This window comes from Wyeomyia smithii, chromosome 3 (assembly GCF_029784165.1).
Source record: "Wyeomyia smithii strain HCP4-BCI-WySm-NY-G18 chromosome 3, ASM2978416v1, whole genome shotgun sequence".
NCBI classification, from domain to species: Eukaryota; Metazoa; Arthropoda; class Insecta; order Diptera; family Culicidae; genus Wyeomyia; species Wyeomyia smithii.
The window spans coordinates 241790900-241935078 of NC_073696.1; the positions used below are offsets into that span (position 1 = coordinate 241790900).

Here is a 144179-nt window from a genome sequence, read left to right on the forward strand (position 1 = left end):
ACAAGAGCCTTGGGGGAGGCCCATGTAGCTTGTTCGTGTTATTGTTGATGAGCCGTGGTTGAAAAGTAAACGCTTTTCAGACAGCAGGTTGATCAAAAAGTTTGTTAATATAGGGGAGAATCCTCTTTGATGCAGTCTCTCGGAAAGAATTTCGATTGAAACTGAATCAAATGCAAATGCAAATGTGATATCCAGGAAAACCGAGGTCACTTGTTGTTTGCTGCCAAGAGCCATTTCCACTTCTGTGGCTAGCAAAGCTAGGCAATCGTTAGGGCCCTTGCCCCTACGAAACCCGAATTGGGTCTCAGATAATTGGTTAGTTACTTCAGCTCAGTTGTCGAGCCTACGCAGGATCATTTTTTCCAGCAATTTGCGTATGCATGAGAGCATTGCAATCGGCCTGTACGAGCGATGATCTGCAGTAGGTTTTTATGGCTTTTTGATTGCGATAATCTTAACCTGTCTCCAAGCTTTTGGGACCATATTGTTCCTGATAAGTGTATTAAACAGTTTAAGAAATCGTATCTTTGCCAAATCCGGCAGGTTTTTCATCAAATTAAATTTGATCCTGTCCGGTCCTTGAGCCTTGTTCTTGCAAGACGCGAGGGCAATTGAAAATTCCAGCATTGAAAGTTCTGGTTCTTCAATCGCCGTTGTGTCGCTGAATTTCTGCTGTGATGGGACAGCATCTGGGCATACCTTTTCCGCGAAATCATAGATCCAACGTTCAGAGTATTCATTAGCCTCATTGTTGTCGGACCTATTGCGCATTTTCCGAGCCGTATTCCAGAGATAGCTCATAGAAGCATCTCTGGGTAACGTGCTTATGAAATTTTGCCAGTACGATCTTTTTTTTAACTTGTGCAGTCTAGTCTGTTTCAGATCCAACTCTCTAAACTGATCAAAAAGTTGAATGGAATGATCTTTCCTGAATGCTAGGTATGCTGCTTTTAGAGTTTTTTTCATCTCGTTGCATTCTTTGTCCCACCATTGTTTGTTAAGACGAATTTTCAACTTGTTCTCAGGGGCGGGCCTCGTATGAGATCGCAACGCGCTATCTAAAACTAATGTTGCAAGAAAGTTGTATTCGTCGGATGGAGATAGCTCATCGGTTGTTTCGAGACCCTGGGATATTATGTTCGAGAATTTTTCCCAATCAATATTCCGGGTGAGATCATACTCTACTTCGACTGTGGTTGTAGACTGGAGACTGTTCATAATCGAAATGCTTATTGGCAAATGGTCGCTACCATGGGGATCTTGAATAATCTCTCATTTACGATCCAAAGCTATTGAGGAGGAACACATAGACAAGTCTAAAGTGCTACCTCTTACTGGGGGCCTTGCTATCCTTGTAGCTAACCCAGGTATATTCAATAGGGTCATATCGAACTCGTCTAGTAAGCTTTCAATAAGAATAGCCCGGCTATCATCTCCAGGTGCTCCCAACGCCATACCGTGAGAGTTTAAATCTCCCAGGATAAGGCGTGGAGTCGGAAGCAGTTCCGTTATTTGAGTCAGCTGCAACCGGTTAATAATAGCTCTAGGAGGAATGTAGACTGATGCAACTGTAAGGCTCTCACCAGCAATTGTTATATGGCAAGCAACAATTTTTATGCCATCAATTGCTGGGAGAGGAATTCGGAAGAATGGGCAGCATTTTTATGATACCAAGGAGCACTCCGCCATAAGAGTTTCCTCAGCCTAAACGGATTATATTGAAGTCTTGAACGGCTACTGTCGTTGATGACCATGTTTCAGATAGCGCGAAAATATCGCATTTGCTATCGTGAAGCAGGAGTTTAAATTTATCTAGTTTGGGAATCAAGCTTCTACAGTTCCATTGTATGATCCTTGTTGTCGATTCGTCACTTCTGTTGTCTGATTTAGACATCGAAGGATACGAACGCGAGGAAGGGCCATTTGGTGCTCAGTTGCCTACCCAACATGCAAATCGTTGGAAGCCAAGCCGAAATCATACTTTTAAGAGTATCGGATAAACCAAAAGTGGTAAATATCCATTCAACGATCATTTTAAATGAAATACGTCCATCAGTAGACGGTACTTCAGGTTCCGGAGACTGTTTGTTGGCGGGAGCAGATTTCTTTCCCGGTAGTTTAGGAAACTCTTTATCAAAAGTCTTACCCTCAGGATTAAGTTTGAATCCTGGAGGTGACGACTCAGCAATATTTTGCTTAGAAGGTGGACCTCTTGGGGTGTCTGTATGCGTTTTCTTCTGCTCTTTTCTGGGGAGTTTGGGGGAAGATACGCTTGGTCGTTTCCGCACGGCCCCGGCTGACGGAAGAGGTTGATACACCTCTTCGTCATCATTGGAATCGTCAGTTTCCAAGCTGGAATATAGATTTTCCTGTTGCTGTAAGGCAGTCTTTAGCATCTGTGCAAATGACTGCTTACAGCGTTGTTTTGACGATCTTTTTAACGCTTCTGAGCGTATTTTATATTTCGGACACGCTTCCAATTTTCCCTTATATTGAACCGTAGGGGACACATAGTCAGGGAGACCAGATGTGCAAATTTGTCTGCAAAACGCACGGAGATTTTCATTGATTAGCAGATATTTGCAGATTTTCCATGTTTTCTGCAGATTTTTGTCAGAGTCTCCTTATATTTGCGCAGTTTTTCTCAAAATGTGTGCAGATTTTTGCAGACTTGCCGGCGCGAGCGAAATTTTTTTCGAATAACGGATAGGTTTTTTCAGATTTCAAGCACATTTTTTCGGTTTTCCGAGCAGTGGCAGACATTTTTCAAAAACATTGACCTATACAGTTGGCATACAATGCTGTACGTTTCGTGTGAAAATGATTCCGGCTTAAACTAACGACTCAAGACTGTAACGTTCTTTTTCGAACCGGTATCGCTGAGATAGGCGTTTTTCTATTTCTTTGAAATAATCACGTTTTTTGCCTCTGGGTCCATACAGAACCGAATTTCATCCCCATTGAACAGATGGCGAGAGTCACTCAATAGTTACTCATTCTCGTCTTCACGGAACAGCGCTCGTACAGTTCCACACCAGTTGCATAAGCTGCCCTCCTTAACAGTAGCTGATGAAACCACAGTTCCATTTATAATCTACACAGACAATATCACAATAGTATTAAATAACATAAAAATCAGCTGCTGTATCTACATACCGGCTTTCATCGGGGATTTTCGGAGATGAATCTTGCAACTGTTGTGCATCCGATTAATGCGAATAATAATCGCAGTCGGTTTGTCTTTTCGTAATTTTCTTGACCACTTTCCGCTTGCACGGAACACCACGGTGGATCGTAGAATATTGAAATGTTTCCAAGCTTGAAGACACTCAATGACATCGTTTTCAGCATTTTTTCTACTAATTTTCGATGTTTTTCCCATTTTATCAGCAACTTTCAACAAACTTCCATCGGGTAACATCCTATCCAGCCAATCTGCTGCATCACAAACATTCAAATGTTCCGATGTATCTTGAGAGGAATTGAATTGATCTGACTGGTGGTCCACTGTAGGTTTATATTTGTTTTCAATATTTTTATTCTATTCGTTCATCAAAAATATGATAATTTTCGCTCAGAACGTGTGATTTCAGCCATTTCTTGCCAAACGGCAACGAACCGTCCATTACAAACCTGGCAGCAGTTTTTAAAAGGTGTTTTTTCAACTTTCATTATGAACATTATAGCACAGATAACAGACATCCAAGCTAGAACAAAAAACTCCAGAAATCGCGTGTAAGATTTCAAATTCTTGCTCGTTTGGAACGCTAACGACATCTTTCTGCAACTTTTAGTTTTAGTGATGGCAGCGTTTGTAACATTAGAAGTTAACTTGAATGTAGCCCCCCGTTGTATATTACTCTTGCATATCACCCATACACACGTACCTATTGTTGGTAATGTAACTAAAAAGAAACTGATGAATAAAGAGTACTGAAGTGACGCACATCAGAGTAGCATGTCTTTCTCTTTCATACATGGTGTCAGAATTGGAGAAACAACTCACAAATTGTTGTCTGTCGCATGAGTGAACTGATTTTAAATATTTGAAAGTGGATTGAGTGATTTGGCAGTCGAATTGACTGATCAAAAGGCTATGTTAGTGCAGGGAGCATTAATTAAGCCACCGAAGCAATTGGTGATTGAAGAAAACATGGCGACAAAATGGAAGCTTTGGTGGCGGCAATTCCATTGGTATTCGGTGGCAACGGAGCTTTCGCAGAAACCAAACCAAACACAAGCTGCTACCTTTTTGAGTTGTATTGGTGAAGATTGTGTGCGAGTGCTTGATACGTTCGGGCTCACAGAGGCTCAAGACAATGATATCGATATATTGAAGTCCAAGTTTGATGCTTATTTCGTTCCAAAATCATGTCTCACATATGAACGATACGTATACGGAAAAATAACACAACACGGAGGAGAACAGTTCGATGCTTTTTAACGCGTTTGCGTGAGCAAGCAAAGAAATGCGGATTCAGCATTCTTCACGACTCACTAGTGAAAGATCGTTTGATTGCGGGTATGATACACGAGAAACTGGTTCCACAGTTATTGAACGACGCATTAGACTTACAAAAAACTATCGATATTATACGAAATCATGAGCTTTCGCTGAGGCAGTCTCAGGAAATGAGATTACAGCCAGACGTGGATATCAGTGTAATTCCAAAACAAAGCGGCACAAAATGGCGCAATGTAGTGAAAAGTGAAATTAATCAATGCAATCGGTGTGGGAGAGAACATTGAAAAGGTGCGTGCCCGGCATTTGGGAAAACGTGCTTCAAGTGTAATCAGATGGGGTATTTCGCCAGTCAGTGCTTTGGAACAGCACATAATAGTGGAACGCGAAATAAAGCCGTGAAAACGATAAGCTGTGAACTAGAAGAAGAACAACAAGCAGTACAAGAACTGTTTATTGGAAATATTGAAAACGAGGACGAGAGTGTCGAAGAGGCATGGTACGAGGAAGTGAAGTTGAAAAACGAAAAAGTGCTATTCAAACTCGACAGTGGTGCAGCCTGCAATGTTATACCAATCAATATTTTTCGTGATCTAGGAGAAAAGCTATTTCCATCCAAGACCAAACGGCTGGTCTCCTACAGTAACCACAAAGTAAATGTGGCTGGTGAAGCTCTAGAGTTCACTGAGGCACAGCAGGTAATTGTGCAGAACAGTAAGTCACGAATATGGGAGGCAGGCGATATTGGAAAGAAACTAGTCCAATCAAGAACTTATCTAGTTAAACTTGCAGATGGTCAAACTATACGTAGAAATGCGCGGAACATCAAAGAATCACATTCGTTACCGTTACCGTCCATGGACCAGCATTCAGAAGCTATGATAATATGATAACTTCATCATCCAACGAAAAACTGTTCCTACACGGCGCCCGTCAGAAGAGACGATTGGAGACCAAGTTTCAACTGATCTAGCAGAGCAACAAAACGAACATCAAATCGAAACACGTACAAGAAGTGGCAGATTGATTCGTTCAAGAAGAGACGATAACTTTGAGTACTATTAGAAACTTGAAAGGGAAGATGTAACATTAGAAGTTAACTTGAATGTAGCCCCCCGTTGTATATTACTCTTGCATATCACCCATACACACGTACCTATTGTTGGTAATGTAACCAAAAAGAAACTGATGAATAAAGAGTACTGAAGTGACGCACATCAGAGTAACATGTCTTTCATACAGCGTTGGATTATAGTCAAAGCTACCAGACGCATGAAAATAGACACAGATTATAGAGTCGCTGTTTTTGCAACAATATAACACTGATTTTGTAAGGTTTGTGTTTTTTTTTCAAATCAACACTGAAACAAACAAATTCATCCCAAATACAAACCGGGATTGAATAAAATTGTCGATTATGTACAACTTGCGACTGCTCAAAATTTCTACAATAAAAAACAGCAACTCTTTTTTTTTCTTCACCAAACGGCAGCCCTTCTTATTCCGATAATATCGATAAGAGTGTTCCTATAGCGAATTTCTTTATTCCACGGGGTTAGTGCCAACTTTCGGGTGGAATAAAAAACCGATTTCGATCTACTATCTAAAGCCTTGCGTTGGTGTGCGTGAAACCATGTGCGATGTAAACATAATGCTGTCAAAATACTGGTCTTTCATCCCGCCTTCTCTGCACTCTGATATTGACAATAAAAAATAAGCGTTGTTCACATCGGTTTGGACTTTTTTTTCGCTCTTTTGTTTGCGCACAATTTTTTTTTTCGTTTTTCTGAAATTCTGGGGTATTTGGAAAGTTTTCTGCTCTGCCAAATGAAAGGACCATCAACCACCATCACCCGCGTGTTATGACTGTTTTGACAGATACGATGTAATAGTGTTGGTGAACCCACTCTCAAAACTGACAAAAGTTACAGTGCGAACCTGTCTGTTTTGCAGGCGCTTCCAGGTCAATTCTGAGTCAAATTCAAACGAATAAAGAAGGGTTTTGACAGCAGTTCGGGCGACTTCAGGTCAAAACGAGGTGATGGAATAAAAAAATTCGCTATAAGACTCGACGGTTTTTACTTGTTGGACTGTTGGAAGGAATAAAAATAAATAAAACTCATGATCTAACTCTTGAAATAGTTTACAAAAACCGATCAATCTTCTACTTTCGTTCTCCAATTTACCACATTCTCTTTTCGTTTTTCGAAATTTGAAGTTCAGTTGCTTCCCATACCAGGTGTTAGGTAGCTCACTTATAATTCTTTAAGGAGTGATAAAGGACCCTATTAGATGAGAAAAATCCTTCTATGCATATGGTCAAAATTCAATTACTGCAGAGTTATCCACTTTTTCAGTTTTCGGTTATGTTTAATATAGTCTAGCACAAGAAGTGTGATAGTTAGCTCAATTCTGTTGGTTTCGTTGGAAAGCTGAGAAAATTTCGCAATCAATAGTGTCTTAAAAATGTCCGACTAGTAGCAATTAGAAAGGAATCAAATGTTTTTTGAGAACTAAACTGCAATTTTCTGTCTGAAATGTGTGATTAACTAAACTAAACATTGAAGTCTACTCTACAAGTTGTTCTTTGACATCAAGCATCTAACTATATTAGTTTAGCCGCTATTTCACTTTAAAAGCAATAAACTGCGCCGTCATTCAGTGTTATAAGGATCACAATTTTCTGCTCCACTCTTTTACGTAGACGCGTCGTTGAATGAAAGCGCAGCTTATTGCTTTTAAAGTGAAATAGCAGCTAAACTGAAAGAGTTATATGCTTGGTATCAAATAACAACTTGTAGAGTAGACTCCAATGTTTAATTAAATTAACTACAAAATTCATGTTTATCACACATTTTAAAAAGAAAATTGCAGTTTAGTTCTTAAAAAATATTTGATTTCACATTTGTTCCTTTCTAAGTGCTGCTTAATTTCTCTAGTTCGACGTTTTTAAGACACTATTGATTACAAAATTTTCTCAACTTTCCAACGAAACCAACAGAATCGAGCTAGCTATCACACTTCTTGTGCTAGACCATATTAAAGGCAAACATAACCGAAAACTGAAAAAGTGGATAACTCTGTAGTAATTGAATTTTGACCATATGCGAGGTTGGTACTTCAATATTTATTTTAAGTAAGTTAGTGTTTTTGAAGAAATGGAATCAAATTTTTTTTCAAGCGTACCTTCTGACATACATCTTGATTAATAGTCAAACCATTGGGTAAGGTTTAGACGAAAACAACGAAATCATTTTTGACCTATACTTAACTCAGTCTATCCACTACCTTCTTTGCGAATTATACTGCGTATAGTCGAAACCGGAATAATTTCGCTTTAAAAATGCTCTATGTACTAGAACGAATGTTTGAAGAAATTTTGGTTTCATTTCTTCACAAACATCATGCCGAGATACGTGTTTTGCCCAGATCATCATCACATCATCACATTACGGTGGAAAAAACACAAACGTTCTTGAACAACTATTCGACCCCATTTGTACCTGATAAATACAAATTAACAGATTATTAACCAATTGAAGCTAAAGACTTCAAAAAACCGATTGAACACACCTGTAAATATAAGAAAGATAATCAGTTCATGATCTTTAACCCATTTGCCGCGGAGAAATCAATTTTTACCTCAACAAATTACTCCGAATCCCGTTTTTCAATAACCTTTAACACAAACTGTGAATCCAATGTAACATCAATCTTTTCTCTATCTGTTCCTAATTATTTCTCAATTCAAATTTTGTATTGATTATGGCTTAGTATTTACAATGCATCACTGCTTGTTTGGAGAAGATATATAAGAAAAAAATATTTTTATTTTTTTAGCTACTCTGAGTTTCGTTAAACGTACTTTGAAAACATTTAAATCAACTTGAGTCGAAATAAAAAAACCATTATGGACTTAAATTTAATTTAATATCATAAGCTCAATTTTTTTACATGGAAAACATCGGACCATAATTGATTATATGAGGTGGCGGTGCTTCAAAGGAACGCTGAACTTCCAGCATAAATTGACGTTTATAAATTAAACAATACATGTGAAACGCTACCGAATAATCGATCACAGAGGCAATTAATCATTAGTCATATGCTATTCTGCCTTTCCCTTCCTGCAAATTTTATAAACATTGTACTAAGCGTACTCTCGCTTATCAATTCATATGTTGCTGAGGCCATCAGCTGGCGAAGTATTGGGCAACTGTTTTACTATTGCAAATCAAGCTAAACCTTATCGGGGCCAATGTCAGTCAGCCGCTAGAAACAATCCGATTGAACAAATTTCATTCTAATTAAAATTCCACCGTATCAGCTGAAATTCATTCATAGTCTTCTATCAGTTATTTGCCAAATTTTGTTCTGAATGTTTTGTTTTTTACTTTCTTTCTTTACAGTGAGTGCTAAATCAGGGTTTGTCTAGACTCTAGACTGTTATATACTTCAATACATCTCAGAAAGCTTACTAATCCTTACGCTGTCACTATTGATTATTGAATGTTTTCTTATTTTCTTCAATGGGGACGCCTTTGAAAAAAATATCAGGCGACTCCATCTCCTGAAATCATTTCACACCTTAGTCGGAGCATTCGGTATGTTTCTCCAAACAATTTGAACAATTCACAGCACAAATTTTTTCCAAAGTTTTGATGCATATGATCTACACTTTTTATTTGTTGACGCTAATGGTTAACAGTGGCAGCTCTGCTTTCTTGAGTGTGCAATATAAAGCGAAGAAAAACACGCTGGCCACTGTCCACCACGCTAATACAGAGCCCAAATATTTCTGATGTTTTCCTCTTACAACTCTCTACAGGACTGTGCGCGGTTCGTTGTTTCTATTAGCTCGAAACGAACGCTACCTACTAGTAACGTAACTCTTTACGGCAATAAAATGCTAACTGCTTCATTCTAACGCTCCTGTGAACTTTCCTCGCTAGAGGAGAGCCAAATTTATTTTGTTCAAAATTGTGTTCTTTGTAATAATAAATACCATGATTGTTGAGTGTTTAAACTACCGTTTCACTGCTGATACAATAATATCTGATTTAGTTTGTTTTCTTATATTGAGAAAAAAAACGTATTATTCGAAAGCCTAATTTTGTGCAAATTCTATATGTTCATCCGCACGGGAATATATTTTTGGCATTGGACAGCCTCCAACTAATAGACGATAAAATGTTGTTTTCTTTTGCCTATGCTAGCAACTTCTGCTGGCTGCGTAACCTTTTTCATGCCTTGTGTGAACATGGAATGGCAATGACTCTAACCTAGCAAATTTCCTGTTACGGAAGTGGTTGTAGTAGTAGTGGTAGTAATAGTAGATAGTAGTAGTACGTTTGAAGTATGGATCCATAATTTATCAACAACTAATGAACAAAATCTAATTTTAAAAAAAAAATATGTTATTTAAACATGTACACAATTTGAAATGGGAAACGTGGGAATAAAATTTATACATCAGTCATTTGAGTGCGGTTGCAGATTTCGAGACGTGAACAACTAATTGTACATTCAAGCAATACTTAGCACAACATTTTAGCGTTTTTTTTTTCATTTGCTGTTCGCGTGCCGGAAGCGGCGTGTACCTAACAAAACGGCTACAGCTTTCACAACTGGGAGATTCTCGGTAGCAGCGCGTCTCTTTTTGTTTTTGTCGCTCGCATCTAAGCGGTATAGATTGTGCTTCTCCAAATGGGCCGCCGGCTGGTGCGGTTTCGCTTCAAGCCCCCGTTGAAACCGACGCCGGAGGTTTGAAACTCGTTGCTCTGACTAGGATAGTGCTCTCCGCTGCGAAACATTAGCTGCTGTTGGTGGTTGTGGTGGCCACCTGCGCCGTGCCGTTGCTGGTGCTGCTGCTGTTGCCAGTGTTGTTTTCGTTTGCCCCATCTAGATGGGAGAAAGTTGTGATAAATTGTAATGGGAAATTGGTTGTTGGAATTGGAGGCAACCTACTTGATCTTTTTCTTCGGAGTGTTATTCTGCATGGCATCAAAATCCGAGAAGTGAACGGGAATATTTCCGTTAGCAGCTGAAATTCATGAAAAAAACAGAAATAAGATAAAAAATTGATGGCAGGCTGTGAAGTTATATTTCATGAAGTAGACGTTAGAAATTTCACCAATAGCCATAGAGGTTTTCTAGAGCGAAATTATACTAGGTATTTCGGAAAAACTGTACATGAAGCTAATTAACTGGAAATTATTGTTAAAATTGATCAATTCCACCCCGTTCCATGGTACTGTAGGTACCATGGAACCGGGTGAAATTGATCAATTTTTATAACAATTTCCAATTAACTAGCTTTATGTACATTTATCCCGAAATAGTATAATTTCAAAACAAGTACTGGTATGTGCTCCAGTAAACCTCTATGGCTATTGGTGAAATTTCTATCGTCTACTTCATGAAATAAATTCGACAATTCTATAAGGTATTATGAGGTAAATTGGGGTGAAATTGATCACCATTGAAATCCATACATTCTTATGGCAATGTGCTTTTTGTTCGATATGCTAAAAATAAATGATGATTTCTGTGCTGAAAAACATCATTTACAGCTAGTTTGGAAACAAAAATAACGATATTTCAGGTTGAAATTTGTTTATTTTGGTTCACGAGCTGCTTGTTGCAAAATTTGCTCCTATATTTGATCGTCGTTAGACCGATTTCAATTCGGTTTGTTGCAAAAGCTAAAAAACTAGCTCTGAAATTAAAATCTTTGTGGTTCCCTGCGAATTCATCAGTATTTCTTTAATGGTATGGAATGATCATTTCAATTCGGTTTGTTGCAAAAGCTAAAAAACTAGCTCTGAAATTAAAATCTTTGTGGTTCCCTGCGAATTCATCAGTATTTCTTCAATGGTATGGAATGATCATTGTTGAAAATTACATTTTTTGAGCTGTTATCAAACTTTACTCACTTCTCCAAATTTAACGTAATTAACCCTAAACTAAGATTACTTTGAGTAAATTCAATACTTTTTTTTTTGTTATTTGGAAACTTGTTTGATCAAATTTGATTGAGTTTTGACTGAGTTAGAAGATTTTTTTGAAAATATGAAAAATTGTACCGGGCATGCAAGAGTTAACTTTGACAGGTATGTGAATCATGCAAAAGTTGCGTTTAAGGACACGTTAACATTGCCTAGTGTTGTAAGAGCAATATCTTTTGATTAGTATTTCTTATCACGAATTTTCAGGTGATCAATTTCACCCCACTGATCAATTTCACCCCATTCCACGGTACTTGTATTAGCAACCTTGCATGCAAACTTAACCGCTCTTCAATACGCTTCAATATGAAGTAAGCAACAATCACGGCATTAAATCTTATAACGGCGATTAGATTTTGTTTAGAACGTTTCCATGCCAATGATCAGGCGATTCGCAAAACGATGATCGAACATTTTTGATTTGAATGAAACTTTGCTCACGTGTTTGGCTAAGCAGACTCAAAACAAATTTTCTAAAAGGGCGCATGCATTTTGGCATAGGTTTTGTTCGAAGAATTGTAGCGCAGGAACCATTAGTTGTACATAAATGTCTGAAAGTGAATTGCAGACAACTGATAGTGCTTAACAAAAAACACAATGAAAAAAAAAACTTTTAACCAAAAAAACAATCTATATTAGCACTAAATTAATACAAAAGAAAGTCAGTTTTGTTTCTAAAGAAGCTTGAAGTTTTAAGGCAACTAATAATTAACTACGTCAACTTCGTGAATTTAATTTGAGAAAATTAGGAAATCAACACTAATTATACAATAAATCAAAAAAGATTAATTTTTCCACTCAAATTAATCTTTTCTTGAAGCCTTTCATGAAAAGTTCTGGATGGAGAAATGTCAAACGAATTTTTACATAAAAATTAGATTTCAAAGAATTCAGATAGTGATTGAATGCTCATTAGGGATTTATTCATTGGCATAGTGCAAGTTATATTTGGCTTATATCTAATTAAACTTGAAGTGAAAATTTGCCAATAAGATCAAAACCATGCATCGCCCCGTTTACAGTGTTTATGTGCTATCTCTTTTCAACGAATAAAATGTTGTATGGATTAAACGAGTGTGTGAAGGCATACATGCATGTTGCCACTGTACTTCCATTTAAAGAAAAGTCCAAAAACGATGAAAACAACTAGAAAATGAAGAGATGAAAGCTAAGTATACGTTTTGTCTTGTCTGTATTGTAAAGTGATATTTTGATGCTTGTTTCTAGTTTTACTTTATGTGAGAAAACAGATACAGAGAGATTTTGATTTCAACGTTGAAATTGTGTGCGCGGTATTTTTTTCCGCAGGGTTTCAGTAACAAGTTTTATTTTTGTCCACAAAGTGTTAGTGTGGTTTGTGGAGTTTGGAGTATGTGTTTCTCAGGAATCATATGCTTTGATTTTTTGATTGTTCTAGCTTTTGACCAGTTGTTTTACATAATTTGTTATATTTATGACTAGTTCGGCACTTTGTCAATAAATTTAAAAATATATTCAGGCTTATATGTATATTTGCTTTTATTAAATTGTTGAGGCTTTGGATGCATGGAACATTGCCAATTTTCATATTCATTAGGCGTATTAGGCGTACATTGTTAAGAGATAATCGACGTAAACGCCGAGTTCCTGCGCGTATGTGTCGGCCGGGGAATTAAAGCGGTTGTTCGTAACGCTTCGGTGTAAACGCGTATGCAGCCCGGGCGAGTTTTGCTGATATATGGACTTCCGGCGTGTGGTGATTTCGCGAAGTGAACCCAGATATTTCATCATATCTTTCTTATCTTCATCAACGTTAAGTCGATAAATATCATTTCAACCCCCGTGTCGGTACCTTCCATGAGGTCGTATTATCTTCTGATGGATCAACAACGCGCAATAGTTTTAGGTATAAAGAGCATCACCTTACGAGGAGATATACGGTAATTTTAAGTTGTCTCGGTTTAGTCAAAAATCCTGTATCCTCGCGTACGTTTTATTGTTGCGGTATTACATTGTCAAACTAAATAAGTTCGAATCACATTATGAATATCGTGGCGGATGTAATAAACTTGTAGACGCGGCACTTGTTCTGAAGAACCCGACATTAGCGCATCGTTTACCAAAACGAACCCTGCTGTATACCTTCCCCTTTATCCAACATCCCAGTGATTTCTCGTGGAAGTGCAGAGGTGTTCTCGGCTTCAGATAAAGCGAGTATCACGTCAACATATTCCTATACAAACTCCTTCTTTGACCTGCATTCGGATGCGGCCGGCGCTGGTATTGCCTAATATAAAGATTTAGGTCACCTGTTTTTACACATTGAGGATGCATGTTGGTCCCAAACATCATCTGTTGGTTCTGCGTGTAATTACAGCTGATCTGGCAATAACGGAGTAGCAACCGCGGGCGGTGAATCATGCTCATGCTCATGCTCAAAAATTAGATTTCAAAGAATTCAAACAATTTCAAACTCCAATGATGCAGTATGAATTTTAAATTATAAAGTACTTGGCGACCAACTTTCTAAATGCATCTGTTTTCAAAATATTTCAAATTAAGTTTCGAAAAATTTCATTCTATCATGAAAATATGCCTTTTTGTGAGTTATTGGTGGTTCTCTAGCAACAACCATAAATTTATTGAAATATTCAATCGAGTAAACACAACTAATTCTTTGACATATCAAAGAGAAATGATTCTGAAGTTATCAGCTAGTCAAGACCTTCGGAAAGTGCACGTGGTCAAAAGTGGCTGAGCTCTCGAATTTCTGGCCGAACGGACGGAAAATCGCCGGTGGCCTGAAACAGAGCCTTCTCCTGCTTCGGAAGACCATTAATAAGGCAAGAAGAGAGTAAGAAAGGGGGCGAGAGCGGCCCACGGAATACACTCTCGCGGAGACGACAAGTGACGGATAGAATCAACACTCCAGTCGTCCGCCGGTGGAAGACATGGCATTTCGATGCCGAGGTATTTGAGGAGACAATAAAAAAAGAGCTCGAGGGGGGAAGTTGGATCCGTCCGAGTGCTGACCAATTAGTTGCCTCACTATCATGTGCGTGGGACACCACTATGCCTAGAATTTGCTAACCTAAGAAAGGAAAACCACCGGTTTACTGGTTGACTGACACGATAGCGGATGCTTCAGGCACTTCAGTCTCACGTCCGACTTTCCAGTATTTCAGACACAGACCAGGGATGGTCGGACAACCTACCGAAAATCCAATCCGTGAGCGACAATAGCCATGTAGAGGTTGAAGAGAAGGCAAGGGTTACGAATGAAGAACTCATCGTGAACTCCTCAAAGCTGAGCAAGGCACCGGACACTGGTGGCAAGATGCTTGAGGGGGTTATCCTCAAAAGACTGGTGAAGTACACGGATGGTGTAAACGATCTGGTAAATAACCAGTTCGGCTTCCGGAAGGACAGGTCCACTCTGGATGCTATTCTTTGTGTCACTAAGACAATTTGGGTAGCACTCGAACATAAGAGAGAAGACATTCGTTTTTGCGCAATCGTCAATCTCTACTGTGAAAAAAGCGTTCAATAGCGCCAAACAGCGCTTGTGCTCAGGTGCATCCATTGTCACTGTACAAGATTCTGGAAAACTATTTCCATATTTGAGTACTAGTTTACAATACGGAGGATATATCCAATACCACAATAATGGTTGCAGTGATCATAAGCTGTTGCAAGGAAAAAACAACAAAGAGGAAGGTCAGTAGTGAGTCCCAATAACCGCAGGAGTACCGCATCGTGGCTTCGCGGACGATATAACGCCAGAGATCGATCGTCGAGGTCGTGTTGACAGCCACGCATTGCATACGCAATGTGGAGGGCTGATTGCACTCCAGGAAACCGGAGTTAGCGCACCATATGACAGAGGTGACGAATGTGAACAACCGTGAATCAGAGCAACAGGCCGGTGGTCAGAGTCGAAGGACTGAACCATTACCTCAAAGCGACTTTGGAACTCTTGGGGTCATGGTAGACAACAAGCTTACGTTCAAGAGCCACGTCAACTATGACGGCTATTGCAGCAAAATCTCGAATGATGTCGAATAGCTCAGCGATATACGGTAGCAAGCGGAAAACTCTTGCCAGTGTGGTTTCGTCTGCTTAGGTATTGTAGGCCAGTGTGATCCAAAGTGCTCGGTATTAATAGTTGTCGTGGTAAACTTGAAAGCACCTATAGGCTCATGTGGCTTTGCCATCTCAATCTTGACCGGCATGATACTTATCAGCATCGCCATTGAGGAGAATGTAGAGTGCTTCGATTAACGTAACACAAGAAGCAAACAAGGTACCAGAGGGAATGGTTCGATTCCGCAAAGGGTAGCTGAACGCACCGACCTAATCCGGAAAAATCCGGATGAATCGGAGGGCGCCATGGAGAAGTAAACTTCCATTTGACACAGATCCTTTTAGTCCACGGCTGCTTCAAGCAGTATAAACACCGGTTCGGGCCCGTGGCGTCCCCATGTGTCTTCTGAGAGCGTGGATGTGGAGAAGACTTCTGAGTATGTCTTCTTCATATGCCCTCGTTTATGCGCGCGAGGAGCGACATGATGGTAGTTAGCGAGCCAGACACTTCTCCGGACAACTTAGTTCGGAGGATGTGCGAAGGCCCAGACTTCTGGAATGCAGTCGGTTCTCAGATACACCTTGAGCTGGCAAGTCAACCTCCAACACGCCAGTGGTAGTAAACAGTCTTCTGGTGATTAAAGTATAAGAGTAAAGAGGGTGCTCGACAAACTGAACCCGCCCCACAATACATAAAAAAAGAAAAAAATTAAAAATAAATCCAGACTGGTTTTTTCGATTGCACAGAGCCCAATATTCTTCTAACTTCTCTTGTCTACATTACATAAACCCTTTTAACAAATCAGTCGTGATTTAAGGTGAAACCTCATTGAATCCAAAAATGGCCGACTTCGAGTCGCCACTTCGAATTTTCAAAAGCACAAGACTCGGAAATACTCATTGCGTTCTCTATGAAGGTTCTATTTTATGATTGCTTCACCACAGCAAACATAAAATAGCATTTTCACAGGGAACGCATTAACTATTTCTGAGTCTTGTGCTTTCGAAAATTGGAAGTGGTGACTTGAAGTCGACCATTTTTGGATTCAATGAGGTTTCACCTTAAAAAAAAACACTAATAGCACAGAACTACATTTTAATCCTATAGGAACATTTGTGCAAGGTTTTAATCAGAACAAAAAAGTCGATCGAAAAGGTTGCCCCATTTTTCGTGGAACTGCACATCTAATTAAAATCAATGATAAACGATTGTAAATTATTAGAGAAAATTGCGATTAAATATTGCAAGTGTCAAAAAAGTATTGTAGAAATTTGTAGAAATTTTATTTGGTAACATTGAAAACCTAGGTCACTAGAAGTTGGAATGCATTTTTGATTGAAAAATTGATTGAGGTTCAAATAAAATGTTTTATTTATGAGAACAAAAAAGTGTCTAAGCCGTCAATTTTAATCTTAAAAATACCAAACTAGTTTTGTTTCCTTTTGTGCTGGATGCAATTGTAACGGGATTGTGATATTGCACAAATGCGTAAACGTCCCCCATAATTGCAGATTAGTCTTTTTCAGCAGCGATTAACGGTAGCTATGCAGCAAGCATGTTTCGATCGACAAAACCCCTCGTATATCGATTTTGTATCTCTGCAATTCTTCTGACTATAAGAACGATTTTCACATAAATTACCCAGACTGTTGTTTATCAGTTACTTTCAGATCAGTTGAAATGATATTCAACACAAAACTGGAATATAACTTACACTACTCATTGTCAAGTAAGCTCTTAAGTTTAGAAGTTTTAAAATCTCTCAAAGCTTCAATATAAAATACCAAAGCTGCATTTATTCAAAACATTTATAACATATCAAAGCTTCATTCCTTCTACCTCTATCAACTGACGAGTAAACGTTCTGCCTAGACCGCCAAAGCCTGTTAAAACTAGTAAAAATGTGAAATGGAATGAATTTCGACATCAATTTATGTTACTGAATATAAATTTTAAGCACGTCTGTAGTTGAGGTAGACAACAATTTGCGGAGAATGTTTAAAAACTAACGAGCATGTTACCAAAATAAAGACTAATTAAGTACCATCAGCTGATATTTTGAATAAAATCTATTGCATGAACCTGAATTATTCATCCAAGAAACACAATCCGGAATAATTTCAAAACTTAAAACAGCGTGATATTACCCCACATCAGAGTAAGCTTACTGTTGTTCCAAACTCACCTCCAGTAGGATCCCGGTGATGCTTACGCTTCCCGCTTGTAGCACCGTTAGTCCCCGGCAACCGTCCATTAACCACCGGCAACAGCAGACTGCTGTCCGTTTGTCCTGCTCCCATCGCACCAGCACTGTGCTGGTGCCGTGGCAGTGTGCAGCTTTTACCGCGACAACTTTTCATGTACTCTAGCGTTTCGTGCAATACCGCCTTTTCCTCCGCGGTAAGCGAGGACTCTCGGTTTTGGGTCTCGAATGGATCTACGGTATAACATGATAACTTCAAAAACGCTCGATTAAACGTTAATATCACTTACCGATTCTGAGATTATAGTAAGTAACCAATCCGGTCGTAAACTCACAGTACAAAAAGTTATGCGTCTGATTGATCGTTCGCAGACAGGAGTAGGTATTGTTGTTGGCGTTCATGCAAAAGCAGAACGGCTTATCATCCCACAGTGGCGCCGTCCGCCAGTGGTTTGCGTCATGGCTAAAGCAGTTCATTCGCTCCGAAAGGCATTCTTTTTCCAGTTTCGCCTTACGGTGTCGTTTCCGTTCCTTCTTCCGTTGGCGTTCCTCCTTCAGGCGACGGCGCGTCTCCCGCGCCAACTCCCTCTCATCCGTTATTGGTCTGTTAGAACGAAAAACAATGTCAGCAAACTAGGCGAAAGACTGCACTGCTAACGCAAGCTACGAACCTACGGATTGAAAAAAAAACACTCACCCTGGCACTTCCGGTTCGCAATAGCACTCGGCTGGTGGCAAAATGGCATCGTTTTTCACCACTGGGATTTGATTGTGGCTGATGGCATCGATGCCGAAAATTTCGTTGGCTACCGTTGTCATTTTGGAAGTAGTTTCGACGGTAGAGGATGAGAAGGGCGCGAACTGCTCTTCCGGTGTGGAAGATTCTGTTCGCATCTGAGTCGGTGCTGTGGGCGTGAAGGATTCTGAAATTAAAATTATTCAAAGTTTAAGAATGATTTAAATCTTAGACTGAATTACCTGCTGCTGGAGTAGAAGTTTGAACCAAACGTGGTACATAAATACTGGAAACGTCTTTCGCCTCTTCAGCCACTGTTGAGGCGAAACTACTACTTTCGTCGTGTCCGACCGTGCTGGTAGTACTCGCAATAGATTGGAGTATCTGTTCAGTAAGGTCCAAAATGTTTCTAGTAGTACTACTGGAACTTATTTCATCTCTGGTGGAAGCATTCGCAGTAGTCAACTCAACACTGGTAGTGGTATTAACAGAAACGGTAGTAGTTGCTTCACTAGTTGTACTTGCAATAGGTTGGAAGTCCATTCGGTTACGGTTCCTATGCTTGCCACTAAAGTTAGAAGCTTGTCCAGAGTTTCTTTGCCTATTTTGACTAGATCGACTACCGGGAGAGGCAAGATCCGATGTAACTTCCTCACGATGGCTGTTTGTATCAAAGAGACTCATGTCAATTAGTGTACCCTCATCGTCTTCCGTTCGTGTAGGTTTTGGCCGACGACGGAATCCCCCGTTAGGTCGGGGCCGCTTCCCAAACCCTGTTCGATTAAGATGATCCTTCCTCAGCACTGCAACTTCAACAAATGTCGCCGATGGCACTGGCAGAGATGTTGTCAATATCGAACCGATCGTAGTGGTACTGGAGTCGAAATCAGCTTCTACTGAAGCACTATGATTGTCTTCTTCGCGCTCTTCATCACCATCTTCTCCATCATCCCGGAAGTTGAATGGTTTGTGCTCTCTTAGATGTCTTCTAATATCCTTCAAATCGTTGATTTTATTTTTTAGCACCTTAATCAACATATCCACCTGGTTTCGACTGCGTCTCCAACTGTTTTCATCCTCGTAGATGGTATTCGAGCAGTTCACCTTTCCAACGGCCGTAACAAAGCACTTCGTTTCTCCACCATTCTCTTCGGTGTCCAGTGATTGATTGTTTTTTTTCAGGATCGAGCTGTTCTCGAAGTTTCCTTCGATCTCTCTCAGCGTGTTTTGCAGCTCCCGAATCACGCTTTCAATTTGATTTCCTCCTGCAGCTTCGCGTTTGCTTCTGCCACTGGTATGACTAGATTCTACCGCCTGCTCCAATTCTACCACAGATCTGACGACTTGCAGCATCCGCACCATCTCGGGGTTAGCCTCGAAAAATAGCTCCTGCTGGGACACGTCCCGTTTCTGCCGCCGACCTCCCCGACTATGCAGCGTGTGATGTTTGTTGTCCCTTTTGGACTTAATCTTAGTGTAGATCAGCCCATCCGGAGTGAAACAAGCGCAGTTACGCTTATTTTGACTAGAAAGTTTATTGATCTCCGCCAGGTGGTTCTGCAGCTGCAGATGAAATTTGCACTTGTGTCGCCGCCAGCGGCCATCTTCGCTAACACAGCGCCACTTCTGGCCGGGAACGCAATTTTGCTGCACTGACGGGTTCGAGCACTCGTTGTTCAGCCGTTCCATCTTCGAACGATACGGCGTCATCGGGAGATGATTGTCAAGTGGATCATGGTGAGCTAAAAGATATTATATGATTTTAAGCCGACACACACGAAGAAAGAAATTTAGCTGACCTTCACTAACTGCAAAGTGCAAAGCTTCCTGATGATCGATAACGTAATCCTCCTGATCCTGACGAGCTTCCAAAGGTTCCGAATCAGCTTCCTCGGTGTGAATTTCATCATCTAATAAAGGGAACCATAATTAGAAATTATTAGAGAATGCTTCTCCACACGAAACACAGACGGAAAAAAGGCATTAATCAAAAAAAAGGCTTCGATTTTGAGCAATTATTGCAAACAAACTAAACACTTTTTTCGCCAGTTTTTATGGCAAACCAGTAACGGAAAATATCGACTCCACCACTTACCCTCATGTTCGCTGTCATGATCCTCCTCATCATCATCGTGCTCGTGAGATCCGAAATCGAGTGTAACTTCTTCTCGCTTGTCTGCCTCGGTTACCGTTTCCAGCGGAGCAGTCTTCTCCCGTTCCAGTTGGTGCTCCACGGCAACCATCGTCCCATTAGCAGCATTCATTCGAGCACTGTAACGTGCTGCCGCTGCCTTCATGCGTTGTTCCTGCATCTGCTCCGGAGTCTCCCGCCGTCCGGAACTCTCAATCAAAAAAGTGTCAGGCCACTTATCAATCGCATTCCTATGCCTGTTTAGTATCAACGGTAAGAAACTTCTCCCGTCCATATGCGGTGGCGGTGCGACTCCTCCAATGTCCAGGAAGGTAGGCGCCAAATCAACGTTTAGCACAATTTCGTCAACCCTGTGAAAAAGAAATAAATAACTAGAACCATCCGAACTTATACCGCTATCGGATATAGTTTCACATACACACTGGCCGGTTCGATCCCGGGACCTCGCATCAGGAACGGAACTCTAACATCAAACTCGAACGGGAAACTTTTGCCCTTAATAAGACCAAACTGTCCCAAATGATATCCATGGTCCGAGGTGTAGATGATGTAGGTATTATCCAACTCGCCAAGGGCTTTCAGCTCCTGGTAGACCCGTTCCACGGCGACATCCACCGATTGCAGTGTTTGCAACCGTTTCGTCATCAGCAGATCCGTAAACTTGCGATGGATCGGTGCCATCGGTTGAGTCACCCGCAGAATCCACTGTTTGTCCGGATTGGGCGCATGATCGTAGGCGGGCGTACTGCGAACGAAGGAAAAGGGCAATAGGGAACAATATTAACGATCGCCATCCAGACACATCAACACCGAGCGAGTGGATTAATAAATGAATACATTATTGGGATTAATTCCACGCCGGCTGGCCGTAAATCATAAACCGCAAGTGGCTTGACTTGCGAATCTATTTTAATTGAACGACGCAATTGGACAGACCTTTCGTACATACGGATCATACTGAAAACTCACCAACCGCACAACATGTGCGTTCACACGAAAGAAAAGTGCCCGACGATGATTCTAAATCATTTCGCAGGCCATTTGCAGCTCAAGTAAAACATTTATGATCTCGGAAAATCTTAACCGATTTTATAACTCATAAGATTATTGCACCGCATACAGAACATTGCGGCTGCTGTTTGGTTTGTGTGTTTGTTTATTGTTCAATCGAAACTGGACCCAGTTTGAATTATCTGGCTGCATAGTCTTGACCGTCGTATTCGAGTATGATTTTTATTAGGCTTAATAAACGGGTGATTATGACTGCTTCTCAAAACAACTGAAGTATTTGCGTAGTACAAAACAATTTGTGACATGATTGTTTCGTGTGCTGGTTGAGATAATTTTATCATTTTACAAGGTATTTTCAAGTTGACGAAAACGTTTCAGTTGCATTAAGGAAATTTAGACAAATTGTGTCGAAATATTATATTATAATGCACTTGTACCAAAAGAACAACAAACTTTGAATAATATGTGTGTTAAATGAGATCGAAGTGTGTCCAAAGTATATTTAATATATATTTCAATTGAGTTCAACACACGTTCTAAATATGGTCATTGCATGTCTCAATCGTATCTTAAAATGTTCACAATGTGTCCAAAAAGTATAACAACCAGATCGAAAAGATGTCGGAACTGTATATAAAAAAAAAGTCTAAGCCACATTCAAAATGATTCCAAAATGTGCCAAAACTGCTCCAGAATACGAATTAATAATAATATAAATATAATACAAATGCGATTAAATCGTGTATGATTGACAAAAAAAAATTCCAATATGTAACTAAAACATAATCATGAAGGAATTGAATTGGATTCAAAATACACAGTCAAACCTGTGTTTGTGTAGAAGAAAGGGATCGCACAAAAAAATCGCATAAAAATCATTTTTAAATTTCACAAGAACGAACATACCTGTCTAGCGGAAATATTGTTCTATAGCTAATAAAACAAGGTTTCCGCTAAAGCGGGGGCCTAGTGTGGTTGGTAACGTCTCCGCCAACCACGCTCGACGCCTGGGTTCGAATCCCCCCGCCGACATAGGTGTCGATGGTTGTGAGGTGGCGTGATCCAGTCACAACCAACCCAACTGGTCTAGATTCAATCCTAGCCGACACCAGGAGATTTTCTGAGGCGAAAAATCTCTGGGATCACGCCTTCCATCGCATGAGGAAGTAAAGCCGTTGGCGCCGGTCCGTTAATAAACGGGTCGTGAGTTAGGGTCCTGGGTGTGGAGTCGCCTCCCTGGGCGTCGGTGATTGGCCACAACAGTGTTGGAACTAGACCGACGGAAAATAAGCGAGAATAAAAAAAAAGGTTTCCGCTAGGCAGGTGTGCTCGTTTCTCGTGTACCGGACAAAAGCAATCGTAGAATTAAATTTAAAAATGTGTCCAAGATGTATACTATTAGTCCTATAATAATCATAAATAATAATAGGTAGAAGTAGGTCGAAATAATAGCCGTAATGTACCGAAAAAATGTCCAATACATATAAAAAGTACAAGGTTACATCTGACACACAACCCGTTATTGACAACGAGGAGCTATCATTCATTAACACACAACACATTGAGCAAGATGATAGAAAACTAAAATTATCACGTCCTCAATTGTTACTTGCCAAAGCCGTTCGTTTTAATTTCATCACCGCTTTAATTTTATTTGTTTTTGTTGTGAAGACATATTCAACACAAAACTTTCCCCTACCCCTCATGGCGAACGGAATTTACGGCCTGGTTTATGACTCGTCATGAGTTGAGTTTTGTCCTGTAGATCACTGTGCCAGTGCTCGAGTTATTACCGCCACTAACGAAATAATATTTCTTCAAGCGTCAATTTAGTAAGTATGGACCTTAGGGTGAGACAAGAAATAAATGTTAGCTCCCATGCACTTTTCGTGTTCCTTATGGGTCCCATAACAACTGTGTAACTTTTCAGATCGATCGGTGAAACGCCCGATTTGCGCCCGATTTTTAAAGTTTCCATACGTTTTTATATGGGAAAATCCACTTTTTCAATACTTTTTCTCTAGAGATGTCCAGTTGGCTGTTAAAAATATATCAATACATGATATTTGTAGGAAATTTTCCTGGGAAAAACTCTTCTGAAGACCGTTAGGCGCTACGATGCTTGCAGAAACAGCTTTTAACCCTAAACTAATTGAATGTCTGACGGACGGCTCACCATTGAAATTTTCCAGCAACACTGCTACAGCATGCTGCTATTGCAAACTTGCTTAAGTATGAGAAATAATTTCGCGTGGAATTAATTTTCGAAGTGTAATTTTTGCTCATAGTATCTTCTGGGAAGCCTCCAAGTTAAATTTAAGCGAGGTCATTTCTTATCACATGGTTGAATTTGCTACAGCAGCAGTATTGCTAATAAAATTCAATTGTGAGCCGTTCGTCAGATATTCAATCAGTCTGGGGTGAATATCTTTTATCACAAGCAAAGTAGCACCTTGCAGTCTTCAGAAGAGTTTTTTCCAGAAAAATTTCCTATAAATATCATGTATTGATATATTTTTAGGAGCCAACTGGACATCTCTATAGAAAAGGTTTTGAAAAAGTGGGTTTTCCCATATAAAATCGTATGGAAGCTTTAAAAATCGGGCGCAAACCGGGCGTTTCACCGATCGATCTTAAAAGTTGCACAGTTGTTATAGGACCCATAAGGAACACGAAAAGTGCATGGGAGCGAAAAAATAACACCATCGCTTTTTTCCCATATAACCGTGTCCCAGTCTAATGGACCTAGGTATGGACCTACCACTATGTGTGTAATCAAAAGAGAAAACTCATCAACTCTTCAATGAGTGCGTCTTGAGCTGCCCGACAGGTCAGACGTGTTTTCGGTGGCTTGTTGACTGGTCTTTGACGTTTAAAGTTTGTGTTTTGTCAGTGTGTCTTTTAAAGACTACCTGAAAGTTATTTCCCATCTTTTGAATTTAACACTTTTACTTTTGAATTTAACATTTGTTTTAACTTTTTTTCGTATCACCTGAAATGACAGGGCGGAAAAAGATACCGCGCATCACTACGAGGAGAAAAAGACAGCATTCTCTCTCGGACAATTCGAGTGCCTGCAGTGATAACATGTTTGACATTTTGCCTGAGCAAGAAGCCGATGAAATGGAAGTTATTAGTGATGATACTATAAAAAATGTAAATTCTTTAAAAAAGGAGAAATTTCCACCTATTGTAGTAACTATTTCTTCTGAATTTAATATATTCAAAAAGGAACTTTTAACGTTTGTTTCTGACGTTAAAGTTACCTATCAAGTTGGCCGTATAGGTGAATGCCGCTTATCAGCCGACTCAATAAAGGGTCGTGATCGTCTTGTTCAGTATTTAACTGACAAGATGTACAAATTTTTTATACATGACACCAAGAACGCCAAGCCGTTCTAGGGTGTCTTGAAAGGTCTCAACAACGATCAAACCGTTGATGAGATCAAAATTACTTTGACAGAATTACTTGGTATAGCCCCTACCCAAGTAGTTCTTATGAAACAAACATCACGAGGTGAAAATAGCCAGAGAACTGGAGTTCCCCCTGAACTATTTAATCCATTTTAACCGCAGTAAGGTTAACAACTTAAATTTTTTTGAAAAAGCACATGCTTTATATAATGTGCGTGTAAAATGGGAAATTTATAGAAAGTTTGGCGGAGATGAAAAGCATATCACCCAATGCCGTACTTGCCAACGATATGGCCATGGATCTAATTTCTGTAACATGGAGCAAAAATGCTTTTATTGTAGAAACTCTCACAAAAAAGACACATGTCCTGTGAAAGAGAGTAAAAAACTTCGGTGCACCAATAGTAACGGCAACCAATTTTTACGAATGCCCTGTCCGTTTAGCCCATGTCAAGGCAAGGCAAGGTAAACAAAATTCAGTTTCCCAAACAAAACATAAATCCCCAAGCCCCGCTGTACCAGCAAATTTTTCTACTCCTTTGCATACCCGTTTAACATATACACAAATAACACTTAGTTCGAACATTAGTTCACCTAATGTTGGTAGTTCGAAAATGACCGTTAACAAGGAGGTAAACAAAAACCGGTAGAAAATTGAAATATACCTATTACCCCAGCTAATATTGCTACCGAAAATATTTTTTCTAATGTCAACTGCTTGGGGCCTATAACGGCAGGTAAACTTGCTTTTCTGCAACAGGCAATGTTCGATCTTATGAATGCCATGGTGCAGGCAAAATCCATGTTTGAAGCTATTCAAATTGAAACGAATTTTACAGTTCAAATTGTTTAGAATTTAAAATTTAGCAATGATTTAAATAAAACAATGAACTTTTTTAATGAGAATGCTCGCTCATTGAAGGCCAATGGGAATGAGCTTGTTAATTTTTTAACAGTAAATACAGTGCACATTGCAATTATTACTGAAACATTTTTGAAACCTAACATCAAAATAAAATATGATCCCAATTACGTGGTTCATAGATATGATAGGTTTCAGAGTTCCGGCCGCCTGATTGCTTTATTGTTCCATATCCACTATTCTACTAGTATAGCATGGACGGTGTATACACTGGATACCTGGCCCTAGGCCTCCTTCTATACTACACAATTACAATTACAATTACAAATTATGATCAGGGTCGCCTTATATTTGCGCAGTCTTGCGGATTGCAATTTTATCAAATGGGGGTAGGTTTTTTTAAGATATCAAGAAAAGATTTCGAAGATGGAACTGATTGAAAATAGATTGCGTACGTCTATGAAGAATGAAAGGCTGTCAAACTTAGCATTGTTAAGTTGCGAGTACGATATACTGAAGGACTTGAGTGTTGATTATTTAATTAATCAGTTCGCTGCAAAAAAACTTATGAGAAAAAAATTCTAACAAATTTTTGACAACTTTTCAATAACAAATAAATGTTTTGGGCTGGTACGATAAAAAAACGGTCCTTCCACCTAAAACTGGGCCCCGGGCCCCCACAATCGTAGATCCGGCTCTGATTATACCTCACAATAACTTGCTGGAAAAAACTGGAATGGCTATACGATGACTGGCAATGATTTGTATGAATAAAATTGATCTTCGAACATCGCTTAGAAGTAAAGCTTAAAAGTTTCATCTTCTTTGAAAAAGCCTCTATGCAAAATTTCAACTCAACAGGACTTTGGGAATACATGCCTCAAAGCGGTCAAAGTTTCACGAGAAATATCGATGAAAAAAAAACACAGGTAGTAAAACATGAAATTGTCGATATCGAAATATTTTGTTTGATGCCGAATGTCTTAGAAATGCATGAAACGTCGAGATCTGGTGTTATCTGGAAACAATTTTTTTTCCGAAAATGCGATTTTCTGGGTCTTAGAAAATTTGCGTATTTGAAGCCAATGCAATATATGGGAACGGCACTATAGGTGAATTGATGTGTCAAATAATTGATTTACAGTTGAATTTACAGTAGCCTCAAGGTTACAGAGTCCGCTTTGACATACGAAACGTCATGAGTTCCAATCTTAGTAGAGTCAGATTTCTACGCATTGGTTTTTTTTCTCAAGTTCCCTGCATTCCCCACTTTGACCCTTCCTTCAAAAAAACCGACAGACACATAGTTGAATGAAATAAAACTTTCCAGGCAATCATAATTGCCGATACTTGGCAGGAATAACTAACGAGGCTCGACGAAGAAAAGCAGCCACGGTAACAAAAGTTCTTTTCTTTGTACTGATTGGAAATTTTGTTTTGCCAGAATACTGGACATTATTACAACAAAATATTCAGTCAAACCAACGAAATAAAATTTGGCATTTACCTACTACCAAACACAGGATTGAAATTCAAGATATGTTTTAATAATAAACCTGCATAACTACAATTCAATTTCAAATTGTTTAATAAAATATCACCTGCGGGTTGCTACAGTGCATTGTCAAACGCATGGATGGATAAACGAGAGAAAACACATATTTCGGGTGCATAGTTCATCTGTGCAGTTCTCGTCTTTCAACATCGGATATCACATCGGAACACAACCTATCACCCGAATGTCGACAACGATCAACATATGAGTGTGCGATAGCCCTGTCTAGAATGGTTCCGCCTAATTAATTAATTATCACCAACCCCCAACCGAAGCGAATTGCCTCAGGCTTCACCTCGGACCGTAGCATATGTTGGCATGCAGGATGATTCAACGGTTGATAGGATGCAGTGCTCACACACACTCATATATTTACATTCCCTGTGCCGGGGGCAAATGGACCATTGGTAATGTGCACAGTCAATCGTCTGACAGGATGATTAATTTTAAATAAACTAATTTGTAACGGATGCAGTTTTTGCAGCGTTTGACGCGTTCTGAATACCGCTATCTCAACTGATGCTGCTTTCGAGTTGCCCCTTCATTCGCAGATGTAGAAACAGTTTGGTTCAGAAATCAATTTTTGGCAACGAGCGTACCTGGAAAACAATTAGCACTCTCTAAACTTTCGCTGCTGACTGGCGGGTTTGTGAGATATTAATTTAAAAATAAATATTCCATCGATAAATAAATTTGGTTTTGTTCGCTTTAGCATTCATGTATCAACAATATGAATACATTCCGATGTGGCTTCCTAGCGTATGCGGTGGTCATACAATAATCTCAACCCAACTATGAGAGGCCATAAATACAAGACCATCAACAGAACACAGTTCGAATAATTCGTTCGGAAAAAGTCCATGCGTGTTCTTCAGACCGGGTAAAATCAGACCAAATACTAAAAATGGTAATAAATTCTATTGAATAGCACTAAACAATTACTGTGCGTACGCGCCCACTAATTTCAACGGTTTCGACACGCGGAATGAAACACGGCTAGAATTCAAATTGAAATTAATCGCTCGGTTCCGCCGTCACCTCTTTGCGTGCGTGACGGAGAAGGCAAACAGATTGGTGTGCAGTGCAACCACAACCACTGAACGGACCCGACCATTTAATGGCCAATTTTAGTATCATCGAGTCTGAATTGCTTTCGTGGTTTCTCTTCCACAAACTATGCACCTAGTCGAAGGGTGCCCCCGTTCTCGCTCGCGTATGAGCAGTCCGGATGCATCATGTAAAATGCCCGATTGATTGAGCGAATTTCCGTTAACAGATCGATTGGGCAGAATTGCCGAGTTGGAATTAAAGTCACTAAAAGTATAGTCCAGTGGATAGGAAGATCAACAAACTGGTTGCTGGATTGCAATATATCCATTTTTTCTAATTATTACCACTTTTCCAAGACAATCTCGGAATACATCTCTTCGATCAGTTGATTTCTGTCTTGGCCCTTCATTTGCCAGTCTGTTTATAATGTAAACTATAACTGAAATGCGTGTCAAAAGGAGTTGGTTGGCAAGTGAGGAATAGTTTCCCTTATTTTTCCGATCGGAAACCTATCCGTGGTGGGACTTGAGTTTCAATTAGATTACATGTGAGCAATCTCATTAATTTTAACCCTGCTCGTTTTACTCGTAAGCTACAATAAATTTATGATCCGTTTCCTAATCGTGCTGTGCAATTCCACGAAAAAAGGGGCAACCTATTTAAGAGATCACTTTTGATTTGGTTGAAACTTTGCATAGATGTTTCTATGGGCACAAGATGCCATTTTCTGCTACTGGTTCAATTTTTTGGAACACGAATCATTTTTGAGAAACTACTTAAAAATGCTATGATTGGAAGGTATTGATGAGCCAAAACGGTTTGTTTAACCGGTATGACGTCTTTGGCAAAGTTGTAGATAGTAAGTTCATCTTAAAAAAATATACATTAAAAAACTATTATATTTAAAGTTGGAAGAAAATTTAAAATTAATGATCCTAAAAAACTCATTTTTTATGAAAACTACAAAATATTACCTAAACATTGAGGACTTACCGATCATGGGGAAGTAAAAAAAAAAATATATATTTTTTTTAAATTTCTTCACATAGAATTTTTTTTAATGACCAAATTATTATCTACAACTTTTCTGAAAAAAACTACGCCAGCCAAATAAACCGTTTTGTAGAATATTTTTAATCCCTAATACAGCACTATGGGTAAAAATTATACACGGAATTAAAATATGGCAACTTACGCCTTTGGGCAAACACCACATGATAAAAATCGAAAAATGACCTGAAATACGAACTTCAAAGAGGTGACTTCCGGTTTCTGGAAAATAACTTGTTATGGTCGAATACCACTCAGTATGTGTACCTCCGAAATCTGTGCCCAGAAATCGAAAATTAACTTCAGACGCCATTTCTAAACTCAATATGGTGATTTCTAGTTTCCATAAAACAAATTGAGTTAACCAAATTTCACCTCATATGAATACAAATACCCAGCCGCTAACGGAGTCTGTGGAGCACCAGGGCACCCTTCACAGTAATTAGCCCTCACTGCATCACGCGGGTCACTGATGCAGCGGACCCTTCCTTACCCAGCGACTCGTTATAAACAACAAAACTTCACAAAATTCGGCCACCGGCAGCTTCACTTAACGGCATTAACTTAACGGCATTAACTTAACGGCAGTCCTTTCAAAACAAACGCACCGAGCGGAACGGAGGATGTGGAGTATGAGGGCGATTTCAACCTCGACAGCGAATCGCTGCACGGAGGACTTTCTGCTTCTTCTTTAATCCTAAGTTCTCCACAAGGGAATGACGGAAGTCAATAGACTTACCCAAAACATCGCGAAGGCGGCGACTGAAGAAAAATCTTCGCTCCGGTCTCTCGTACGAAGAAGCCAGGAAGCTGGCCCTCCTTCCGACAGAGAAGCTTGCTCAAAAAATCAAGTCGCCGTCAAGTGACAGCGGTCGGATGACTCGGTGTCCCCAAACACCAGTGCTAAGTGTCCACAGCCTAGAAAACTGCGGAAAGGCACTGGTTTGGGGTCATCGGGTCCGAAGCCGCTCCCGACGGCCACATATAGGGGCATGGAGGGAGCTATAAGCCTTGCGGTTACCTCCCTACTCACAACGGACCAGCTTCAGACTGTCCGGACCTCAATCACATTGCTGATCAGGATAATCCGACCAGCAAGCCCAAGTTTACCGGTTGCCATCTAAAAAATGGCTTCCTGCAATTTACCTGTGCCGACACCGGCACAGTGCAGTGGTTTGAAAAGGCGGTACCTTTTCCCGTACTGTGGGAGGGAGCACAGCTTTGTGTATACCACATGGAGGATCTGCCGAAGGCCAGACGCTATGTCGGTTACTTCGCGGACAGTGCGAACTCTCCTGACGAGAAGATTCTTTGTTCACTCCAGAATTAGAACGACCCTTTCTACCAAAATGTGGCGAGTCTGTAACCGCAAATTGGTAAAGATCTCGGTCGAGCTAGTCCTAGATATTGACGAAGAATCGGTCAAACTCATTGAGACTGGAAACCACAAACTGCACTACGATTTCGACAAAGCACGCATCCGAAAGGTAAGCGGAAGGCCGAACATCACAGTCAGGAAAGACTCCGTCGCAACGTCAGGAAAGGTATGTGCGGGCAACTCCTCCGGGAGTGCCCTGCCACCACCAAAACAACGCAACCCCGCGGCTGCTCGGACGGTTCCACTGAAGACTCGCAAGAGTGCGAAGCATCAGTCGCACCTTCCGGAGTCGAAATCCGCCACAGAGTCGACCTTCTGTTGCCACTTGACCGCTGCTACCGAAGCCAAACAGTGAGGAAGAACAACTTCCATCAACCAGCCTAACCGCTGTTGGCAGCCGTCATCCAATACCCGGATCATCTTCCGATCCGGACAAAAACGGCATCCTCGCTGCATAGTGAGCAGCCTTCGCTGCGTGCAAGCGAATCTCCATCACGCAAAAGGCGCTTCGGGTGTTCTTTGCAGGAGATTCGCTAAAGAGCAGCTAGCGGCTGCACTCATCCGGAAGCCGTGGATCAAAGAATCCCAAGTTCTCGGACTTAACGCTCCTAACGGTAGGTTAATCTATTGCGACACGCAGTCCAAACCGACTTACCTATTACAGATTTTATTCAACGCGATGTCGTTGCCGTCACGGTTGAAGTACCGACAACCAGAGGAAAGCAGGAGATGGTTGTCGCGTCGGCCTACTTCCCGGGCGACCAGGGTGATATACCGCTACCCGAAGTTGCTGCGCTCGTGCGGTACTACAAGGCCATCAGCAAGCCGTTTCTGATTGGTTGCGATGCCTACGCCCACCACACGTTCTGGGGCAGCTCGGACACCAACAACAGGGGTGAGTACCTACTTGAATACCTTACTTCGAACGATGTCAATGTATGTAATGCAGGGAATAATTTTATAAACGCTATCAGACAGGAGGTCCTTGATCTCACCCTGTGTAGCGCCTCTATTTCCGAAAGGATTAAAAATTGGCATGTCTCCGATGAACCTAGTTTGTCGGATCACAGACACATTACTTTAACATAAAGGCTAACCCTCTGAAAAGAGAGCTGTTCAGGAATCCTAAGAATACAGATTGGGAATCCTTCAAAGAACACCTGTTCGATTCACGTACTTTCAACTACAGCAACATTTGAAATTCAGTTGACCTGAACTCGGCAGCAAATGATCTTCAAAACAGAGTCATGGATGCTTTTAACGCAAACTGTCCACTTAGTTAGCACTAACACAGCGGTCAGTATGCCGTGACGTACTTTTGTGGAATGATCAACTCAGTGACCTTTGTCAGGAAACTAGGCGGTTGTTCAACATGGCAAAAGTCACGTCTAACTGGGACGACTACAGAGCGTCCCTCACTAAGTGCAACGTCGAGCTTAGCAAGGCTAAACGGAAATCCAGAGTTGGTTTCTGTGAGAGAAACTGCCGGAAGCTACGCGGTTCCAAAAGGCGATGTCCAAAGACTATACTAAAAGTTTAGGACAAGTGAGGAAAGAGGGTGGATGCTTCACTGTCACTACCAAGAACCTCCAATCTTATGAACACCCACTTGCCTGGATCGGCAGAGACCGGAGAACTGGATAGTGATGGGTCGCGGCGGGACGATTCGAGACATATGGCGTCTCGAGAGTCCATCCTGCTGGCCCGTCGACTGTTCATGGAAGCTTCAATAGGTTAGGCTCAAAGCTCATTCGACCCAACAAAGTCTTCAGGTCCAGATGGCATACTACCCATCTTTCTACAAAAATCGGAAGCAGCTATTATGTTCAGAGCTAGCTTTATCCTGGGCCATATTCCGGGTAACTGGCTGAAGGTGAAGGTAGTGTTTATCCCCAAAGCCTGAAGAAAGGGAAAAACCTTACTTAAGACTTCTCATGGTGATGGAGAAAATAATGTATAAATATATCCGTGATGAGTTTCTTAAAGACTCCCCGCTGCATAGGAACCAACATGCCTATCAGAGCGGTAAGTCAACAGAAACTACTCTTCACAGCTTAGTAACGTTGACTGAAAAGCCCCTGAGTTATTAGAGGACGGCGCTATGTGCCTTTCTTGATATTGAAGGGGCCTTCGATAACATGTCCTTTAAGAGAATCGACCACACTTCAAGTAGCTGGACACACACAATGCTCTCTAGCAGAGTGATCACAGCGACCTTGGGAGATTCGTCTGTTACAATGTCGGTGATCAAGGGATGCCCGCAATGAGGAGTTCTCTCGCCCTTGTTATGGTCACTAGTTGTCGACGCACTTCTTAATAAGCTTTCACAGCCTGGTTACGAGGTCATTGGATACGCTCATGATATCGTCCTCATCGTCAGAGGTAAAGATGACGCAACTCTGTCGAGCCGAATACAAGCGGCTCTGGATGCCACCACGTTATGGTGTCTACAGGAGGGTCTAAACATAAAACCCTCAAAAACAGTCCTAATTCCATTCAGTAGACGGAGGAAGATCTCCATCACTCCTCCAACACTGAATGGAGTTAGACTGAGCTTCAGAAATGAAGTCAAATACCTTGGAATTATACTGGATAAGAAACTGAACTGGTCTGCACAACTGGATCATGCCGCTGAGAAAGCGACCTCGGCGATCTGGGCCTGCAGAACTCTGTTCGGAAAGACCTGAGGATTGAAACCAGACTTGGCACCCTGGTCTTACAATACCATTGCTCGACCAAGAATCACCTATGCTGCCCTTGTGTGGTGGCCTAAGGTGAACGAAGTGACTGCCCAAGCCAAACTCAAAAAAGTTCAACGACTTGCATGTCTTTCGGTTACCAGCGCTATGCGAACAACTCCAACTGCAGCCATGGAAGCTATGCTCTGATTACTGCTTACTCTACATCTTCATGTGAAAAAGGAAGCAGGGCTTGGCGCTCTACGGTTGCAAAGGGGGAAAAACAATACTCGAAGGGGACCAAATCGGTCACCTTTGCATACTTAGGGAGTTCAAACTAACTCCACTATTAACTACAGTCTCCGACTGGATGGACGTTAGGACCAACATGGTATTCAGTGATTGAAACAAACCGCTCTATGTTGAACAATGGAGGGCCTAATCTTCCACCTGCACGGGTAGAAATAAAATCTCGAAAACGGGCAAAAGGACTCATGATTTCATGATTTGGATGTATTTTCATGGTATGAATATACACCATGAGTAAAGACTCATGGAATCATGAGCCAATTGTTCGTAACGCACCTCGTGCGTTACTGTTTTGCCGACATCATGAGCAATTTGGATTGAAACCATGATTTACGGGTCATGAAATTTGACTCATTTGGCTCATGAAATCGGGCATTCAATTTATGGAATCTCCCTTTGACTCATGGAACCATGATTGTGATTTATGAAATCATGAAATGCGAGTCATAAAATATAGCATTTGGCTCCGGGAATCGAGTGTTTGATTTATGAATTTTTGCTTTGGCTTATTCTAACCCATGAAATTATGAGCTGAACTCGTGAAATCATGAGTCACGAGTCATGCAATTTAGCATTTGACTCCAGGAATCGGGTGTTCGATTTATGAATTCTTGCTTTGGCTACTGGAACCATGATTTTGATTTATGAAATCATGAGTTGCGAGTCAGAACATATAGCATTTGACTCATGGAATCGGGCGTTCGATTTATGAATTCTTGCTTTGGCTACGGGGAATCGGGTGTTCGATTTATGAGTTCTTGCTTTGGCTACTGGAACCATGATTTTGATTTATGAAATCATGAGTTGCGAGTCTGGACATATAGCATTTGACTCATGGAATCGGGCGTTCGATTTATGAATTCTTGCTTTGGCTTTGGAACCATGATTTTGATTTATGAAATCATGAGTTGCGAGTCAGGACATATAGCATTTGACTCCGGGAATCGGGTGTTCGATTTATGAATTCTTGCTTCGGCTACTGGAACCATGAATTTGATTTATGAAATCATGAGTTGCGAGTCGGGACATATAGCATTTGACTCATAAAATCGGGTGTTCGATTTATAAAACCTTGCTTTGATTTAGGAAACCATGAATTGAACTCATGATTGATTGGGCTAGTTTCATGAAATCATGATTTGTGCGATCCGATTCACGAAATTGCCCAATCCGCACGAGAGTTACAAATAAAATAAGACTTTTTCTTACAATTGTCCCCCGAATGTTTTAAAAATAATATGGAAATAGTTTTTGTACGCGAGTAACCATTACTTTTTATAGAAAAACTTGTGTTAGTTTTCTTACAAAAGACACTAGCGCTATGATTATAAAACAAATTTTTCTTTTATTTTGTCTCTGTGATAATTGAACTAAAATTTATTTATTCTTCTCTGAAGGGTCACAGGCGAAATTATTTCACTTGTGAAACGAAATATTTTTTGCATTAAGTAGTCACGGTGATAATTTGAAGTACAAATGTTATGTTGTCTTAGAATAGTCACTAAGTTATTAAAAGGTACATTTAAATTTTTCTGATAACTTCACGGAGACCTTCATAGGAATAGTTTCCCCTGTTAGTCACTGTGACTTCTGTGAGAGAATATTTGTCAAAAGTTTTGTTCAATAGAATTTGTGACCTTTTGAAAAAAACTTATATGTTATTAATATCGTCGCAGTGATTTGGGTAATCATCTCTTCTAGTATAAATAAATATCAGAAAGAGTGAACATCGGGCTTCAATCAAAAAATGTTACTTATTAGTCACCGTGACTTTTGTAAAGAATATGTCAAATGTTGTTATGAATGTGTGGTCTTTTCAAAAATTTCACGGAATTTTAGTAACTATACTTTTTAATTTAGTTGAAATTAATAAGGTCACATATTTCTTGAAACTAACGTTCGATTAGTCTCAAAAGAGTCCCCGTATTAATTGATGTTTATTGAAGAATAAAGAAATGATCCATAACCGTTATTAAAAGGAATGCATCTTTTTTACGAAAGTCACCAAGAATTGGTGACGAGCACCTAAAGTTTGTTGGCTCTTCAAAATGGAGGCAATGCTTGACGAAAGTAGTACATATATTATAAAATTAAGCCATAATATGATTTAGAAGTTTTCCTTGATAATATTCATATATTTTGTAACAAAATTATAACAAGAGTTATCCATTAACACAGCGGTTCTTAACCTTTTTTTGTCCGCGTACCCCTTGGCGATTTTTCCCAAATCAATTGTACCCCTTGGTTTGTAATGTTCTCGCAGAGTGAGAGAGAGTAGTGGTAGCTCACGTTGTGGTAGTCTAGTTTAGGTTTCAAATTGAACTGTGATTTGTTTGATTGCTACAGTCATGTTTTAGGAGCAAGTTTGAACAACAAATAAAGTATTTTAAAAAAATTCCTTTGTCCGCCATTACTGATTTTTCTTTCGCGTACCCCCTGAAGGCTCTCGCGTACCCCTAGGGGTACGCGTACCCCAGGTTGAGAACCACTGCATTAACAGACAGACGCTTGAAAAAACAATAAATTTCATTTTTAGTGTTTCTAAAATATTTATAATTTTACGAATACTATCTAAAACCTAATTTTTGGGAAGGCGCGCGAAAATTTCAAGGGGTAGGCGACATACTTTCTCCATGAAAATGGGATTGCGTTTGAAAATAGCTTTTGGCATTCATCGCAAATTCAACTTGTTCTTTGTTATTGCTTATATGTACACGTTCAATCATTTCTAAATTTTATCGGCGAAATTAAAAAAAAATGAATGGCAATGTTCGGGAGTTGGTGACGAACTGTATATTTTATTTTAGAACTTTGTCACGAAAAATATTCATGAATGTGTTGATAAAGATACGACTCGCGATGACAACTCAAAACAAAATTAGAAACGTTTCTGCTTTCTCCTATAAATATCACACAGTTGAAAACATGTAAATGCAAAAAATTGTATAAGGCTGTAAGCCCCGCCATTTCGACGCTTTTTCAGCATTCCTGACCATTTACAGAACATTTTTCTAATACGAATATTAATCTTCTCTTAAAGGTCACCAACATGTCATTTGTGCGCACTGGGTGTACATTTAATTTATGAAACTTCACTTTGGTTCATTAAATCTTAATGTCATGATTTATCGATCATGAAACTGAAAATATAATTCATGTGATCTAGCGTTCCACGAATGAAAATAGACATTATATTTGAATTCGTGTTTTGGTTTATGAAGTCAGTAATTTATTTCATGAAACTACAATAAAAATTCATTAAACTTAGGATAAAGTTCATAAACTTTGAATTGGATTCATCACTCTGATAAGTTGGAATTTGATTCATGATTATGAATTATTGAAATTATAATTATAATCGTAAAAGATCTGATTTTGTTCACGGTCTTAGATCCAAACTGTTACGGGTTTGAGGATTTGCGTTTGTAGTAACAAGTTCGACAGTCAGTAATATTATGATTTGCACGGCAAAACAAAGTAAAACATAAATTAATAAGTTTTCTTTGGCAGCTTTTCTGCAGCAGTATTATGCAAAAACCTGCCAAAGACGTTCGATACCCTAATCAATTTATAATAACATTTCAACCATTTTTCTGAAAAAAGTACTGTCAATCTTTATCGATGACATTAGTAAACACAAAATGTTTCTCATCTATTTTTCTTAAATGTCATTTGCATAGCATTGCATTTGCACTTTGCATAGATGTTCTTATGGGCTGAAGATGTCATTTTGTGCTATTATTATTTTTTGTTTTTGGTCACGAATAATTTGGCGGCATCCATAAATTACGTAATACCTATAGGAGGGAGGGGTATATATTTTTTGGCAATACGATTTGTTATATAGGGGAGGGGGAGGTAAGATCAGCGTTACGTAACAAAAAATCCATGGGGAGACTTTCCAAATATGAGCATTTTTATGTGGCGTATTCTTCTACAGCGTTACGTAATTTTATGGGGGGTAGGTTTTGGCGTTACTTTTCGTTACATATGGGAGGGTAGGGGTCCAAAAATTGGGTTTTTAGCGTTACTTAGTTTATGGATGTTGCTACGGCAATTGACGAGACAGGTGCGGTCAGCTGATTTCAGTTAGTTTTCAACTTTTGACAGCCTTAGGTATGTTCAACTTTTGACAGCCTTAGGTATGTTCGGTCGCAACTTGGATGCAACCCGGATCGAAAAGCACGAAAAACAAACGATCGGTTGCTCCAGTATGGTTAGTGACAATTCTTTACCCAATAATAAAATATCACTTTAGATTTTTTTTTTCGGCATTAAAAGATTTTGTGTTTGGTTGTGTTTTGGTTTTGCAACTTGAAAAAACAATTACAAACGTACAAGCAGTGAAACGTCACCCGTGGATTGCCTTATGGATGGTTAAAAAATATTTTTAGAGACAGAACGGTTTGTTTAATCGGTGTGACTTCTTCAAAAAAGTTGCAGATAACAGATTTATCTTACCGATAAAAGTATACACAAAAAAAAATATTTTGCAACACAAAACAAGGAAAACAACTTGTTTTAAAGTTTTTTTCAACTACAAATGGTTTATGGTTGTATACTCCAGTGTTGCTAAACTCGCTCTAAACAAGCATGCGATACTCCAAGTAGTGTTCTCACCGCTACCGAAATCACACACACAATGAAGTACCTCCACCATTCGAACTGTCTCTCGTTCTTTCACACTTCCTTCATTTCACACCACCGGGTGTTGACGCTTGCAAGTTTTCTTCGCTCCCGAAACCATGGACACACACTCCTATTTACGGTCTTATTCGCGTGCACTCCCCTACTCGCGAGCACGATCAGCCAAAAATAATTGTTTCAAGACGCATCGGAATGGCGTGGCGTGATGCAGCGGATCGATTATAGTTAGGTAAACTGTGTAAATGTAGTAAAAGCTGTTCCTATCAGATGCTTAAATGTTTATAAGTTGTCAAAATGTCGCCTCAAATTCTCTCATAAAGCAATATGTTGAACATCATGGACATCCTGAATAGTAGAACTAATGTTTGACGTTGATGGTTGCTTTAAACTGGGCTCCTTCGCATTATTGTGGAAAACATCAACAGGGTCTACTTATAAAAAAGTTGGTCACTCAGTTATTTGTTCCTTGGTGCACATTTAAATTTCGAACTCGTACTGAGACATGAAGATAATATCGAATTTACAATCGTCTATATCAAAGCACACCAACAATTTGATAAAGGTGTAATGTATGAACGACAAAATTTTTACTCTTCAATTGACTATTTAGTTCATCCTTAAAAGGACAATTAGTTTTTTAATTCAATTTAGGATATGATGCTGATCCCATCTCTGTGCTATTCCTGACATTAAAAGCTGTTTTCGGACTAAAAATTTAACGACAGACAGATTTTGATTGCCAACACCCCCGTTTGTGTGTTGGCAAAATACGGCAGTTTTTCACTGGAGGAATTGTCGCTACCGCACATAAGCAGCTTTTTACTAGAAGAGGTAATACCGTTACACTTACCGCTGACGCTGCTACTTCTACCGCTACTGGTACTCGCTATCGCTGCTGCCCGCTACTACATAGTTAGCACCCATCCTTCACTAGTAAACTGATTGCTTTTCAAGACTTTTTAATAAATTTTATTTTATTTCTTGTTATTTTAACACTTTTCAATAACAGTTTTCAATAGTAGGGTAGCGAAAGGCTTCGGCAGGTTTTCTGCACCAATCTTAACCACTGCCGAAGCCGTTCGCTACCTACAATAGTTCAAATAATCAAATTACAATTGTCTGTATTTGGGGGCTCATGCGTGGATAATTTTCAATTGATTGCTACAAAAACGACGGGAATACGTTGGAAACTAAGCGGCTTATAAGCATTAAAAAACACAAATTTTGTCCCCTTTTCCGTTTTTATATTTTCATTTTCACCCCAATGTAGCCGATCTTCCTGAGAAATGTAGTTCTACGTAAAAAAACAAGTCTTTATTACGCTTAACTTCAGTGATGTGTCAAGATAGTTTACAGTTCCAAATTTCCGCTAGCGAAATTTGCCAGAAAACCTGGTTGGAGAACACACAGGTATTTCACCAGTCTGCAGTTTACAGTTCATGCGAAGCGAATACAACCACCACCTAACTGATTGGGGTGCGGGGGTGATAAATGCAACCGAAAGATCAAATCGATCGAGTTACTGCCGCGGCTTGCAGAATTACGTACACACACAGCTGTTTAAATTGAACAGCATTCGTTGGCACAGCCGGCACATTATTTAGTTTTTCGGCAAAATAGGCACGAGTTCTTCTACCGCCTAATTTATCTTTACAGGCGGGACAAATAAGCATTGCCTTCCCTTGTGCGAACAAATCCTTGTGGGCACGACCGTTAATTTCACAACATTGCTAGCCGATGTGACAAAAGGCATCGCAGAAACCGCGGGGCACTGGTTTCAAATCATTAATAGGCAGATGACACTCGCCGCACAGCTTCTAATCCATCAATTCTAGCAGCAATCGTATGTTCTCTGCCACAGTTGTTTCAGTTTCAACCGCACTTGATAATACTGTGTTGAGTAAATTTATGCAACCGGACACTCGTCTTATGTTTTATCAACACATTCACTCGCGAAAACCTTGTTTTGCACATGAAATACGCTAGTCCACCTTCGGTATTAATCACGATTTCTAAACTTGCAATCACTGAATATACCGGCGCACAGTTTGACAGATATGTGTTACGTTTTTAGCAGTCATGAGTCGTATTTATAAAAACGCTCTGAGTAGTTCATGATATTCAGAGTCCAACCCATGGTATCATGAGTCATAACTCAATATTCTATGAGTCCATGCGACAGCGATGTTTCTTGAAAACGCTTTTCATAGCTCATGATATTCGGGGTTGACATCATGATATCATGAGTCATGGGTCATGATTCTGTCGGAAAACAGCATTCATGATTTCATGACCTGAAAGGTCATGAAAACGGGACAATATTTTTACCCGTGTGGCATCGTGAGTTTTTATAGGGATGGCTCGAAAATGGGATCCCTAACGGGATCTGGTATATACAGACCCGGTATCAGGGAAACGATTTCCCTGGGCAAAGGGCCCACCGTTTTTGAAGCAGAGGTGTATGCCATATATATCTGCGCAAAAATATCTCTGAAACGCAACTACAGACAGTCAAGCAGCACTACTAGCACTCAAGTCCGTCAAATGCGCTTCCAAACTTGTTTGGGAATGTACTGAAACTCTACGGGAACTTTCCCGACAGAACTCAGTTTTTTTTCTGTTTTGGGTGCCCGGACATTGCGGAGTCGAGGGTAATGAACACGCTAACTACCTAGCAAGACAGGGATCAGCCCAGCGGTTTATTGGCTTCTAGACGTTTCGGGGTACTTCCAATTCCGCTATCAAAAACGAACTACTAACTTGGGAAAGGCTAGAAATAGCATCCCAATGGCAACTGGTACAGGGTTGTAGACAAGCTAAACAGTTAATCTATCCGAACCCTGAACCCGCCAGAAAGTTACTTAGTGACTTTTTATCATTTAAAGAAAATCGGTGTAGTGTTGAACGACACCTGCCGATTGTGTAAATCTGAACCAGAGAGCTCAGAGCATTTGCTTTGCTCTTGCGAAGCTTTTGCTTATTCTAGGTACAACTTCTTAGGAAGTTACCTTTTAACTCCTAACCAAGTATGGAGCTCTAATCTCAAGCAAGTCATTAGTTTCATCAACTATGTTGTACCTAATTGGGGTACAGGTTTACAAAAAAAACAGTTCTACTCCATGAGCAATCCGTAACCTGTGCACAGCAATCAGGGCCCACCACAAAAGAGAATCAGTAAAAATGTCGCAGTGGCATTTCAGAACCCAGTGCCCTTCAGGCATACAGGATCATGCCTCGCGTCTGTATGCTCTGTGGCCACGTAGAAAATATGACGAATTTTCATAATTTTGACTAACAAAAACATCAAATGTCAGCACAGTTCCTGATTGTGTGCTTGAAAGCCCTACTTGTGCCCTTCAAGAACCTATGATAAAAGCTTGCGGAAAGTTTGCATTTTTGTAGGAAAAAATGATTTAAAATTTCTCAGTTTTTAGCTAATTTTGAATTTTCAGGTAGCTTATTAACGAAATTCTTCGTATATCATAAAAATTTGGCCCAATTAAATATTCATTTGTTTACACTGACGAGTGAGTTTTGTTTTGTTTTTTTTTTTTTTTTAATATTTATAAGTTTAGTTTACGTAGTTAATAGACAGCTCATTGTCATTACAACGCTTTTCTCATATGACAAAATCATCTACAGTAGAAAACCAACAGTTCGATATCAAACCAAAAAATTGGCCGCAACGAAATACATCATTTCATTGCAGCTAGTGATGACCGGAACAATTCAATTCAAACTCTGTTAGGTATTTTGAGATAAATAGTATGACTATAAATTTCTCATCTGAAAGAACATTGAAAATCTAAAACATTTTTTTAAGTTTCTGGTTAAGGAATATTTGTGTTTCTAGTAGGGGAAAATTGTAGTTGAAATAACGAAAATATCATTTTCTAAGAATAGGTTATGTTTCCATTTCAAATTTTATGTATCATTGAGGCTTCTATTAATCACATAAAAAGTTTTATGATCATTTAATGACTAATCAAGTAGAATCAATTAATCCGCGCCTTTATGATATTCTAGATAATAATCTTAATTACAGGCGCTTTCAATCTTAACAGAATTATGCAAACTGGTTTCCCGAGATTTTACTTACTGATGAGTGGTGACATTGAAGAACAGATGGCTGTACTGCGGAGCGGAATCCTCCGGACCGTGTGGCGCCGGAAAACTCATCGTCAGCAGCACCGGCTTCCGGTGGTTCTGATGTTTGCTTTGGCGCAAAAAAGCAATCGAATCGTTAGCGATCAAGTCCGGATAATAATCCTTGCCGTAATCAAAGCCGTGCTTAATCTTCTGTCCGTTCATGTTGATGCTGTAATTGTAATACTTGGAGTTCATGATGAGACCACCCCATTCTCGCCAGCCCGGCGGAATATACGATCCGTTGTACTTGTTCAGGTATTTTCCGAAATAGCCGGTGCGATAGCCGGCGTTCGAGAGGTAGGTCGCAAACGAGCGCGTTTCATGGGTTGTTTGCCAGGTGGTGCTTGAACAGTTGTCGTTATTGGTGAAGACATTGTGGTTGTGCACATACATGCCCGTCAGGATCGACGAGCGCGCGGGACAGCACATTGGAGTGGTAGTGTAGGCGTGACGAAACTCGGCTCCACCCTCACGCAGCAAGCGTAGAGTACGGGGCATGAAATTGAGCGACCCCAACTCGACGTCCTGATCATCGGTCAAAATTAAAATTATGTTTGGTTTCCGTTCTCGTGCCTGTCGTATGATGTCATTAATGGGCGAGTCTTGGGCTAAAATACCTTCAACAACACCACTTTTCTTCACTCGACCACGACCGTCGTGGGGGGCTCGAACTCGCCTAAAAGAAGACCTTCGATGGTGACCTTCGCGATAGTGGTGACGCCTTCTCGACTGGTATGGATTCTGACGGTAGCTACCCAGCTGGAAGTCTTCCTCTACAAACGACGCTAGCGCGGAACCGCCGCCACCTCCAGCACCGGCAGTCACGACACTCACAAAATAAATTACAACAATAAAACCTATTAGCACTAATCTAAATTTAACACACAGCTCGAGCCAACGAAACGCCATCGCGTTTTTTTCCCTTGGGCACACTTGACTTCGCCACGCACTGAGATTTTCTTTGCCCCACGATCGGGACAACACCAGCTGTTGGTGTTGCCTATAAATATCACAGTCACTGGGTACCGACGTTTAAAAGGGCGGTAATAAAGAGAAGAAAAAAAAAACACCAACCGCACGTGGTCACCGGCGTCGTCTTCGCTGGCGGCCTGCTTCTCACCAGACTCCTAAAGCACTACTCCTCGATTTTTACGAGTTATTAAAATATTTCCTCTTCGCTTGCGAGCATTTTCCACTTAATTACATTCATAATAATAATCAACTTGATTAATGGCATTATGTGCGCGACTTCAGCCGTTTACGTCCTGCACCTTCTTCTTGTGCACACCACCACCTTTTAAGTACGGCCTCCTCGTTTCCGCCGCTTGGGATTTATCAAACAAACAATCGCGTCCAACGTGAGCCCATTTATCGGTGCCGATTTGGAGCCGATTATACGTGCATCGACTGTCGGTTGATCTGCCGTTGATGAATATCAGATCTGACGACGGGTTTCTCCTTCGGTCATAGACGACGCAGTGGCATAAATGCTACTGCTGAATCTGTAAAAGTAGAAAACGGAAAGGAAAATATGTTACTCATAGGCTAGAACAGGGACGCAATCACAGGGACGGAGGATTGGAACTAACAAGAATCCGGAAAGCCTATCGATAAATTCTACTTGTTATTGCTCCATAAAAAAGTCTATGAAGAACATCAACATTCCTAATAAAACTGAACATAGTTCCAGTTACTACTCATTCCCATCGAAGAAAAAAAAACTCCCACCCTGGTTGCTGGGGCTTGGAATCGATTCACGCATATGCTGACCAGCAGCGATGCAAATTTGGAGAGCTCTCTCTAGGAATAACTGTACTGCGTATGTGCATATGCAAATCGTTCCACTTCAGCATTGCACTGGTGAAATGAAAAGGTAGAAAAAGCTAAACTGGGATAATCAAATATCACCATAACCGAAGCTGAATCTGAATCATGCATCTTTTGAATGCAGAAAGAAAGTACTTTAAGAGTTGTAATAGAGATGAAAGTCACTTTGAAGTGAAATTGACCAAAACTCTTAGATCGAACATTTCGTACAAAAAGATGTAAAAGACACGCACATTTTAACAATTAGTTTAATTTTTTACAGGTAATCTCAGGATTGTAGGTTTATCAAGCCAAATTGAACCTGCCAATCAATTGTCATGTAAACTAATATAATAGTTGGCTGCAAAAGCTGTATTGAACAAGAATTCTACGCCTGTACAACTTAAAAGAAATAACAACTGACGACTGCCATTATAGGTTTCTTTTGCGGCAATGATAAGAGTTCGTGAATCATAGTCGCCGGTACCCGGTGATTCAACGCCGTTGCTCGATATAGTGTAAAACACCGTCAGGAAGACTGAAGAAGAAAATTTTTATGACATCATGTGATATAAAATAATTACCATAATTTAGTGAAAAATGTGCTTAAATTGCTCCTGGTAGTTTATCTCTATGTATGTTTTGCAATTATGTGAAGATCTTAACTAGTTTCCGGTTTCCGCGCTCTGGTTTGCCCATTCCGAGTACAACCTTAAATTACGCGGAAGTAATTCCTTAGAATTAGCACATAGCTAGTCCAAAATACCTCTAAACTGCGTTCGCTATCTGGGAAACCGATAAATGCGAATGGAAGCGGTCCAAACCTGACCGTTCACCATCCGTTCTCGAAGCAGCGCCGGGGGTCGTATTGTGTAGTACCAGCCCAAATAGTCGACATTCCACCAGTAAAGCGAATGCGGAATTGCTAAACGACCCATCATGATGACGTTTGCAAACGGAAACATTCCCCCGTCCGTTCGCAGCAGTTTCGGAGGGGATGAAACGAAAACTGAAATAGAGATAGAGGAAAGGCCCAGTGCCTAATTTATTCAGTTTCGATCCACTTTAGCGCAGAAATAGCTTGTCCGGTTAGTTACCATTCCGGAGCCGCCTCTAGGTCGTGGACGGAAGTCTGCCACAGCTAACTATGCGCGACGGCCTGTCAAACAGTAGAACATAATATTTGCACATCAGATGGCAAGACACGAAAAGTGGCCGATTCGAAGTGCTAAGCCTTGCGCTACTTTGGGAATGTTTATCGGTTGGTGGTATTGATTTTAACCCTATTAACATGTTCCAATTTACTTTTCCATTGCCGGTAAATTTTAAGTGTGTAAATTTCACTACTGCGACATTTATATTTGTCATTCCGCTCTCCGCAGTCCAGAGCTTTAAAAATTTGAATTCATTAAAAATTCCCCACTTCGTTGAGATCTACATCTCCCTTCTATCAGCGATAGCTGATGACTAACCGTATTGAAAATCTCGCACGTTTTGTTATGCTACATACGAATAACAATAACTATAGTGTTAACTGTCACTTCAAAGCCACTCGACAAACTGTCGACTATCGTTAAGCGGCTAATCCATTTCACACTTAACATGCTCCAGCAATAAACAAAACCATTCCTTGCATAAATATTTCTTTTAATTTGCAAAAACTCAACTGCTGGTGGGTATAAATGAAATTCAAATCCAACTCGACCGACTGCGCAGACGGTCCCCGATCCGATCCGATTCAATCGAGAATGTAGTGATCCGCATGCCGTGATGAATCGCACCGGCACCAAGTGTCAGTAACAATAACAAATCCGAGCCGTCGGCAGAGTGGCTTGAGGTCTCCAATCCTTGCAGTTATTAAATTTCTATCTGGAGGTTCACCGAGTCAAAGTTTGTGGCTCGCGAATGAACAATGTGCAGTTGGGTCCGAAGTGTAAACAGAGCACTCTCACCCTCCTCCTCCCCTTCTCAGCATGCGATGTCGAAAGTGTGGAAAACATAAGCAACGTGAGCTCACGGCGGCGTGACGATGAAGTGTCAAATGATAGCCCGTGTCGCCAGAGTCGAGTCAAGTTTGATAAATTGTGATTTATAGTGGTCAACTTTTTCTGCCGCAGCAGTACATGTTTTCTGCTCACCGGACGCACGGGGCTCGAAGCGTACGCTGGAATGTTCCCCTCCAGCTCCGCACGAGAACCGAAGCAATGAAAATAAAATTATAGAAGGACCCGCGCCGTCTACGGTTGATTTACTAGCTTGATCGGCGATTTGTCTATCACGAAGTGTTAACATTGAGATGCTATTGCATGTTTATCGCCATATGCAAAGCAGACACTGGGAATAAATTAGCCAGTTGTGTGTCGAGAATAGAGCAAAAAAAAAAATCGTGGAATGTTGAAGTAGCACTTTATGCGACTACAGTCTGAAAGGATTCTGGAAATAAATTTTGCGATTACCCGTTTTTCTGTTTCGCTTCGGCAAACTGAGCAATTCCATAAAAAATGTTCCAATTTAAATATATTTATTTCGTTGTCATTTTTGACTTGACTGCGACTTTATACAGAAGTTCTTATGAGCCAAAGATGTAATTTTGAGCCTTTTTTTTGTTTTTATTCACGACTAATTTGTGATAAGGAATTTCAGTGATTAGATCAAGAACGATTTGTTCGGTCGGTGTGACGTCTTTGGCAAAGTTGTAGAGAATAGTTTTGTCTTTCCTAAAAAATGTCAACTGTACAAAAAAGCACTTTCAACAAAAAAAACTACCAAAGCAGTCCGGTACCCTACACGTTCCAGTATGCGATACTTTACAGATTCTACGTTTGGCTGTCGGTGCACGAAGCAAAACCGAGTAGATGAAGAAAGCATTTTCGTTTTCGAGCACAGTTTTTCAAGCACTCCTTCCAGTCGACAAATTTTAGTCCTACTCGCTAGCAGGAACTCGCGACTCTTTTTCAGTCGTTGAGTAGCAATACAAAAGAGTTTTCGCGTGTCGGTGCGTGCTACTCAGGGGAATGAATGAAAACTAGCGAACCTATACATTAGAGAAATAACAAGACACTCACCGTTAAGGCAACTGTCAACATCAAAACGGATAACGGCAATGCAAATCTATACAGCTCGCCCGTTTTGATGTTGACAGTTGCCTTAACGGTGAGTGTCTTGTCATTTCTCTAATGTATAGGTTCGCTAATGAAAACAGAGGAGTATCTCGAAAGCGTGTGTGCAAAAGATTTGAGAAGCGTAGCATATGTCTTGTTCTCAAGTAGAAAGAAAAAGAGAGGATTTATTTCTCGCTCACTTTGCAATGCTGGTACAGAGCAGCCAGCAGATTCAAGCGAAAACCCAACCTTTCCGTCCGAGATGTCCTGGGTCCAACCTGGGAGTGTCGTCTACAACTGTGAATCGAGCTTTGAAACGAGCCGAACTCTCAACTTACAAAAAGGTGGTGACTCCAATTTGTTACGAGAAGCAAAACAAGGCGACCAGACAACGGAAGTAAAAGCTGTACATTAAGATGCTGACGAAGTTTGAAGAAAGTTCATAAAGGTTGCGAAGAAAATTTGCAAAGAAATCTCTCGTGTGGCAGGCCATCTGTTCATGTGGTTTGAAGAGCAACATTTTTATTGCGAAAGAAAAGTACTAGGTCATTGTCAAACGGAACCTGAAGCAAACACGAAAGACAGTTGTCAACGCGATGCAATTCAAGGCTTACTGACGTTCTGCGGTGAACAAAGCGACCATGAAGGCTGTACAAAACTTAATGGAAGGAGTCAAGAGAAAGGTCCGGTAATTCACATTCGCTAAAAAGGAAGCTTGAGTCAATATGTTTTCTTTATTCTGTGCGAATTGAATTTGAAAAAGAAACATGATTTGATGTTTAAAAAAAATTTAAACATTTTTGTTTGACCAATTTTTGTCCGTAACACCTTTTAAGCAAACCACTTTGACCAGTTATTGATTTTATGGTGGCTTCGTATACTACTTTAAGTTATGTGAAAATGTCTGAAAAAACAATTTTTCGGCAAAGTTAAAATTCGTGTATCGAAAAACGATCGTTGAACGACCGGGGAATTTAATAACGAACATTGAAGAAAAAAGACGAAAAAATCGGTTCAGTAATTTTGCTGCAATCGTAAACAAGGCAAAGTCATTTACTGAGAAACACCGTTCCGAGATAAACGCGTATAAAATTTCATTCCATGTTTTTTTTTTTAAGTTCAATTCGCACGCTTCCCAATTGCTCAGATCTTTATGAAAATTTGTAAAAATCTTCTCAAGAAGTTGCACTTTATGATAATGCACTAATTTTTGTTTTCTAGTTTTTGAAAACTAAATAGGTATATAACCCCTTAAAGGAAAGCTGCAAACAACGAGCAACCAAGCACAAACTTAACTGTACAGCTAACGAACATATTCTACTGCCTGTTCTATCAATTTACTTACAGAATTGGTATTCAATTATAATGAACAAATAAATAAATATTAATTCTCCTCATCAGTGGTTTCGAAAAAAGTTGTTTTTCCTCAATTTTTGTGGTGAGTACTTGCGTATTTCAATTATCTTTAGAACGAATGTAAATTTGGATATTGTTACTGAAATAATCTTCGACTGGAATTGATGTTTAACACAACAGCTTTCGGTATTTCGTCTTGCATTCTAGTTAAATGCGTTGAATGCTATTCACCCATCGCCGACGTTCCGATACTTTTATGGAACCATCCTCAGGGCCTACTATTGGACCAATGGACAAATTTACCTCACACAACATTGAAAAAAAAAAACACTCACACGAAAATGATAACTAACAAGTTAAAACCATTTGGGCAAAAATAAAACAATCGGGTCGTAGGATTAGGTCAAACCTCGGATGAAACGATGGACTATCCTGACGAAAAACTGTCACTTAATTTGAAGTGGAATTTAAAAATGTCTCTGGTAATTCTGATGCAGATTAGCAGGATAAGATGATCCTCGACGGATGTTTTCTGGAAGTCCCTCGAGTTTTTTTTTTTTTTTCATAAATTGTGTTAATCTGACCGGTGGTCCACTAAAAGACGTGACCCATCCAAGGTAGTTTTACACTACACTGAATTCTGTTTTTACGCGACTTTTTTTTACGTGGTTTTATTTTACACGAATTTTTATGCGATTTTCTCGCAACTTCGCGATTTTTTTACGCGTTTTCCTTGAAATTACGCGATATGTGACATGGGAAATATTGTTTATGAGCCAAGATGTAACACACACACACATACATACACACACATACATACACACATATACACACACACACTTAGAGGCCATCCACATACCACCTGGACAGATTTTTAACGATTTTGACGATTTTTAGTGAAAATACTATCAAGTGATACACTTCGCCTCCAACTTTGTAACCTTAAGCAGTATTTTTTTGTAATTATTCACGCTAATCCAGCGCAAGCTGCCGTGGAGATCGTTAATAGGCCTTCCTTTTTGGTTTGCTTAAACAATTTTTTTTTCTCCAAATTTACGTTTGAATAAATACAAAAGATTATTTTTCTGTGTCGCTGTGTCAAAAAAAAATAAATAAATAAAAAAGCCTCCTACGACTGATTGAGAGTTTTTAAAGAAAAAAATCTCTTCAATTGTTAATGGTAGATTCCTAACCAAAAGTAAGAATAACTTTCATCAAAAATTGAAAATACAATTGACCGTGTTTTAGCAAATATGCAATTTATTTCAAGAATGTAAGAAAAACAAACTGTTATAGATATAAATAAAAAAATAAATCTAATTCGGTATGAGAGAGTAAGATGAATAAAATAATTGAATTGTGCATAAAAATAAAATAAAAAAAACAAAGCAAACAAAAAGAAAATTAACAGAAAAAATGGTACTTCATTGAATATTCCACACAAGTATACTGAAGGTATAGTAAAATAATTGCAGAAAATAGCAAAAACAATAAACAAAGTGCAAATACCGTAAAAGTTAAATTGTAGTACAGTTAAAAGTAATGTAATAGTAAGAGTGAAAAGAGAATAGAAGTAATAAAAGTAAGAGTAGAGAAAAAGCGAAGTAAAAATTAGGTAAAAGAAAAGTATTATGTAAAAGTAATGTAAAAGAAATTTAAAAAAAAGTAAAAGTAGAATAAAAATAGATTAAAAGTAAAGTTAGATAAGATAAGGTAAAAATAAATTGAATAAGAAATTGAATTAATGTGAAAGTAATGTAAAAGTTGGGTAAAAGTAGAGTAAAGCAAAATGAAAGACAGAGTAAAGGTAAAGGAAAGGTGAAGTAAAGCCAAGTTACAGTCAAGTAGAAGTAAAATGAAAGTAAAGTAAGAATAAAATAAAAGTTAGGGTGAATCCCCATTGAATCCAAAAATGGCCGACTTCGAGTCACCACTTCGAATTTTTAAAAGCACAAGACTCGGAAATACTCATTGCGTTCCCTATGAAAATTCTATTTTATGTTTGCTTCACCACAGCAAACATAAAATAGCATTTTCACAGGGAACTCAATAACTATTTCCGAGCCGAGTCGAAGTCGGAGTCGGCCATTTTTGGATTCAATGAGGTTTCACCTTAAGTGAAAGTAAGGCCAAAGTCAAGTAAAAATGAAGTAAGAGTAAAACAACTAAAGTAAAAGTAAAGTATGAATAAAGAAAAATTAAGGCAAAAGTAAAGTATAATCAAAGAAAAAGTAAGGTAAAAGTTAAGTAACAATAAAGTAGAAATAAAAGAGGAGTCAAGTAGTCAAGCATCTTGACATCAAGAAAAATTCACGTAGAAGCAAAGCACAAATAAAGGAAAAATGAAATAAAAATGAAGTAAAAGTAAGGTAAAAAAGAAGTGAAAGCCTAGTAAATACCTAGTAAAAGTCAAGTAAAAGTAAAATAAAGTAAAAATCCAATAAGTCAAGTCCAATCGAACCCCGGATAACAGAGTCTCCGGATAATCGAGTCCGACCACATAAATGTCATAAATGTCATAGGTGTCATAAATATCATAAATGTCATAAACATTAAAATGTCATTATAAATGGTACGACATAGATATCAAAAATGTTTTCAAAATGCTGAAATTGCCAAAACTGCCAAAAATGTTTTTTAATATAGGGGGCTTGTTAGTAGCTTGAGTGTTTAGGATAAATAATAGTAAATAATGTGGCCAATCACAAATGGTGACTCCTCAACACAGTTAGAAATTTGTAATTTCAGTTGTTAGGATTTGTTTGCTTTCGCAATTAGGACTTATCATTCGTAGGAATTTAAACCTACTTGTCAAAACTGTCAAAACTGTCAACAATGTCATAAATGTTATAAATTCTCTAAAGAGAAAAAAAGAAAAAATAGTCAAAAATAGCAATACATGATGTCAAACGTCAAAAAATATCGAAATGATAGAAATGTACGAAATGAAGAAAAAATTGGAAAATGTCTAAAATGTTAATTATTTGAAAAATGCCAGAAATTTCTAATAGTAAAAAATATCATACAAGGCCATTGTGTGAAAAATAATAAAAATCTTCAAAATATCACGAAGGTAAAAATAAATATCTAGTAGAAATATCGAAAAAAAGTTCGTAAAATAACCAAATAAAATCAAAACACATTAGGGTAAATATAATACTTTGCTTTCCACAAACATTCTGCCTAGCTGTAAACATCGACTGCACCCATCAGGCTTTTCCAAAACAAACGATGCTGCCCAGCAATACCCACCGGCCGATTGCAGTTAAGAATGAACAAAGATTGTTGACAGCAGAAAAAAAAGAGCACTTGTGACACATAAATACCCAGCCTTGCCAGAATTCAGGTCACTGCACCACCACCAAACGGTAAGTAGTAGTAGGTGGCACTCTGTCTCGTAGTAAGCAGCAATCAGCACGGTTCCCGTTGTTGTCATTTGACACTCCCACACTTTCCGGGGCGATGCAGATTACGAGAGCTACGGGTGAAAGTGGAAGTCACGCCCGCCCAGCAGTCATTATCCGTCGTACATTGGGGTCACATTTCTGCGGGCTGGCCTGTTGAATGTGCTCTGATTTCGCAAGTTTATTTGTTTAAGCGTGCTGATCTTAAAGTTCATCAACGAAACAAACAGCCTCAGTAGAAACGTAGAGTATGATCAATAAACACATTGCGTTAGTAGCAGTTTCTACTTTATGCACGTTGCAGAACTTCGCTTTTGTTGCCAATTGTTTCGAGTTTCCGTCAATTTTTTTGAGACAAACCACAAAGACTTTAATGATAATTATAAAGATTATGCCTCCGATTGTTTGTTGTTATTGTACAAACAGAGCCGCTAAGTTTGGTGGTAGCGAAATCAACTCTCGCATTTAACACCTCGTTACGAGCTGCCATTTCTTCCGTTTCGTTGATTACGCGCGCGTTTTCCGATTCATCTTTCCGCCGTTGTTGCCGGCTACCGGTTTCCCGGGTACTACACTCCGCTTGCTTTTTGGTTCGGGGAGAGTTGTTTCCATTTTTAGGAACTTTCTAGCTACGTCGTAGTAATCAGGGAGATCATAATTTGTCCCTTCTTGTCACTCCAGGCCCCCACCCCAAGCCATCAGTCAGCTATCGGAAGTCGCTGCTCGTTGCGAGAGTCAAGTCCGAAGAATTTCAATAATTCAACGCCTTGGTTCCATTAACACGCCGGTGTGTCACTTTGAGCAGTGCGAATAACTGTCACTTGCTAACGACTTTATAAGACGTACATAAATTATCCAATCTGTGCCAGTCTCCAGCGACAGCAAGAAACAAGAGCTAGAATAACAACAACAACAGCAATTGTAATCGAGCATCTCCTGCGAACAATTGAATATCCTCCAACGTTCGTTTCAGTTAGACGACGGTGACAGAACTGTTTTCAAGATTAATATACTGATTGGCATCCAAGCGGAACGAGTTGAACCCTCACCGAAAAATGTCCGCAATAAATTCTGAGTTGATTAAATTCAGAACCAGCGTCGTAAACAATTTTTGCCGTTTTACCTATTTTCGTCTTTTTTACGGTTTTAAGATCTCTTCCTGCTTGCTGCTATTTTCGCAATTACACAGCTCATGATGGCACAGGACAAACAGTACGACTTTATGGTTTAGCCTTTCCCTCGGCTGCTGATGTCAGTCATGCAAATGATTGCATTAACTCTCACTTTTGTTTCAGTCAATGTTTATCACAAACATACCCACAAATGGCATCAGCGCTGCTGCTGCTGCACGCGGTCACAGTTGATTGATTCGGGAAGTCTTGTGCCTCCTACTGATGACGTTCTTTGCACATGCTAATGAGCGATAATTTACGTAAATTTATTTATAAGGCGTTTGCTGGGAGCTCACAATACCTACCGCAGTCTAATGACGCTCTAAATTGAATTTCGCGACCTTTGTCTGCCGAGAGCTAACGTTCGTTGATGCTGTTCGACTGACGGGGAAGGAATATCGACTGGAAAGTCGCTCTATCAGAGGTCCTGGTTAACGGTGAATTGCTGGGCAGAATTACATTATTTGTTTAAGTATAAATCACGTATTTTTAATTTTCTGCGATTCCAATGTCTTGCAAACATCTAATAACTAAATTTTGTTCTAATTTTTAAGACGATTGATGCTTCAGATAAACTGGTTTTATTGGTCTCAGTTTTTGAAATAATTGAATTAATTTTAAAATGAAGGGGTTATGATCGATTGACGCAGAAAGCTCGTGAATCTGGTAGGAAATGACTAAGATATAAACGCTCCAGACCTCACACATTTTTGGATTTTTAAATCTCATTTTTCATCCGTACCTCTCTGTAACACACATTCCTTAATCAAAACACACACAAAAAGGAACTTTAATGGATTACATATATTAAGATTAGAAATCGATCAGAAAACCCTGCCGTGGTTCGCCCACAACCGAACACAGAAGCCGCCCCCTCTCCGTCCAAGGACAACCAGCATATCTTGCTTCATCATCATTGCATTCCAATGTGTACAGAAAACTAATTTCAAATATTGCACACGGCGAAAGGTTTATAAATTAACTCGTGAAATCACCACCCCGTCCGGCGGTTGAAACTTATATCGTCCCTGCTAGTATGCCAACGTTGGATAATATTTATGTTCGATGATTGAATGCCGTAAATTACGACCTGTTGTGCTGCCCTTTGGTCTTCTAGCAGCTAGTTTTATGACCACACATACACACACACACCTGTGTGTGGCTGAGGGAAGCGGTTATTAGCAGTCGATAATTGCTGGTCACAGTTCTTGCGGTTCGCACTTGCTGAAGTGTGATAGCATACAATTATACAATTATGCAATCAATTTCCATAAACTGATTTGTCTAGTAATGTTGTAACGAAAAGGCTCGCTGCTTTTCCATTCATCGCTGGCGTTATGTCTTCATCAGACTTACTGTCGTCTGTACCGGTGGCAGCTGTCCGCTTGCAAACCGGTTGACTGAACTGAGCCGGATTTGCTGAGACCTTTTTAGGAGTAAGCTCCAACGGAATTCTGTCTGTGCTGTCATCCATTCCAGAAGCTGGATGATTTTATGTGAATCTATGTCCCCGAACGGATGCGCAATTTAGCAAAAGTCCTTGACAAAATTTCTCAAGTATTCACGTACAATGACGGAAGCGCTCTTTCCATTGCTAGAAATTCTGTGGGAGTATAAAACGAAAGTCACGGTCACCGTACGGAATTGGGTGTCGAACAACAGCTGAACGAACGGTGACAGGGAGCCTAGCCGTACAGCGATCAATATATCAAACCATATGGCAATAAGTGCGTCGTCGAGATGTCTGGCTTTTCTGAGTTTGTGAGATTTTATGGAACGAACGACGTTGGCACTCTGGGAGGACTGAACACGGGCGTTGAAATTTATGGCAATGATGTCGAAAAGGTGGTAGTTACGAGCCGAAAAAAAAGTACAATGAAGAAACTGAAGAAAAACATTGCTGATTATCGGTCGTTTTGTTTTGGTTCGTATCTGTCGGATTAGATTTAACGATTATGTATCGGTGACGTGACGTGGGCAAAGTAAGACCCGAATTTCCGGACTAATTTTTAACGCTTACTGTCTTCATTACTGGAGTATAAATTAGGAGGATTCGATTTTATGGCGACTTGATTTGCCAAATGGCTAATGCACCAATCGTCACGGTGAGGTGAAGTAATTTGGGAGCTAATCAACATTCAAAGATTATAATTATTTCGACTGAAATCTATTACAATTTGGGTGGTCTGTAAATGCCCGAGAAAACGACGTTCGAATTTCTTTAAGAATACAAGGTTTACAGCCCTAGGGTTGTATAAAATAGTGGCGTGGGACTAAACACTGTAATTAGAGGGATTTTTTGTTACAAAGGTTACACAATCTGCCGATAGAACCAATTCGTTTGTTCAGTGACTGACGTGTTTTATTCTCAACCTCCTCCTAATTTTCTTTTCAAAAATATATTCAACAACACTCGAAAGAACATCGTTTGCACTTGGCGATATTGTGCCTGTAGTTTTTTTGAGCAAATAACATTTTTTTGACAAGCCACAAGCGTATTGTTGTTCTTGTTGAAGAAGCACCAGAAGCAGAGTATCGCAATGCGTCTAATTAAGATTTAACTCTATTTCATCAAAAACCAAACCCTAAAACACTTTTTTTTGTTTTTTTTTTGGGGGGGGGATTTGTTAGTATCTTAAGTATTTATGATGAATATTAGTCCAATCACAAATGGCGACTTTTCAACACTGTTAGAAATTTGTAATTTTAATTGTTAGGATTTGTTTGCTTTCGCAATTAGTCAAAAAAAAAGAATGAAAACTTACAACTAACCTAATTGCTAACTTATTGGCCTTTAAGAGAGCTTATCGTAGCAATTGAGGATTGCAATGATTTTTGTCGAAAATTGTTAATAATTTTATTTGACATAGCTTCTAATGTTTCAACACCAGTAACTGCCGGTAACCGCAAGTCCGTCCCATCTGTAAAAATGTTAAAACGAGAAAACAGCTTCGAAAGTTATTTCATTCACGCTCAGTTATCACTTATCTAAGATGAATTATTTTGACAATATTCATGCTAAAATATAGTTTGCATACTAGCTCACACTAATTACGTTGTAAAAACCATTGATATAATTGATTTTATGATAAAAACCTCGAGTGTGACTGACTTGCCGTTACATTCTACACCGAAGAGAAAAGTAACCGTAAGTCAGTCACATTGCCATGTTGAAACTATAGTGCGTGTTGACGTGTTGTTATTCGTTGCCGTGGAAAACTGACAATCCTTCGCTGTTAGGAAGTGTATGTCCATGAGAACCTTTTGAGAAATGTCGACGTTGAAAAATCCCATGATGTACGGAACAGATGAAAGCTTATCCGGTGAGGACTCGGATAAAGAAACTGAAGCCGGGACTACAGTTGGTTCATCCGACCACAAATGTCAAGATGAACCAAATCCATTTGAGGTTTGAGCATCACCTTTGGAGATTTCTTGGAACGATTCCCTGGATTCTGATGGAAGTTTTTTTGATACTCAAGATTTTGCGGATAGATCCACGAAGAAGCGAACCAAGAAAAAAAATTGACTTGAATTCGTATTAGCAGAAAATTGCTCCACATAAATTCATCACCAATTCAAACTGAAAAATAATCCCAATAATTGGTAATTATTACTAGATAACTTATTTTCATCTAAACGGTCGTATCGAACTCTTTTTTACTCCCCATTCATTTTACTGTTGTATTATGCTTGTTTTTTTTTTGTAAATCTGGACTGACTTTCGGTTATTTTTCTTCTTGGACTGACTTGCGGTTACTTTGTCTAATGTGACAATTCGACTTGGTATTGATTTCCACTTTTGTTGAACAAACCACTATTTTTTATCGGTACATCTGAAAATATACTCAAAGCTAGGCCAAAATACGATGCTAACTCAAAACTGACAAAATTACAGATGGGACTGACTTGCGGTTACCGGCAGAGTAAGTCTATGTAATTCGAGTGTACCTTATTAAGGAGGACGCTTCAAAATCATTTTCAGAATTTTATTCTGAATCCTTTGAAGCGTTCTCTTCCTTGTTGAAACCCTATAACACTTACGTTATCATAATGAATGGTTTGTAATCTATGATAATCATATTAATGAGATAAATTTTCACTCGCCATCAGCAGCAGCATTGCAGTTTTTCCTCGATTGCACACGAATAGAAGTGTACGAATATAAGTGTACCGCTGCAATACGAATAGTAACGCTCCAGTACGAGTAGAAGTGTACCGCTGCAATTATAGACAACGAAAGACCTGCGGCGCTCTACTCCACATATACACTAAGGTCGCTTTTTACGCGGGTTTTTTTATGCGGATTCCCGAATTCACGCGGTTTTTTCTACGCGGATTCCGGAATTTACGCGGTTTTTTTACGCGGATTCCGGAATTTACGCGGTATTTTTTTTGCGCGGATTTCGGTTTCCCTTCACTCGGAATGCAGAATTAACGCTGGTTTTTTTACGCGGATTCCGGAATTAACGCGGTTTTTTCACGCGGATTCCGGAATTTACGCGGTTTTTTTACGCGGATTCCGGAATTCACGCGTTTCTTTTACGCGGCATGTATCCCCCGCGTAAAAAGCGACTCCAGTGTACTGTATGGTATTGTTGCTTTAACCAGCATGTTTTCTTTCAAGATATCAGTTTTTATTAGGTTCTGAAAGCAGGTTTTAAAATTGTTCAAGAAAAACGATTGTTTCCAACTGTACGAAAAACTTTTACCTTCGAGACATCAAATTAATCTAAGTTCATGACCTATTGGGACGGGAAACTCTGTCAATTTCTGCTTTGATATTGATACAGAAAATATAACGGAATAGTTGGTGCTCGTTCATTTCGTCTGTGCTAGAAATGCTCGAATGTGATTGGTTCATTGTTCGCGTAAATTTGTCCTTGAAACTTTTTATCAATATTTACCGCATAGCAATGAACTAGTGTATTACAAAATTGTCCAACATGTTATCCATCCAACAACATATTGGTTATTGTTATCCATCATGTGGTTATGCTATTATTGTCGTTTGATATCTGACGGAACATTTGTCATGTTTCACGTTTTGCATGGTTCACGTAGTTTTGTGAATAATATCTCGAGTTTTAGTTATCAGATACCTGTTATTTTTTCTCAAATGACTTTCCTGAACATCAACAAACTTTTTAATGAAAACAGAATCATATGCCATCGTTTTGAATTTTGATTTAGAGACGAATTGAGTATACAAAGTCAGAATTTTACATGTTTTACGAAGTTTTGTGAATAATATCTCAAGTTTTAGTAATCAAATACTTATTATTTTTTCTCAAATGTCTTTCCTGAGCATTAATAAAAATATTTATGAAAAAATAATCACATGTCATCGCTTTTAATTCTGAATTAGAGGCACATTTCAGCATACAAAGTCATAATTTTGCATGTTTCACGTATTTTTGTGAATAATATCCGGAGTTTTAGTAATCAGATACCTGTTACTTTTCCTCAAATGACTTCCTGAATATCAACGAACTTTTTAATGGAAAAACAATCATATGTCAACGCTTTGAATTTTGATTAAGGGACGAATTGAGTATAAAAAGTCAAAACTTTACATTTTTCACGTAGTTTTGTGAATAATATCTGAAGTTCCAATAATCAGATACATATTATTTTTCCTCAAATTACCAATACATAATAATGAAATATAAATCACATGTCATCGCTTTGAATTTTGATTTAGAGGCAAACTCAACATAAAAAGTCGAAATTTTGCATGTTCTACGTAGTTTTGTGAATCATATCTCAAGTTTTAGTTAAGTTATTATTTCTCTTCAAATGCCATTCCTGAACATCAACGAACAGTTTAATGAAAAAAAACTACATATCACCGCTTATTTTTTTATTTAGAACGATTTAAAGTGATAATGATTACTATAAACTTCAGAAAAGAAGGGAATAACATCAACAAGATCAAGCGTTACGGATTTCCATTTTTATATAGTAGATACTTTATACTTTATACTTTATACTTTATACTTTATACTTTATACTTTATACTTTATACTTTATACTTTATACTTTATACTTTATACTTTATACTTTATACTTTATACTTTATACTTTATACTTTATACTTTATACTTTATACTTTATACTTTATACTTTATACTTTATACTTCATACTTTATACTTTATACTTTATAATTTATACTTTATACTTTATACTTTATACTTTATACTTTATACTTTATACTTTATACTTTATACTTTATACTTTATACTTTATACTTTATACTTTATACTTTATACTTTATACTTTATACTTTATACTTTATACTTTATACTTTATACTTTATACTTTATACTTTATACTTTATACTTTATACTTTATACTTTATACTTTATACTTTATACTTTATACTTTATACTTTATACTTTATACTTTATACTTTATACTTTATACTTTATACTTTATACTTTATACTTTATACTTTATACTTTATACTTTATACTTTATACTTTATACTTTATACTTTATACTTTATACTTTATGCTTTATACTTTATACTTTATACTTTATACTTTATACTTTATACTTTATACTTTATACTTTATACTTTATACTTTATACTTTATACTTTATACTTTATACTTTATACTTTATACTTTATACTTTATACTTTATACTTTATACTTTATACTTTATACTTTATACTTTATACTTTATACCTTATACTTTATACTTTATACTTTATACTTTATACTTTATACTTTATACTTTATACTTTATACTTTATACTTTATACTTTATACTTTATACTTTATACTTTATACTTTATACTTTATACTTTATACTTTATACTTTATACTTTATACTTTATACTTTATACCTTATACTTTATACTTTATACTTTATACTTTATACTTTATACTTTATACTTTATACTTTATACTTTATACTTTATACTTTATACTTTATACTTTATACTTTATACTTTATACTTTATACTTTATACTTTATACTTTATACTTTATACTTTATACTTTATACTTTATACTTTATACTTTATACTTTATACTTTATACTTTATACTTTATACTTTATACTTTATACTTTATACTTTATACTTTATACTTTATACTTTATACTTTATACTTTATACTTTATACTTTATACTTTATACTTTATACTTTATACTTTATACTTTATACTTTATACTTTATACTTTATACTTTATACTTTATACTTTATACTTTATACTTTATACTTTATACTTTATACTTTATACTTTATACTTTATACTTTATACTTTATACTTTATACTTTATACTTTATACTTTATACTTTATACTTTATACTTTATACTTTATACTTTATACTTTATACTTTATACTTTATACTTTATACTTTATACTTTATACTTTATACTTTATACTTTATACTTTATACTTTATACTTTATACTTTATACTTTATACTTTATACTTTATACTTTATACTTTATACTTTATACTTTATACTTTATACTTTATACTTTATACTTTATACTTTATACTTTATACTTTATACTTTATACTTTATACTTTATACTTTATACTTTATACTTTATACTTTATACTTTATACTTTATACTTTATACTTTATACTTTATACTTTATACTTTATACTTTATACTTTATACTTTATACTTTATACTTTATACTTTATACTTTATACTTTATACTTTATACTTTATACTTTATACTTTATACTTTATACTTTATACTTTATACTTTATACTTTATACTTTATACTTTATACTTTATACTTTATACTTTATACTTTATACTTTATACTTTATACTTCATACTTTAACCGTCAAATTCACTAAAATCACTATATTTCCTGCTAGACTAACTAGATATTGCTGAAAATTTTTATAATCACTCTACCTTACCAGAACTACCTACTTTACCAGAAGATACGCCATTTAGGGTAAAACGTTCCTTGAAGATTTTTTTTCGAAAATTGCTGTCAAAATCACTAAAAGTGCAAGAACTCGGAATAGACTTGTTAGATTCACTAAAAATTTAGATTATCACTCTAGTTAGATACGAACTAAAGGGCAAGATGACGAAAAAAATAATTTTCTTGGAAAATACTTGGCGATTTTCGTGGTGCTATTTTCTCCACAGAATAGGTCTAGAACCTGAAGTTAGCATTTTATAAACCAACTAAAGAGCTTATATTTGATAAAAAATCCAGATGCATCATTTGGAAACTGACTAAAAAGGACTAAAATTTTTCTTGACTTTTTCACTAATTTCAAGAAAAGGGTAAAAGATATTATCGATATGACGGTTGCGAAAATAAATAATTTCAACCAAGTTCCGTGGAGATGTAAAATTATTTGCACGATTTTCTGCAATATTTATATAGGCAAAACTTAACGTAAAAAAAAATCGCCAAGTATTTTCCAAGAAAAAATTTTTTTTTCGTCATGTAAATCTATTTGTTACTTTTGTCATCTTGCCCTTAAGTTCGTATCTAACTAGAGTGATAATCGAAATTTTTAGAGAATCTATCAAATCTAACGCGAGTTCTTGCACTTTTGGTGATTTTGACGGCATTTTTCGGAAATTTTTTTTTTCAAGGAACACTTTACCCTAAATGGCGTATCTTCTGGTAAAGTAGGTAGTTCTGGTAAGCTAGAGTGATCATCCAAATTTTCAGCATTATCTAGCAGGAAATCTAGTGATTTTAGTGAATTTGACGATTTTTTGAAAAAAACCTTCTAGTGCCGTTTTACCCCATTTGGCACACTTGGCTTATACATGGCATTAAAGTTCTCGAGTTGCTCTACAAAACGCTATATTCAGATATTTTTGTTAGCGATGTTGAAAAGAGTAGGATTACCATGAAAATTAACAATTTTTAAAAGTAAAATGGCTTTTTTTCGTTATGTCACCTCTTTGCCATATATCGTGACCATGCGTTTTTAAGTACTCTTAGAGTAGAATAATACTATTAATTTTTAGAAAAATCCATCAAGTCTAGCAGAAGCTATTGCACTTTTTATAAATTGGACTTTTTGAAACATATCATTTTCAAGGGCCGTTTTACCACACTTAACCTCAATGAAAAAAAATTGAAATATTGCAAAATTTCCTACCTTGAATAGACAAACAAACGCTGAAAATTTCAGCCCATTCGGAGAACATGGAAACAACATACTGTTGCGCCTCTCGTGAACTGGCTCTTAAGTGTTCGGAAATAGGAGTCATTTCTTTCATTTCACTATTTTTAGCTCTTTTTTCTAAGTGTTTGTGTAAATCTATTCTAACAAAAAATAAGTTAAAATAAGAAAGACTAGGTCTCACTGCTGGGTGGATTTTTTCGTGTTTTATATATTATCAAATTTTGAAAAATGTAGCTGCTTAGATAATAAATTTAAAAGAGGAAAAGTTGATTCATTTATAATATTGAAAGTAAGAAAACCTGGTATTTACCATTGTTTTGTCATAATTGATTTAATTGATTTGAATCCAAAAAGATCCGCTCAAAGAGCAAATAATAATAATTTTCCATATTGGCAAAACAAGTTGAAAGACCACTGGTTTTGAAATTCTTATCACACTATAGAAACAAACCCATGCAAAAATTAATTTACAACACCAATGTTACATTCAAGGACATTTTTTCCAACTTTTTTACATAGCATTCCATCAGAATTTTTATTTAATTGTATTCACCTACAGCAGCAGCTGTTCGCTGCAACAATGTTGCCGCCCACAATTTTTATTGTCTGTAAAATTTTACCTTGCACAACTATGCCACACGAATGGGGTCCTTCACAGCCGGGTGCTCTACTGAGCGCGCACTGAAATGCACCATTGTTTGTTCCATCCATTTGTTCCTCGAACCAACCGAAAACTGGGTTCAGTCCACGACGGCTGTGCTGCCGATGCGAAAAGAATACATTCGCCTTCTTTCCGGTGGCTTATTCGTTGTGTGTAGAGGTAGATTGAGTACATCGCCATATCGCTAACAATTAAGAAGAAAAAAAAACACTGCCTAAATATAACCCGGAGTGAAGTGTTATGCCGCTTGACGCCAGCTCCGGAACTACCGTGCCAACTTTTGCTCCAATTCCCACCGCTGAATAGGACATATGCTATAGTGGGAAATAGTTCAGTTTGGAATAAAACAAAAAGAGCAAGCAGAAGTACTTTTCTCGGTCCACATCTTCGTCACGATGGTTTCGGTGGTTTTAGAGCACTATGGTTGCATACATTCACCGCATCAAGTGACAGAGTCGCCACTTATCTGGCAGTCAGCTGCAACAGGTCAACTTTGTGCTACTTTTTTTCTGCTACTGCCACAGAGAGGTGAGGCCGCATTCCACCGGGCCCAAAAGTTACGAAACGGCTCGAATCAGAAGCAATTAGCGTAATTACGGCTTAAAAACGAAGGAAAATGTTTCATTTAGACGTGGAGCTCTCTTCCACGTCAAGCTGAGGTTTTTCTTCTTCGATATCTCTCTCTTTCTGCTGCCATGTCGGCGAGTGCATTAAATCTATTAGATATAAAAATACATTTGACTGCTGGGACCTCTGTGCCGAACTGCCCGAACCGGTCAGTTGGTAGCACGAAAGGCCAATAGAAGCGATAGAGCAAGGGCGCAAAAGAATATCCGGTAAGGGGCAGCTTTTAATGTTTCGATTCCTGATGTGGAATGCGGTCGGTCGACCAGCAGGGCCCAGTGCCGAACTTACAGTGAGCACAACTTATTTTTCGTTTCTACTATGGCCATTAGAGAGACTGTATCGAGCCGGCAAAGGAGGCCAGCAAGAGACAGAAAAGCCGGCTGCAGGCGAACCGAAAAGATTTTGCCCTCCATAGCTAGTTACTCTTTGGGAAGAATTAAGCTGATTAATGAGAGGCTGTTCTTGTTTCTGCTTCTGATGTTCCGGGGTCGGCACGAATGGGTTGTAATAGATTCTAGGTGCTTCCTTCTCTCACTACTGGCGCTTCAATTAGGGCGTTTAATTGGAATGGGAATAGGATTAAATAATATGTTCTGTATCCTTCGTGTGCCTTCACCTGTGAGTAACTGGTGGAGCTTTGTTGGAGTATAGTAACGATGCAGAAGTGGATTTATGGTGGATTGTTCTGATCCAGTGTGATTCTGAGGGGCAACTGGTTCGCGATTGTTTCGAATTTAATAAGGTAGAGCAAAGTACCAAGAAATCTCGGCAGCAATTTCTCACCAAGTTCGCGATCGCGTTTTGTTTGGCTCACATTAGAATATGTATTTTGATTACGTATAATAGGAAGCAATTTTTTTGGCGATTCAGGACAAGAGATGAGACATAGATTTACTCCTACAATCCTGAGAAATTGTGAAGAACGCGTTGTCCGATAATGTCATACAGTCGAACAAACAAGCTCATTTTTAGAGCGAAATTATCGTCTTTTCTGGGTGACATAGGCAATATTGCGCGTTTAAAACCTACCGGCTAATAAAATGAAAACGTTCTTCACAAGCAAGCGGTAATGATATTCCACAAAAACACTAATTTACTACAACCGACCAACAGTAGCATCTGCAACCAATCAACACGACAGCGACAACAATGGTCTTACTTGGTTAGCATGTTTCGAATTAACTTGTTGACTTCCGGTCTCCGGGATTATGTCGCAAGAGATTTCCAAACAAGCTACCAGCCCAGTTTGACCCAGTTTCGTGATTATCTTGATTTCTGTTTCTTGGCCCCTCGCATTGTGTTGAGCGATTCCCGCGCTCTGCCAACATAGATGAAAGTTTGTTTTGCTTTCCCATTCGGACGGCGACAAATGCTTTGCCCATTAATGTGTATAATTTCTTTCGTCTGTCTTTCGGTCTGTCCCTCTGTCATGTTTGAATTGAAACAGTTGTATGATAGATTCTCCTAGCTTAGGTCTTGGACCTTGGATTCGGCGTACAAATTATTCACAAATGACCTTGTTCAATGCAGATTTTAGTTTAAATCATTAAATTTTTAAATTACTGGTGAACAATTCAAAAGTTGTATAACTGGAAAGGCGAAGGACATTTATTGGTCCATAATCAATTACGATACCCTGCGCCACTCGGTGGGAATATGAGAACGAATTAGCAGCTGTACTAAATTAAGCGAGCGACTGGATAAACAGACCAGATGCAGTCGGGCAAGATAAGGTAGAAAGAGCTACTAGAGGAACGATAGCGGAGAACTCGAACCGAACGACAACCGTCAACAGCATCAACTCCAAAGCTGCTTCCGCATGTCGATAGCCGGCTGTAAGCGATCACTGCACCGTTCGAAGTTTTTGCTACTCTGCTTTAGCCAGTTAGCGCGGAATGATACAATAGGGATGCCACAGAAAGGCTAATATTTGAGCTCCTAAAATAGATGGTGTACAAAACAGAACAAAAACTAACATATGCGAAGGCTATGTTTTTTTGGTAATTTGGTTCGCCTATTCCAAAAAAAAACTTCATAGTTTTTCTCTAGTCTAGAGTCTAGTTTCTAGGATATTGTTCTAGTATTAGGATTTCCATTGGAGAGCCAATTTTGATCAAAATCAAATTCAAATAATTTAATATTAATGCTTTTCGGGTACAGTATCGACACTTGATTGACAGCAGCATTGCACACAAAATAACGATGATTATATTTCGAATAGAGTCATCCCACAATTTGGGTCATCTTTACGAAAATATGTCTCTTCTCACCAAACTGAACAATTTTCATTAATCGGGATATCTTTTACACTTAATTAAGCGATTGAAAAGATTGAAAATGGTAAATATCACTAAAAGTTATTAAAAATAAAAACCTTGATCGACGCATTAAACAAAGTATTTGTATGCGTACACGACAAGAACCGTACAGCATAACCCACAACATCGTACACGGACACATCTTATCCAATCAGATTCACGAGAAACATTTGTAAATTCCAATTCATAGAAAGCACATAAATACATAGTTTTTCGTCAGGGTGGTCCACTGAAGGAAGTATTCCTTCCTTAAAAAGTAGCGAAACACAATGGGTTAAATGTTACTTGTCAAAGAGGCACGCTGTCACAGTGAAAATATGTGACAACTGGTAGTTCATATTTATTGAAACCGTGAGACATTTACAAGAGTAGATCGATGAGTTTTGTTTCATGAATTGCTTCATGATTACAATTAATAAATTCCGTCCGAAACGAAGCAAGCCTAAAAAAGGAATATGAATTTACCTAGATTTTTCATGATTCTGAGCATCCCTGCATCCCTTAGGCAGACCTTGGGACCTATTCTTGAGCATTCTTGAGGGCCTCCTTGATCGCAAAGAGATTTGTGGCTGTTTTGTCACAGTTTGGAAGATAAATAGATTTAGGTCCAGTTTTAAAAGACAAGCAATCAAAATTTCCTCAAGTTCATCGTAAACTGATAATGTTACATTGATATTTTCGCATTAAACTACTACCTTTGAAGGTACATATTTACATATTTATACTTATTTGTTTACCTATCCACGAGCTTGAGTTTTCAAAATGCAAGTAAATTTTTACACATCAATCGTAACCCGAACGCCAATAATTGGCAACAAAAAAAATCATGATTTGATAAACTATGCCTCGGTGCTCCCACAGACCGTTATTATAAAAAAATAAATCAAAGAATCTGAGTACACCATTCGATTCGTTATGATGTCCAGAATCTCTGGTCAAAATTTCAAAATCATCGTACGGTACATTGCTCTTTGGAAGGTCGGAAAGTACAAAAAAGTGATATAAAAACGACGAAATACTTGTTGTATATCACGCTTTCAACCAACCACCATTTGATCGCTTTAGATTTGACTGTGACAATTTGATTTTATGTACTCAATGTCTTCAGCAAAATTGTTTCTTGGAATAAGACCTTACTTTTGGCGTTTTCGGTTTTTCGATCAATCCACTTAACAGTTAAATAAAAAAAATATTTTTTCTAATTTTCAATATACCAGGTTTGCTTCCTTCAGCAAAGTTGTTGAAAAGTTTAAAAGAAAAACAATTGCTTAATACTGCGATGTCCTATCTGGACGTTGGATACGACAAAATAGAGTTTTTTGTGGAACACCCCTTCTTAAAATCAATTTTTAGTATATAATTTTGTCTCTAATGGTCAAAACTAGCAATGTTTCATGCATTTGAAGTTCCTAAAATTTTGAAAGTTCTGTTAGATTTATAAACCAAAATATTCCCAAATTAATAAAGGCAAAGTTTTGGAATTGAAAATTACGTGAACAGAATAGAAGTGAAAACTGGCGTAATTTAAAATGGTTCTAATCTAAGGTTCCGAGCAAGGTTGCATGAAATCAATTTCCAAACGGGTACGCAATCTTCGGTTTGGTGTTATTTACCGCCTACCTTTGTTATAATAAAACAAAGGTTATAAAATCTTTCGAAAAATAGATCTGAGTGGTATATACCAATCGACTCAGCTCGACGAACTGAGTAATGTCTGTTCGTGTGTATTTGTATGTGTATTAGGATGGGGAAAAATGATCGATTTTCCAGAACCAAGCTTTTTTGATTCCTTTTGGGGCCCCAAACAACCCTAAACTTACCAGAAGTCGATTGGTTTTGTCTCCGCTTGGCGCATTGCATTTCAAATTTGTATGGAAATTTATATGGGAAAACCTACTTTTTTGCATTTAGGGGTAAACAGGGTAAGACCGCCCAGCGGGGTAAGACCGCCCACCGTAGTTTTACTACCAAGTTATATAATAATTGAAAAAACTCTTTAACATGTCTATTACAGTATAATTACATAACATTTTGCACCCCTTCCTTTTTTGATAGTGCGCGAACGGTCATAGAAATTATCAAAAATAACCTTTCAGCTGGCAACCAGTCAATGCGCTATTGATTTGCGGCAACGGGACTTAGGGTTTTTATGTCTAAAAATCTATTGTTTGATTCGTGAATATACGTTTAACCGCTTGCCTGAATCTGTCTTCTTTCGGAAATATCGAAGACCGTGAGTAATCTTAAAGTTTTGACTACTTTTTCGGTGGAATATGAAAATGTTCCACTGGGGGTGAAGTCGCCATTATACATGGGGTAAAATCACCACATATACAACTGCTTGTTGTTTTACTTCAAGACCCAAATGCCTAGACACTACAAAGAAAATATTTACAGGATCAGTAAAGCAATTTCTAGCCACATAAGACATCGATGTTAATCGACCATTTTCGATTTGGTTGAAGCTTTTCTAGTAATATTTTTTTAACAAGACTAATTTTTGAAAAAAGTAAACTTGTGTAAAAATGGTATTAATAAACAAAAATAATTTTAGAGCCAGGGCGGTTTGTTTGATCGATATGACGTCTCCGGCAGAGTTGAAAATAGTAGTTTTTGACTTCCGAAAAAAGTATACACTGTAAAAAAAATTTGAAGAAAAGATATAAAAATAGAATTAATTTTTTTTAATTTATTTCAAAAAAATCATGTCATGCCTGCAAAATCTACAAAAGGTAAGCTAAAATTGGATGTTTGTTGGATCATGTAGTAATAGAAATATTAATAGTTCAAATTATGTAAAGAATTTTCTTTGGGCGGTTTGTTTAATGCATAGTCGTTGGTAATTTTGTTCTTCAAAATAAAAAACATAAAAAAACTAATAATTATTATTATTACTCTATAAATAATAAGTCTTCAAAAAATCATGCAGACAGGTTTAAGGAGTTTTTATTTTTAGCTTAAAGACAGATTTATTATAAATTGAATATCTTTAAAAACCCCAATTCTGAAAAATCTGTTTATTTTGAAAACCACAAAAAGTTACCCAAACATTGATTTGAGCTTGGATAATCAAAAAAAAAACAAAAAAAGTCAAAACCTAGAAAAAATTTTTTTTTAGATTTTTCACAGTGTATATATTATTAAAAAAGAAAAAAAAACATCTACACCTTTGTCAAATACACTATACCGATAAAATCAACCGTTTTGGCCATAAAAATATTTTTTATCCTCAAAAAATGATGGGCGATCTTACCCCGCTGGTGGGCGGGCTTACCCCGCATGAAAAAGATCTGCACATTTCCAATGAATTTTTAAAATTGCAAAAAAGCTGGAAAATAAACAAAAATATTTCAGTTCTTATTTTTTAAATGCGGGTATTGAATAGAAGAACCCCTTAGCGAATAAAAAATGAAATTGCAGCCGCAACTTTTTTTTCTATAAACAAAATTGCTTAAGGGGGCGGTCTTACCCCACTTACCCCTACCTTTCTAGAGAGCTCAATAATACTCTAATAATGCACTACATTATGTTAAAGTATAGTATTTTAGATGCCTAACAACTTTGCCGAAGACACTGAAGAGCTAGGATGTCCCTAAAAAGAGCTATAGCTGTTCAAAGTTGAGTATGTCGATTTAAATGCAGAAAATCTTGTTTTCTGCCAACATTACCAATGTACCGTCGTCAGTACGATTCCCATCAGAAATAACCTATCGCAACGAGTTTATACACTCAGCTGGATCAAGCAAACAAATTTAGTTCAATATTCTAGGCGTAGGTAGAATCTTAAACGTGTTTCAGAGGTTACTTCTGATGGAAATCTGACTGACGCCGGTACACTGGCAGTGTTGTCAGGAAAAATGATTTGCAACATAAATTTCGATATACTCAACTTTGAACAGCTCTAGTATTTTTTTGGAGCACCCTAGCTCTTTAGTGTCTTCGGCCAAGTTGTTAGGCATCAAAAAACCTACCATTTGAAGTCATGTTACCTTTGGTTTGATCCATTTTGAGCACTTTAGAATGGAAAATGCAAAAAAGTTGGTTTTTCCATACAAATCTCCATATAAATTTGAAATGCAATGCGCCAACGGGAGACAAAACCAATCGACTTCCGAAAAATTTAGGATTGTTAGGGGCCCCAAAAAGAATAAAAAATCTTGGTTCTGGCCTTCTGCTATCAAGTTTTGTTTTTTCCATATAACGATTCCCCACCCTATTGTGTATGTATGTGACGCTAAATACTAAACCATCTTTCCTACAAAACGCAATATCCGATCTTGATGTTTTTTCTCAATCTCTATCTCTCTCTCATTCTCTATACAGGCAAACTTCGATATAAGGTACCCTCGTTATAAGGTACCTTCGATATAGCGTCACTCGATATAAGGTACATTTTACCTCGATATAAGGTTCATATTTATATTATGCAACAAATAACTCCGAATTGGTATGAAAGCTTTTATAAACAACATGTTGGTTATCTTGTCAACATCTCTGCTTACTATTAATTATTTAGAGAGTGTCCATAAATTGCGTTACACTTAGCGGAAGTTTGAAAAAACGAACAAAAATTTAATTTTGCCGAGAAAACATGATATAGTGGGAATGGGAACGGGGGAGCTGATAAAAAAATTAACTTAAAGTTCGACCCCTGAATGATCTGTTTGAAATTATAAATACAATGCTTTAAAAAATGTTCCAAACCCAGGTTTTTTTTTCATAAACCGCACTTCAATACCCTCTCAGCTGAAACAAGTTTTGATTTAAAAACGAGTATTTTTATCAAAAACGTCATAGAACCTAGGAAAAAGTTGAAATTATGCTTAAAGTATGTTCGGCAGAGTAATGTATTTCTCAAATATGAAAAAATGTCTAGAACATAGAAGGCCTATGAAATCACACGCCAAAAAGTTAAATAGTATTTGTTTTTTAGACATTTTGAGAATGTGCGTGTATAAAACTACCTGTGAAGAGCAAGGCAAAGCAAAACCTTGGTGCTACATTCCGATTCGGAACTTGACCTTCTATTTATTTATACACAGACTTCGCAGCCGACTGTTTAGTGTACAGGACAATTGCAGGTCCTAGCGCTACGATCCTACTGACACTAACAGTCTCTCCTGAGCCGAGACTCGAGCCTACGACGACTGGCTTGTTAGGCCACCGTCGTACCTCGAGACCACCTGGGAGACACCTGTATGTAGTCTATTTTCATGAGATAGATCCAAAGTGTTTTTAGCAAAGTTTTTATACATAAGATTACCTACAACTTTACTAGTGATTTCACTTTGATTTGATAAATAATAAAATAAATAAAATTTTCATCTCACTTTTGGGCAGATTAATCAAAAATCTATTTGCATCAAGAGTTTCTCCTTGAGATATAAAAAAAAAATTGTCGAATACACTATAGCATTCAAATGGCAACCACTATGCAATGTGCATTTCTGGGCCATTTTTATGTGTAATGAAAAGTTAGTTCAAACGGTCATTTTAAAATTCAACGAGAAAAATGCAAGTTTAGAAATCCTTAAGGACGGAGAAATAATTGAAAAAGACCTCAATCCGTAATCCGATATTCATGGTTCTTATACATCAGACCAAAAATTAAAAAAACAACAAGAAAAAGAAAAAAGAAGTAGTTTCGATTAAAAATTTTATGTTTGTAAATAAATGGTAAATAAAAACTAGTAACAATAACAAAACGGCTTGACATTTTTTCATCTTTCAATGCTCTAGACCACTTATTTTTTTGATGCGGCTAAAAGTCTCCTAAAAATAAAAATAAACTATCTGATATGAATTGTACTTAAAGCAAGTTGGTTCACACTTATAGTTGGATTCTATTTCCAAAATAAACTATACGTAGACAAAAGACAACAAAATAAAGTGTTTGAAGCCCTATTGTTGGAAATGTTTCATGATTCGAAATCAGGTACGATTCGATATAAAGTACAAATTAAAATTCGAAATGTACTTTATATCGAAGTTTGTCTGTGTCTCTTTTCTTCTCTATATATCTCTCCTTCTCCATCTCTCCCTTCTTGTCTATTTTTCTCTCTTTCTTTATCTCCCTCTCTTTTCTATGTCTCTCTTTCTCCTTTTCGCTAACTCTATTTTTCTTCTCTCTCATTCTCTTACTCTCTCTCTCTTACTCTCTCTCTCTCTCTCTTACTCTCTCTCTCTCTTTTTTTCTCTCTTTTTTTTCTCTCTTTTTTTCTCTCTTTCTTTTTCTCCCTCTCTTCTTTCTCTCCCTCTCTCTCTCTTTCTTCTTTTCTCTCTCTTTCTTCGTTTCTCTCTCTTTCTTTTTTTTCTTTTCCTTTTTTTTCCTTCTCCTTTTCCTTTTCCTTTTCCTTTCTCTTTCTCTTTCTCTTTCTCTTTCTCTTTCTCTTTCTCTTTCTCTTTCTCTTTCTCTTTCTCTTTCTCTTTCTTTTTCTCTTTCTCTTTTTCTTTCTTTTTCTCTTTGGGTCAGAATTCGTGAAACGGATCACTAAAAATCGCGATGTCTAATTTTTTCAAATAAGTATTAAAAACTTCAAGAGTTTCATTCGGGAAGTTGATTCTCCAATTTTTATTGAATTTGAGTAAAGTTACAAGTTGTTGTTGTCATTTGAAATTTAGGTCAAAATTGTTTTTAAACAGACATAGCTTTAAAAATATTGCATCGAATTTGATGAAATTTTCACAGCAGATGCATCCTGAGTTGTAGTTTACGAGAATATTTTTTTTAAGAAAAAAATATTTTTTCAATAGTAACTATTTAAAACAATATGTTGAAAATCTATGTTCTGGGGCACTGAAAAATCTGAAAAAAATCGCAAGTATTTTTGACGAAATTTCGAAACTGCCCTGAAAATTTCGCGGTGGTGATATTTTTTGACCAAAAGATATGGGCCTTCAAAATTGGTGCCGCAACGCATTTTTCAAGCGAGAAATGCTCCTAAACCAAGTTTTCTTCAGTTCTCATACCTAAAACTACACCATAATGGCTAAAAGTAAAAGCACGGGCGATCTTAACCCGCTGATGCGTTCTGTACGGTTGTCCCCTAACTTAATTTTGCATTATTTTTAGTAAAATGTGTAGGTAGGCTTGCGAGTTGTAAGGGGCATAAAATATACTGTCTTCATCATTAAGTTGGGTAACAGACTAAGCATATTTTGACTATTTGGCGACTAAAAATCATTTCTATTAAACTAATTTTACAAACCTTACAGAATTTTTGCATATAACTGAAACTGGGATTGTCAATAGTAGTACTGCTCACACGCTTCTCGCTTGACAATGCGCTTGGCACCAACTTTGAAGGCCCATATCTTTTGATCAAAAAATATCACCACCGCGAAATTTCCAGGGCAGTTTCGAAATTTCGTCAAAAATACTTGTGATTTTTTTCTGATTTTTCAGTGCCCCAGAACATAGATTTTCAACGTATTGTTTTAAATAGTTACTATTGAAAAAATATTTTTTTCTCCAAAAAAATTATTTTCGTAAACTACAACTTAGGATGCATCTGCTGTGAAAATTTCATCAAATTCGATGCAGTATTTTTAAAGCTATGTCTGTTTAAAAACAATTTTGACCTAAATTTCAAATGATAATAACAACTTGTAAACTTACTCAAATTCAATAAAAATTGGAGAATCAACTTCCCGAGTGAAACTCTTGAAGTTTTTAATACTTATTTGAAAAAATTAGACATCGCGATTTTTAGTGATCCCTTTCACTAGCTCCCTACCACATACCCTTCCTTCAAGCTATACATTGCAGTACCCTCGACGACTTTCCCCTTAACAAAAGTAAAAAGTTACTCTTACAATAAAACTGGTCAGAGTAACGCATAATAATTCTCTTCGGGGAGTTGTAATTATGGCACGATAATGACTCGACTCTTGACAAAACTTAAGTCTTTCTTATAATAAAACTGAAAATAGGTTTAGGTTCGGGCCTCTTCAGGGAATTGTGGTTTTGACGCGGTATGACAAGAGGGATGAGGTCTTGATAAGACTCTTTCGTTTTGACAAAAAGTAAGTCCTTCCTATAGTAAAAAGGACCAGAGAAATTAAAAACCTCTCCAGGGAATTATAGTTGGCGACATTGGCACGAGAAACGGGGTTTCGATAAGATGCCTTCCTTTTGACATAATAGTTCCTCTCAGAATAAACCTGTACAAAGAGGAACGTTAGGTGAGCGGGGGCCTAGCGTGGTTGGTAACGTCCCCGCCAACCACGCTCGACGCCTGGGTTCGAATCCCATCGCCGACAATAGGTGTCGATGGTTGTAAGGTGGCGTGATCCACTCACAACCATCCAAACTGGTCTAGATTCAATCCTAGCCGACACAGGGAGATTTTCTGAGGCGAAAAATCTTTGGGATCACCTGTAACAAGCACTGGAGAAACCCGAATTTGTCCTTAACCCTGTCAAAGGTAGCTAAGAAATTTTTAAATTTTCTGTTTTCACAAGCGCTAGTTAATATTCTTTTAAGATCTTTAACATTGTCAACGCAAGATATTTTCCGAATACACGCTGTTCGATCCGTTCCAATCAATTTGTCAAAGTTCTTCCTGACAAAATATTTATTAACAAGTAATGAGCGCAACATAAACATTAAATTTTCATTTGGTGAAAGTACACCGAAGACAAATGTTGAAAATAGTTAAAGTAACATGCTTCATAACGTTAAAAATCTATAATTGAATTCATATGGTCCGTCTGGTCTGGTGATTTTTTTTCTCTTCAGGAGCCTGCAACACCTATTTTAATGCATCGTTCGTTTTTTGTCTAATTTTCAATTTTTGAAGACTCCAAGATTCAATGACTTTGACGTTCAAAAACGTTCCCTCCTCTCTATGTCGTTCATCTATACTGCCGTTCAAATCATAGTATTCCCACGTTCTACACAAATCTTATGCACGCTGGGACAACTATGCTTTGAACGGCAGTATATATTGTTTAAATTTACCATGAGAATAAGTTGGACTAAAAATACTCAAAAACCATAGTCACAACTTTGCCCAAGAATGACTGTTAACCAGTCCTCGATCGATAACTTATCTAGAAGTAAAAAATAATGTTATGTTGGAGACTGCTAGAGTGGCAGAGTGTAATCAAATTCATAGTGAGTATAAACCTAACGACGGTGAATATTGAAATATCCCCGCAACAAAACGAAAACTTGAAAAGAAACTATTTAAGCCTTTTTTTAGCCATAACGTCTCCATCGATTCAAACAAACCGCCAGCTTAGACTATAATGCGACATTCGCAGCTAACCGCCCCGGCTGTCGCTCACATTCCTCCAATAGAACCACGTCGGAAATGTCCCAGTGAAATTTAACTTGACACGTGTCAACCCGGCTGTCGGAAGGGAACGTTAACCTATGCGACCGGTACCGTACGACTGATGGCAGCGGATGCTAATCGGCATCCTACAGTGGCTATATAGTGCTCCAGTCAAATCCCATCCTTTCGATGAAACGCAAACACCCACCATCTCCACCACCCAAATCAACGAAAACCTCCCTGATCCGATCTGACTAATTCATAGATTTTACGCTGCAAAAGCCTTCACAGCCAGTATGCTGTGTAGAATTCCACAGTTTTCGAACCATACTGCTCACGCGAACCGATACCGTTATAGAATATGCCTTTGAATATCCTTGTGCAAATCGGCAAACGAAAAATTTCGCTGCCACAATAGACCAGCAGCCGCTGTAGCTTGGCACACTAGAGAAAAGGGGGTTAAGTGGCTGAAAATGAATGGTTTACTTTTTGAAAGGACCAAAGTTGACACCGGCGCGTTTCTTGCCCCGCCATCGTCGTCAGTCCACTCGGTGCCCACCAGCTTGCTCTGGAAACCCTTTTCACTTTTAAACGATGCACGAAACATGTGATACTCCAAGGATGTTTGCGATGGAATGCCACGCTACCCCGCTAGCACCAGTGCTAATGTTTTGTGCTAGTTTTTCCATGATCATTGATTTATTTCATTGCATTCATTGTCTACGGTAGGGTGACCCGGTGCTTCCCGAAAAGAAAAGCGTATTACCAGAGACTATTTTTTAAATTTTTTATCGCTCTATTATTCCAAAGTAAATAATGATGAAATAAGTTCCACCTGGGTAGAATAAAAGTTAACAATAATTTAGTTCGGTCCCCCTAATCAACTTTGCAGAGTGGCCTCGTGTCCGAAACCGTTCTCAACCCGGCCAGAAGTAACCGAAAGCACAGGAAATATTCATTCGCTCGCGTGCAGTTGAACCCTGGCAGGTCAACGCTATTCGCAAATACCCATTTTACAACTGAAGTGTGTGTGTGTGTATTTTTATCCTACATCCTTTCGTAATTCATTTATTTATTTTGAATAGATAGGATAGAAATCACAAGAGTGTAAGGGTTAAAAACGACCCAACCGGGTGATGTTACCTCAGAGAAACACCGAACAAACTACCAACTTGGTGGGTTGACTGGTGTACTGCTGCCGGTCTTATCTCCAATTCGAAACGTGTATGGAAAATTCATTATTCACAAACATGCAATTTGAGGAAGTACATCGATTCCTCTTCGCCCCGGTACAGGTGGCATCGATTCGGAACGGTTTTTTATGCAGCATTCCTACTAGTGACTCGAGAAGCAATACCGAAAGCAAATGTGCAATTGGAAATGCTGCACGAGCTGATTTTCGTAGGTGGATTTTCCGTGGTAAAAGAAACCCAAGGTGTAAACTGAAGAAAATGTACGGAAACAAACACTATTAAAAAATAATCACATCTAGCGAGGAATAATAAAACAATATAAGAGGTACATTGTTGTTGAGTACTTTATTTCCCTGCCAAGGTCGCTGCGCGTCCTACTTCTGTTATTCACTTTTATAATGCCAGATGCAGACATTTCGGAATCCATAAAAGGCAAACTGGAATACCGCTTTCTTCACTGTTTCAACTTTTTTCCTATCGTTGGTGGTGTCAACTGCAATCTTTTTGATATTCACAGAATATGAACGATAAATTATTTCTTGTAAGGCCTGTGCACTTGCGAAGGTATAGTATATTCTGGACAAATAGTAAAATGCAACATACCGTATTGTCAAATCACACGTATCTTTGAATCCAAAAATAAATATATGCATCACTTTGCAATATATGCAAACTATTTTTAAAAACCTATCAAAAATATTGAAAATAAAAATTATGACCTTATACTACAAAATATTGGCTCAAAAATTCTCGGTAAATTGTTGATTTCCTTCTTGGCGTTTTCTAACTATTAATTATTTTTTTTGAAGTTATGCTGAAAATAAAACATGTCAGATTTGAAATTCAGAAACCATTCACATATGTTCAGAGATTTTCATATATTTGTAATAAAAGGGTTTCATATATTTGTGATGAAAATTTTTTTTGTTGTAATTTATTATACTTGAGGTACTTTTCTTATATTTTATCAAATGCATAACGTATCGGATATTGGAAACGTTCAATTCCAAAGGACAAATCGTTGGAAATGATTGGTTTTATCGGAATGAGAACCTCCTCGCCTTTTGGCTTCTGTAGATGTACACAGCGAGCCCCGATTCTGAGAATACTCATATTGAGAGGTATTGGGTCATTTTCGGCTGTTTTCAGAAACCGGAAGTCGTTATTTCTGGCCTTTGGTTTTGCTCATGTTCGGCTATATTTCAGAAACCAGAAGTTTCCATCTTGGATTAAAAAATGGCGTATACGGTCGATTTTTGGCTGCTTTCTATAAGATGGGAGCCCCCCAGAGTATGAAGGGGTGTCAAACCATGATTGAAACATGTCTTGCCCCCAAAAACCTCCTAATGCCCCTAATTTGGTTCCATTTACTTGAGTTCTTGAGTGGTGCAGAAATTTGAGTTTCATTTGAATAGCACCCCTCCCTTTCAGAAGTTAGAGAGATCTCGAACTATTTTAATCATTTTTACCGACGCTAAAAACCTCTATATACAAATTTTCACGCCGATCGGTTTAGTAATTTCCGTGTTTCTATGGACCAGGCAGACAAAAGTGCAATTTTATATGTTTAGATATAATTAAAATGGACATTGATTTTGAATAAACCAAAAAAAAAACCTAAAATGAGTTAAAATAGAAAAAAAAACTAAAATGGGTTAGAAAAAAAATTAATGAAAAATGAAAACCAAAATAAGGAAAAAAAGGCAATTAGACAAAACTGATTTAAACACGAGTCAAAAATTCAGCAAATGAAAATTGGTAAAAAGTGCTTGAAACTAGACCAAAAATAAGATGTTAATAATATAAGTTAAAAACAGGTATGAAATACGTCTTAAATCAAACCAAAATACAATTAAATAGAAATCAATAGAGGAAAATTAGATCCAAACTGAAACAATAATATTAAAATAATAAAAAGAAAAGATTAAATTAGTCGAAGCGGGCAAACGAATAAATAAATCAAAAATAAATCTAGAAACGGTTTAAGAAGTGGTAAGAATAGATCAACACGAGTTGGAATGTGTCAAAATGTATTGAAAATAAACAACGAAATAGTTTAAAAATGTGTTATAATATATGTCAAAATCAGTCAAAGCAGATTAAAAAATAAGTTTGAATAAGAGTCTAGAATAAGTTCCCAAAATCGGTGAATGAATTAACAAAACTGAGTCCAAATGGGATAAAAATAATTCACAAATGGTTCTTAAATTGATAAATCAAACATTAAAATAATAAAAGGAGGCGGAAAATCTGAATAAAATGAGTAGGAAACAGATCAAAAGTAATTTTAAAAAATAATAAATGAGTGATAATTGTGCCAAAACAAGTGAAAACCAAATTTATAGAGGGGTCATAAAATCAAAACTAAACAAAAAATAGGTCCAAACTGTAACTAAATTGAAAATAGTCAAAAATACTGTAACTAAATAGTCAAAAATAGGTAGAAAACATTAAAAGCAAAGCCTAGGTACTACATTCCGATACGGAACTCGACCTTCTGTTTATTATACACAGACTTCGCAGCCAACTGTTAGGTATACAGGACAATTGCGGGGCTAGCGCTACGATCCTACTGACACTAACAGTCTCTCCCGAGTCGGGACTCGAACATACGACGACTGGCTTGTTAGGTCAGCATCGTACCTTGAGACCAGCTGGGAGAGTTTACATTAAAACGATCCCGAAATGGATCAAAAATGGATAGTGTAATGGTTTAATAAGAATTAAAAAGATGTCAAAAAGTTTTAAAAATAAGCTGAGAAACAGCGTTAAATTGTGAGAAAAATGTGTTGAACTGAACAGAAGAGGTTTGGGAAATGGGTCTTGAATTATTTTTCATAATATGGGATGGCAACAATTTCACAAATGGAGTCAGTAAGTCCCGCTTCTGAGATATATAAAATCTTGACAATAAAGAAGAAATGACATTTCTTTGCATTTGCACCTTTTACGGTGGAAACAGCAGCACTGCCTGCCTGTCCATTCAGCCACGCATACAAGCTTTCATGCAAGCCTTCATGAATCTAGTTTTTCACCACATGACGTTTTTTTCCGACTAATACCTTCAATGTTGAAATACAATTTTTAAAGTACTTAACAAAAAAATACTTGAAACTGTTTTCTGCCTGTGCACTATACTTATCTTCAACAGTAGCGCACACTGTTTCAAAAGCTGCCAAAGCGTGAACGAAATTATTTTGAAATAAGGCCGTCACAAATTTTAATTTCTTTTTATGTACCCCCCCCCCCCCCCTTCAAAAATCTCGAATATTGTAAGGGGAAGAAAAAAAAAGCACAAACCGTTTTGTTCATTTTATTGGTTTTCCGGCAGCATAAATGCTCAACTTAGCAACAAACAAGCCCAGTGACAGCGAGAGTGTCGTCAAAAGGCAAGCGAAATAAATAATAAAAATAATAAAGTGTTATTTTGCAACATTTATTTGAGTGCAAGTTACAAACGTCATAACTTGCATACAAACTTTGATCAAAGAAATTTCTTTTTTTTCGTCTCGGTGTTATTTATTTTTTGCCACCCCCTTTGCTAACTTTGATAACCTTGGACATAAAAAGAATTCGAAATTTGTATCAGCCTAAAATTAATAATTTGAATTGTAAATAATTTTAGCCGTAATGTCGTCAGTAAAATTGTTCCAGTAAGTATAGTATAGGATAATTATGCACTAATTAACTAACAGATAATTAAAAATACACCAAATATACGCAGACAAAACTATTTCTATAAAATCACTGACTTAAGAAACATGAGATAAAAATAAATTTTCTTTGGTAGAATCGTGTGTTTTGTTATAGCAAAAAACATTTTAAAACATTGAAAAACAGTTGAAAATTATTTTAAAAAGTTATATTAAAATAATTGGTTTTAGGAGGCATTCTATAAAAATCTCCACGAAAGTCCGTTTGAATAGGCAGCTAGAGGTATGATGTCCTCGTCAGAGTTTTTTCTATGAAAATGTGTTTAAAAAATCAATATGAATTATCAAAAGTTTTAAAATAAAATGACTCTTGAATAGATTTCAATAAAAATGATAACGTTTTATCAAAAATAAGTCGAAAAAGAATTAAATAGAATTGAAAGTAAATCAAATATTTTGTTCTTTTGTTCTTTTGTGGGGCTACTGGCTGGGCGCGTCAAGCGCTCGAAGCTCTACACCAGGCCCGAGTCATCAAATCGGAGAGTTTCCAAAAATCATTTCTGCCTGACGAAACATGCCTATGCCGGCTTTGAAAGACACAGTAGCGAATTGATTCCAGAGGCTTCCTGACCAAAGATCGACGGGCAATTGGTGTTGAGCGCAAACGCAACATATGAAAAACAATATATGTAAACATGAAAAACGATACTTACAGGGGATAGTCAAAATATGTAGGATAGGAAAAATTTTGATGAAATTTGAAATGCTATAACTTTGCTAAACGTTATTCGATTTTAATAATTCGAACACCATTGAACTGGAAACTTTTGATGTTTCATTTTCTGACCCCAGATCTGGCCTAGGTCACCGGATATAGGAAATATTCCTGAGTTCCGGTAGGCATGTCAAACCTGCTAATTTTTGGATGGATTTGGTAATGGGTTACCTGATAAAAATGCTCATTTGCATCGTTGGCATAGATGACAAAATCATTTCTGAAGCGAATGGTTCATCAAGATCCTGAATCGACCAAAAACTCATCGAAAAATGGCTATTTTTCATCCGGAAGTCCTCAGAGGAACCTTTAGTAGGGGACATTTACGTTTTTGCACCAAATATAGCGTGTTACACCTCTATCTTCAGGATTTTTCACCAGGAATCTTGTAAAAGACAGATATCTGAATATAGGCTGCATTGGCCACTTCCGGAACGACCTGGAGGTCCCGAAGGAACCCGTAGTGGGAGAATTCACATTTCTGCATCAAAATCAAGCATGCGACACCTCTATCTTCAGGATTTTTCATCAGGAATCATCCAAAAGACATATTTTTTTAAATACAGATTACGTTGGCCACTCCCGGAACGATCCAGATTCCCCGGAGGAACCCGGAATTAAGACATTTACATTTTTGCATCAAATAAAGCGTGCGACACTTCTACCTTCAAGACTTTTCATCAGGAACCATCAAGAAGACATATTTTTGAATACAGATTACGTTGGCCACTCCCGGGATGATCCGAATACCCCGTAGGAACCCGGAAATGGGGACATTTACATTATTGCATCAAATAAAGCGTGCGACACTTCTATCTTCAGGATTTTTCATCAGGAATCATACAAAAAAAATATTTTCAAATATAGGCTGCATTGGCCACTACCGGAACAACCTGGATGCCCTGAAGGAACCCGTAGTGGGAGAATTTACATTTCTGCATCAAAATATAGCATGCGACACCTCTATCTTCAGGATTTTTCATCAGGAATCATCCAAAAGACATATTTTTTAAATACAGATTACGTTGGCCACTCTCGGAACGATTCAGATGCCCCGGAGGAACCCGGAATGGGGACATTTACATTTCTGCATCAAATAAAGCGTGCGACAGCTCTATTCTCAGGATTTTTCAGATGAATTTTTTTCGGATGTTGTGCTCATGACTCAAGGAAAAGATAATTCAGTACGTTTTGAGACACGGAGATGAAGTAAAATTTATTACTTTTACAAATTTAAAAATGTGAATTAACTCATTAGAAAATAATAACTCTTCAATCAAATTTTTATCTCAACCTAAAAAGGAGAATTTGTTGTTCATTTTAGTATCGGATAAGATGCCGATCACATCTTTGCGTTATCACTGACAGTGCGAATAAAGTATTCCTTGTAATAAAATGAACAGTGAAAAGCTGATTTAACACTCAAAACTAAACGGCTCACATGTTGTCAAAATGAGTCAACTTTTCATTGAATGCATTTACTAGTGCCCACTATCACATAGAGACTTCATTTCACTAAAGTGCAGCACTGCATCAGCCGCTATCGATGCTGAGATCCGCTGCAACTAGTTCGCTATCCATAGCCATGCCACAGCTATGGCCGCTTTCCGCCATCACTGGTATCCACTGCACTGTTGTCGCTGTCTAGAACTATTATGAGCGGCTCCGGCCGAAACAGGCTTTTATATAGGGCAAATAGCATGTTTTCAATTGCAAGGTATATGATTCTGTCGACCGTGCTTGGGAAGCAATCATATAACGACCAATCAGAGGTCGAATTTTTCTTTTTGACAAGGCTTGACTATTTTTGATAGTACAATAGTGTGAATAATAAAATTACAAATATCTTTTTTTGAGAAGAATCTTAGAAGATTTTCCAATCTATTGCTGCAAGAACGAAGGAAATCCATCGAATACTAACCAATTTATTAGCATTTGAAATTAGACATATTTTTCACTTTTTTCGGTTTTAGATTTTCATTTCACATCCCTATGTAGTCGAGCTTCCTGAGAGAAGTATTCTACTTCAAAATGTAAATGTCCCAATTCCGAATTCCTTCGGGGAATCTGGGTCGTTCCGGGAGTGGCCAACGTAATCTGTATTTAAAAAAATATGTCTTTTGGATGATTCCTGATGAAAAATCCTGAAGATAGAGGTGTCGCATGCTATATTTTGATGCAGAAATGTGAATTCTCCCATTACGGGTTCCTTCGGGGCCTCCAGGTTGTTCCGGAAGTGGCCAATGCAGCCTATATTCAGATATATGTCTTTTAAAAGATTCCTGATAAAAAATCCTGAAGATAGAGGTGTAACACGCTATATTTGGTGCAAAAACGTAAATGTCCCCTACAAAAGGTTCCTCTGAGGACTTCCGGATGAAAAATAGCCATTTCTCGATGAGTTCTTGGCCGATTCAGGATCTTGATGAACCATTTACTTCAGAAATGATTTTGTCATCTATGCCAATGATGCAAATGAGCATTTTTATCAGGTAACCCATTACCAAATCCATCCAAAAATTAGTAGGTTTGATATGCCTACCGAAACTCAGGAATATTTCCTATATCCGGTGACCTAGGCCAGATCTGGGGTCAGAAAATGAAACTTCAAAAGTTTTCCAGTTCAATGCTGTACGAATTATTAAAATCGAATAACGTTTAGCAAAGCTATAGCATCTCAAATTTCATCAAAATTTTGCCTATCCTACTTATTTTGACTATCCCCTGTATCTCTGATCAGCCTCTTCAGTTCCTCAGTAGAAACCACGTCGACAGTCAGCGCTCATTATCTCATCTTCTTCTTTGTAAGTTCGCAGATGTTTTATTTTGCTCAAAATGTTCCTCTCCAGGCCCCTTGGGTCGACGAGACAGCTCGGCGGTACATATGAGAGATTGATGAGAATGGCAGAAATCGTAAATAGTGTGAGATTAGTATAAAGAGAGTTATGTTTAATGTAGATGGGAAGTTTTGGATTGATTTGATTTGTATGATTTTGGTTTGGGTTTACTTTTCATTTTGGGTTTTATTTATTTGGCCTAGCCACAAGAATCCTTTTATTATTGCACAAGCTTGATGATCTGTAAAACGCAGCCTATAAAAAAAAAATGTTTGTTGAAAATAAAATATGACTTAGCCGTTACCAGCAATCCTTCTTGAGTCACTTATTAGGACCCAGTTAATATTTCCATTACCTTTATATCAATGTAACATATAACGTCTAAGTCGTAGAAATGAATTGCACATGTGCATGTTATACATGACTTTTCAGGATAACAAAAATAACCTTGTTCACTCCTTGCAGCAAGATGCAATTCTTTTATTATGGCTTTACTTTAGAGAAAAGTAAAACATTTTCTGAACAACGCAAGAGTCGCATTCTATGAAATTGTTCCCCTTTTTCCCACTTGAAATTTTAGAACATTTATGCATACTTTTGTTTAGAGCCACTTTCAGAAGTGAATGTGACCGCTGTTCATTTACTGAGTTGTCTATAAGCCCATGCACCACGTCAAGGTTCAGTTTTGTCGCAGGGAGAATTAAAAGTAAATCAAATATTGTTTAAATAAGAAGCAAAGATGAGTTTGGACTGCAATAAAATATCAATAAAAGTACAAAAAAAGGCGAAACATCTGCTTAAAATAAGTCAAAAACAAATAAAAAGTAATTTAAAAAAAAGGTAAACAAATTAACAAATAGGGCATATCAAAAATTTATACAAATCCGGTTGAAAGTAATCTCATAATATGTCTGAAATGAACCAAAATAATCAAAAATAAACCAAAAGTAGGTCAAAACTGGATCAAACTTAAATTTAAAAAAGTCAAAAATAGGCTAAAACGATTCTAAAATTGATCAAAAATACTATCCATTTTTGAATTGATTTAAACTGAATTAAAAAATTGATAAGGTGTTTGATAAATAGGTTAAAAAGCGGAGAGAAAAATATGTTAAATTTAACATAAAAAGGCCAGAATGAAAAAAAAACGATCAATAAAAGAATACAAACAGGCGGAAAACCTGATTGAAATAAGTCAAAAACAAATGTTATTTCAATAAAAATTGAGAAAATTGTATCAAAACAAGTGAGGAACAAGTTTAACAACTAGGGCAAAAGTGAACAAAAAATAAGTAAGGCTGATACAAATTTCGAATTTTTTTCATGTCCAAGGTTATCAAAGTTAGCAAAGGGGGTGGCAAAAAATAAATAACACCGAGACGAGAAAAAAGAAATATCTTTGATCAAAGTTTGCGTGCAAGTTATGACGTTTGTAACTTGCACTCAAATAAATGTTGAAAAATAACAGTTTTTTTATTTTTATTATTTATTTCGCTTGTCTTTTGACGACACTCTCGCTGTCACTGGACTTGTTTGTTGCTAAATAAAGCATTTATGCTGTCGGAAAACCAATAAAATGAACAAAACGGTTTGGGCTTTTTTTTTCTTCCCCTTTCAATATTCAAGATTTTTGAAGGGGGGGGTGACATAAAATGAAAATAAAATTTGTAAAGGCCTAAAAAGAAATTAAAATTGGGCAAAAACAAGCTGAACAAAATTTAAAAAAGCACTTTAGAAATAAGCTGAAAACAGTACAAAAATGAGTACAACAGTACAACTTTACGAACTAATTTCATTTTTTTTAATCTAACAACCAGACAACGGAGATTGCGGGTTCGAGTCCCGTCTAGACGAGGGAAAAGAATTTCTAAGCCCAAAAGTCACACCTTCTATTCCCGTTCATTTTCGCATCCTCGCAAACTGCATACATTGCCCGCTTTACTAAACTTAAAATTTAACAAGCAAAACTGAATACAGAGTCGATCACAACAAGTAAAAATAGGTTAAAATTGGATAAAAATATACTAAACAAAATTCAAAAATTGTACAAAATAAATATGTAAAACCGCATCAAAATTTAAAAACAGCGGGTCAAAAAGTGATACAAATAATTTTGGAATATTTTTCAAACGAACCAAAATTATCAAAAAAAAATCAAAAATAGGCCCAAGCTGGACCTAAATTATATTGAACAAATCAAAAACAGTCAAAATGATCGTATAATGGATCAAAAATAAATAGGGAAATAATTCAAAATCATATGAAAAAAAAGGCAAGATGTAACAGAAATATCGACAACCGTCCCAGTGGGAACGATATCTGGAGGTATTATTTAACTAAAATCAAAAGACAGTTCAAAGACGCGCGGAACATTTTAAAAGCATGCGGGACTTTTCGTAAGACGTTTTTCTACGCGGGACATGTTGTTAAAAGGCGGGACGCCTGGTCACTTTAGTTATATAAGAAACAAAGAAGTTAAGAATTGAACAAAAAATGAGTAAAAATGGATTAGGGTAAGGAACGGCTTGAGCATTAGCGCCTATTTTAATCAGTCGAAGAAAACAGGCCTAAAACTCCTACATTTTGATCAATATCGACAATTCACTTCGGGTGCTAAAATAAAAATAAAATAAAATAATAAAAAAAAGTTTGAAAATAAACTAAAAATAGGTCCGAAATGAGCCTCAAATTGGTCAATATAAAGCAAAAATAGGTCTAATTGAAATCGATACATACATAAATTGACGTATTGGGACGGGGAGACTCTGTCATTTTAATTTTTTTTTTGATATTGATACAGAAAATATCACAGGAAATGGTTAGTGTCTATTCATGTCGTCATGTGCTAGAAAAGCTCGCATGTGATTGGGTCATTGGGTTCGCGTAAATTTTTCCTTGAAACTTTTTATCGTTTTTTTTACCGCTTCGCAATGAAAAAGTAATGATAACTAGCATATTACAAAATTTTTCAACATTTTATTTATCCAACAATATATCGGTTATTGTTTTCCATCATGTGGTTATGCTGTTATTATCGTTTGAAATCTGCCGCAACATTTGCCAGTTTCATTTTCAATTGTACAGAATGTATACCAGTTTGGAAAAAAAAGGCAAAAAGTTTTAAAATGAAAACCTTGATGAACTTTGGTCAAAAACAGGTTCAAATTTTGTTGAGAACAGTTCGCAAATGACAAATGACAAAACTATCATACATTTACTTATTTCCATCACTCAAATGTGAGTGATGAACGTGGGAAACATTTCCACTGGCACATAAATTGTACACATCACTTTCAAAACTAATAAAAAAGAATCTGCATCAAAGCGTTCCCTAGTCTCCTTCAACCAATAATGGTGATGTAAACAACAAACCGTGCCATGTTTCTTGCTTAATATTCTGCACCGTTGAATCAAACCGACCCGCAGTGAGGGCTCCCCATTCACGACGAACCATTGATGAATGGAGCTAATTTCCAGCCATTTTCACCCATTTGGTCGCAGTTACTGTCAACCGAAATCGGACATATTTTTCATTCACCAGGCAGACATGCACCAAGCTGCTGGGGCACAGGTTTGGTGCCGCTCAAGCAAAACTGGTTTGTCTCGGGTTGTCTAACTAATCCGCTCAGCAACCGGTTGGAGGTCTCCTGCCGGCGGCGCACAGGCAGAAGGTGGCCCATTCATTCAGTCGTTTATCCACCCATTCAGTCAAGCACGAGGTTGGTCACGAACGGTCCACTGAACCGAAATGGCATCAATTAGGCTTTATGTGCGTGCGTGTGTGATTGTCAAGCTGTGTGCTTGTGTGTATGACTGCAGAGATGAAGCCCTCAAATGGGAGGATGCGGACGGGTGGTGGGATGTAATACAGCTTTCTTACAACCAGAAAAGGTTGAAACGCATTTGGGGGCGCAAGTCGTTGTCATTACTACGGTTTTCCGAATAGAGAGCATTATCCGGTTCGTAGACCTTTGTCTCATCCGGCTGTGGGTGGCTTGCAGGTCTTGGTTCGGTTGTCACGCACAGTCGTCAGGGAAGGAAAGTCGGTTACGGGTTTAAGGAGTAGACCGGCGGGAAACTATTGCGCTGTACTTATAATAGATGAAGTCCCCCGTTTTAAAGCGCTGCCGTCAGCACCGGGTATAACAATTTTCTGGTCTCGAACTCTACAGTGCTGCCAAGCTCAGCAATCAGCTCTAGGCAGTGAACCGTGGTATCAGCGATTTACTGCGGTGGTACATGTCGCTTCTTTTAAGCAATTACGACCGCTGTGGACACTGACTAGCAATGCGACAGCGGAATCCATACAAGGAAAAGGAGAAAAGAAATGGCTCCGAAAAGGAGTAAGATAATTGACGGAATCCGTACGACAACGACGACGGCGATGGCGGTGGCGACAGCTTCAGAGCACACTATGCCGGCAAACCACGACAAAGACCTACCACGGACACGGACGGATACTCGGGAGACGTACGGAGAAGTCGAGTTGAACGAATGAAACAGAACTTCTTTTTTTTTGCCCTTGCGTTGCCTGCCATAAGAAGATGTACAGCATCTTTTACATGGGACTGTAGTACATACCTACCCTTGGGACAGGACCATGTATCGATGCTGGATGTGGAAATCGGTTGGTTTCGGACGTTACAGACGGTTATATACGTGAATATACGTGAATCGCGAATGGAAGACATTTCAGTCTATCGATTCAAATGATGTGAACAGCTTCAGAATTTGGAAGATTGATGATTTCTGTCTCATTTCACGATTACAATACTTAAACATCGAAACTCATCACATTCATTTCATAATTAACTAAAAAGTACAAAATTTATTTCGAAACAAAAGGTTTGAATGGGAATAACAGACTTCGTAATAAGAAAGTGAATTATTATTTAATCATTATCAACACTTTGTAGCACTTACCCGTATTTATGTCCCGCCGAAATTAACCACCACGATTAAAAACAATCTAAAAAGAAAAAAATAACTGTCAGTAGTAATTAGCTAAAACATTAAAAAACATAAAATTTTGAGCCAAAAAATACGAAATAAGAGCTCGATTGTAAAGACCTTCATGTTAATCCATATTTGAAGTTAACCAAACACCCAGATTTCAAAGAATTTTATGAGTTTGATGACATCAGTAGACATTTTTGCATAAACTATAGACTAAAGACGCTTGGAGTTTAAAATATTTGACTTCAAAAATTAAAATGATTTTTTTTTAAAACGTCAACACTTTTGATGTTATACTCGTCTATACATTATAAAACAGCTACTTTAAACATAAAAGTAACGTTCCATAACAACCTAGGTTAGAGTTCTTTTCAAATAAATGAAATTCTTTGAGACCATGCTATCCTGGCTACAGCAGCCGTTGTAGTAATAAAATCAGCATCCCCAGTAGGAGTAGTCCAGTATTGCATCAAACCAATCTATTTGGCCCCACCACAGGTAAGAGCACGGTCCCCGAAAGGGTAGCCCATCAAATTGTAGCATCTACCGAGCCGATGTCATATAGGTGCTCGTAAATCTTCTACTTTAGTTGCTACTGCTCTGACAACCGGTTACTAGCGAGCGACCAGCACTTTTCCTTCTATTTGGGCGCCCAGGATCGTCGTTATGTCGCTAACAAATTGCCCAACGGATAGGTTTAATTTCGTCCGTAGCTTCCAGCACCAAGCAATAGGACAGATACTCAACTGAATGTTGTAAAATTAGAAAAAAAAAATTCAACCGCGAAATGACATACAGCTCGTAAAATCGGTTCCCTTATCGTATTATGGAACCATTGAGCCATCCGAAATTGCTTCTCATAAAAACAAAACTTTTTCATTGGGTTTATCACATGCTAAATTCCAAAATAGATTTTCCCGGATATTAAAACACTTGGTGGTGCTGTCCTTTAATCGAATGAACCGGTAAGACTGCACATCCCGACGGGTCCTATAAATCGAACAGTTGAACCGAATTGCGGGAAGTAAAATCCAGTGCTCAGTTTCCTGCCAATGCATCGCTGCAGGGTAGTGCAGCACATGTTCTGCATAGCAATTCCAGTCCGTCTGCCGTCTGGCTGGAACTAGTCTGTTCCACACCTTCTTCCCTTCCGATTGTTGGTCCATTCGATGCATTTTTACTCAATCACATTTGCACGTGCAATTTATCAGAAAGCTGTTCAGGAAGGAAGACTCAATCTGCCGAATGTATTCGGCATCTCCTTGCTGCCAAGTGTGTGCTTTAAGGGAGTCTACTAGACTGACTGATTGGCTACAACGTGCAACGATTACCGTACTGTGAGTTTTTCTAGCTTTATCAGAATTACAGCGTATAACTTGAGTTTGAGTAATCGGAAATAGTTGTGCACACAGAGAGAGAAGGTTTCCACATATGAGGCGAAAATAGCTTAATGTATAATTGGCATTTTTCACTGACCACCCTGTGTTCGAGATACGAGAGTGTTAGCACTATCAATCTTCCTGTCCGGAACAAACAGATGATGAACTGGCCGTGCCAGGCTAACAATTCATCAGCTGGTTGGGCATTCCATTCAAAAAAAAAAAGATTGATTGCGAAATGTAATTCGATTTTTTATCGCTATTTGCGAAGGTGAATACTTTGCATTTCAGGTTACAGGCAATATAACCTACGATAGACCTTGTGTAATGTTAGGAATATATTGTTTGGAAGTGAGGCGGAGCTGTCGAGAATCAGATCAGGAACCTTGATTGTATTCAAATACCTAACAAAGACCAAACTAGTCTACAGAATAGTTGTAAAGTTAACGAAACGACTCCGTTAGAGGCAACAGCCGAGATTCTATGACTTATAGAATCTCTGTTCTAGTGTAACTTAAGTCATTATAATAAACTATAAATTTGTTTAATATCGACATACAATTGTATTACTGTTTTGAGATTCAAAAAACCTCTGGTGTTAAATCAAAATAATTAGCACAAAAATGTGAACTTGGAAATCAAACCAAAATCTTTCCACAATCATTGGTTTTGATAAATACTGTATTATTATATTTCAATCGATTTTGTTTCAATCAATTTCAGCTTTACCCTTTTCTTTCAATAAGAAGCATTCTTCAACAAATTAAATCATTTGCTTTCGTTAGAATTACTCTACTTGCAGTTGATGCCAAATAGTGACGTAGCTATTTGGGTTTACTTTTGAGTTCGAATAGTTGTTTACATTTTTTTTTCCTCATCTATAGTTTATTTGACACGGCACAAATACAATTCAATGTTTAGAGGCGCCAATTATATCTGGTAGCTTACTTTCTAAAGTATCTTAATAACTAAAAGCAAATTTTTTATCCTCGCTGCCGACTACGAGCTGAAACTAAATCTAACTTAAGCTAGAATGTTTTGCATGAAAAGCACTGATTTGTGTTTGATGGTTTTCCATCGCCATAGGTAAGCAGCATATTGAATATGTTCCGCTGCTGGGCCAAGATATTACGGACTGGCATATTGGGTTGTCTCCCTCGGGGCCTGAGAGTATCGTGCGGGTCTAGTTGCTGTTTCCGGATCCGGGGTCTTAACGTGTTCTTGTCGTTTGGTTGGATGTAGGCGGAAGGGGATAGGACTAAACTGGGGCGTGGATGGATTTCAGGAAAACGTATATAAGGGACATGTAGGATAGGTCACGGCTCGCCAAGACATCACGAACAGGAACAGCCGGCTGCCTACCTTCGGCCTGCAGGGAAGCTACTAATCTAGACCTGGCGTCACGGTGTACAGGGCATGACCAAACAACGTGCTCTATGTCGTGATAACCTTCACCACAGGCACAGATACCACTCTCCCCGAGCCCAACACGACGGAGATGCGCGTCAAATCTATAGTGATTGGACATAAGCCGGGACATCACGCAAATGAAATCCCGACCTACATCCAACCCCTTGAACCACGGGTTCGTCGATACCTTGGGGATTATGGAATGTAACCACCTTCCCAGTTCCCCCTTGGTCCAAGAATTTTGCCAACTGATGATCGTATTCTGACGTACAAATGCGAAACATTCATTAAAGGCAATTGGTCTTTCATAAATATCACCGTTTGTTGCGCCCACCTTAGCCAAAGAATCCGCTTTCTCATTACCCGGTATCGAGCAGTGAGAAGGGACCCACGCTAAGGTAATCTGAGTAGATTTTTCGGATAAAGCACTCAGATGTTCCCGTATTTTCCCCAGGAAATACGGAGAGTGCTTAACATCTTTCATCGATCGGAGAGCCTCAATGGAACTGAGATTAACCTTTCAAAATTTTCAATCACGGGACGGTTCAAGACCTCACATTTGATTAGAATACGAGAAGACAGGCTCCAGAAGCGGTTTTTCAATGGTAGTACTCCAGCTAAGACCTCCAAACTCATCGTATGGGTCGACTGCATGCAACCTAAGGCGATACGCAAACAACGATATTGTATTCGCTCCAGTTTGATCAAATGTGTGTTTGCTGCGGAGCGGAAGCAGAAACACCCGTATTCAATAACAGACAATATCGTTGTTTGGTAAAGCCTTATAAGGTCTGCTGGGTGGGCTCCCCACCATTGTCCGGTTATTGTACGAAGAAAATTCACTCTTTGTTGACATTTTTTCATCAGATACCTCACGTGACAACCCCAGGTGCCTTTAGAGTCGAACCAGACACCAAGATATTTGTGTACCAAAACCTGAGAAATCGTTTTACCCATTAATTGTGTTTGAAGCTGAGCAGGTTCATGCTTCCTAGAAAAAACTACTATCTCAGTCTTCTCCGGAGAGAATTCGATACCTAGCTGTAAAGCCCAAGCAGACAAATTGTCCAAGGTATCTTGCAATGGTCCTTGCAAATCGGCATCCTGTATCGGCTCCTGTAACAGAGATTACACTGTCGTCTGCAAGTTGTCTTATCGTGCATGAGTTTGCCAGACATTCGTCGATGTCATTTACAAACTTTTATGTAAAGAAGGGGGCTTAAACATGAGCCCTGGGGAAGACCCATGTAGCTAATGCGAAAAGTTGCCAAATCGCCGTGCGTAAAATGCATGTGCTTTTCGGACAACAAATTGTGCAAAAAATTGTTCAAAATTGGAGAAAATCCTTGTCGGTGAAGTTTACCCGAAAGAATGTCAATAGAAACGGAATCAAAAGCCCCCTTAATGTCCAAGAACGCAGACGCCATTTGTTCTTTGCGAGCATACGCCAGCTGAATATCTGTTGAAAGCAACGCAAGACAATCATTCGTCCCTTTGGCACGGCGGAAGCCAATTTGAGTATCTGATAGTAGACGACAGGCAACTGAAAATTCTGCCATCGTAAAAGGTGATTCAATCGCGTCGTGGCCCGGAGACGCATCGCGAACAATGTTTTGCTCAGGAACAGAGTCCGGACATACTTTCCTGGCAAAATCAAATATCCACCTACTTGAAGACTCCTCGCTTTCGTTGACCGTTACGCGATTCCGCATTCTTCGAGCTGTGTTCCAAAGAGTGCTCATTGATGTCTCCCTCGACGTCTCGTTTACGAACCGACGCCAATATCCGCGTTTCTTTGCCTTAGTCAAGCTTTTAAACTTGGTATCAAGCTCCGAATAACGTTTAAAGTCGTCGGCATCGTCTGTATCCCGGAAGGTCAGATACGCGTCGGATCTTTGCGTGTAGACATCGGAGCACTCTTGGTCCCACCACGGAGTGGGAGGCCGTTCTTTGATCGTTACGCCGGGATATTTCTTCGTTTGGGCTTGCAACGCGGCGTCGAGAATCAAGCCCGCGAGGAGGTTGTATTCTTCAAGTGGTGGATGATGTTGAATCGACTCGACCGCTTTTGAAATCATTTCCTCGTATAACTTCCAATCGACATTCCGTGTGAGGTCATACGGAATGTCAATTGGTCGCATGCGAGTTGACCCGTTATTAATTGAAATAAGAATAGGCAAATGGTCGCTACCGTGAGGATCAAGGATTACCTTCCATGTGCAATCCAACCGTAGCGACGTCGAACATAAGGATAGATCCAAAGCGCTTGGGCGCGCTGGAGGTTTCGGGATACGTGTCATTTCACCGTTGTTTAAAATAGTCATGAAGTCTCCCAAAATCAAACGTGGCGAGGGAAGAAGTTCTATTAAATCAAAGAGCAGCCGTTGCCCAACCTGTGCTCTGGGAGGAATATATATTGAGGCAATACAAAGCTCTTTACCTTGTATTGTCATTTGACATGCGACAACTTCGATGCCTGGAATCGAGGGGAGGTTAATACGATAGAAAGAATAGCACTTTTTAATCCCTAAAAGCACTCCTCCATATGGGGTGTCTCGATCAAGGCGAATAATATTAAAATCATGGAAGTTGAGATCAATATTTGAAGTAAGCCAAGTTTCACAAAGGGAAAATGCATCGCATTTGTTTTTATTTATCAAAACTTTAAACGAATCAATTTTTGGTAAAATACTTCTACAATTCCACTGTATGACAGAGATAGAATCCTTCATATACGCAGTTGAATTAGGCATCGAAGGATACAATCGCTGCAAGGAGGGGCCATTGGGCAGTCAACTGCTTCAAAAATGATCTAACTGTTGGGAGGAATGCTGTAAGAAAAATTTTAATTGGATCGGGTACATTGAAATTTTCAAAAATCCAGTCCACAATGTCAGAAAATTTCACTAATCCAGAGTTTGTTTCCTCAACTGGATGTGCAAAAGGAACAACTGGGGTTTTAGATGTTCCTGGCAGTGCTGGGAACTCTTTCTGGGACTTTAAATTTGCAAGCCCAGGAGGAGTTTGCTTCGGTTTTTCCGCAGCACTGTTTGGTTTGTTCGTACTTTTCATTACACTTTGGTAAATCTTCGGACCTTTACGAGGAAGTTTAGGAGAAGAAACATTTTTCCTCTTCCTAGACTCCCCAGGATTGGCATAAGATGTTCCCGCTGATGAATCGTCAGAATCGGTTTCATCAGAGGGCAACAGATCAAAGGGGTTCGATGTTATGGTAGAAGTGGTCACGGTCTTCTTCAGCATCTCAGCGTAAGAACGCTTTGAACGCTCCTTAAGTGACCGCTTGATTTTATCTCTGCGCTGCATGTACACCGGGCATGTGGAGAGCTCATGCTGGTTTTTCCCACAGTGAATACATTTTTCAGCATTAACACTGCAAAAATCTTCCGCATGAGTCTCCCCACACTTGCTACATCGTGCCTTATTGCAGCAGTAGGCGGCTGTGAGGCCTAACTGCTTGCAATTGGTGCAATTCATAACACGGGGTACATACAATCGCACAGGCAGACGAACCCGGTCGATCGAGACGTGGCTAGGGAGTGCAGATCCGGCAAACGTAACGCGAAACGAGTCTGACGGAGTGTAAACTTTTTTACCGCCGACGAGAGACATGGACCGCAATTGCTTACAATCCAAAATCTTCGCCTGTGTTTCGGTATTTTTGAAGCAACCTGTTGCGCTTTTTAGGATAAACTCGACAGACAGACTCGAATCGGTTATGACACCGTCGATCTCCACGTCTCGTGCGGGTATGTAGACGCGATACTCGCGTGTGAAGAGCTCAGAGCAAGCGATAGCATTGGCCTGTGCCAGATCACTGACCACGACACGGAGCTTGTTAGGTCGGACCTTGGAAATTTCGGTCACGGCCTTGTACCCCTTCGTCAGGTCTTTAGCAATTTGCAGTATGTTTAAACGCTTTGAATTCACTCCTGCCTTTGGACGAAAATAAACAGTATAGCTGCCCTGTTGAGATCCGTCCGGGTAAAGCCTGGGGCGAGGGGGGACTGGAGAATGAACAGGGGAGGGGGTAACAGAAGGGTCAGGGTCAGGGGGGTTCGGGGATGGTGGCACGGAAGGCGAGGGATCTATATCCATCGCGCTAAATGTAGCGCACTAGCGCACTAGCGCCGACAAGAACACGTACCTATTTACTTCTTCCTTCCAGCAGTGGTTGTCCGATCGTTCGAAGCTGCACCCAAAGCAGCCAGCAGCACCAGTACAGCAGCACCAATACAGCCACCAGCAGTGAGCCGGGTGTGAGATCACTCAGCACAGCGACACGGACTCGACTGTCAACTGATGGGCTTGGATTAAAAAGATCTATTCACGGTGCACAGATCAAAACTGCAGCTGGTATTTTGCACCAATACAGCCAAAGTTGTGAGCCGGGTACAGAACGTATCGACACAACTCACAATCTAGTTGACCTTTAGCGCGAATAATACACTCTTTTGTTTGGCTATTCGTACACACGGACCGGATTGTAATAGAACGACCACTTTGCACGTCCGTTTCTGTCGAGTGTTCGACGCGGAATGTGTTGTTTACATTTGAAGCATTTACTAATATAAGAAAAATATACCTTCCCCCTCATCTTCCTTTTATGCTCATTGATTCGAAGTGTTTTCAGAGATTTCAAGCTATGAAAGTTTTTGTGCATTTCAAATGAGATTCAATATACATGCACGCAAAAGTTCAAGCTTTAATCATCCAATGTGTCCTTTCAATTCGCACAGAATTTGCTCTGACTTCGCACAACCAATGCGTGATACGCATAACGCAAAAGTTGTACAAGAAATACATTGACAGAGATCAAAATCAGAATATGTATCATATACACAAAAATCGTAATGTCTCGGTAAACTTCGGCTTCGGGTGAAGGATCAGTTTCGAGGCGCTCAAAAAACCGTTCTTTACTTTCGCGAGCCGGTGCGTTTCAACGCCTCGTGCATCCCTAAAAATCGTCAGCAACCGAAACAGCCAATAGCGAGCCTTGTTGCCGCGGAAGTTATTGACGCTGGTGCCAGTAACGCAGAATCGAATGCATGTGAATAAAACCAGAGTCATAATTAAATGCAAAATGTTTTGGACTAATCTTATGTTTTTGTTTATTGTTAATGATTGAATGATGTTTTCAAATGACCTGATTCATAAAAGTGAATCGATTAGACAATAATTTCTTCAATTTATTCAGTACCCAACTTATCAGTATTGATTGCTGGTTGCACTGCTTTAACGATGCCAACTTACTGAACTTCGGTTGATGCTTTATAAGTGTAGTGATTTGGAGCTGCGCAATACATTCAAAATACGCTAGAGCATCAAATGCGTTATGTCCAACGCACATGCGTTGTACTGGTTGCAATTTTAATCAGTAAATGCGCTAATTTCGCTCATAAATGATCTGGTTACGCACACTCCAACTTTTGCGTGTGCAAAAGTTGGATGGTGCGGAACCAGTACAAAATTGTGCGTTTTTAGAGCATTTGTTGATGTAGTTTGGAACCAGTACAATGATTGCGTGTTGGGCATAACGTGAATCATACTCTAGTGTTTCAAAAAGTTTCGTCATGTTGATTCGTACTGGTTTTGATGTTTTTCAGAAGGTTGCTCTCGTTGAAACAGTGCAACCAGCAATCAATACTGATAATTTGAGTACAGACTAGATAAATGAAAATATTAACTGATCGGTTCACTTTGAATGAATCCGGTCATTTAAAAACATTAACAATAAGTTTATTCTAAAAATTTTGCATTTATCTATGACTCTGGTTTTATTCATATGCATATGATTCCACGTTACTGGCACCAGCGTCACTAAGTTGTGTGAGGGAATATGGATTGCTGCAGAGTATTATTAGGGATGAGCAAGTCGTTCATATAAACCGGAGCACGAAAATGAAGCACGATTTTTCGAGCGCCCCAAAATGATCGTTTGCTCGAAACTGAACTTTACCGGAACATCACGATTCTCGTGTATATGATATATATGCTGATTTCAATCTATGTCAATGTATTCGCAGTACAACTGTTGGGTTGTGCAATTCACACATTTATTGTGCGATTTCAGTGCAAAATTTGTGCGAATCGGGAAAACACATTGATTGTACAAGACTTGAACTTTTGCGAGTAGTGTTGTCTTGAGTAAAGTTACTGGATACTAATTTGAGATATATTTTCGTCGGTCAAGTTATTTGAGCAGTTCCAAAAAATGTCTCAGTTTTAATATTTTTTTAACTATCATTTTTGATTTGGTTGAAACTTTGCATAGACTTTTCCATGGGCAAAAGATGCCTTTTTGTTCTATTTTTGAGAAGCTATTTCAAAATGCTATTTTGCGAAGGTAATGATGATAACTAATATTTTCAGAGTCAAAACGAATAGTTTGATCGGTATGACGTCTTCGGTAAAGTTATAGATAGTAATCTTATCTTTAAAAAAAAACACTCCAAAATTAAGTTTTTTCGAGTTAAAAAAATTAAAACCTAATTATCTAAAATCTGATTTTTTATAGAAACTACAAAAGATTACCTAAACAATGGAGACTTTCCGATCAGGGAAAAAGACATAATTTAAAATAAAAAATTTTTTTCACAGGGTACATCTTTTTTAGGAAGGACAAAATAATCATCTACAACTTTACTAAAGACACTATACCTTTTTCGACTGGCAAAATATTTGTAACTCCCCATAGAGTGCTCTATTGGAGATTAAAAACATTTTTTTAAACAAACGGTCCTTTCAAAACAAATATGCCCCTTGAAAAACGAAATTAAAAAACAAAAATCACGATATTAATAAAAATAAAAATAAGTTGTAGGTAACAACTTTGTATATCCGAATAAAATGTACACCGTGAAAAAAAAAACTTTTTTTATTTCAACACTAGGAAGTAGAATTTAAATTAACATTATATATTTCAATAAGCTCATTTTTTAAAATTTTCGTCTTTTTTTCATACAACCTACAAAGGATTAGCTAAACATTGATGGTTGTCTAATCATGGATAGAATAGAAGTAAGAGAATAAATTTTCAAAAAAAATCAAAGCTAGAACAGTTTGCTTGATTGGTCTAATGTCTTTAGCAAAATAGACAGTAATTTTGTTAAATACCTCAAACCACATAATTTTTTATGAATCTGATTTTTTTTCTACGAAAATAAATAGCTATTTGAATTCGGGAAAACAGAAAACAAAAAATAAATAAAATTTGACAAAAAAAAAATACAACAATTTTTTGCAGTACATATTTTTTCGAAGGACAACATTATTATCTACAACTTCGCCGAAGACACTATACCGACCAATCAAACCAATCCTAAAGTTAAATTTCCCATTAGCAGAAAAAGCATATGATTCCAATTGACTGACCCAAGCGCCTACCTTCTATTTAATAAAAATAAGTTGGAGTTCCCAAATCACGATTTAACCCAAGAACGGATCCGCGGATCGACGAGAAACGAATTGGTATGTGAGGGTTTCTTGGGCCAAGGACGGTTATTATCCCTCTTTCTGAAGGGAGAGCTGCCATACAAATGAAACACAAATGTCTGCATAACTCAAGAACTAATCAAGCGAATGGAACTAAATGTGACATGTGGAGGTTTTGGAAACAAGAAATATTTCTGTGGTGGTTCAACACCCCTCCCTCTTATGGAAGAGAGAAGTCCCATACAAATGAAATACAAATTATGAGATCTAAATGAGCAAATGAAACCAATTTTGATATGTAGAGGTTTTTGGGAGTAAGAAATATTTATGGGCTATTTCGAAACCCCTCCCTTCTCTAACAGGGGAGGACTCCCATAGAAGTGAACCTAAAATTTCCATAAAACTCGAGAACTAATCAAGTAAAGAAAACCAGATGTAGCGTGAGAAGATTTTAGGGGACAAGACGTGTTTTTATAATGGTTTGATATTCCTTCGTCCTTAAAAGGGAGGGTTTCTATACGAATGAAACAGAAATTTCTACATAACTTTGAACTAATCAGACAAATGGAATCAAATGTGTACAAGAAATGAATTTGACACCTCTTTCTGATGCACAGAAGCCAAATACCGACCCCATTAACCAATTTGAATTCTGAAATGGCGGCCTTCTGGAAAACAGACCAAAATGACCGAATACCACCCAATAGGGGTATCTCTTTTTTTTTTTTGAAGACTTATAAATATAATAATTTCCGGAATCAGAATGATACCCAGAGGCCAGAAATCAACTCCGCATTCCGTTTTGAAATCCAAGATGACGACTACTGCTCTCTAGAAACCAGCCCCAATTTGTTGAATACCACCCAATATACACGTATTAAGGATGGTGCACAGAAGCCCTCAGTCAACCCCAGACACCATTTTGAATTCATGATCCCGGTTTTCAGAAAACAGCCTAAAATGAGCAGAAAATCAATATAGATATTTCCGGAACCAGAATGATTTGCAGAGGTCAGAAATAGATTCCACATGTCAGTTTAAATCCAAGATGGAGACCTCCGGTTTCTTAAAAACATCCAAAAATGGCTGAATGCCATCCAATATGGGTATTTACGTAATCGGTATGATGCACGGGAGTAAAAAATTGACCCAGGATGCCATTTTGGATCTTTTCAGGGCCACCATATTATTTTCAGAGTTATTTTATTAGTGTTAGATAAAAGTTATTGGCATAAAATGATACAAAAAAGTCTATCGTAATATTAAGGTCTATATTTCAAATAATTATTGAAGAGAGAGAGTTTGTTCCGACCATATCAAATGCATCAATGGATTCAATGTAACAAATGGCCTTTTGTAGTTTTACGTCAAACTTGCGATCGTGGCTTTGTACACCACCTTTTCTGATAATGCTTTTTTCACTGAGAGGAATGCTTTTTTCACTTCAATTTTCAAGAACATCGAAAAAATCAGAGAACTTAACATTGAAAACTTTTTCGCAACCCTGCATTTGTGAATTGTATGTAAATTCTATTACTTTGTTATTAATTTCGTTTTGATCCCAACTGTCTTTTAAAAGTTTTTTTTTTTTTAAGGGGGGATTTGTTAGTAGCTTAAGTATTTATGATAAATATTAGTAAATAATGAGTATGTGTGTCCAATCACAAATGGTGACTTCTCAACACTGTTAGAAATTTGTAATTTTAATTGTTAGGATTTGTTTGCTTTCGCAATTAGGACTTTTCATTCGTAGGGATTTAAACCTACTTGTCAGAAAAGGGGAAGTAAACTTACAACTAACTTAATTGCTAACTTATTGGCTATAAAGAGAGCTTATCGTAGCAATTGAGGATTGCAACGATTATTGTCGAAAATTGTTAATAATTTTATTTGACATAGCTTCTAATGGTTCAACACCAGTAAGTCTATGTAATTCGAGTGTACCAAACTAAGGAGGACGCTTCAGAATCATTTTCAGAATTTTATTCTGAATCCTTTGGAGCGTTTTCTTCCTTGTTGAACAGCAACTTGACCAGATCGGTACAGCATAAAGCATTGCTGGTCTAAAAATTTGTTTGTAAATCAAAAGTTTGTTCTTTAAACAAAGTTTAGAATTCCTGTTAATGAGAGGATATAAACATCTCGTATGTTTGATGCACTTGGCTTGTATACTCTCAATGTGCTCTTTGAAAATAAGTTTTTTATCATAAATTAGTCCCAAGTACTTAACCTTGTCGGACCAACTTAAAATAACCCCATTCATCTTGACAACGTGATTATTGTTTGGCTTGAGGAAAGAAGCCCTAGGCTTATGCGGAAAAATTATCATTTGAGTTTTGGAAGCATTGGGAGAGATTTTCCACTTTTGCAAGTAGGAAGAAAAAATATCTAAACTTTTCTGCAATCGACTGCATATGACACGAAGACTTTTTCCTTTTACGGAAATGCTTGTGTCATCGCAGAACAATGACTTTGTGCATCCTGGAGGCAAATCAGGAAGATCTGAAGTGAATATGTTGTACAGGACTGGACCCAAGACTGAACCTTGAGGTACACCTGCTCTGACAGGAAATCTATCAGATTTTGAATTCTGATAGACAACCTGCAGAGTTCGATCAGTAAGATAATTTTTTAAAATTTTGATTAGGAAAATTGGAAAATTAAAAGTTTGCAATTCCGCAATCAAACCTTTATGCCAAACACTGTCGAATGCTTTTTCTATGTCTAAAAGAGCAGCTCCAGTGGAATAACCTTCAGATTTGTTAGCTCGTATCATATTAGTAACTCTGAGCAATTGATGAGTTGTGGAATGCCCATGGCGAAATCCAAACTGTTCATTTGCAAAAATTGAATTTTCGTTGATGTGTGACATCATTCTGTTAAGAATAATTCTCTCAAACAGTTTACTTATTGAAGAAAGCAAACTGATTGGTCGATAACTTGAAACTTCAGCTGGGTTCTTATCCGGTTTTAAATGGGAGTAATTTTTGCATTTTTCCATAATTTGGGAAAATATGCAATTTTGAAGCAGCAATTGAAAATTTTCACTAAAAATTCCATTGTGCTCTCAGGGAGATGTTTGATTAGTATATTAAAGATTCCATCGTCACCAGGTGCTTTCATATTTTTTAAATTTTTAATAATTGATTTAATCTCAATCAAGTTAGTTTCAATTATTTCTGCAGGTAAAAAATTCTGGGAAGAAATTAAATCAAATTGACGTGTGACTTCATTTTCAATTGGACTCACAAAATTCAAATTTGAGTTATGAACACTCTCAAACTGCTGAGCAAGTCTTTGAGCCTTTTGTTCATTGGATACAAGAAAACGTTCACCATCTTTTAAAACTAAAATAGGCTTTGAAGGTTTCTTAAGAATCTTCGACAGCTTCCAAAATGGTTTTGAATATGGTTTCAATTTTTCAACTTTAGTCCCAAAATTTTGATTTCTCAGAAGAGTAAATCTATGTTTAATCTCTTTCTGTAAATCTTTATAAATAGTTTCAAAAACAGGGTCACGAGAACGTTGATATTGACGTCTGCGGACATTTTTCAAACGAATTAGAAGTTGAAGATTTTCGTCAATTATTGATGAATCAAATTTCACTTGAGCCTTTGGAACAGAATAATTCCTGGCATCAACAATTGCACATTTTAATGCTTCCAAAGCGGAATCAATATTCACTTCGTTTTGCAAATCAAGCTCATTACTGAAATTTCTCTCAATATAAGTTTTGTATCTTTCCCAATTAGCCTTGTTATAATTAAAAACAGAGCTCATAGGGTTTAAAACTGATTCATGTGATAAAGAAAAAGTTATTGGAAGATGGTCAGAATCAAAGTCAGCATGTGTGATCAAATCACTACATACATGACTTTGATCTGTTAGCACCAAATCAATTGTTGAAGGGTTTCTTACAGAAGAAAAGTATGTAGGACTATTCGGAGACACAATAGAATAGTATCCTGAAGAACAATCATTGAATAAAATTTTGCCATTGGAATTACTTTGAGAATTATTCCATGAACGATGTTTAGCGTTAAAATCGCCGATTATGGAAAATTTCGAACGAATTCTGGTGAGTTTTTGTAAATCACCTTTAAAATAATTTTTGAGCTCGCGTGTGCATTGAAATGGTAAATATGCTGCGGCAATAAATAAAATCCCAAGTTCAGTTTGAACTTCAATTCCCAAAGTTTTAATAACTTTCGTCTCAAGATGGGGAAGAGCACGATGTTTGATTCGGCGATGAATAACAATTGCAACTCCACCGCCGGAACCCTGAATCCTATCATATCTATGAACCACGTAATTGGGATCATATTTTAATTTTATGTTAGGTTTCAAAAATGTTTCAGTAATAATTACAATATGCACATTATTTACTGTTAAAAAATTAAAAAGCTCATTCTCATTGGCCTTCAATGAGCGAGCATTCCAATTTAATATTTTAATTGTTTTATTTAAAATCATTGCTAAATTTTAAATTAGAAACATTTTAATAGTAAAATTTGTGCCTATTTGAATGGCTTCAAACATTGATTTTGCCTGCAACATGGCGTTCATAAGATCGAACACTGCCTGTTGCAAAAAAGAAAGTTTACCTGCCGTAATAGGCCCCAGGCAGTTGACATTAGAATGATAATGTTCGAACTACCTGTAACCTGTGCATAAGTTAAACGGGTATGCAAAGGAGTAGGTAAACTATGCGTCACTGGTACGCTTGGAGAATTTTGTTTTGAAGTTGGTTTTAATTGAGAAACTAAATTTTGTTTACCTTGCCTTGCCTTAACAATTGCTAAACGGACTGGGCATTGATAAAAATTTGACATATGGTTGCCGTTACAATTCGCACAGCGAAAATTTTTACTCTCTTTCACAGGACATGTGTCCTTTTTATGAGAAGAGTCTCCACAATCAAGACATTTTTGGTTCATGTTACAGAATTTGGAACCATGGCCATAACGTTGGCAAGTACGGCATTGGGTGATATGCTTTTCACCTCCGCCATACTTCCTATAAATTTCCCACTTTACACGCACATTATACAAAGCATGTGCTTTTTCAAAAAGTTTTAAGTTGTTAACCTCATTGCGGTTAAAATGAATTAAATAATTAACAAGGGAAATTCCAGTTCTCTGACTGTTTTCGCCTCGTGATTTTTGTTTCATTAGAATTACTTGGGTAGGGGCTATGCCAAGTAATTCTGTTAAAGTAAGTTTGATCTCATCAACGGTTTGATCGTTGGTGAGACCTTTCAAGACAACCTTGAACGGCTTGGCGTTCTTGGTGTCATATGTAAAAAATTTGTACATCTTGTCAGTTAAATACTGAACAAGATGATCACGACCCTTTACTGAGTCGGCTAATAAGCGACATTCACCTCTACGGCCAATTTGATAGGTAACTTTAACGTCAGAAACAAACGTTGAAAGTTCCTTTTTGAATATATTAAATTCAGAAGAAATAGTTACCACAATAGGTGGAACTTTCTCCTTTTTTAAAGATTTTATATTTTGTATAGTTTCATTATTGGTAACTTCCATTTCGCCAGCTTCATGCTCAAGCAAAATATCAAAAGCATTGTCACTACGGACACTCGAAGTGTCAGAAAGAGATGCCTCTCTTTTCCTCCCCGCAGCGATGCGAGGTTTCTATTTCCGTCCAGCCATTTCAGGTGATACGAAAAAAGTTAAAACAAATGTTAAATTCAAAAGTAGGTAGTCTTGAGAAAGACTGATGGGAAATAACTTTCAGGTAGTCTTTAAAAGACACACTGACAAAACACAAACTTTGAAGCTATAGGCAGTCAAAGACCAGTCCACAAGCAACCGAAAAAACGTCTGATCTGTAGGACAGTTCAAGACGCACTGTGTCTTTTAAAAGTAATTTTCATTTAGTTAATGTTCACGATTGTCCACCGAGAGAATGAGAGAGTCTAAAATGACGAATTTTTCTGTGCACGTAGCAGACTCCCCAGCCACGAAAAAAATCATAAGAAGGTTGTATGCAAAGCCACGACCGCAAGGTTGAAGTAGAATACTTTTAAAAGAAAGATAACCCGGCTGCTTGCGTGTCAGTCATTTTTTCTAGTAAATAAACGTTGACCGTTCATTGGCAGTATTGTAATTTCTTTGTATCTGATATTTTGAATGAAGTTCATTGGATATTTTTAAATTTTGTGCAAATGAGAAGTTGAAGTGCTGCCGAATTGTAATATGCACTTTCAATACGACATCATTAAACAGGAACGGAACAAAGGCTACGGTTATGCGGTTACGGTTACCGTGGTGAAATGTACAGCTATTTTTAAGGCGAAGTAGAGCTATTTATTTCAACAGATTTCGTCTTGCCGAATCGCATCGCGCCGTTATTTGCGTTCTGCATGACCGTAGCCAAACACTAAGCGACGCAAACACGTAATAATAGTCAGAGTATGCATGTAGATGAAGATAATAAACTTTGGATTATAGCGCAAAACGAGAAAATATTAACTCTTCAAATATTCATTTGTGTTCTTCAAATTTCAGTTGTTCAATTTAATATCCGATGAAATGTTTGTTTATTATCTGATGAAGCACTTATATAGGCCAAATGATGCATTCCCAATTTACTAGGTCCATAACTCTGCCGACCGTGCTTGGGAAAGCGCGGTATAACGACCAATCAGAGGTCGAATTTTTCGTTTTGACAAGGCTTAAGAGTTTTCAATAGTATAATAGTTCGAATGATAAAATTGCAATTTCAAGCATTTGGTAGGAATCTTAGAAGACTTTCTAATCGATTGCTGCAAAAACGAAGGAAATCCATCGAAAACTAACCGATTTATTAGCATTTGAAATTTTTCTCACTTTTTTCAGTTTTAGATTTTCATTTCACATCCCTATGTAGCCGAACTTCCTGAGAGAAGTATTCTAATTCAAAATTAAATCTTAATTAATTCATTTGTTGTCCCTATAAGGACAATTGTTCAATTTATCATAGGATGTAGTGTTTATCTTACATCTCTGTGTTACCTTGATAGTGAGGACTAAGGCGCACGGTCAACACAATGAGAAAGTGTTTTCACATTGAAAACTAGACACGGCTTTACTGGAGGAAGTGTTGGCAAATGCATCTACTGCTAATAACACCGCTATCATACGAAAGCGCGTCGTTTTATGTGGGGAATATCAACAACGAAAACTAACGCGCGTCTGAGCATAATCCGAACTGTTTCGCCGTGCTGCTCCCATTTACCTTTACATCGGCCTCAGGGAAGTATCGGCTGCATCTGCATCTACCGCTGAGGTTGTCACTATACTGCTATTGGTACCAAAAGCTATTAACTCTTCAAATAAGTGTTTTATTTGTTCTCAAAAGAACAATTGTTCAATTCAAAATATTCTCTTCATGCAAGCCTGCTGCTGATGCTTCCCGCTACCACACTGAAACAGCATTTTAGTGAAGGGAGTGTCGTTGCATCAGCTGACCCTGCTACTATCGATGCTGATATACCCGCTGCAACAGCTACGCTATGCATAGCCATGCCACAGTTGTGGCCGCCATTGGTATCCGCTGTACCTGCATCTGCTGGCCCTGCTGCTATCGATGTTGAGATCCGCTGAAACTGCTACGCTTATCCGCAGCCATGCCATAGTTGTGGCCGCTATCCGCTATCGATGGTACCCACTGCTCGCTCCCGCTGCTGCTAAGAGAGGACTGCTGTCGTCGCTGTTCAGAACTATTATGAGCGGCTTCGACTAAAACAGGCTCTTATATAGGGATGAAAATAGGAATGAATTATTTTACGTACGTGGTGGAATGATATAACTTGAAAAATATGTGTGACTTCATTCTGGTTCAGAGCGATCATTTGATAAGCTCCACCTCTTTTTTCAGTTTCTAAAGTTTTTCCTCAGTTTCGTAGCACGGATGCACAAAAATGATTTTTTGTGAACATTCTGTCGAGCCGGACCGATAGCACTCTCATTGAAGCAACAAAATAACATGTTTTGTGTCGTGTTGTGCAGCTTGGTTGAAGAAAATGTTCCCTTCCCCATGTCGCATGTAAGCAGATTATTGCGTTCAGTAGACAGTAGATAGTGTATCCAGCGAATAAACACCGATGGTGCTCTCACACACGCAACGGTTTTAACCCGTATCTTATTGCGGTTTGTAACATCAAGCGATTTCGTTTGCTCGCTGTTGCGTGTTGCATCATGTTGCAACTTGGCAGCTGGGGGACGACGAAATCCTGTTTATGCTGATTGATGAATCGACTTCATATTAGCTCTGCATAGTCGAACTAACTGCTTTTGTGAATGCGTACTAACAGGGCAGTTTATTATTCAATGTCGGTTATGCTGATCGCAGCCTTTGCGCTGCCCCTACAGTGGGGGGTTTACTAAATAAAGTGAAGATTAGACAACTACAACAGAATTTGATTGCATCCCGCACAGAATGTCTGCTTGTGTTGATGCCAGAAATTTATTAACCTTCTATTATTTTTTTATTTGCCTTGAAAAAAGCATGTTGCGGTTCAAAATCGGTTGCTAATTACAACCTTTGAGCTGCCCTAACATTGGGGAATTAAGATACACGGACAACATGCACTGTGGAAGCTATTTTACATTCAGTAAATTCGGCGGGTGCGACAAATTTAAATTGCTAGGATGCAACACAGAATGCTTGCTTGCGTTGACAAAAATTATTAACTTTCAATGACTTGTTCGTTTGCCTTAAAAAAGGCATTTTGATGTTCAAAATTCGATTTCCTGATGGCAATCTTCATGCTGCCCCAACACGGGGAAAATAATGGCTGTCTGGCGGCACACGCTGAGAAAAACCGCGCTGCTCCTGAGACGTGGTGACCAACCACAGGGCTAGTGCTGCTGCTAAGGAAGGACGACTGCTGTTGTCGCTGTCTAGAACTATTATGAGCGGCTCCGGCTGAAACAGGCTCTTATATGGGCCAAATAGCATGTTTTCAATTGTAAGGTATATGATCCTGTCGACCGTGCTTGGGAAGCAAGCATATAACGACCAATCAGAGGTCGAATTTTTCGTTTTAACAAGGCTTGACTATTTTCAATAGTACAATAGTGTGAATAATAAAATTACAATTATCTTATTTTGGGAAGAATCTTAGAAGATTTTCCAATCTATTGCTGCAAGAACGAAGGAAATCCATCGAATACTAACCGATTTATTAGCATTTGAAATTGGACATATTTTTCACTTTTTTCGGTTTTAGATTTTCATTTCACATCCCTATGTAGCCGAACTTCCTGAGAGAAGTATTCTACTTCAAAAAACTTTGGTCCTTGAAGTGATAAGACGATTCAAGTCTTGCACGTTAAACGGTTCTTTCGTGTCTAACAATTCCGCAATGACCAATTATTGTTGCTATTGAAGTTATTGAAGTGATTAAACACACTCCCAAACATGCTTTATGTAAATGTCGCACACTTCAAAAAATCAACACAAATGTTTGAATTTCTATAGCTTCTGCGTAACTGGAGCTTGGAAGATAGCTACTCATCGGCCCATAGGAATTGATAAGTCTATTCTTGGGTCTGTTACCATTCGAACGATTCGTGTAGAAAATAATTGATTCTGGACGGGGATCGGAACCAACACGTTTCTAAGCATCACGTTAAGGTTCAAATATTTGAAATGATCTATTTTGTATCTTTTCTTCATCCAGCATTCGTTGTTGATTACTATTTTCAGAAAATTAGCTATTTTCTCAACAATACTTCAAATTATACATTTGGTCTCAGCTTGTTCAAATCGTTTTGTGATTCATCAACTCCAATTCTGTTTGATATAGATATCTTTGTTCCATCTCGCTCTTCAATAGAAATGTGGAGTATCAATTTGTCAGCTAATAGCCACACTGGTTATGCAATGCACGAAAAACCAACACAAAATATAACCTTTTTTTACACACCTCGTAAAACACGAAAAAGTACCAGAGCAATGTGTAATTTGACCGCGGCAGAAAAAAACAAACAAACATACGTTATATGATTTAGGGACTATCGCATACAGCCTACGTAGGGTCAAAATATTAAATACGTCCATATCCTAGTGCGAAGTTGAGTGCACGTGCCGTCTTCTACGGTTGAAGGCCCCGCTGCAGTACGAAGGTGTGTAGGTAATTCGCACCTACTGCTAGCAATAATGATGATGCATCAACGCAAACACGGACGGACGGTGGCGATTCGAATGATGCTGAGTGCACATAAAATAGGAACCCCTTAGTGGCAAGTGGGTCATGATATCCAGCAGTTTGTTATTACAAGAAAAAAATGAGAATTCGTGTGGAAATTTCCTAATGAATTCTCCAATTTACTTATGAGTACCGGACTTGGACCTAAACGCCCTTGATAGTTCCAAAAATAAATGCGAGCTGAAAACATCTTATTTGCCTAGTTAGTACGGCTCCTGGCTGGCACTTTCATTTTCCGCCAGACTAACTGATACAACAGCATCCACGGTCTATACCAATACTATTTGCCATGTGTCGCCGCGTATACCCTTTCCGGTCGCACCGAGTGCGCTTTTCGTGATATATCGAATCGCTTTTCTCCATCATCACGGGTGTGGCGACGACGACGGTCGGTCGTCATTTGGATTTGGACCAATCGCTTCGTCACGGAGAATTTCGATTCCCAGCCTGGCGTCATCATGTCGATGTTGGATTCACACGTTCCACGCGCTCGATGCTATGGCACAGTCTCGAAGTATTACGCTACAACAGCGAAGGACCCATTTCTCCACCTCTCTCAATCTCGATCGGTCGTTTATAGGCTAATGTATTTTAATCTTTCCGGCTGGGCCCATACGAGGGAAACCGAGCGCTTGTTTGTTGGCAGCATTGGTGATTACAAATGGGGGACAGTTATGATGATTCGAAATACACTCCCCAGCCGGCTCTAGGTTGGTCCAGATTCAGATGGCGAAAATGTGTATCCCCAATGAATATACGACAGAGTGGAGACAGTGGATGATTTCGGCACTGCTTCCGCTGCTCTATCCTTTCATTGGAAGCGAACGATATTATAAACACCACCCAGCAGTGGTGATGGGCCACTATTTGCTAAAGATGATTGCAATCAAGAAGTAACTTGTTTATCCGATATTACCTGCTTAAATTCATGACTGCGTTGTGTTTCAGTTTGGCTAGTGCCTATTTCGTTAAGCGGTTCCTCAACAAAATTGTAGATTCTGTAAAATTCTCAAAATCGATTTTTTCTCTCATTTTAATTGATCCAACCAATGACGAAAAGCTCAATAGCTTTTCTGATAACTTTCCAATGGAATGTTGACACTACCGCGAAAAAATCGTGATAGTAAATTGCTTTGTTATTTCTGTTCATAACTTTTTGAATATTTTTTTTCAAAAAGACTAAAAATAGTACATCTAGCGGTGTGATTTGACTTTTCTCGAGACAGTTTATTTATTAAAATAGAATAGCACATACACAAATTCTAAGCTTCACATTTTATTTCAAATTTACAGAACAACTGTAAGTAATATTTATTACTAAAATCTTCAAATCGGTGACATGCTCTTTAAGGGAGAAGTGTTTGAACAATGTATAAATAAGCATTGTTTTTACGAGTAGAGTCGAAAGATTGAATATCACTTGATTGCAACTGAAAGGTATTTTTGGCACTTTCTTAATTATAACAGACACCATTACTCAAAGTAATTACGGATTTTTAAAAATATGTAATGAAATCTATGAATCACATCACATTCAATCGTTTACTTTACGAAATAAATACGTGAGCTCTCGTAGATTCTATAGGGTGAAATTAACCACCCATGAAATCTATGCATATATTTTTCCTTCTATAGTACCAGAACACAACTACATCCATTGATTAGGAATATTGTTGAATGACTCATGATCTGATGATAGTTTTTAGTCGCAGTCCCCACAGCTCAACGACAACTTAGTACTAACTTTTACCAGATGGAAGTCATGACTCAGGTTTTCTATCCAAAGTAACATTGAGGTATTAAACCTCTTCCGGAAGATGACTCTACATTTCACTGATCGCTAATTTCTTTATTACCAATGCCAACCCCAGTTGCAACCTAACTGGTGGCCCTTCTTTATACGCTTGGGTTTGACCTCCAAAGCGCACCGTTAATTTAGTCAGTTTTAGCACACCAGCGCATGGGCTCAGTTCGTAAACAACTATCTCGAATCTCTTTCTTACTTGCATCGTGAATCGCAATACCGTTTCTTTATTTCTGGATAGGTTGACACTAACCCAGTGGAATTAATGAGTTAGCTATTAGAGCAGGCTGTTCTAACTTATCTTTCTAAAACAGTTTTAGAAGGGTTTACATTCAAACCCTCTATTCTACACCATTTTAAAGTCACATTGAGCGCAGTTTGCATCCAATTAGATATCGTTGCATCAAACTCCCCACGCACTTTTACGGCTTCATCATCTGCCTATCCAACCGACTCATATCCTAGTTTTGCTAGCCTTTTGAGGAGTTCGTCGTTACTACTCAGGACCACAATACGGGTGAAAGTACCTTCCTTGAAGAAAGCTTCACATCGATCTAATTGTTTGTTGTTGTTCGATAACAGTTTTTCACGCGTCTCGCTTCCTATAAAGAACGCATTGGATGCATTGTCCGATGCATCTTCAATATCAAGAAAATCAACTATACCAATTCCATTGAATTGAAGCGACTTCTCGATTTTATCACCTAACGGTTGTAGTGCCGTTAATGTAGATTTATTATTTTTTACTTGAAGAAAAATTCAATAAACTCGTTGACCTAATAGAGTCTTCCTCAATTTTTCAATAAGTGTCAATTTAATAATTTCGGAATACAACTTGTGCATTCTGTGTATTGACATTGGTGCCAGCAGCCTCATATATAGGCTAACCAAAGCACACGGTGTCGATTTGCTGTTTGTTGTTTGTTTACCGCGCACGATGAAAGGGTACCGCGACGTCGCACATAGGAGTAAATACGTTTAAAACCTGATCATAAGTGAAAAATTCAAAGTAAATCAACTTTGTATTGTAGTGTTTCATTTTGAAGTGTGATGTATGCTTGATCACTTGACAGTTCATCAACATCCAAAAGTTATGTTTACGGTCTTAACGAGAGGTTTGAACCGACCGCAATTCAACAGTTTTTTGTGCATGATAATGACGCTTTGATACCGTGATCTGAAATATAATGCTCCGAATATAAACAAGTGATTTTTAAATTGAACAACGATGGAGATTGCTAAAGAATGTTAATCGAACAGAAATGTGTACTTCGCATGTTTGCTAGTCTCTCCGAATACCCAGGTGTTTGTCAGAATCAATATAACAAAGCCCATTTGCTTTTATAAGTTGACTCAAAATGGGATAAGTTATGTTTCCGGCAAAATCCGGTTGAACAGCTTATATTACGTGAAAGGGCTAATATTTTTGGTTATAATGGTAAAAAAAAAACCTTCAAGATGCTTCCGGTCTCGTGTTTTATCGCTATGTGAAAATAATCAAGAAATTCTTATTTTTTCGCTTCTTGGATAGTTGTAGCCTTGGTTACCCAAACGAAACTTTGTCAAACGACTGAAATGTGTACTGAAAAGTCATTTCATGATAAATTCAAGTATTTGGATGAATTTGGACCCGACTATGACTGAATTTAAATTTCATTACAAGAAATGTCGTCCATCACTTTAAGGTGGGTTACTCCATGCAAAAAATTATCCAAATCCAATCATTTGTTTTTATTATCACGTTTTCAGTGCAAAAAATTTTTTTAAATAATTATGATCAGGTTTGATGTTCTAAGTGTTCCACTGTGCGTCGTAGTAAAGTACTTTTGTAGCACGTAGCCGCACAATGTTCAAAATGATCGATTGTAGAGTGCCGCGTCGGTGAAGGTTTGGGAGGCGTATCCAGGCGTGTTAATCTCCTTCTGGTGTTTATCGAGAAAAACGTGAAAATCAACACCGCGTACTCTAAGACCAAGGTTCTGGAGAAGGTTATGGCATCGCCTCCTAGCTCTAATCCCCGGGAATTTTATGCTGGTCGAGCGAAGCAAACATCAAATGAGCACTATGGACCAATTAAAGGAGCTTGTTCTCAAGATCTGGGACGAGATGGCGATGGACCAGGTGCGTGCCGAAGTGATTCATTAGAGAAACATCTCAAGAAACAATGCGAAGGAGGGTGCTCTCAGCTAATATGTCGTAAAGGTTCGCAATGAACACAGCTTCAATAAAAATTGACTCAAACAAAATTATCTTGTATTTCATTTTTTACCATACACTAAAGTCGCTTTTTACGCGGGGGATACGTGCCGCGTAAAAAAACCGCGTAAATTCCGGAATCCGCGTAAAAAAAACGCGTAAATTCCGGAATCCGCGTAAAAAAACCCCGCGTTAATTCTGCAATCCGAGTGAAGAGAAACCGAAACCCGCCCAAAAAAAATACCGCGTAAATTCCGGAATCCTCGCAAAAAGAACCGCGTAAATTCCAGAATCCGCGTAAAAAGCCGCGTCAGAAAGCCGCGAATTTTTCACTGTCAGCTACAAAATATCAGTTGAAACTGAAAGCTGTGAATATCAATAAAATTACTTTCAGCTTCAATCAACTGACAGTGGTAATGCTGACTACTGCGATTTCGCACGCGCTGTGTTGTTTTGTCGATGTTTATGTGACTGAAAATATAGATGCTTATTTATTTCTTCGACTTTATGCATTGGATTGGCTCAGATCAAATATACTCAACATGTTTCTAGACAATATAATTTTTTTCACTGACATGATTTTCAGTGAGAATTGACACGAGTGACACTCAACATCAGTTTCAACTTGAGAGAATGAAATAACTGTTGTGTGATTTCCGTTTTGAAGTTTCGGAATTTCGCTGCTCTGGTAAGAATACCCTGTAATAGAGAAGAGTACAGACTGCTGGGTCTAATTCTAAAGGCTCTAGGAGTCGTTTTATCTCTTTTTTCGCTTTAAGAATAAAAGCAGCCTGAAATTTTCTCCAAGCTTTAGGTATGTAACGCAGAGCCAACAACATTGAACAGTGCTCCACAACCTCAACCCTACATCGGAAGATAATGTTATTTATAGTATTTTTGTAGAAAATTTCGACTTTCTAAGAAAAATGTTTACAGGTTGTTCGAACGTGATCTATGAAAAAATTACTTTTTTAAGCGAAAAAACCAACTTTTTGCAATTCTGTTCGATTCCCACATTTTTCCGTATTATTTTTTTTATTTTTGTAGGGTTATTTTTAAATAGTTTCCGGTCCGTTAAACATCGCAAAATAGGTTAATTTTCCCCCTAACATTTAGATTAAACCTTTCAGAATACGTAGAAAAATTCAATCAAGAACTGAAATTTTTACTGCCAAGACAATTCATGAAGAAAATTTACAACAGACTGCTCGATGTCTGAGGAACTTTTGCACATGGGTTCATTCTCAGGCTCCTTACACCACTCTACATGACTCTTGCAGAAAAAAATCATACACAGTTGAATGTAAGTACCACCCCTGGCAGTTATAATTGCTGATACTTGGCAGGGTAACCCGCAAGGCTCCGTGAAAAAGAGCAGTAAAGTTTACATATAGACGGGTAGAGGGCATGATAAAAGTATGAAAATCCGTTACAAATCACGATGACAAAGTAACCTTCTTTCCGTTAAAGTCGTGAGAGATGCAGAGGTTTCGGACAGCAACGATTGTAACACTTTCTTCTTTCCTTCCCTAACTGACCGCAAGGACGTAGCCGGCGCCGTTATCGATCTATACAAAATTGGAAGCCACTTAATTGTTGTACATTGAAAGATGATAAATGAATCCCAAATTAGCCAATTTACGGTGGTTCTTTGTGCAACTTCACAAGTTCAGATATTACACTGATAAATTTTGCTTAAGACTGCAAATCGATTGGATAGAGTATCAGAGCACTGAAATAAATACATAGTAATTGTATTTTTTCATTCATCTTCCGAAATTTCAGAAAATTAAGATTTTTTATTGACAAGTTTTGACGTAGAATACGTTTTACGGCAACATATGCAGGGGTCCAATTTCAAATCCGGAAACATCGAAAGTGTCGCAAAAATTGTCCACTTTCAAACATTTTAAACTCTGTCAGTTTCCAACCGATTTCCTCCATTCTTGCAGCAATCGATTGGAAAATCATCTATGCACCCGCCCAAACGCAGAAAATTGTAATTTGATTATTCAAACTATATAACAATACTGAATATTGTCACGCCTCGTCGAAACGCGGAGTTCGACCTCTGATTGGACGCTCAATACTTACGTTACCTAAGACGATCGACAGAATATACCTAGTTAACCAGGTTAACCGAGTTTGTTAATTCCTAGACTGTACTTGCCTACTGTAAACTTGCCGGTGTTGTTACTGTTGTAGAATACAATGGCACTCTTTGGTGCCCTAAAATTATGTAATTGAGGTAGTTAGGATTTTTAATCACTTGAAACAAAGGTAAAACTGCACATTTCAAAATTGGCAACATAGGAAAAAATTCAGTATTTCCTTGAGAACGTGTTTATGATCCTGAGAAGAACCGATTGTAATTTGTACTTTTTCTCGTGCCGGATGGCAACAGATGGTGTATTTCTGCATTCTCAGTCCCGCAATTGCATTTACGCTATTGCGTCTTAGAAAAAGACGATTATAGTGTGAAATTGAGGCAGAATTTCGAACCTTCTATCCGACACGAGAACGGGAACATTGTTTTCCTTCAAGCCGCGCAATACGACACGATACATGTTATAATGTTGCGTTTATGAGAGCTCTATCGGTGCAACTCGGCTGGATACCCGTAAGCAATCATTTTGCGTACGTTCGTATTGCGAAACTGGGACAAACTGTGGGAACTTGAAATAAAGGCGGAGCTATTCAGACGATAGTTCTAAAAGAGAATGAAATGAATTTTTTTTTTTCGTACTTTAGCATACAACATACAAAATAAAATTTTACGCAGGTAGGGAAACAAGAGAACAGGAAAAAATGGCGTGGCCCATTTTATAACGTCAGTGCGGAAAGCGCTCAAAGTTGTGAGTTTTCGACACTCGAAAATCTTCCATAGGGGGGAGGTACATGAAATTGCAAAAATCGAAATGTCTTAAAAATGCATAAGCAGTCGAGATCTGATGTTATCTCGAAAAAAAATTTTTGACCGAAAATCGACCTTCTGGGACTAAGTCGTGTTCTAAGCAACCGAAGACCTACTATGGAATTTTTTAGAACTGACTTCTAAAATGACTCACAACTCGTTCCAAATCAGATCTAAATTACTTTAATGTTCATTAGGTATCTCAAACTTGATTTTCATCAAGGTGGTTCATTTATTTTTCACCAATTTCATGTACTCCCTTCTTAGTAGATTTTTGAGGGACGAAAAATCACAACTTTGAACGCTCTGAGGCACCCCTAAATCTTGTCCGATTGAACTGAAATTTGCAGAGATGAGCCAGAAAGTACTTGGTCGGTTTTCGAAGTTTGACGTGACACTTTTTGCTGCCATCCTAACATACATACACCAAAGATGAAAACAGCAATGTGAGTCACTCGAATTTGTAAAAACATGTGATATCCAATAAATTCATAAAAATACAGATATACTTGAACAACAACATTTCAACTTCTATAAATTTAAATAATGACATAAAATTTGGAAGAATTTCTCGAGAAAAATACATGTTGACAAAATTACCGGACAATCGACTCGAGATACCTAAACAGAAAGACGAAAGGTAGGTTTGAAAAGTGTCATAAACTACAACGAAAATGTAGAAAGAATAAAAACGTTTACCTGAATTGTAAACGTAAATTGCCCCAACATTTTGAAAAGTACCCTTCAAAAATGTTTTTTTTTACATTGATAGAAGCCTCGATTCAAGCAATTTAAAGATTTCATAGACATGTATACATTTCACATTTAACTTAAATTATGCCAATATCTTGACCATAAAGGAAGGTAACGTTATTTTTGGAACATGATGTTTATTGAAATATATTCTTATTTATTCTCTATTAAAACAGATTCATGCGCTTCCCAAGTTTTCTTATAGATTTGTCAAGCATAAACAAGTTGAATACCTTCGCAACGAACCGTGAAGGACCTCAAAACATATTTTCAATCCCATCGCACCCGAAGCCATCGTTTGCGTGTTCTTTCCATCCACCAAAAAAACGAACGAAGCAGGTGCACCGTCTGTCAGGTCCCGACTGAAGGCAGTTTCCTTGTTTTTTTTTTTGGGCAATTTTGTAACGCGTGTGTTGAGGTAAACGAACAAAAAAATCCGTGCTGCCAGTCTGCGAGCGAGCATAAAATGTTTGTACAGGCTGCATGTGGCGTGCGGCGGTTGTCTAAAGGTTGTAAAAACACGACAGACAACAAAGAAGGACGCGGGATTCGCATGACAAACAATGAAATATAATAATAGAACACGACAGCATCGAATTGTTTAGTGTCACACATATATCATAATAATGCTAGTACTATTCTTAAATTTCACAAACAAGGCCTACGGGGAAAGGGGCTATTCACAGAAGCGTTCCAGTTTCCAGTCCATGTTTTGTTCAATCTATAAAGGCAATGATGCACCTACCGTAAACACCTGGCAGCGGCGCCAAACAGCCGATCCAGTTCTCGGGCGCCGATCGGCGGCTTCGTCCAACACTAGATTAAAGTTTCTCGTTTACCTCTTCTACAAACTGGATGTACCAAATCGAATACTGGTTCTTCGGTTACCGGTTTTGTTTTAACAGGCGTTACAACAAACCAATCACGCCAATCACATCGAACACAGATGATTTTTTTTTTCAGCACTAGCACAGTTAATTGACAATTTATCAGGTTTGGTCACTTTTTATTTATTTATTTTCTTTTGTTCTTCCTTTCACAGATTCACTACTGCAATTTAAAGTGTTGATCCTCTAAGATAATGGAACACAATACATACTGTAAAGCAGCGAATTCAACACTAGTCATATTATGACATTTATGAGCTGCGTTCACGACAAATGCCAGCTTCGATTTGTTTAATATTTTCAAAATGAAAAACGAGTAATCCTGGCAGAAGAGTGTGCTGAGTGTGTGCTACATGTGTTTAACACATTTTACCTGCCGACAGCCGTAAACAATCTATAAGAGCGATTCCACGACAATTCAAATCGCCAGTTTCAGCAACCTCTCGGAGTTCTTTAAAACTTTTTGGATTTTGTGACATCTGTAATTTAAACTACTTTGCATCCTTGGATCTTTTAAAATATTGGTCCAAGAGTAAAATATCATTTTTTGTAACAGTATAGATTTCAGGAACAGAACTTTTCATTCTTCGATTAGAAAAACAGGAAAAAGTTGTTGATTGGAAAACTTGAAAAAGTATACAGACTTTTAAATAAGTTCAGAATTTTGCATGAAACTCCTCAAAACACGCATGATACCGTACGAACAACTCTTGCCTCGTAAAAAGTCATTCAATATGCGTACAACAAAAACAAAATCAAAACACAAAGGAGCGTTTGCGTCAAGCTAATCATGCGTGTAGAATTCATCAGCTTGGAGGGTGCAGTCGAGCATTTCGTCTATGAAGGTTCAAGGTTAGAAACTTTGTTTACTTTGATAATCTTTTTTTCGGCACCGAATGGACAGGCGCCCTTCTGATGAATAAACATTCTTTGAACTAATCATTTCAAGACAGATAAACAAGTTGGTGCTTTATCGGAAGACGGACGTAAAAAAGTAGAATAGCGCGCGTTGAATTTGACGTCTACTTAAAAATATTCATTTTAAAAACAAACATCGTAAACAGGGCCATAAATGCCGGGCATCATTTTAATAACCCTATCTCAGTGATTGATTCTGTCCGTGTGTAGTTTTTCTACTCCATGGTTTTTTTTTTAGAGAATATCAGAGCATTGACTGCTGGATGCAGAGTGTGGACCTGGACAGACCAAACCAGTTCAGAAGCACCCACAAGCACTAATCGTTACAACAAACATCCCTGCCGTACGCAAGCAAGCCATTCTCCTCGTACATTCCGATCGAAGGTTGGCTCCCATGGCATGCACTCCATGTCTTAGCCACCGGAATCACTGGTCCAAGGTACATTAGCGACAACGTTTCCGGACTATGCAAATCATCAGAACTTAATCATAAAAAAGACAGAATTAACATGTACACGTACACACGATGAATTCAATACAAAAAAGCCCAAAATGCCACTAGGCATCCACGATCCAGCCACAGTCCCCTCCAATCGAATGGTTGCGCATCAAGCTAAGCCGGCCAATCTTCTGCGCTTGGCGTAAGCTTCTGCAACGTTTCAACCGGCAAAACAGCTTCCGCTAGTACCTGACAATCGAATACAACACAGCGCGATGGCTGCAGTTGGTGCTGCTGCAGCGGCGGCCACTTTCTACCAATAATTGTTTTTGTCTTCTCGCTAAAAGTGCATCTTGCACCAAGCAAAATAACTTAAAACCGAGCACCGGAGCACCATCCACGCTCACATGCTTTCTTCTTATTTCCTCGTGGGTACGACACTCGACGAAACGCGACTACTGCGAACCAAACTGGATCGGACGACGGCCACACTTTGACTGCGGTGCGGTCTCACGTTTGTCCATCTGCCTGTCTGCCGTCATCAGTTCAGACTGGAGGAAATAACCTGTTTCACGTGCTGTTTCCACTCTCCCGCTCACGCTCGCTCTCGATGAGTTTTTGTTGTTAGTTTACATAAAAAACACCCATACATCTGCAACCCGGAATCCTGACTCGAAAGCTCGCGATATACAACTGTATTTATCGTGCAAAGATGGCGCTGGAAGCCGAACCTGAAAAAGCACACTTCTAGCCAGCGTTGCCAACCGAGTCTGGGAGCACAGATGAATAATCGAGTGTAATGCTTATTTTCTTAGTTATTAAATTGAAAAGATTATATATATTATTTTCCTAAAAATCGAAAACAAATTGTTTGTTTGAACTTAAGCACAACTACTTTAGAACTATTTCTCAAGTTTTCATAGAATTCCGAGCAATGAATGGGGAGAAAATTAGATCCTTGGAGCGTTTTTAAGCGGCCTGGATTTTTGCGATGAACGTTTCCATTAGCAGTGAACATACACGGAACAATTTGAGGTTAAGGAAATTTTATGAGTTTTATCATTTCAGTTGACCTGTTGAGCTTTTATCATGGTTACCGCAAGCCTCTTTAGATAAAATCACAAAGGTTGTGTGCAAAACCACGACCGCATGGTTGAAAGAGAACTAGATGAGGTTAGATTGCGAAATCTCCACTCTCCAACGGCCAATCCGGTAAAAAAAACCTTATATAGCTCCCGCTCCAAGTGCTTGCCGACAGTGACTAAAACGGCAAGTCTGCAGCTGCTGCTGCTAAAATGTGACCGTTCGTCGCATCGTTCGCAAGTAAAATGATATATTTTAACCGAAGCAAGCACTTATATCGTCAGTTGAAATCAAGGCTTGCCACTTTCAAAAGTACAATAACCACAAAATCAAATTGCAATTCCTGCATTTAAGTGAATGCGTTGTTAATTTTCCAACCGATTGCAGCGAAAAGGGAGAAAATTTCGATGGAAAATAACTGACAAGGGTTAGCCCCCTGTTCTAATTTTAGATTTTCAGTTCACACCTGCCTTAAAGACGTATTTCTACGTCAAAAAAAAAACCAGAATCAATCACCGAGCTCTCCGAAACGCACTGAGAATAAATCGCACGCTAATCCCTAATGCTCTTTATATATGAATGAATGTCAATAAATGAACCTAATCATTCTTTTATGTCGACCCATATCGATTTTTATTGGAACCCACGGTATTTTAACGTGTGTTGACATTTGGCGTGTATAAGCATTGAAATCTGAGTGTAAAATGATTGTTTTTGGTATGCATGACATGGCAAACCTAAGTGTGAGACACTTGATTTCGTGCTGTGAACTGAAACGTAAGTGTATTCCACGTAGATATGAAATGTTTCATCTATTAGCACAGAAGTACAGAAGTCCACTTGGCAGTAACGTGTCGATTTTTTACAGTGTGTTTCACGATGATTTTTAATAGAACTCACAGTGAATCGATAGAAGAGAGAACGCTACTAAGTATTATTATATTTTTTTTCAATCGAATGATACGAACAAATTGCAGTCGTTACGATGGAAACATGAATGTAATTAAAGGGTGTTACGGTCAAAAATTGGACCAACAAAAATGTGGGTAAATCGGTCTTTTTTTAATAAAAAATCAAATCATGTTTTTTTTACGTCCAATTCGTACATAATAAAGCAGAAATATTGACTCAAGCATCCTTTTCAGCAAATGCGAATTGCTGGACCTTTTTTCAACTCCTTCCATCAAGATTTGTATAACCTTCTAAGTCACTTTGTTCGCCGCAAAACGCCAGTTAACCTTGAACTGCATCTTGTTTACAACTGTCTTTCGTGTCTTCTTGGGGTTCCGCTTGACGATAGTCCAGTATTTTTCTATAGAGCGGAGCTCTAGTGTGTTCATGGTCTTTGGCATAACCTGGGCGTTGTTCGCGGCATACCATTCCATGGCCTTTTTCCGTAATGGCCAAATGACAAGTCCGGCCAGAATAGAACGGAACAAGTGTGCTGCTTGAGGAAAGGCAACAGAAAGTTTTTTCAGGCACTCCTGGACATGGTTGATGGAACCTTTGCGATTGAAATGTTGCTCATCAAACCACAGGAGATAGCCCTTTGCAAACCTCAACAGCTTTATGCGTTTGAAAATCTCTGCCACCTTTTTGCCTTTTTCCTAGAAAGGTATAGCAATCACTGGAAAAACCAAAGGTATAAAAGTGGTCCCAATGGCCGAATGTCATATACCACTCGACCCCTTTCGACGAACTGAGCATTTTCTGTATGTATGTATGTATGTGTGTATGTGTGTGTGTGTGTATGTATGTGCAACTTTTTTTTCTCACTCACTTTTCTCAGAGATGGCTGGACCGATTTTCATAAAATTAATTGAAAATGAAAGGTCTAGTTGCGCCATAGGTTGCTATTGAATTTCATTGTAATCGGATTTTTAGTTTAGAGGTTATGTATCAAAATGTAAAAATCACGAAACATCAATATCTCAGAAACCACACAACCGATTTTAATAAAATTGGTTTCAAATGATCGGGCTGTCTTCAGAACCCTTAACTTTTGAATTTCGTAATGATTGAACACATGGTTCAAAAGTTATGTAAAGAAAAGTTATCCTGAGGTTGTTTAAACTCACTCATTTTTCTCAGAGATGGCTGAACCGATTTTCACAAAATTAGTGTCAAATGAAAGGTCTAGTTACCCCATAGGTTGCTATTGAATTTCGTTGCAATCGGATTGTAACTTTGTCCGTTGTTCATGAAAATGTGAAATCACATAATGAAAGTAAACATATTGACTTCCTCCTAACGATCACTGGCTAATTAAAAGGTAGAAAAGTGATCCAAATGGCCGAATGTCATATACTACTCGACTCAGTTAGACGAATCGAGCATTTTCTGCATATAAGCATGTATAGGTGTATATGTTTGTGTGTGGGTGTGTACGTGTGTATGTGCACCTTTTTTCGCACTCACTATTCTCATAGAAGGTCTGACCGAACAGATTTCAATGAAATTAATTGCAAATGAAAGGTCTAGTTGCCCTATAAGACCCAATTGAAGTTTATTGTAATCTGATTTCTAGTTTAGAGGTTATGTATCAAAGTGTAAAAATCACGAAACGTCAATATCTCAGAAACCACACATCTGATTTGATTAAAATTAGTTTCAAATGAACGGGCTACCTTAAAAACCCTTAAATTTTGAATTTTATGAAGATTGAACATGTGGTTCAGAAGTTATGGAAAGAAACGTGTTCTGGAGACTATTGAATCTCACTCATGTTTCTCAGGGATGGCTGCCCCGATTTTTATAAAATTAGTGTCACATGAAAGGTCTTGTTGCGCCATAAGACTCTAATGATTTTTTTTACAAACGGATTATTACTTAGCCTGTTATGTTTAAAAATGTGAAATCCAGCCATGAAAAGAAACATATTCCAAGGCAACTTACTTGGACTCACTCATATTTCTCAGAGATGGTTGACCCGATTTCCACAGAATTAGTATCAAATAAAAGGTCTACCTACCTCATAACACCCTATTGAATTTTGCAGTAATCGGACTGTAACTTCGTCTGTAATGTATCGAAATGTGAAAATTACGAAACTTCATTACCTTAGAAACTACACAACCGATTTGAACAATATTGATATCAGATGAACGGGCTAGTGAAGGGTTAACTGATGAATTATGATTGAACACGTGGTTTCAAAGTTTGGCTGCCCCATTCGTTACCTTTTCATTTGATTGTAATCAAACTTAAGCAAGCGTTATGTTTTAATTTGTAAAACAACGAAAGTCTATTATCTCAAGTATTACACGACTTATTTGAACATAACTAGTGTCATACAAATGAGTCATCTCTCAAACTTACAAATAACAAACTTCATAACAATTTGATATACTGTTTAAAAGTTTTAGAAAGAAAAGAAATTCAAAGACTATTCAACACTTTACCTGCTTCGATCAATATATATGGCCTCAACATGATTTAAATGTGGTATCGTACTATCTGAACGTGCCTGGCATCGCTCGTGATTAAATTGTTTGAAATTAAGAGTCATTGCTTTGATTTCGCTATTTATCAAGTACTAACATTACGTCAAATTTCATACTTTATACTTTAAATACAACATCAATATTTTAAAACCCAAAGAGTGAATATACCTTTATTGGAATGAAGCGTTCATGTAAATCTATTTTTACAAATAAAAGTTTGAATGAGAAAGGCTGAGTCTGACCGCTAGGTGGATTAATTTAGGTTTTTCTTCCAGTTGTCGTATAATATTCCTGTCAGCCTTGATGTAAGTTTTATCATCCTGTACCACGCAATCAATCTTCGTGAGCTTACGCGATAGTTGTCTGGCCGACTTGTTTTACATATCGTCACGATATGGAGTTACCACCTTTTTGTAAGTCGACAGTCCGGCTCGTTTTTTATCTCGATTCACAGGTGTAGACGACACTCCCAGCTTGCTGGCGACAACTCGGACGGAATGGTTGGAATTCCACTTGAACTGCTGGCCACTTCTTTCGTCGTTTTTCTGGCCTTTTTATGGCCGATTTCCCCTCGATTCAGTTTTCTTGTTCTCCAAACACGTCTATTACGTTGGTGACGGTTGATTTGGCCACATTCAACAATTTCGCCAATTTGGCGTTCGGATTTTCGTGATGCACGAGCATAATGATGTACTGCTTCTTTTGCCTCGATGCCATTTCCACAACTGATGAGCAAATGTCAAAATCAAACATAAGGCAAGATACTTTACACACACATCTTTAAAAGTAGGGGTGTTTTTTTTTTTTTTTTTACACGAATAAAATTATCATTTTATACGCATACGCAAACGCATAAAAAAATCTTGATGATCAATAATAAAAGCACATGAAAAAATCCCGAAGTCATCATTCACATTGAGATATCTACAGGGTGTTCAATAAATTATAATACACTTTAAAAATGTGTTTAAAAAAGCTAATACAAAATATTTTCCCAGAACCTTCTTCTTCCTAGAACCTCGGTCTTATAATATGCGGCATTGAATTTCACGTTTTTCTCGATAAATACCAGTGAGAGCTTCTCACACCTGGATACGGCTTCAAACTATCACTTACGCGGCGCTCTGGAACCACATGATGTTTATTTGAAACGAAGGATGCTAGTCAATGCCGGTGCCCAAAACCGATCATTTTGGACATTATGCGGCTCTTGCGAGACCCGAAAACACGAACTTCTGACATGCGTACCGCGAAAATACTTTACTACAACGTCGCAGTACCCCTGCATCGTTTGCGGTAAACAGACAACAGATGACAGCAAGTCGACACCGTGCGTGCTAAATAGCACAGAATGCACATGGTGCGCACCTGGAAGGAAGAAACGAATACTACACTCAAAACAGTGAACTCGCACATGCGTCGTTTTTTGATAGCGTGTAACTATCTTCTCGCTGTAACGCATGCATGACTCAAACGAAGTTTTTAGTAACATCAGGAATACTGAATGTGCAAATTTGCCTGTTAAACACAAATTTTTCGATTCTTTGTTTTTTTTTTCTTTTGCCGTTGTCTAAAAGTTTCTTCAGAGTTTCGAGTGTATATATATTTGCGCAGACTTTTTAAAAATGTGTAACCTGTGAGGCAGATTTTTCGGGGTTCATGCAGTTGCAAAAGTTTTACAATCCTACATCTTACAATTTTGTGAATCGAGAATCCACATTCGAACGTGGCGAAGTGTGTTCGAAATTGTAACCAAAGCCTAAAATCCAGAAAAGCGCAAGTTTAATAATTGAAATACGCTATCTTGATTATTAATTTATTTATTTTGATGTTTAACGGCGCCAATTATATCTGATGACTTAAAAACTAAAAGCAAATTTTTTATCCTCGCTGCCGACTACGAGATGAAATTAGGTCTAACTTAAAACTAGCATGAATTTTTCAATCAGTGTTTTGTTGTTGAATGGTCGTCTGATGCTCTTCGAAAAGCCGATGTCATGAGCTGGGGCAGGGGCTTGTAATCCTAGGGTCCTGGAGGTATTGTGCGGGGTCTAGTTGCTGGTAATGGTTCGTTGTTGTTGTTCGCTAGTGTTCAAGTGGCCATATGGTATGTCAAAGAGTCCGCTTTCTCATTGCCCGGTATCGAGCAGTGAGAAGGAACCCACACTAATACTTAAAGCTTATGAAATGTATTATTTTACGTACAAATAAACCAAAATATTTTGTAAAACGCCAATGAACATGAAAACTGTTTGTGATGAATATTTTTCCAAGCAATGCGAAACCTTACAGTTCTAACAATACTAATTACAAAAAAAATGCTTTTTTTCTCCCTCCCAGGTGCGCACCAACAGAACGGTGAAAAGTTGTATTCGAGCTTATTGGACACCCTGTGCATGCCTACAGTGTTGGCACTTCTAGTGTAGGTCGAAGGTCGAAAGTCATTTTATTGGGTACCAAGCAAACAAATTGGTTCATATAACTCGCGTTCAACTCTGTTAAGTGAACCCTTATTTGGTAGAAAATGATCATATAAGATGCATGAAATACGCCTTTGTGTACAAATCTGGAGGCCATATACGTACATCGTAAGCAAAAATTGGTTACGATTTTGTAAAACTTCGTAGGCTATATTGAATGGCCTCATTTGAAACTTTAAATTTCATTCTATACGACATCGAGGAATGACGAATTTACAATTTTATATGACACGTTAAATTGCTTCATATATAATTTAATATTACGTTTATAGGTTCTAAATTTTATACGATATAAACAAATTTAATGTTGCATCTTATGTAATTTCAACTTGATTTGAGCGACTTAGAATTAACATCTTAATACCACCTCTGGTTTGCTGGGTATTTCAGTTTCGAAATTAAAAAAACAATGATTTTTTCTTGTTTCGCTGAACTTTCACAATCCGCCTCGCTATCGCTAAAAAAATCTCAAGAGGGCTTCACCAAACGACCTGTCGTTTCATTTCGAGTGACTTTTATTTACTTCAAAAAAGAGACCAAAAAGAAACCAAAAAGATATAAGTTTTTTATTTGTGAAAAAGGCCACATCAAATTGCGTCACGGGAAAAACGCTGTAAAAAATTATCCGTTGGGTATTTTGTCTTGAAAATTTGTGTAGAAGTATTTATGAGTGTATTGTTTACACTGTATTTTCATCGCTGTCAGTTTTTCGAAAATTGCAAAAAATGCCGTTACCCGAAAAGCAAGGTCGCGTATTGATTTACACACGTCGCAAATTTGATTTTTGTGGAAAATCGTATAGTAGTTCTAGAATTAAAACCTACAAATTTAAAATTCGTAAAATCGTCAAGCAAATGATCACGAGATGCAGTTTTTTATTGCAATGGTTGTATTTTCTAACCGCTAGCAAATTTTGTGGTGTTTTGAAAATCAAATTTAAAAGAATAAAAATTTCCTTTTATCACAATATCTTTCTTCTGAGGCATGATTATGTAAACTGTGTAACTAATATATTTTCACCTGACAGTCCAATAAGGATAGAGTAGTGTCGCATTACCAATTAGATGACGACGCTGCTGTTATTCGATTCTATTTTTTTTTTTAAATTGAATGTCATCACATCACTCTAGTTTTTTGCTGTTGTCAGAAACTTCGCACGTAAAGGTAAAATCCTTACAATTTCTTTCGATATTGTTATTAGTTTTGTAAGATTGAGACGCGTTAGCGGGGTCAAAAGAAACATTGATGTTCTATCTTCAACAATCGTTAGCATCAGTAGCAGCTGTTACCAAGGATTGAGGCGGTTTTGGATTTTTAATACTAAAAGAAGGGAAGCTCTAATGAACCACAACATGACAAGAGAATACTGGGGAAGGACATGTGATATATCTAATATATAGAAAGTTTACCATATTGTTCATTAATCTTTATTAACCTTTTGTCCTATGATAAGATACATGATTATTTATACGTAAAGCTACACCTCGTTAAGCTATTTATTCTACTGTCGGAAATTTTCTCAAAAACCAAACTACGAGTTACAGACTCGGTTTATGCTGAATCAACATATAACATTAAAACGTGTCATCAGGTTGCCAATTCCAATTATTGTTCTTTCTTTAATTGTGCGTATTAGAATGAAAACATACGCGGGTAGAGTTTCACACAACTTGATTCTGTTCTTGAAGCACGAATGTTATTAGTGAATCATAACGTCATCTCGACCCATTATCTGTAAGTTCACTAGCAAAACAAAACAAAACAATTCAACAAAATATGGAGAAAAATGGCAGGGTTTAGAGCCAAATGTCTAACCCAGTGTAAAGACGTGAGAAATTCGGCATTGGGAGATAAGGAAACAAAATGTTTAAACAAATAAAGGTACAAAACAGTGAAGTTTCATAAACAGATATCATCATTAACTACAATTTCCAAATATCAAAAACAAAACAATAAAAAGACGATTAAAATGACAAATTACATGGACGACTTCGAGAAATGCCTCGATTACCTACTTCCAAACGTGGAAATCGCGTCTAAGTACATAACACCATATATAAACCGAAAATTTGCAAAGTGTAAAAAACAGAGATCGAAATTTTCTTGACTTGAATGCCAATGGAAAACTAGAAAAGAGGAAAACAAGATTCGAGCAAAGAATACAAATGCCAGAGAACATGTTAAAGAAATTAAACGAAGCAAAAACGAAGAACTAATTGGGTTCAATGTTGTAACACCATACTTAACGCCACGCTTGAACCCTTACTGGAATGAATGAATTGTGGTGATGAAATTTAGAATTCCTTCAAAATCACAGTGGTTGATAGGTTGCATGAACTACAACAGGAATTAATTTAAAATTAAAACCATAATGGCGACACGAAACTCAACTATTCCGATGGTTCGGTCCGAGAAAGAAGACAAGACAAGAAATGAGTTCAAGCATAGTTTGAACTCTTTGTGCTTTCGATTGGATTTCTATGATCAAGTTAGTACAGAAGTGTCATGGGATGTGATACGAAAACCACAGGTAGGTCATTACATGATGGTCCCGCCTCTTATCCCTACAAAGATTGGAGGTAGACGATTTATCTATTAGACAATTACATTGACACTTTCTCTACAACCCCTAACCAATTTCATTATCAATAAACAAGAACAAACAAGATATTACAAAAGCACCAAATGTGTGAGGCTTCAATAGTCATTCCAACAGGTTATGGGCCCAGTAAAAAGCGACCTAGTAAATTGTTCGGGAAATTCAGTGGTTGGTTGCCTGTGGTTTCTGCTGGTATAGACAAATCAGCATACTAGCGAAGCTCGGTTGACCGCTTGCCACTTCATTCATTGATTTATTGATTGTGTAGCAAACGCATTATTTAGAACTAGACAATATAGTCATTCAGCAACTCATTTATTATTGTTCTTATAAAAGGAATTAGAATAGATTTAATAATCGCAATAGGTTCCCTTTATTTAGAGATTGCTACCTAGATGATTCCCCGACCAACCCTTCGTGCGGGTGCTAAGGATAGGTAGTGATTTCGCGAGGGGAAATTGCCTCTCGCGAAATACACTCTAGGGTTAGCAGTAAGTACGCATGTAAACCTTTAACTAATCGGAAAGTAAATGCGATTCCGTATGTTCCGCGCCGTACGTACAGGAATTTCGTGGTACGGTGTAGATTTATTCGTATCACAATTCCTGGTAGGGCGATAGGAGTTACCCTACATGCGTGGTGACAGCGGACCTTATCGGAGGAACGCCAAGTTTAGAGACCGCGCCGGTTAATTACGTTCGCGTTAAAGATAGTAATTTCGTCGCGAGTAAAGAAAGAGGCGATAACGCTCCAAACCTTTTTCCCGTTCAGGTACCGAAATAAGGGTAGGCAAATTTGACCTGACTAGGCGTATGGAAATTCTGTCGCGTTCCTTTTCCGTTTCGCCACGAAGATTCGGTGAATCTTCTCTCTCCTTCTTTCTACTATACGTAGGCATAGTTCATAAGATTTCTCTCTGTAAATTTTGCAGAGAAACCCCCGATTTGCTACAAATAAATCATATCACTAGCTAACATCGAACTCGCGGAGTTCTTTCTACGCTACGTGCTCGGGCCATTTTCTCTAGTGGCAATACTTTTCTGGTTAAGTTTTTGTTTGCACTTTGACACCAATCATCGCGAATAACATTGTGGCCAGTTTTGCGGTTGAATAGTTTTTTATAAAAATTAACTGAAGGAAACTTTAGGTGCACGGTTGCAAATGGAACAACTTGTGGACGTTTTCAAAATATTTCAGTGATTGCTTTGTTTACCTTTATTTTAAAGGTATCTAGATTAAGGTTTTCATGTGGTTACTCAACATTGAACAAAGCATTATCAAATCGAAACTTCCAACACTGCACTTATGCTGATTCATAAAGATGTGTTGAAAGACGGTTTCGTTTTAGCGTTGCAACTTGGGTAAATTAATCAATAGTGGACCTCCTGATTTTATGCGATTTTATTATCTTGTCCATACAAAACTGTTTTGTGGTTTGTAATCAATTTCAATAAATGGTCAAACAGCTTGTTTGAAAATAATATCGTTTCGTGTGAACATTCTATATATAGAATTGGTTGCATAAATAATGATTTGGAATAAAAAATCGCTAAAATTACGAAGGGTTCCACTATAGACTAATTTACCCTACACACCCTGCACACCGAAACCATTTTGAAAACGAAAACGACGTGTTAGTGAGGTGGCTATAGAGTAGAACAAATTTTATTTTTTCGGAATAAATATGCAGTTACCGGTAAATTGAAAGAGTTTTCGGGCCGAAGTCTTCAATTGGTAGGTGAATGAGTAATCTCTGAGTGTAAATTAAAAATATAGGTAATGTAGCTACAGTGAAAGTGGTCAAAATTAATGATTTAATCCAGCTTTACCGAGCGGTAGGATTTTTGCCTAGTGTGATGGTGGAGTAACAGCACCCCAACAAATTTGCAGAAATCTGTTGAAAATATGTGATAATCATGGAAGTAGCTATCAAATAGTGAAGATACGATTCTTATAATCTTAAAATAGCAAGATTATCAAAAATTGGCGCAGGTACGTTAGTGAATTTAGGAATAATTGTGATTCGTGGGTTGAGAGTGAAAGTTGTAGGTGTGTGCAACGTGTACGCATAGCGTAAAATTGATGAGAGAGTGTGAGAGAGGATCCGGCCATAATTGGATTGCGAACCGTTTAACCTTAAAACTTACACTGTACAAAAAAAAGGTGGTTCATGGGGTTACCAAAGCTACAAAGGAAATTCAGTGGTTGGTTGCCTGCGGTTTCTGTTGGTATAGACAAATCAGCATACTACAGAAGCTCGGTTGACCGCTCGTCACTTCATTCATTGATTCATTGATTGGGTGGACTGAAATTGTATAAGAAATTTATTATGTTGCTAAGCGTAGTATAATGGACTTATCCAAAGCACCATTTAGAATATAAGTAAACATGTTCTATCAGCATAGAACGACAGTGTGATGACCTGCTACGACAGCACAAAACGGTATCGCAACCGACGTGTGCAATAAACTGATCGCGCAGTGCGATTCATTCGACGAACAACACTCATCGTGTATAGTCAATAAGTGATGACATTCCCGGGTCCGGCTTGGAAGCCGGATCATTTATGCAATCACCACATGGCGACCAGTGACCAGGGATTTGAAAAAACATTATGTGCCCCGAAAGTTGAATAGCCATTCCAACAGGTTATGGGCCCAGTAAAAAAGGACCTAGTGAATCGTTCGAGAAATTCAGTGGTCGGTTGCCTGCGGTTTTTACTGGTAAAGACAAATCATCATACTACAGAACACAGCTTAATTATAAGGATATTACAACGGTAGATTTCAACAAAAAAGGTGATTTCTTTCAATATTACTCCCAACGCATCAAGACGAGCTTCACATGTTAGACCTTATATGTGGATTAGGAATAGGTCAACATGATATGATTTCTGCTTATTTGAATGTTATAAATCCGGTAACATTGAAGTGTTATATACTGTGCAACCCGACACTTTAAAGGGATACCACGATTCTTAGTTTTCGATGACTTCCCAACAGACCAGAAAAACGTATACCCACGGGCTGGATCGTCAAACATCTTTCTTTTGCCACAAGTGCTGCATAAGACACTGGCCACATGCAAGGCACCTAATAAATCACACCAAGCCAGCCAAACTATATTCCATCAATGTTCTGTACTATATTCATCAAAGTACTGTTCGTCACCGGTAAGCATAAAATTGTAATAAACAAAGCAAAACCGGATTTGTATACGGCTGTTTGCGGAGCGCGAAGTAGCCGCACGGAAGAATGCGTTCTCACTCGTCACCTCAGTTGTCGCAAAAATGAAAGTAAATGTTTACCTGGGCTTTACTATAAAAGGAAATTTTGATTTAAATAAAGCAGTCTATTACTGTTCAGATCATCCAATGCCCCAGTACTCCAAGCTAAAATAGCCGAGCTACTTACCAAACGCAAAGTTATAAAGCGGCTAAACTATGGGAGGCTCTGCAAACCTGATGTGCTCAACAGCCATTCCAATAGGTTATGGGCCCAGTAAAAAGCTACCTAGTAAATCGTTCGAGAAATTCAGTGGTCGATCGCTTGCAGTTTCTGCTGGTATACACAAATTAGCCTACTGAGCTGAGTTTTTGTAGTGATAGAATGAGACAGTAAAGATTACCTCCTTTCAGATATCGCACGCAAGACAATTAGAAGGCTCGTTGACTAAGGTTCCTTATAAGAAATGGACAGGTCAGTTGGGCATTACATAGTGCAATTCTAAGTGTCCTTTAACAAACTAAATTCAGACTGAGTGAGTGACCAACTGAGTTCCAAGCAACGTTGCAACTTATATTCATTGTTCCTATAGATTCGGAAGGTAGGATAAGTATCAAAATCAGGTAAAAACACACTCTATTCTTTTATTAAAGTTTAATCATCCAAAGAGAAACCAACATGGAGACAATTAAGAAAATTTGCCTGCTCATCATAGTAATCCTAGCTTCCGCTGAATGTTGCTTTTACTGGGACCATCCAGAATGTTTCAAGTAGGGAAGCCAGCTCCACATCATTCTCGACAAGGGTTACTGGACAATATCTAACAGGACTTCTGGGAAAATGTGCTCAGGCATAATGGAGTCAGGGTCAGGGTAAATTTGGTGTGTGAGGTAGAAAACTAAGAAATATTGTGCAAGCTATGCTTTAAACCTTCCTTCTTCAGAGAATGGAATAAGAAGCAGCTGAGTAATGAAAGGAATATGTTCCAGGGTATACTTGAAAAAGAGCTGAAACACAAGATTGAGTGTGCCCATATATTGTTCTATCTTGTCTGGAGAGTAAACTTTATATTATTTTTATTTGTTGTATGCTTGCATGTCTAAAGTAAGGTAAAGGACCAGATATCAATATCATATATTCTAGGTTTTGGTGTGCTCTTTTTCGCAACTTTAATGAGCGCTTTGCTGACGCGCCAATATCAATAACAATATCAGTTGTATACCTAGGTTTAAACCTTATCTGTACGATTGAATTTCACTGTAAGAATTTTCAGCAGAATAAAACAGTTTATGTTCAACTTCGTAAAGGCAAAGCCATAATTATATAATTACGGTGGACACCGAAGGGCATTCTGCCCAATAAGCATAATCAATACTTTGAACCCACATAGCAACAATCAACGACCATCAGGAAACAGCATAACAAACGGACGCATCAGCAACTCTAATCGGGACCGGACGCAACACGTAGCAGCGAGAGTAGAATTGCAAGCTCAGCAGTTATAGTTATTAAATAGCCCCACTCAGTGGAATTCGGGCAGTTCGTTGAGGAGTTTAGTTGAGTACAGTCGATCAGTGACTTCGCGTGAATAATTAATGTAACTTTTAGTGAAATAATCAAGTTAGATGTAAGTTGTTGGTAGAATAAATATTTTTTTGCCACTCGCAACGCGACTGCTATAATTATATATTGTAAAATTGTTAGCACGCGTGTTATCGGGTGTACGTACAGGATATTGTTGTTTATCTTTATTTTCTTGTCACAAGTCCTGGTGAAGTGACCATACTCTACATACGTATACAATAAGAAGCCCTTCCAACAGGTTATGGGCCCAGTAAGTCGATTCCTAGTTGATCGATCAAGAAATTCAGTGATTAGTAGATTTGGTAAGGATCAGTTTATCGCAATTTATGCCGGAGGTAGCCCGCGAAGTTATCAGGAATAAAGACCTTTTCCAAAAGTATACTCGTCGAACAATGAACAGTAAACATGTTCTAGAGGGCGTTTGATTCAAACTGCAGATATAGAAGTTATTGAAATTATTGAAATTACAGTGCCTAGCTTATCATCCCTAGTGAGAAAGTTCGCGTTGGTTGGTAGTTTCAGTACACAGAACTAGTATGTGAAAAAAATCCAGCCATGAGACTATAGCGTTCCACACACCTCAGATTAGGCCTCTTTAAAAAAAAAAACTAAAATAAAATAGAATCAGACATGTTAGAACCATCGATGAACCAAGCTTTTTACTGAGCATACTATCCGAACCAAACATGGCGACCCATGCTAGATCGAACATATGTAAAAAGAGAAAGAGAGGATTTTTTTCGCAGTAAGAACACCTCCATAATTTCACAAAATGCTCATTTTCCTAGCGTTAAACGCATTGGTCATGCTGCAGAAAGTGACATCACACAACATATGTGACGAAAAGGTTGTGCTCATAAAGCCACAAGCTCCGATCAAGGATCCAGAATTCAAATTATCCATGGTAGAACGAAAAGTGGATAGGCACTCAATAAGGAGAGTTATCCCTGTAAGCTTTATGAGTGTCCAGAGGCACTACAGATACTGCACTCCCGAAATATATTGGACAGAAGATTCTAAATGTAGAGAAAATATAGAGCAATTTGTGCTTGACAAGGAGACAGCAGCAAAAGGCTTCTCTAAGGGCAAGTGTATAGTGGGTAGAGAATGTCTGGAAGGTCAATGCACAGGTGATCTGGCGAACGAATGTCTGACTCCAACTATGGATAGATTGGCGCCTAAGAATGAGCCAAGGTTCACTCGATCCAAGACAAAAATGTTTTATCATTCGTGCGTCCAGTACTGGTCGTGCCACTTTGATTCAGAGTTGCCTTCTACAACTTACCTGATGTTAAATGAAACTTTGAAAATTAGTAATCCCAAATACGGGTCTTTTATCTTTGACGTAATCATCAAAGCATTAACTGCAATAAAGGGGCAATTGTGCCGAATTGAGCAACAAGATTGAAATCGTGAGCACTGAGGTTAACTTGCATTGCTTAAAAGAACAAGAGAACGCACAAAATGCCACCCGATCCACAGGCAAGTCCTAAACAGGTCTATAATAACAGCAACATTAGTGGCCAAGAAATGTGAGCCAATGTTTAAAAATTATACACTCGGGAATTCTGATAGTGTGTTTTATCAGAACATGAGTAAGATTATTGACCTATGGTTTGACCAGCGGAAACTTGTTGACCCAGCAAACTTCGCCAGTGATATTAAGTTGTGTAGAGTATAAGTTTCTTTATTTCAAGTTAACTTAATAAAAGTTAGTTCCGAACTAGACACATATTGTAACGAACGCATTATTTGCCGGCAGACCAGTCATGTTAGAATATAAAGATTTCCTTTGTTTCAATGGGCCGGATCGTAGGCGGTCATTCAACGACTCATTTGAGCGATAAGAAAAGGGTCTTGAACAAATTTAATAATCGCAAATAGAGATTGCTACATAAATAATTCTAATTTGCGTGTTATTCAATACGCATCAATAATCTTGACATTAGTTCCACGGCATGCGTCCATAATGTATTGCCCAGTAGATAGTAGTGATAGCGATGGTTATGACAAGAAGCGTTATCGTTCGGAAAGACACCTCAGATTAGGCCTCTTTAAAAAAAAAAAAACTAAAATAAAATAGACTCAGACATGTTAGAACCATCGATGAACCAAGCTGTTTACTGAGCATACTATCCGAACCAAACATGGCGACCCATGCTAGATCGAACATATGTAAAAAGAGAAAGAGAGGATTTTTTTTCGCAGTAAGAACACCTCCATAATTTCACAAAATGCTCATTTTCCTAGCGTTAAACGCATTGGTCATGCTGCAGAAAGTGACATCACACAACATATGTGACGAAAAGGTTGTGCTCATAAAGCCACAAGCTCCGATCAAGGATCCAGAATTCAAATTATCCATGGTAGAACGAAAAGTGGATAGGCACTCAATAAGGAGAGTTATCCCTGTAAGCTTTATGAGTGTCCAGAGGCACTACAGATACTGCACTCCCGAAATATATTGGACAGATGATTCTAAATGTAGAGAAAATATAGAGCAATTTGTGCTTGACAAGGAGACAGCAGCAAAAGGCTTCTCTAAGGGCAAGTGTATAGTGGGTAGAGAATGTCTGGAAGGTCAATGCACAGGTGATCTGGCGAACGAATGTCTGACTCCAACTATGGATAGATTGGCGCCTAAGAATGAGCCAAGGTTCACTCGATCCAAGACAAAAATGTTTTATCATTCGTGCGTCCAGTACTGGTCGTGCCACTTTGATTCAGAGTTGCCTTCTACAACTTACCTGATGTTAAATGAAACTTTGAAAATTAGTAATCCCAAATACGGGTCTTTTATCTTTGACGTAAATAATCATCAAAGCATAAACTGCAATAAAGAGGGCAATTGTGCCGAATTGAGCAACAAGATTGAAATCGTGAGCACTGAGGTTAACTTGCATTGCTTAAAAGAACAAGAGAACGCACATGAGGAAATTTGCTTCGAACCCAAAGAAAGGGAATTTTTTGGTTACAATGCTAAAACTGGATCTTGTCAAAGCAACGCTTGCTACTTGCCAAAACTGACTGTGTATGAGATACATGATGATGACAATCTGTACTCGGGGAAGCTAGCTGACAACTTGGATCTGGTAAAACTCTACAGGGCAGTGCAATTTCAGGATCTTCAAGGGACCAAGAATATGATCAAGATGGAGAAGCGTCTTGAGAAAGTTGAAAACACCATTTATTGGATGATAGGGCACCTACTTATGAAAAATCTTGATGCTGTGGAAGATCTGATGGGAAGACCCTCTAAAATGAAGCTGGGGGAAGATGGATCCATAATCATTTCACCCTGTAGATCAGACCATGAGAGAGAGACGAAACTGGCGGCATCACACAATCATGGATTGAAGTTGGGATTAACTTGCAAAAGAGTGAATAATGAAGAAGAATATTATTTATTCTGTCCCGAAAACTCAGATTTCTCTCTTATGGGAGAACCAAATTTTAAAGTAGACTCACTATCATATGACGACATTGCCCGTTTGAATGAACATGCCACTGAAACAAGCAACGAGGGAGTTGTCTCAAGCCATCAATACTTTTGGGATGAGATGGTCAAACCAGTACTTTTTTGGGTAGAAAAGCTTGGAGCTATCTATGCTTTCATAATCCTGTTGTCTCACATTTTTAACAAAGTGAGAAGAGAGTGACAATTTGTTTTCCCCTGGGTATCATATATTTCTCTGCTGTCGGGTATTGAGTTTTGTGAGAAAAAAAAAAAAAAAAAAAAAAAAAGTACTCGTTATTCTACGCGCGTCAGTGCAGCCCTCAGCACTGTATAAGTAAAGAGCAATAAGTGTTGTGTCTTGTATTTGATGTAGAAGTTATTATATTATTGAAATTACAGTAGAGCTATCTAGACACCCAATTGTTCCGCAATTTTTATTATTATATTATATACATTAAATTGCAGTAAAGATATCTCATTCAAAAACCGCGCAAAATAGCGGTGATCCACAAGTGAACGTGCAGAACACAGAAGATATTCACAATGAATATCATGCGGATAACGAACCTAAAATCAACTTGTTCGCAATATTGTTTATTGAGGATTCGGGTTCGAGGTAGATCAGCATGCTTGGCGAGACGTGTTCTATAACTAATCCGTCTCGCTACTTCGTATTTGTGTTCGTAGACAAACATAGTTGGGTAGAAAATTAAGATAGTTGTTTTGTACGAGGAAGCGATGAAGATAAATGGTACTAGGCAGTCCTAGTTTAAAAATGAAATGAAGCTGTTGTGTGTTAAAAAGAAGAAAAAAAAAACGTTTCAGATGTACATTTAGCAATTGCCCTATACCATATATACAAACGGTACAACCGCAAGTCAAACCTGAATATTAAGAACAAAAACCAACACAAAAATCGTCATTGTTTTACATATACTATACATAAGATTTCACGTTACTGATCATGAGAATCCCGGACCCAAATGAACATGTCTTAGGAGCAGGGAAAAATGCTGCTATCTTGGCTGTTGTGCAGCAAGGAAAGCTAGCTCAGCAGAAGCAAAGCTTTGTGGAAAACCAAGAAGTGGATAATAAATACAATGCACACCTTAATAATCAGAGGAAGGTGTCAGGGGAAAACGGGACATCCCTCGATGGCGGGGTTGTGATTGGTGTAGACTATGATCCATCTCAGGTCAAAACAGTATACCCAGCTTTCTTCTCATCTTTAAGGAGTGAAGAGCTAGTACACCAATCGGCAAAAGATGCTATCCCACCAGTTAATCAGTACGCGATTAGGAGTTGCCTCTAACACCGGTTGAGTACGTGACATGGAATCCCAATAGTGTATTGACTGTCGACGACTGGGAGGCCATACACTGTTCTTTCCTGAGTATCATGAACAATGACAAGTTTGATGAGAAACTGGTTCAGCAAGATATGATATACTCCGCTTATGCAACACTCATGTCAGCATACCTGAAGACCAAAACACCTGCTGATTGGAATACACATTTGAAGAAAAAGAACATCGAACTGATCCCAGTCACTGTCCAGAATTATGATGATTTGGTGAAAGAACTAGATCGGTTGTACCCGACAATGATCAAGTTGACTGCATCACTGGTCGAAACGGGAGGATACAACAGACCCCATCTAATGGCACTCACATCTGTAGGTCTCCAGACCATGTGCAAATATTTCCAAGACCCAGGATATCAAGTCTGGTTCCGCAACAGATATAACAGTGCTGTAAAGACCATTGGGCGTTGTGCATAAATCACAAAATGGGAAGAGGATGTACCCAGTCTGGCTTCTCTAACCCTGATGAATCAGACCCTGAGTAGCTCATTAACTGTCAGAACCATCTTTCTGGGGATGTGCTCGGGACAGCCGAGCAAAAGGCATGACTGGGACACTATTTGAACACACCATTGGGTTGATGGCATGGGCTGAGGCCACATATGTTGCTACCATTGACAAATATCTTAATACCATGGCCCCCGAACTGTTCACCTCGAAGTTGATGGAAGGAGAAGAGAAAGCAGTCGCTAAGATGTTAAAGTTCATGCGAGAACAAGAGGGGATGGGGTGTTACGTGAAACTTCTAAAGCCGACAGAGGAATGCCACCCGATCCACAGGCAAGTCCTAAACAGGTCTATAATAACAGCAACATTAGTGGCCAAGAAATGTGAGCCAATGTTTAAAAATTATACACTCGGGAATTCTGATAGTGTGTTTTATCAGAACATGAGTAAGATTATTGACCTATGGTTTGACCAGCGGAAACTTGTTGACCCAGCAAACTTCGCCAGTGATATTAAGTTGTGTAGAGTATAAGTTTCTTTATTTCAAGTTAACTTAATAAAAGTTAGTTCCGAACTAGACACATATTGTAACGAACGCATTATTTGCCGGCAGACCAGTCATGTTAGAATATAAAGATTTCCTTTGTTTCAATGGGCCGGATCGTAGGCGGTCATTCAACGACTCATTTGAGCGATAAGAAAAGGGTCTTGAACAAATTTAATAATCGCAAATAGAGATTGCTACATAAATAATTCTAATTTGCGTGTTATTCAATACGCATCAATAATCTTGACATTAGTTCCACGGCATGCGTCCATAATGTATTGCCCAGTAGATAGTAGTGATAGCGATGGTTATGACAAGAAGCGTTATCGTTCGGAAAGACCTACTAGTAATCAGCCTAAGCGTGATCATTCAGACCGTCGGCGTAAGGAAGCCATCCATTTCTTTGACGAATTTAATAAAAATGATGAAATAGAAGAGATTGGTGACCTGATTTCCCTATTCAATGAATGGGATAAGAAGCTGCAGCAACCCGGTGTAGTTGGCTGTATTGATGATGAGTTCTGCTTAATGCTTGATAATACTGGTGGAAGAAGAGCTAGTAGCAACGCTAAGCTTTTGATAGCGTGTCTAGAGATCTAGGAGGAAAGACTGTTGTCGCTTCTGGTACTGATGATTTTCAACATTTAGAGCAATTCTCTCCGATGGATGACCGTGAGGATTTCCTTGATGATTTTATCTCAGGATTAGTCGAGGAATATTCTACGAGACCTGTTGTTGTTGATTTCCATACCATTAAGCAGGATGTAGATGAGGAGCCCATTCCGGTTGATTTCAGTACATGTACTGGACCTGTGGCGCCAGATCTATATATAGACTTTGACTCCTTTAGCCTTGTTAGAGTTGAGATGGACGATCCTCAAACAATGCAGATTGACCCGATCACTGTAGAACCCTCTACCACAAGTTCAAAACGTATGCTTGTAGACATGGAAAACCCTATGTATTCCATTGATTTAGACATCAATGAAATAGGCATGCGTCCCCGTACCCCAGACGATTCATGCTATAGTGGTGAGTCTCGCTCAAGATCACCTGTTTATCGGCCAGAAAGGCCTTTTACAGTGGAGTACTACGTTTGTAGGAATGATAGAGTTATGTGGTTTTATGCACGAGTGAATAGAGTATATTTAGCTGGCAAAGGAATCTCTAAGCGTGTGCAGTTTAGGCCACTGAGCATTAAGAACTTTAAACATGGAAGGTGGAGAAGTAGAGTCTGCGTCTATCGTACTGATGGTCATAATTACCAGCCCGACCAAGTGAGGAGCCGATTTCCAGTTCGTTGGTAATGCGATACGAGGGAGAAAGTTACGACGGGTGTCATGCCTAGAATCGTGATTGCTTCGGGGAAAAGTTTTTTGGCGGGTGCTAGATTAGAAGCAGGTATAGAATTTCTAGATCCGTGCGGGGCCACTAATCGTTAGCGGTCTATTTTCTGTTCTGTTCTCAGTCTGTTAGGTTTAGCCAGCGTCAATGACTATGTGAATTATGGGCGGACAATGCTCAAAGAAAAGGGCGATAAGTCCTTTTATCAGCCGGCGCGTCTGCGTACGCATTATCATCTTAAGTAGGGAAATAGGGAATGCAAATCCGGCGCTTTGTAAACATTGTAACTATCTAAAATGAATGTTGTCGTAGGCGCGTGTAAAGAAAGCCGATAACGTTCGAAACCTTTTTTCCGTTCAGGTACCGGATTAGGGAAAGGCAAATTTGACCTGACTAGGCGAGTGGAAATTTTGTCGCGTTCCTTTTGTTCCCTTAGGAGAATTTTCTCTCTCGAGGAATCTAACCCTTTTAAAGAAAGACGTTCATTTTTTTATAAACTCCTGGAGTCGACACATATGGTAACACACATCAATCCCTATGATATCACAGTCCAGTGCTAATGGAAAACAAATAGTTCAGTTCATTTTTCAGTTCACAAGTCCGTCTTGAAGGTCATCCTTTAGATATAGAAGTTATTGAAATTATTGAAATTACAGCGCTATGGTACACAACAATGTCTAACAACTATGTCTAACCTTATAAATGTCTAACCTTCTCATTATCAGCTTAACGTACAAGCTATGTTTGAGAACACACTTGACAGGTGACATTTAGTCGAGTTTTAAAATCTTGACGAATCCTCCAGCAGATACAACAGTAGTGACATTAGTCTAAGATATGTCTCAAATGTTCTACTCGAAGATAACCAACAAAACTTTTTCCGGAACTTGAAGACGTCGTACCCAAAAGCAGATCCCGGATAGTCATAAATTTCCCATCGCCGCAAGGAACAATAAGTGTTGAGTCTGGTATTTGATGAAGAAGGTATTATTAACATAAATATTCAGCACGACTCAAGAATGTCCAGAAAATCAAATCTCGGCAAGAGATCCAAATCTCCTTCTGCAGATCTAACTCGATTTGACCAAATTTTCCAAGATCTTAAACCAGACGGACTATCAGAAGTACTACACGATGCAAGCAATTCGAAATCATTCAAGATCGAGTTAGGGGTAGAAGATGAAGTGTATATGTATGACCAGACACGGGACCCAGACCACAACGTTGGGTTACTGGGACACTCATCAGGCCTTGGATTGAGCGATTATCTCAAATCCGTGTATGACAAAAATCGAAAGCGCAGAAGATCATCAACTGATCCAGCCCCACACCCTCCCGGGAAACAATCGCACAAATCCCCCCGAAGAGACACATCAGGAATGAAGAGTGTTTGTATCCCATCTGAGTTGCGATCCCCAGAACTACTTGACTCTGTCGTGGCATTAATTATAAATTTCGCCAGCAGTTTGCCCCCCATTTGGGTCCGCCCCGGATACCTACAATATACAGATAAACGACAGCATTAGTTCAAGATATGTCTCAAATGTTCTACTCGAAGATAACCAATAAAACTTTTTCCGGAATCTGAAGACCTCGTACCCAAAAGCAGATCCCGGATAGTCACAAATTCCCCATAGCCGTAAAGAGCAATAAGTGTTGTGTCTGGTATTTGATGAAGAAGTTATTATATTATTGAAATTACAGTTGAAATATCTAGAGATATAAGCTCGTGAATACACAAACTCTTGAGCTTTTGTATAAACGATTGTCTATCATACAAAAAGTATTATCACATAATCACCAATAGCCAATAGAGAAAGAAAAAACGAATTTCTAAAACATATCCGAAATACAGTAGAACATAGAGCTTAATACGAAGTTACTTTTAATATATAAGTTGGTTCCGGACATTCCAGAGATAAACTCGCAGACATAGAAGTTATTGAAATTATTGAAATTACAGTATGATGATACGGAATGAAACTGTTCACTAGTCACTAGCTGATTGAGATGAATGTTTTCAACTCATTTTGCTGTAATACAAATTCAACCAGATTTTAGATTTTTTTTTTCTGGAGTGCCTACACCAGACCTCAAAACACTGCTCCGGCACCATTGTCGTATACCAACTCTTTTGTACGGCACCGTAAACCATAAACTAAACAAATATCGAATCAAACCACTGACCCGCGCAAGTAAGTTCCGTTACTTACTGAAGCCTTATGCCTAGAGTACTTTGCCACAAAATCTGGCAAATCGGTAGTGACGATATCGCGTCTTCCTGAAGGGAAATTTCATCGTGTCATGTTGGATCTTGTCAAGACTGGAAAGGCTACTCTCCAGACTGCCAAAGCGTACATTTGGAGCGCTCTGGTCACTAAGAACGAAAAGCTCAAAGATGGAAATTGGGAGTGTTATAAAGTCATCATAGGAAAGAAGGATGAGGACATCAATATCGGGAACATAATATCCGGACAGGTAGCAACCACTGGGGATTGCGTCCTCGCAGGTGGCGATGAAGAGGAGCCTCCAGAAGAAGAACAAATGTGGGTGCTTACTTTACTCATGGCGCCTTTTCGTATACACTCTGGAATACGAGCGGATTACAAGAAGCAGCTCATGGCAAGATTTAAGGAAATTCTAGCGGACTATCGAGTCAATACAGGGCCAGCTTGGACATTGGAGAATTTCCTGAGCGACAAGGGACAGTGGGAGCAAGACGAAGGGTATTCAAGACTAGCGGCTGCCGTTGATATGTTTTATACGAAGTTCTCTCAATCCAGTTGGGCCAGACTACGTCTAAGCACCTTGAGCGCCCGATACAAGAACTGTGCCGCTCTGACCGGCATCGAATATCTCCGCAAAGTTGCCTGTTCTCAAATCGGTGAATTGATCATGTGGGTCTGGACTGACGAAATCGCCAAAGACCTAAAAGCGGTTTTTAAATCCGGAGAAGAGTTGGATAGTATGGACTCTTATCTTCCGTACATCGCCAGTATGCACCTGGCAAAAAAGAGTCCTTACTCGGCCTCGCACTGTACAAATCTCCACTACTTTATACACCTCTCGGGGTCTCTAATCGGACAGCTCCATCCGAAAATTTTATTATTATATTATATACATTAAATTGCAGTGAAGTATCTTGACGAATCAAATGCGACTAACATTATTGCAACATTATATTGTTTGTTTTTTTTCAGACCTCAAAATCACCCGTCAGATAGCTGCTCCGC

General features: G+C 38.1%; 2 protein-coding genes across 6 annotated transcripts in view; one reads left to right on the plus strand and one right to left on the minus strand.

Moving 5' to 3' along the window:
* Positions 1-8370: 8370 nt before the first annotated feature.
* LOC129730032 (extracellular sulfatase SULF-1 homolog) lies at positions 8371-119889 on the minus strand. Of its 5 annotated transcripts, none has more exons than XM_055689000.1 (13): positions 119626-119889; positions 117878-118182; positions 88976-89021; positions 42677-44228; positions 21042-21368; positions 20567-20973; positions 20271-20381; positions 18714-20213; positions 18433-18658; positions 18026-18339; positions 17718-17969; positions 10430-10505; positions 8371-10363 (listed from the first exon to the last, which is right to left on the minus strand). In XM_055689000.1, exons 4-13 carry the CDS (start codon positions 43633-43635, stop codon positions 10141-10143), a joined length of 4395 nt encoding a protein of 1464 aa, XP_055544975.1. In that variant the 5' UTR covers positions 43636-44228; positions 88976-89021; positions 117878-118182; positions 119626-119889; the 3' UTR covers positions 8371-10140. The 5 variants fall into 5 exon arrangements, with proteins under 5 accessions (XP_055544975.1, XP_055544974.1, XP_055544976.1 ...); XM_055688999.1 differs by having other exon boundaries at positions 117878-118205; XM_055689001.1 differs by having other exon boundaries at positions 117878-118230.
* A 23361-nt stretch (positions 119890-143250) lies between these two features.
* LOC129729156 (uncharacterized) overlaps positions 143251-144179 on the plus strand; it is a 1000-nt gene continuing 71 nt past the window's right edge. Inside the window, exons 1-2 of the mRNA XM_055687638.1 lie at positions 143251-143983; positions 144147-144179. The exon at positions 144147-144179 is cut by the window's right edge and continues 71 nt beyond it. Of these exons, the coding sequence (XP_055543613.1) occupies positions 143251-143983; positions 144147-144179 (766 nt within the window). The remainder of the gene's footprint in view (positions 143984-144146) is intronic.

Coding starts and splice junctions, on each gene's coding strand:
- LOC129730032 (XM_055689000.1), bottom strand. CDS start 43,635: ATGGCGTTTCGTTGGCTCGAGCTGTGTGTTAAATTTAGATTAGTGCTA. Junction 21,369..42,676: donor TTCAATGTCACCACTCATCA/GTAAGTAAAATC, acceptor CTTCGTTCGCAG/TACGCCCGCCTACGATCATG. Junction 10,506..17,717: donor TCACCGGGATCCTACTGGAG/GTGAGTTTGGAA, acceptor CATGAATTTCAG/CTGCTAACGGAAATATTCCC.